General features: G+C 41.0%; 1 protein-coding gene and 2 non-coding genes across 3 annotated transcripts; 1 reads left to right on the top strand and 2 right to left on the bottom strand.

Moving 5' to 3' along the window:
* Positions 1–6,967: 6,967 nt before the first annotated feature.
* Trnas-uga (transfer RNA serine (anticodon UGA)) lies at positions 6,968–7,042 on the bottom strand. Its single transcript has one exon. It is a non-coding gene; the product is annotated as a tRNA-Ser (tRNA).
* A 1,108-nt stretch (positions 7,043–8,150) lies between these two features.
* Positions 8,151–8,225, bottom strand: Trnas-uga (transfer RNA serine (anticodon UGA)). Its single transcript has one exon. It is a non-coding gene; the product is annotated as a tRNA-Ser (tRNA).
* Positions 8,226–36,769: 28,544 nt separating this feature from the next.
* LOC126278756 (odorant receptor coreceptor-like) lies at positions 36,770–90,577 on the top strand. Its single transcript, XM_049979033.1, has 7 exons — positions 36,770–37,015; positions 40,574–40,717; positions 51,024–51,559; positions 60,687–60,786; positions 81,833–81,946; positions 88,423–88,578; positions 90,527–90,577. The coding sequence occupies exons 1-7, from the start codon at positions 36,770–36,772 to the stop codon at positions 90,575–90,577; spliced, it is 1,347 nt and encodes a 448-aa protein (XP_049834990.1).
* Positions 90,578–144,179: the final 53,602 nt, after the last annotated feature.

Genomic DNA, 144,179 nt, shown 5'->3' with positions numbered 1-144,179 from the left:
CTCAACATCAGATAACCAATAATTCATTTCAACTCTCTTGTATGGTTTAACGAGTAAATTTATCTATATCATTGTGAGCAAAGAATGTATTTTCTACTCGTATTTCATACTGCTCCAATAAATTAAGCAAACTTTCCCCATTCTCATTCCTAATATCCTCCCCATACATCAGAATAGCCTTACAATTCCTCTCTTTTCCTACTCTGGTGTGAAAATCTTCTGCTAGTATCAGCTGATGGCCACTTGGAACGGCTTTTATAGCTTATATCAGCATCTGTTTAAAATCTTCTTTTACCTTCAACGGCCAGTTTTCAGGAGGGGCATACTCTGCAACTATATTGATGTCTCTAGCTCTTGGACTGAGCTTTATCGTCATATCATTAACTATTTCTCACGACCTTATATATTTTGACCAACTTTTGTTTAGAATTATAAATACTCGGGTCGAGCCCTACTGCTTTTCTCCATTCCTCCAAAATAAATGCGAATTCCAGCGGATATTCCGCATCATGCACGAGTTTTAAATGCATTACTTCTGTGCTACTACATAGCTGTGAAATAAATTTCTCAGGCAGTATCCACATCTGATACAGCACATACAGGGGCGGATAAAGAATTTTTGTCTGAGTAACGGGTGGGGGAGTGGGCACAAGGATTAGAACCGTAAACATGTGCTTACAGGCATTGTTTGTCTATTTTTGGAATGAAACCCTCTATGTACACACATCAAAAAAAGTTTTGTATCACCCCAGTTCCCAGAACTTCTGAAGATAGATGTTGACCGTTGACAGTGCATCACAGACATTGTACCTTTGACTGTTCAGAGATGTCACTAAACCCGGCCGAAGGTGTAAACAACCATGAAGGAGCAGCGCTTATTAGAATGAAGGGGTCCGACAGCTGAGAGGTTCCATTCATTCCGCCAGGAAGCAGGTACACGGCCCGTGTTGCCAGTTGTTCAACCATACCTAGACGGTCAATACCGCAGTTCGATCGTTTCCGCACTGTTACATTATGAGAGGAAGAGCTCTCAACAAGGGAAGTGTCCAGGGGTCTCGGAACGAAACAAAGCGATGTTGTTCGGACATGGAGGAGATACAGAGAGACCGGAACTGCCGATGACATGGCCCACTCAGGCCGCCCAAGGGCTACTACTTCAGTGGATGACCGCTATCTACGGATTATAGCTCGTAGGAAACCTGTCAGCAACGCCACCACGTTGAATAATGCTTTTCATGCAGCCACAGGACGTCATGTTACGACTGTAACTGTGCACAATAAGCTGCATGATACGCAACTTCTCTCCAGACGTCCATGGCGAGGTACAACTTTGCAACCACGACGCCATGCAGCTCTGTGCAGATGGGTCCAACAACATGCCAAGTGGACCTGTCAGGAGTGGCATCACGTTCTCTTCAGCGATGAGTGTCGCATATGCCTTCAACCATACAATCGTCGGAGACGTGTTTTGAGGCAACCCGATCAGGCTGAACCCCTTGGACACACTGTCCAGCGAGTGCAGCAAGGTGGAGGTTCCCTGCTGTTTTGGGGTGGCATTATGTGGGGCTGACGTACGCCGCTGATGGTTGTGGAAGGCGCCGTAACAGCTGTACGTTACGTGAATGCCAGCCTCAGACTGATAGTGCAACCAAATGGTTCAAATGGCTCTGAGCACTATGGGACTCAACTGCTGTGGTCATCAGTCCCCTAGAACTTAGAGCTACTTAAACCTAACTAACCTAAGGACATCACACACATCCATGCCCGAGGCAGGATTCGAACCTGCGACCGTAGCAGTTGCACGGTTCCGGACTGCGCGCCTAGAACCGCGAGACCACCGCGGCCGGCAATAGTGCAACCAAATCGGCAGCATATTGGCGAGGGCTTCGTCTTCATGGACGAAAATTAGCGCTCCATCGTGCACATGTTGTGAGGAACTTCCTTCAGGATAACGACATCGCTCGCCTAGAGTGGCCAGCATGTTCTCCAGACAATAAACTGGGATGGATTGAAAAGGACTGTTTATGGACGACGTGACTCACCAACCACTCTGAGGGATCTACCCCGAATCACTTTTGAGAAGTGGAACAATATGGACCAACAGTGCCTTGAACTTGTGGATAGTATGGCATGACTAATACAGGCATGCATAAATGCAAGAGGACGGGCTACTGGGTATTAGAGGTACCAATGTGTTCAGCAATCTTGACCACCACCTCTGTAGGTTTCGCTGCATGGTGGTACAACATGCAGTGTGTTGTTTTCATGCGCAATTAAAAGGGTGGAAGTGATGTTTATGTTGATCTCTATTCCAGTTTTCTGTACAGGTTCCGGAACTCTCGGAACCGAGGTGATGCAAAACGTTTCTTAATGTGTGCGTTTGTTTGTTTGTTTGTTTGTTGGTGTGTGTGTGCTGACCACAATCTATTGGTTATGACCTGTAGATTAAAACTGAAGGAACTGCAAAAATGTGAGAAATTAAGGAGATGGGACCTGGATAAACTGAAAGAACCAGAGGTTGTACAGAGTTTCAGAGAGAGCATAAGGGAACAATTGACAGGAATAGGGGAAAGCAATACAGTAGAAGAAGAATGGGTAGCTCTGAGGGATGTAGTAGTGAAGGCAGCAGAGGATAAAGTAGGTACAAAGACGAGGGCTGCTAGAAATCCTTGGGTAACAGAAGAAATATTGAATTTAATTGATGAAAGGAGAAAATATAAAAATGCAGTAAATGAAGCAGGCAAAAAGGAATACAAACGTCTCAAAAATGAGATCGACAGGAAGTGCTAAATGGCTAAACAGGGATGGCTAGAGGACAAATGTAAGGATGTAGAAGCTTATCTCACTAGGGGTAAGATAGATACTGCCTACAGGAAAATTAAAGAGACCTTTGGAGAGAAGAGAACCACGTGTATGAATATCAAGAGCTCAGATGGCAGCCCAGTTCTAAGAAAAGAAGGGAAGGCAGAAAGGTGGAAGGAGTATATAGAAGGCTTATACAAGGGCGATGTACTTGAGGACAATATTATGCAAATAGAAGAGGATGTAGATGAAGACGAAATGGGAGATACGATACTGCGTGAAGAGTTTGACAGAGCACTGAAAGACCTGAGTCGAAACAAGGCCCCCGGAGTAGACAACATTCCATTAGAACTACTGACGGCCTTGGGAGAGCCAGTCATGACAAAACTCTACCAGCTGGTGAGCAAGATGTATGAGACAGGCGAAATACCCTCAGACTTCAAGAAGAATATAATAATTCCAAACCCAAAGAAAGCAGGTGCTGACAGATGTGAAAATTACCGAACTATCAGTTTAATAAGCCACGGCTGCAAAATACTAACGCGAATTCTTTACAGACGAATGGAAAAACTGGTAGATGCAGACCTCGGGGAGCATCAGTTTGGATTCCGTCGAAATGTTGGAACACGTGAGGCAATACTGACCTTACGACTTATCTTAGAAGAAAGATTAAGAAAAGGCAAACCTACGTTTCTAGCATTTGTAGACTTAGAGAAAGCTTTTGACAATGTTGACTGGAATACTCTTTTTCAAATTCTAAAGGTGGCAGGGGTGAAATACAGGGAGCGAAAGGCTATTTATAATTTGTACAGAAACCAGATGGCAATAATAAGAGTCGAGGGGCATGAAAGGGAAGCAGTGGTTGGGAAAGGAGTGAGACAGGGTTGTAGCCTCTCCCCGATGTTATTCAATCTGTATATTGAGCAAGCAGTAAAGGAAACAAAAGAAAAATTTGGAGTAGGTATTAAAATTCATGGAGACGAAGTAAAAACTTTGAGGTTCGCCGATGACATTGTAATTCTGTCAGAGACGGCAAAGGACTTGGAAGAGCAGTTGAACGGAATGGACAGTGTCTTGAAAGGAGGATATAAGATGAACATTAACAAAAGCAAAACGAGGATAATGGAATGTAGTCAAATTAAATCGGGTGATGCTGAGGGAATTAGATTAGGAAATGAGACACTTAAAGTAGTAAAGGAGTTTTGCTATTTAGGAAGTAAAATAATTGATGATGGTCGAAGTAGAGAGGATATAAAATGTAGACTGGCAATGGCAAGGAAAGCGTTTCTGAAGAAGAGAAATTTGTTAACATCGAATATAGATTTATGTATCAGGAAGTCGTCTGAAAGTATTTGTTTGGAGTGTAGCCATGTATGGAAGTGAAACATGGACGATAACTAGTTTGGACAAGAAGAGAATAGAAGCTTTCGAAATGTGGTGCTACAGAAGAATACTGAAGATAAGGTGGATAGATCACGTAACTAATGAGGAGGTATTGAATAGGATTGGGGAGAAGAGAAGTTTGTGGCACAACTTGACTAGAAGAAGGGATCGGTTGGTAGGACATGTTTTGAGGCATCAAGGGGTCACAAATTTAGCATTGGAGGGCAGCGTGGAGGGTAAAAATCGTAGAGGGAGACCGAGAGATGAGTACACTAAGCAGATTCAGAAGGATGTAGGTTGCAGTAGGTACTGGGAGATGAAGCAGCTTGCACAGGATAGAGTAGCATGGAGAGCTGCATCAAACCAGTCTCAGGACTGAAGACAACAACAACAACAACTGAAGACATTGAAATATCTCGTAAACCACACATCGTACCAAAGAAAGGTATGATTCGCATTTGTTTGTAATGGTTGGGGACATTCAATGATACCAAACACTACCCCCATCCCGCCTCGTGTGTGGTTCGCGAGGCGGTGTGGGCTGGATAACTTCATGAATGGGAACCCCCGTTTTTTATTGCAAACTACGATTTTACCGAAAAATCTATGAACATTTAGTACGAAGCATCTTCTTCGTTCCGCCACTGATGGCGCTGTAATCAGAGGAATATAGATTGGTGAAACAATCGTAATTTATGACACGATACTTAATGGGTGTTGAGTATTCAACAGCACCACCTCCACGCGGCAAGAGTAGTACAGACCTGTACTTCATAACTTTTAATTGAAAACCCCATTCGCAACGTTTTATTCCTCAGACATATCGAACTCGGCGCGCCACCGTGGCCGTGTAGCAATCTACGGAGTATGTTGTAGTCTTTCACCCCTACTGTTCAACCTATACATCAAAGAAGCAATGAAGGAAATAAATGAATGGCTCAAGAGTGGAATTAAAATTCAAGGTGAAAGGCTATCGAAGTTAAGAGTCACTGATTACATGGCTGTCGACAGTCAAAATGACGAAGAATTACAGGATCTGGTTTTCTGTCGACCTGGAGAAAGCGTTCCACAATGTCAAATCGGGCAAGATGTTCGAAATTCTGAGAAAATTAAGGGTAAGCTGTTGTGGAAGACGGGTAATATACAACATTTACAAGAACCAAGAGAGATCCGTTAGAGTGGATTAAGAGGAAATCGAACAAAATCGCAAGTAATGAGAAGTATCAGAAATGAGAACAACGAGAAACTTAAAATCAGAATTGGTGATGACGAAGTAGACGATGTTAAGGAATTGTGCTACCTAGCAGAAACGGAGCAAGGAGGACATCAAAAGCACACTAGCACGGAAAAAAAGGGCGTTCCTAGCTAAGAAGTCTACTTGTGTCAAACATAGGCCTTAATTTGAAGAAGATGGCTGTACATCTGGAGCACAGCATTGCATGGTAGTGAAAATCTGCCTAGGGAAAGCCGGAACAGGAAATACTGGTTGGTTGGTTCATTTGGGGGGAGGGAACAGAACAGCAGAGTCATCGGTCCTATCGGACAAGAGAAGGCTGGAGAAAGAAGTCGGCCGTGCCCTTTGGAAGGAACCATCCTGGCATTTGCCTCAAGTGATTTGGGGAAATAACGGGAAACCTAAATGAGAATGGCTGGACGGGAGTTTGTACCGTCGTCCTCCCAAATGCAAGTATAGGGTGCTAACCATTGTACCACCTCACGCGGTTAACTGTAGAGAATCGAAGCATTTGAAATGTGGTGTTGTAGATGAATGTTGAAAATTAGGTGGATTGATAAGGTAAAGAGTGAGAAGGTTCTCCGTAGAATCAGAAATTAAAGAAATGTATGGAAAACACTGACAAGAATAACGGACAGGATGATAGGACATCTATCAAGACATCAAGGAATAGCTTCCACCATCCTGGAGAGATCTGTAAAGGACAAAAGTTGTAGAGGAAGACAGAAATTGGAATAAATCCAGCAAATAATTGAGGACGTAGGTTGCAAGTAACTGAGATGAAAAGGCTAGCACTGGAGAGGAATACGCGGCTGCCCACCTCAAAGCATTCAGGAGACTGGTGATTCAAAAACCAGTTACGTATGCTTTCTTATTTTTTTTGCACAATTAATGTTTCGTGGTTGCGTAACAAATAAGTGAGCTCTTGTGTAGGTCTTCCCCGTCATGCAAGTAAAAATCCTTAACTTAGTGAATAATTTCTAAATATCTAAAGCTGTGATCAAGTCACACATTCAGATATTTTCGGTAAATATTTCATCTCCCTGGATTATTTTCGTAGTTAGTAGGAAATAATATAGCCACGTTTCGATATTCCATCACCGTCAGGGTCGTGACATTCAGTTATTCTATGCACCTTAATATTTCGACTAAGCTCCTCTTGTTGGCAAATAGGATCTTCCAGAATGAGATTTTCACTCTGCAGCGGAGTGTGCTCTGATATGAAACTTCCTGGCAGATTAAAACTGTGTGCCTGAACGAGACTAGAAATCGGGACCTTTGCCTTTCAAGGGCAAGTGCTCTACCATCTGAGCTAACGAAGCACGACTCACGACCGCCACTCACAGCTTTACTTCTGCCAGTATCCGTCTCCTACCTTAGAAAATTTACAGAAGCTCTTCTGCGAAACTTGCAGAACTAGCACTCCCGAAGGAAAGGATATTGCGGAGACATGGCTTAGCCACAGCCTGGGGGATGTTTCCAGAATGAGATTATCACTCTGCAGCGGAGTGTGCGCTGATCTGAAACTTCCGGGCAGATTAAAACTGTGTGCCCGACCGAGACTCGAACTCGGGACCTTTGCCTTTCAAGGGCAAGTGCTCTACCATCTGAGCTACCGAAGCACGACTGACGCCCGCCACTCACAGCTTTACTTCTGCCAGTATCTGTCTCCTACCTTCCAAACTTTACAGAAGCTCTTCTGCGAAACTTTCAGAACTAGCACTCCCGAAAGAAAGGATATTGCGGAGACATGGCTTAGCCACAGCCTGGGGGATGTTTCCAGAATGAGATTTTCACTCTGCAAGGGAATTTGCGCTGATATGAAACTTCCTGGCAGATTAAAACTGTGTGCCCGACCGAGACTCGAACTCGGGACCTTTGCCTTTCGCGGGCAAGTGCTCTACCATCTGAGCTACCGAAGCACGACTCACGCCCGCCACTCACAGCTGCCAGTAACTGTCTCCTACCTTCCAAAGTTTACAGAAGCTCTTCTGCGAAACTTGCAGAAGTAGCACTCCCGAAAGAAAGGATATTGCGGAGACATGGCTTAGCCACAGCCTGGGGGATGTTTCCAGAATGAGATTTTCACTCTGCAAGGGAATTTGCGCTGATATGAAACTTCCTGGCAGATTAAAACTGTGTGCCCGACCGAGACTCGAACTCGGGACCTTTGCCTTTCGCGGGCAAGTGCTCTACCATCTGAGCTACCGAAGCACGACTCACGCCCGCCACTCACAGCTGCCAGTAACTGTCTCCTACCTTCCAAAGTTTACAGAAGCTCTTCTGCGAAACTTGCAGAAGTAGCACTCCCGAAAGAAAGGATATTGCGGAGACATGGCTTAGCCACAGCCTGGGGGATGTTTCCAGAATGAGATTTTCACTCTGCAAGGGAATTTGCGCTGATATGAAACTTCCTGGCAGATTAAAACTGTGTGCCCGACCGAGACTCGAACTCGGGACCTTTGCCTTTCGCGGGCAAGTGCTCTACCATCTGAACCAAACAAGCACGACTCACGCCCGGCACTCACACCTTTACTTCTGCCAGTATCCGTCTCCTACCTTCCAAACTTTACAGAAGCTCTTCTGCGAAACTTGCAGAACTAGCACTCCCGAAAGAAAGGATATTGCAGAGACATGGCTTAGCCACAGCCTGGGGGAAGTTTCCAGAATGAGATTTTCACTCTGCAGCGGAGTGTGCGCTGATATGAAACTTCCTGGCAGATTAAATCTGTGTGCCCGACCGGGACTCGAACTCGGGACCTTTGCCTTTCAAGGGCAAGTGCTCTACCATCTGAGCTACCGAACCATGACTCACGCCCGCCACTCACAGCTTTACTTCTGCCAGTATCCGTCTCCTGCCGGGTTTATCACCTAATATCATAATATGTTGTATGAAGAATAAATGTAGCAAATATGTGAAAGCTAATGAGTTGTGGGAAGGACATCATTAATTTCTGAATCATGTATGTTCTGGATTACACACAGAAAGAAACTGAAGACTTCTTCTCTCTAGGAAATAAGGACACACGAAACGGATAGAGCCTAGGGGATTTTGGCCGTAAATTGGAGCTGGCGAAAAACGCTTTCTTTAGCAATAAGATATCTAATTGTCTTAAAAAATTATATGAAACTGAGGAAAACGCATATTAAGCAATACATCTAGAGCACAACAGTGTTTGTCAGTGAAACGTATGCTGCAAGAGACTGGAAAACTGAAATTGGTAATATTTCAAATAGACTGACATCGAAAGATGTTACAAAGAAATAACGCAAAAATAATATGAAATGAAGTACTAGAAAGAAAAGACGACCAGAAAACGTGACGAAATACTGGAACATTAGACAAGGGACTTGAATATTTTGAAAATGAGTCTACGTGGAACAGCAAAACCATAGAAATTGTTTGCCCATACGAAGATCAATATTTGTAAAACAGATTATAGAAGATGTCCGAAGTAATAGACACGCATAATCTACGTAGACAAAAGTTTCGACGAAGACAGGAACAAATGCAGATGACATGAAATCAACTGAATGACTGATGAAAAAAAAATGCTTCTTCACGAAAAAGTTTTATGCATAAACACGGAAACGCGCAAGAAACAATAAGACTCTACTGCAGTTGACTCTACTTCAGGTAGAGCAGTTTTTAATATTTTTCTATCCAGATTTGTGCTTTGACTTCAATGGTGTGACTTATTCCCTGTGAACTGATACGATTAAGACAGGTACTTTTCTTTACATAGCTAATAGTTACTAAGATCATTTCTACCTTCGATTTATATTTCACAGTCATTTATATATTTCTGTTATTCACGTTGTCAAATATAATTTTTTGGATCCAATCCTGCAGCGAATTTTCTTGTGAAACTGCTCTACGAGATGGTCACAGTGAGAGCAGCTATCCAACAACAGTTAGTTTTTTCATATATAGATCACTCTCATTAATGATTGTGTTAGCCTTACCCTTCTCACTTTCTATGTAATGAATACAACTGTGCACGCATTTCTCTGCTGTTTCAGTGGCCACCTCGGAAAGTTTGAGGGTGGATTTTTAGGCCGTATACCGACTCGAAACGTAATGCCTTTTTTTTCAATACAGAATCACTTCCAGATTTATTTCCCGATTGCTTCCTTATTCTGACGTAAGAATCTTGTAAAGGTGATCGGTCATTTCGCATCGAAACCTCTTTATTCGCTTCATTGTTCGGATGTATCCCACCTCATGGTTTACTTTTGAGGATGAATTGTTTCATAAAAGCATGCAGACCTATGATAAGGCAACGTTTAGCGGCATTTTGACTAAAAAGGGACTAACTTGTATTCATCGTCTTTGGAGCTCTTTGTTTATCGCCGGAGTATTCAAGTCATGCAGAATTTCCTAGTATTCACTGCTGTTCATAACGTGACTTACTGAGAATTTTTTTTATTGAAATGTCTCTGTCTTTGGAAAGAGAGGAAGGAACTCTTCTCCTACTTTAAGATGGATGAGTAACTTATTTCGTGTCAGACTTACGAAAATTATCCGGACAGTTCTTTCCTGACCGGTAGAAATTGTCCCTAGGGTATATGCCCCGCACTCGAGAGCTGAAAATAAAGCAGAAACGACGAACAGCGCAATTCGATAGTGGAGGGCGACACATTTTGTTTCCCATTTAAATAAATTACATACGTGTCGTAGCAGCCAGATTCTACAGCAGAGTTGGTTACGTGGCACTCCCCACAGTAAATGAAAACTGTATGAGATTCTGGATAAACGAGGTACGAGCACTAAATTAGGGAGGAAATGGAAATCTGTCCTCAGTTCATTAGCTTTCCGGGAACTCGGCAGTTTACAGATTCATTCACTCTGTCGTTGACATTTGGACGGAAAGAAGATCTGGGAAACAACACAGTGCTCTCGAACCGTTCATAACAAGCGTCATTTAATAATTGATATCCGCTCCATCGTAGTCTCTGCTTGTCTGCCCTCAACAAAGCACGGTACTTAGAAAGTTTTTCACATGCGTAGCTGTAATTGACATCAAGCTGCAAGGACACAAAATCGTCCAGCGGGGTACTTAATAACAAAAGAACACCGCCGGCACACAAAAACGTTCGTCTGGACGCAGCGTTGCCCAGTGGTTCTCGTCTGCTGGGGTTCTCCCTGGTCGGTGGACTTCCGTCAGTGCAGGTCAACACTTCGGGGACACAGTAGAAGCCAGGTACGATCCATTAACAGACGATGTGAAACAGTGACTGACTTTATAACGAGTACCACGGACTAAATCCATACTCCCCTTAGTGTATTATATAAATTTCTCATACATATTTTTTTCCTTAAGTAGTTTCAATAAATATTTTATTTGTGATCCTTTTCTTATGTTTTACTTTCCATACAGCAATGTGTAAGTATCTGATATATGATGGTTGTACATCAAATACTTCCATTGTTTAATACACGCTGCATCTAATACAATGTTACCAATTTGTTGCTATTCTTGTGCTGAAACTGACTGGCTGCTGCGCAACTACTATTTATATGAAGATGGTCTGTAACCAACGAAACCATTTATCATCGTGAAATTATTAAGATTCAATTGTCACGACTTTTCTCCACTTGTCGTTAAGCTAAGTTCTAATTCATTCTAAGGGAGACCCACAAATGAAACGTAGCACGATGAGAAGAAGAGGTTACGAGGTTACGCATTAGGCACTAATAGATGCATATATTCTCATATTGATTAAGGTACTATTCGAATGTTCTTAGCCACAGGCATACAAATCATTAAAAACTTTTAATTTAGTAGTTCGTTTGTTATTTTTGTTTAATATCATTTTATTGTTTATAGAAATCCAGATGATAGCAGGTTGCAGTAAAACGTGTCACTGTATGACAAATCTATGACTGTCACAGGATAAAATCTTACAAAGTAAAAGAAATCATGCGTATGATATGGTCTCTCCAGAGACGCCAATTATGTCGTATATTACCTTACTCTGTATTTTCTGTGTTTCTACCTGTAAAGAGTAAGTCATGTCTGAAGTCAGCGAACTGATTATCTTTGCCTGTTAGGTTCTTTGAGAATAATTCTATTTGCCACATCAGTGACTCTCTGACACCTTTTACTGTGCACTGTGCACCCACATCTACATCTGCGTCATTTCTCCGCACATCGCTGTGAAATACCTGTTCCATTCGTGTATGGAATGCGGGAAAAAATGATTACTTAAATGTCTCCGTGAACACTGTAGTTAAACTAAAGACATCAGGACGGTCCGTATGGGATGTATACACAAGAGCGGTAGTTTCTCCCTAGATTCTTTATATAGTACTGGTTCTTAAAATCTTACAATTAGGTCTTCTTGGATTTTTAATGTCTTACTTTCTGCCACTTCAAGTTTATTAGGAGCTCTTCCTCAGGTCAAACAAACACGTCTTGCATTTTCCTTGTATCCTACCAGTGAACCGATGTTCCTCCTATTTTATTTAAACTGAGCCATTCCCTATCCCCACAATTTTTAGTGCCCTATGGCAGTAATAATGTTAAAGTCCTCTTCCTTTCGTAATTACTTTGCACCTCATGGAGTGCATTTTTGATAATGTACTGATTGGAAGAGATTCTACAAAATGACGAGGTTTTCATGTCTATAATACACCACTGCATATTGCTTTAATTAAGTTACATGTGAACTGTCTTCATTTACTACCTACTTTCCTTAACTCAACAAATTTATACAATTATTTTTTATGATTAGCTACTGTTTCAAATGCTGCAAAAAAATTGTTCAAATGGCTCTGAGCACTATGGGATTTAACATCTGTGGTCATCAGTCCCCTAGAACTTAGAACTACTTAAACCTAACGACATCACACATATCCATACCCAAGGCAGGATTCGAACCTGCGACAGTAGCAGTCGCGCGGTTCCGGACTGAGCGCCTAGAACCGCCAGACCACCGCGGCCGGCTCAAATACTGCAACTTATTACTGAAATGTGGGTTAGAGTCCCGGTGCGACACAAATTTTCATTTGTCGGTAGGCAGTCACCACTTTCCAATACAACATATTGCTGTAAACGCCAGTCAGTACACTGGTTAACCATAAGTTGCGTGATCATCTGGGCTCATCCAGAGGCGTCGGTCACAATGCAGCTGTTCGACAGCTCAGAATTACTAAATCACGTCCTGCTAATGAATGTTGTTCCATGTACTTGTTATTGCTAATTTTTTCTAGTTTACATTTCCGTTATTGCAGGAATTTGTTCATGCGTCCCCCGCTTCTCCTGTATGTTGTTCTTCTTCACGCCTTTTATACTTAAACAAAGCCGGCCTGTGTGGACGAGCGGTACTAGGCGCTTAAGTCTGGAACCGCGCGGTGGCTACGGTCGTTGGTTCGAATCCCGACTCGGGCATTGATGTGTGTGATGTCCATAGGTTAGTTAGGTTTAAGTATTTCTAAGTTCTAGGAGACTGATGACCTTAGAAGTTAAATCCCTTAGTGCTCAAGGCCATTTTTGAACTTAAACAAATAACTGCCGGTATGTGCCACAGAAATACCTAATCGGCTGCCAGTTTTCATACCCTTCCTTCCGAAATTATAGCTGTACCCTGATACCCTCACGTTATTAAGGTGAGTTTGGTATGAGTGATTTACGCCTCTTCGTTGGCTGTCAGGGTGTTTACTGATCAGGATGTGCCCTCTGAATCGCCTCATTAGACGTTCTGATAAGCATCGCCAATGTTTTGATGTAACATTTTATTACACTGTTGAAACTGTACAAATGAAAGGTTCTCTAGGCCAAAACATCGCCTAACGTACTCTGCTCTGTCACCAAATTCATGGTGCAGTCGTTGAAAATTTAATTTCTAAACTTAATAAAAGAGACTGTAGCAAAAAAAAAAAGATAAAAGAAAAAAAAAAACAAAAAAAAGTATGTTCTTTAGATAAGTCTTTCTGACAGTAATTGACGAGTCCTAATGTCCGATGAAGGAAAAATTGGCTGTCGGCGAAGTATCCCTTTTCCTTAATAATTACTCAGTCTTTTGAGTATATTTTTGTTAATGAAATAAAGATTTTTTACTCTCAGTACTTTCAGAGTTATCACAATGAGGAGACACTGCATACATATCTAAGAATATCAGCTGTCAAGCAACATAGATAATATTTACTTAAAGCTATATTTATGTATTAGTGGCAATGTAAAGCTTTCTTCATATATTATTGGCAATGTCAATATCACATAAACATATTTTCTGAGGCCGTTAATTTTGATATGATTGATTTAAACAAATAATAACGCTTAACACTTTTTACCGCCAGAGGATACATACTATTATTCATAAAAGAACATCGTATAGATAGCTGGAGAATAAAATCACATCATCTACAATGGGATTAGTTATCTGTGATAAAAATGACAGTTACAATATTACTTAAGTGAAACGCTGTCAGAGTAGCAGATGATAACAAATGGCGTTGGTCTGAGGGGAAAGAACTAACACAAGTGTCTTCTCTTGAGGTAGGGCAAAAGGAGGGGGAAATGCAACACGTTCCGCGCTTATTTAATAAAGACCATAGATACAAAGAATATCTATGAAGTTACAATATTATTGATATGAGTATGAGAGATACAGGTGATATTACAAATTTATTGTACAAAAATCGTCCTGACTTTTATTCCCTTCAGTTTTATTTCTTGGGAATGGCCAGTCGTCATCCCACATTGGCGGCGCACAAACAATTTTAATGTAGTGCTTACTCGTAATTGTGTTTGGAATTGTCTTCTTAAAATGGCCACTTGTACGTACATGTGCGTCATTTACAGTGTCCTCACTGACTGAAATACGTGTAGTCGTTGATGAAGATCAAAAGTGCTCAAAAAACGGCTTTTTTAACAATTTCTCACCACTATTCGAACGTTTAGTTTATAGTGAGAAGGACGTCAGTAAATTTGCACGGTACAGTCCGCGCTACACCCCGAAAACAGTCCAAAAGGTAAACACGTTACTCCAGTGCCCACAAATCGTACCTTTCAGTAAATACTACATGAGGTAGCAGCTGACAGAAAAAATTTCTTTGATCCACGCGTCTATTAAGTTCACTACGCACCGAAAACAACCACTTACCAGTCACGTAACTCCACTGCTCAAATATCGTAGCTTTCAGACCATTACTTTTTGAAAAAAAAATGGCTCTGAGCATTATGCGACTTAACTTCTGAGGTCATCAGTCGCCTATAACTTAGAACTAATTAAACCTAACTAATCTAAGGACATCACACACATCCATGCCCGAGGCAGTATTCGAACGTGCGACCGTAGAGGTCGCTCGGCTCCAAACTGTAGCGCCTAGAACCGCGTGGTCACTCCGGCCGGCTATTACTTTCTGAAATAATAGTTTGTAACAAAATTATGACAGCTTCAGAAAAACTGGATGATTTATTCGAGAGAAGATCTTCACAAACTGAGCAAGTCAGTTACACGTTAATCCACCTCTGGCCCTTTACAAGCAGTTATTCGGCTTAGCACTGATTGATAGAATCGTAGGATGTGCTCCTGAAGGATATCGTGCCAAGTTCTCTCCTACTGGAGTGTTAGATCGTCAAAATCCCGAGCTGCTTCGAGGGCCCTGTTCATAATGCTCCGAACGTTCTCAGGTGGGGAGAGATCCGCCGACCTTGCTGGCCAAGGTAGAGTTTGGCAAGCCAGAAGACAAGCTGTGGTATCGATAACTACCGTGCCACAACGTAGGCGCGCTCTGCTAGGTTGGCACCGACACCGACGATAGCGCCCTCTAGCCGGCGCTGTGCAGCTCCGCTCCGGATTCAGCCCATTTGATTCCGAGGAGACGACCAAGCAACATTGTATCTATTTCATAGCGGGCAAGCCACTACAGATTTTACTTTGTACCTTCTAGCCAATGTTTGATTGATGTACGGTTTCGCACGTACGAGCTCATCTCAGCCAAAGATAGTAAAACCACCTTAATTTGCAGTACCAAGTGTTCTGCCGCACCTGCTCCTCCCGGCATCCTACATTCGGTCCACCCTTCAGTTTTCAGGAGCAGAGCCACGCGCCGCCTTCCAGGCGGGGTACAAAACAAGCAGTAGAAACTCTCGCCGTGCGTGGATGGACATTGTCTTACTGAAATGTACGCCCAGGCTGGCTTGCGACGAAAGGCAACAAAACGGGGCGTAAATACCGACGAAGTGCCGCAGTACTCTACGAGTGCCGCGGAAGACAACCAGAGGGATCCTGCTGTAATAAGAAATGGCACCCCAGACAGGATTTGCCACGATAACCCTGTGAATGACATCTAACAACTCTGTCAGTTAATGCCTAGCCGAATAACTGCTTGCATAACGGCCACCAGGGGACCACCGAGTTACTGACTCGCACAATTTGTGAAGGCTTTTATCTTGAGTATATAATCAAATTTTTCTGAAACTGTAATCATTTGTATGTCTGTACATGCACATCACACCTAGCAATTGCCGTCCAATTCGTGTAATTCCTTCAGAGCTCATCGGTCGCTGAATACTACGTGGACGACAATATTTGACACTCCTAAGTGATGTTGCAATGTTACGTTAACACGCAACTACTATGCACGTAGATTTACTGTAAGCACACAACAGCAGAAAATGAAAAATAACAGAGTCTTCGATGGTAATTATAAAACGTATATAGAAAGACACAAAATCTGTACTAGCTCAGTTCTCCTTTCTGTGAAAAGCAAAGAGAAAGAAAAAAATTGTACTATAGTAGTATCTTCACTATCTGCATTCAGTGACAGAAGCAATACCTAACCGATTTGAAACCCTTAGTCGTGACCTCATTGTCAGGGCCCAGGATCTATTTACGACCATTTGAATTACGTTGTGTCACATGTTTGTGAATGGTGCACCACTCTTCGTCGACACGTCTGCAGTCTGCGTTGATATATCAGTCACTTTCATTCAGGTGAGGTGATGACCATTCCGAAAGACGGTAGCTCACATCAGCCTTCTCTTACGCCTCCATCTGGCTATTCTGCGATTTACACTCAAGTGCCTGGCATAGGCTCATCGAACCACTTCCACACTATTTCTCTCCCCTCTTGATCAGCGCGCGGAAGAAAACGAACACTTAATTCACTCCTTGTTAGCTCTGTTTTTTTTTCTTATATTATTAGGATGATCATTTCTCCCTTTGTAGATGGACGTCAACAAAATATCCTGAAATATATTACCGGACTGTGAATACGGTATCATCAAAACTATACAATTGACGGGAAACAAATGAAAATTTGTGCTGCCCGGGACTCACCCTGCATCTCCGCTCTATTCTAGCGGTCGCCATGAACGACCTTCTTTTTTCGTCTGGGCGGACGTCACATGGCACCTGGACAAGTTAGCCTTTTAATGCTTCACTCAGTTCTTTTTTTCATTACAGATGGCAATAAGTCCTCTGACTGAACACACTGAACTAACGTGCAGGCATCGCTTCGCCTATCCGACCCCGTTTAACGAAAAGAATTAAACTTCCATGTATAGCAGCGTCTGCTTCCCACAGCACTCGCACAACTATGTGATTACTACACAGGGAGAGACTTATTTAGTTTTACCATGTTGTATTGCTTTGGCATGACGTACATGACTGTAGTGTCTTTATTTGAAGGTATCTGTAAAGTTTACAGACACTGTCAAATACAGACACTGGATTAACGTGTCAAAAAACGTTTTTCGCATTGAGAGGAGAAAGCTTGATATTAAAAATTTGTAAAGGTCTCACCGCATTGGGAACCGCTTTTCTTTTAATGATTTCCATTCCAGCTCGAGTATCATATCCGTGATATTCTCTCCCCTATTTCGCTATAGTACAAGACGAGCTGACCTTCCTTGAACTTTCTCAATGAGCTTCGTGAATCGTATCTGGTAAATATAGTACACCGCACTGCAATATTCTAGCAGAGGACGGACAAATGTGGAGTCGGTAGTATCATTAGTGGATTTCTGGAATTTTCTAAGTGTTCTGCGAATAAGACGAAGTCTTGTCTATGCAATCTTTCCAATTTAAGTTGTTCGTAATTGTTATCCCTAGGTATTTACTTGACGTGGCAGCGTCTATGCTTAGCTGCGTGGATAGCCGCGCGTGTCAAACTGGCGTAGGGAGGTGCTCCGGCAAAAATTGAATCCGCCCGTCGGACTAGCGAGGTGGGTCTATGTGTTGGCCAGCCTGGATGTGGTTTTTAGGCGGTTTCCCACATAACTTCACGTTAGGGATGCTGTAAATGTTGGTACTAAATTCGAGACAAAATCCACAGAAATTCAGCCATCAGTCGAGGGTGAGGAAGGACTTCGAACGCCTAGATAAATTAACATATTCGTCACTAGTGAGCATAACACTTCTATAAATTTATTTGAAAAGAATATAGTGCACCAAGAGTTGCTTGCATATACCTTTTTTACACAGATTATTTTATGGAACAGTCATACTTCTCGGAGTATGACAGCTTATAAAAGATCACTTTGTTCACTTGCATAATTACAAAATTCTGCACAGCTCATTTGAAAGTTGTAGGTACACTGTAGGTGCTCTCAATTACTCGTACATCCAAACGATTCCTTTCGTCAGTCCATTGAGGAATCATTATGTGAAAAATTCTTTCATCATGAGAAATGTGTCCTACATCTGAAAACGTACATTTGTGTATCTTCAGCAATTCTGACTACTGAATGCTGAGCTCTGTTTTTCTCAAAAATTCTGAGCAAGTAATATGATTCCAATTTTCATCTGAAACTTCTGAAGCCGGAAAAGTTTTCAAATGCGCATATTGATCAAACATTGCTAACTCAAAATATCACTTTCTTTTCCTTTTAAATAAACCAATGTCCTCTATCTTCCTATCTCAGTAATTCAATCAACGATATCCGCACAGAAACGTCAAAACGTGACATTTAAGGAGACCATTTTTGAAGATAAATAATGGCAGTTTCATAAAAGTCTTTTACGTCAGGGTGTAATTTTTCATGTTTAGTTTACAGAAATGACCTTCTGCATTTTCAGTTCTTTTTTTACTTTTTTACTTTTCAAACATAACAACGGTTTTCTTTCTCTTGTCGAGAAATTATTGTTTTCTCAATAATGAGCTTTAGTTCAGTCACTGATGTATTACTACTCTGAGTTTTCTTACTAAACAAAGTTAATCGATGATGAATAAGACGAAAATAACCTCATTTAAAGAATCAGAGAAAATTTCTACGGAGGTGTTTTACTTCTGACAAGGAAAAGACTTCAGAGCTCCCAACGGCTGTATAAATCTCTTGACTGCAGGCATCTGGTTTTAGACGGTGACGACAGTTATCTATAACAGATGTCAACAAATTCACAAAAGTCAGTAAGTCTTGAGGTTCTGACTCTGTAGATGGAAAACTAGTAAAAAAATTTCACCACAGTTAACTAGATGTCGATTAATAAAATGTCTGCAGCAGCTGAAACGAAACTGCATATGTTGTCATCACCCTTACGGTTTACCCCTCAGAAGCTGGTGCTGCAGTTCTCGCCGCAAAATGCTACACGGTTTTTAAAATTAATTTTGAGATTTGTGGGTGATGAAATGCGTAATTTGCACATAGTCTCCGACGATTCATTTTGTACAGAATCCAGCATTATTACCGTAGTTTTTATCGGCTCACCTGCCTCAAAATGATGAGCAACAATAGGACATAACTTCAGTGCTTTGTGACTGCCACCATCAGTTGACAGTCCATAAAACGGATTTTTTTTTGTCAAGTTCAAAGTGCAAATGAGTACAGAATGTGGAGCACGATTATGTTTGATTATTACTGTGGGTTTTGTTCCTGTGGCACTTTTAATTTTTATCAGTTATTGAATCGGGATACGTAGCTGGCCACAATTTCGTAGTGCACTCAAGGGACTTATATGAATGGTGATGTTTTAAATTTCTATATCCTGTTATTTCAGCGGTAGCAACGAGTGTTTCATCTTTCATATACGGCATTACACAAAAAGTTAGTTTTTAACCGGATGGCTATCGTTAAATACTTTCGCTATGCTCTCAGGCTTAATACGATGCCTATCCTTGAATACTTTTTCTGTGCTTTTGGATGTCAATATGATGACTTACGACTTTTTTTCCACCATGTTCAACTGAAAAATAACAAGAACAAAGTTTGCAAAATGCTTCCCCATCTGTATTGCGGCTTTTCGTGTACGGCCATATTTCTGTGTACCCGTGACTGAAAGAGAAACTTGCGTTTCTCTTTTGGCATCACAAATCAGTGAGAACTCGTACACTATCATAAAACAGACTGTCACTGCGACAATAAACGAATTTATGGAACTTATGTTGCTAAAGTATATGAAGAAGTGAAGATTGTTTGTTAAACAGCCTTGCGAACTGCAGACAAATAAACTACACATAGAAAGAGCGGAAGCCGTTGGCGATTGCTTATGTTTTACATATTAAAAAGTAATATGCTGAACCAGTAGAAAATAAATCTTCGATATTCTTAGTTGAAAGTCAAGACATTTAGCATCCCGATAGATCCTTTACGGGACACCGGGACAAATAGTGAAAAATTGGGACCCTCGCAGTTGAATGAAAACTCTGCTCTACTGCTGTGGTAACCAATTCCAGCCCCAGTTACATGATTTGCAAACATTTCGAAAACTTTCATTCCCCACCTTCACAAGAATAACACTACATGCAGACAGTTGGGGTACGCTTATTCATTCAGGCCTTGGGGAGAGGGGGGAGGGATAGTAATTTTTGAAATTCCTCTGATTCTATTTTAATCCGCATGAAATTAGTCACATTTAAAAATCGAAAGCCTTAAAAGGTAACAGCTGGGATGTAGGTAAATGCAAATCAGTACTAATTAATCTTCGCTAAACTAAAAAAAAAGATTTATTGATTTTTTGTGATTTTTTTGGAAGACTTGTGCATTTACATCACGTGAAAACTTGTTTCCTGCAACGATACGCAGCATACTCTTCATCATAGCGCCCTGAAGCAATGCCTTTCCTTTTTATCCTGTGCATTCCAAAGAGTAGCTGCTGCCAACAGTTTGTTGATCCCACTTTGATTTTTATCAACTTTTAATATGTTGTACTGTAGCCGGCCGTGGTGGTCTCGCGGTTCGAGGCACGCAGTCCGGAACCGTGCGACTGCTACGGTCGCAGGTTCGAATCCTACCTCGGGCATGGATGTGTGTGATGTCCTTAGGTTAGTTAGGTTTAAGTAGTTCTAAGTTCTAGGGGACTGATGACCACAGCAGTTGAGTCCCGTAGTGCTCAGAGCCATTTTGTTGTACTGTAGTGTAAAATACGAGACACATTTTTTTTTTTATATGTGCCCAAACAGCCGTTAAGGAGGGGGGCGGGGGGGGGGGGCTCTTGAACAAGACTGAGTTTAATAGTTTAAAAATGAATACCGTTGCAATAGTATAAGACATTAGAAAAAAATGAGATTTCTGTAATTTTTAAACTATGTTGCAACTGTGCACCATCATTTGTCGAAAAAGTTATTTTTTTCGGAATCCCTTCCAACCACTCACCACCTCCCACCCCCCACCCCCCACCCCACCCCCGCTATTTTGCTTTTCATTTTGAAATTTTACCCATAGCAGAATGTGTAGCATATTTAATACCAAATTCAATCATGTCCGATGAAGCGGTATTCTCAAGAAGCAATTCTCAAAACTAAGCTGGAAATACTCGATATGTGCCCGGTAAGTCTCTCCTTCAGTTCCAATTGTCATTTCGGGTTGTTTAATGAGTCGTTCCCCAGATAAATATATCCTATGGTTATAGTCTACTTATCTTTTTCTATATATGATTTCTTTTATTTTTAAGAAATATAAAGTAATCTTTGTTGTATTTATGTATTTTTTATTTTGTTAATGGTGTATTTCGTTTCTTTTCAAATTGTAACCTTTCCAGATTTAATCAAATTATATTTGAAACTGTTCATAAAGTAATGTTGTGACGTTATTATACATCTGTTCTATGCATCGGTTCTAGGCGCGACAGTCTGGAACCGCGCGACCGCTACGGTCGCAGGTTCGAATCCTACCTCGGGCGTGGACGTGTGTGATGTCCTTAGGTTAGTTAGATTTAAGTCGTTCTAAGTTCTAGGGGACTGATGACGTCAGAAGTTAAGTCCCATGTGCCATTTGAGCCATTATTGAAAGTGCAGAATTGTTCGGGTAAATAAAATGCTGAATACACATTGATTCTGCGCACAAAGCACGTTCGACAGTTACCATTTCACGACGTTAGCCAAGTGCACGAGCAAGGGAGCGGGAACAAGCGGTGTGAAGGAAACGGTGAACGCTGGAACGCCTAGTTCGCATCCTATCACGCCCAGAGTTGGACGCACAGTCTAGTCTTTCGCTTGGCACATCGTCCGATGTGCTTGGTGCACAAACTCAAAGTGGATTCAGCATTTTTTTGGCACAAACAATTCTGTGCTTCCTCATTACAGGGTGCTTCTGAATATGCGTATTGTTGTTGGTGCTGTCTTCAGTCCTGAGACTGGTTTGATGCAGCTCTCCATGCTACTCTATCCTGTGCAAGCTTCTTCTTCTCTCAGTACCTGCTGCAACCTACATCCTTCTAAACCTGCTTAGTGCATTCATCTCTCGGTCTCCCTCTACGATTTTTACCCTCCACGCTGCCCTCCAATGCTAAATTTGTGATCCGTTGATGCCTCAAAACATGTCCCACCAACCGATCCCTTCTTCTAGTCAAGTTGTGCCACAAACTTCTCTTCTCCCCAATCCTATTCAATACCTCCTCATTAGTTACGTGATCTATCCACCTTATCTTCAGTATTCTTCTGTAGCACCACATTTCGAAAGCTTCTATTCTCTTCTTGTCCAAACTAGTTATCGTCCATGTTTCACATCCATATATGGCTACACTCCAAACAAATACTTTCAGAAACGACTTCCTGATACATAAATCTATATTCGATGTTAACAAATTTCTCTTCTTCAGAAACGCTTTCCTTGCCATTGCCAGTCTACATTTTATATCCTCTCTACTTCGACCATCATCAGTTATTTTACTTCCTAAATAGCAAAACTCCTTTACTACTTTAAGTGTCTCATTTCCTAATCTAATTCCCTCAGCATCACCCGATTTAATTTGACTACATTCCATTATCCTCGTTTTGCTTTTGTTGATGTTCATCTTATATCCTCCTTTCAAGACACTGTCCATTCCGTTCAACTGCTCTTCCAAGTCCTTTGCCGTCTCTGACAGAATTACAGTGTCATCGGCGAACCTCAAAGTTTTTACTTCTTCTCCATGAATTTTAATACCTACTCCAAATGTTTCTTTTGCTTCCTTTACTGCTTGCTCAATACACAGATTGAATAACATCGGGGAGAGGCTACAACCCTGTCTCACACCTTTTCCAACCACAGCTTCCCTTTCATGCCCCTCGACTCTAATAACTGCCATATACGTATTACAAAGTATTATTTTGTACAAACTATCGATCACTGCGATTCGGCTCGGGTATTGGAGAAATGAATATGTAGTCTAGTTTATATTAATAGCCGCTAGATTTCAGTTGTCTTCTGTTTTTCATGGTAACCGTCATATGTTTAAAATGGCTACTCCGCAGCAGATATCATTTTGTGTTCTCGAGTTTGCGAAGTGCAGTTCCGTGATTACAGTGCAAAGACCTTTCAGGTTGAGGTACCACCTACGAATGGGTGGAACATTCGAGGCTGGTATCCACAGTTTCTAGATACCGGATGTGTATGTAAAGGAAAGAGCCCTGGCCGCCATCGCGTTCCCACAGAAAATGTTGCACGAATTGAAACTGCTTTCCAGAGTTGTCCTTCAAAATCAACTCGTCGTGCCAGTCGAGAGTTAAAACTGCCTACAATAAGAATGTGGTGTGTTTTGAGTCGTTTGTTGGTTATGAAGCAGTACAAGTTACAGCTATTACAAGCTCTGCTTCCTGATGACAAACGCAAACGTGTGTCATTTTCTAACGTAATTCATGATGCTCTTGACAATGATAACACTTTCTCACAACGCGTGTTCAGTGATGAAGGGACTTTCAATATTAGTGGTCAGGTAAACAAACACAATGTTCAAATTTGGTGCTTACAGAACCCACATGCAGCTATTGAACATGTACGCGATTCGTCCAAAGTCAATGTGTTTTGTGCGATATCCCGATCATCTGTTTACAGCCCATTCTTCTTTGATGGGAACACGCTTAACGGTTCAAATGACTCAAATAGCTCTGAGCACTGCGGGACTTAACACCTGAGGTCATCAGTCCCCTAGAACTTAGAACTACTTAAACCTAACTAACGAAGGACATCACAAACATCCATGCCCGAGACAGGATTCGAACCTGCGACCGTAGCAGTCACGCGGTTCCGGACTACAGCGCCTAGAACCGCATGACCACCGCGGCCGGCCACGCTTAACGGTCAACAGTTTCTCGCTATGTTACAAAACTGGTTGTTTCCGAGGCTGCACGAAGACAACTTAATTTTTCAACAAGACGTGGCAACCACTCACTGGAGCCACCAACTGCGTGAATTCCTGAATGAAACTCTACCGAACGGTTGGACTGGTAGTCAAGGAGCTGGTGACTTAGCATATCTCAGCTCGGCTCCACGGTCACCGGATTTGACGCCCTCTCACTTCTTCCTGTGGGGTTTCGTTTATGTACCGCCACTCCCAAAGAACCTGGAAGAATTCAAGAACTGGATACGTAATGCCATTACATCAGTGGGAAGGACATGTTTGCCCGAGTGTAGAAGGAATTTAAGTAGCGATGTGATATTGTTCGTGTCGTTGTTGGAGGGAATATTGAACGTATATAATCTGAACTTGAGAGGTTCGTAAATATGTGTGTAAAGTTTCATATTCGTATGTCTTAAAGTTTAATAAATATATGCATTTGAAAATGTATATTTTTTTTTAAACACCCTGTATTGTACAAATTTATAATAATGTAAAAACAGCTTTAAGTGTAACATAATTAAATCTTAATAGGTTAGAACTTGAAACCAAACAAAATACACCAAATTTAAAAATAAAACACGAATACGACATAAGACTTTTTATATTTCTTACAGTTAAAATAAAGTATATGCAATAGAACAATATATGTAGGACATAATTATTTTTAGAATATATTTATGTGGGAAAGAGTTTTGAAGCAACTGAAAATCACAGTTGGAGTTGAAACGGACACATATCTGGCACAGATAACAGTGATATTTCTAGATTATTTCTGACAAATACTCCTTTAGAATGTCACTTCTTCATATATGATTGAATTTTGTGAGCTATACATTTTGTCATTGGCAAAGTGTATAAATTAAAAGTAACGTGCTTGGGGGTGGGATTGCATTCCGAAAAAAAATTCTTGTCGAAAAATCTGGGTACACATTTGGCGTACGTTAAAAACCATAGGACTTTTATTTGAGGGTTCTTAAATATCTCTCACCGTTTCAACGGTATTAATTTAGAAATGTTAAACCCTTTTTTTTCATGGTGGTGTTCCACCCCCATTAAATGCCGTATGAGCACGTGTAAAAAATATGTCTCTCCTGTTTCACTCTATACTACAACATATTCAAACCAAATTAAATGAAAGTGCATCCCTTGGGTAGGTTTACGTGTGAGACAAATTTACACAGTTGTAGTGTCTGTGCTTTAACAACGTCGAATTTCGTAAGTCAGTTAATTCTAATTGCACCGCACGTGTCACATTCTCTGGTACAACTGAAAAAGGAGTACTGAACAGTTTCTATGTCGTCTCTAAAAAATTCGTTTCTTGGGAGCGTGAGTCGAATCTTATTATTAGCTGAGTAATTACATGTCGGTAGTTTACAAAGTAGACGTCAGTCGGTAACTTTAAAGAAGCTAGACAAGCGAAGAATGTCAACTTTCCGTTCCCCATTTGCCTCTCATAAACGGAGCTTACCTCTGAACGCTCTGAGTTTGTCTCGCGTATGTAGCCTATTAACAAAACCTTTTCCCGTAGTGACACATTCAGAGTTTTATGTGCACCGTTACATCAGCTAGAAAAGCAAGACCTGATATTCGTTTCGTTTCTCTGAGCAAGGAATTTCTTCCTCCTTCATGTCGGGAAACAGACAAGTTTTCTCACGAATTAAGAAAAAGGGTCTTACTTTCTGCTGCTCCATCAAAGAAGCCCTATGAACTGACGACTTCGTACAAAATTCACAAACTTAACGACAACATCAATTACATGGCGAAGTTTCACAGCTTGAGCACACAATGACTGAAACAGTTTATACAGTAGATATTCTTGAAAAACCACTCTTCAATTTGTTTTTTATGTGAGAGATAAAACCTAGCTGATGCATCATGCTAATGCCCTTACACTTGTGACGAACCCTCTGTGCCCGCAGGATGAAGGTTTTTCCCGCGACAAGTTCATGCTGTCCAGAAACTCATATACGGCTTCACATACGGGCCCTATTGTCATATAATCCAGTTGTACCGTTTCTAACATGTAGTCCGTAACTTATGGTTTGATGACCACAACACGTACAGAAATATTAAGTTGAGCACAGCGGGATATATCTGTGCTCTCAATGAGTGCGAGAGAAGAACCTGTGAAACTCTGGGCTTTATTCCTGAGTTGTGTCTTCAAATGAGCTCCCATGTCGAGAATTCGCCGGATCACCATTTGCTTTCAGAAACAAACGCCTTCAGAAGTTTCTAAGTCCGTTGTAACTACGCATTCTGCTATTGTTAGCGGATATGATTTGACATGAGTAGGATTACTAGGTGTCTGACTTTAGCCGGACATGCCCGGCGTTTTGCAGTCGTGTCCGGCCAAATATATACGAGTCCAGTCAGTCTGGCTTTTGTAGGCTTTTTAGCGATGGTGTAGAGAAACCACAGCTAAGGGCCAGTTCAAGCTAATGACGTTGTTCTTGTGCAGTTTGGAATAATCCTGTTAAGAGTTCCATGAAAGTACTTCCAAGAAAAATTATTGTTCTTGATAAAGAGGGTTCAAGTACGGATTATTAATATTTAATTTAATACTATTGTTAATTCTTTGAAAACATAACTGAAATGACGAAATTTATTATCTATCTTTTCTTTTTCGTCCCAGAAGGAACATAGTTGCTTATTTTCCTTAATGAGGATGTTTTACATTACTTTCGCATAAGGTTATCTTAAAAGTAGACAGAGTAGGTAAGAAGGCTGAACAAAATGGTTCAAATGGCTCGGAGCACTATGCGACGTAACTTCTGTCGTCATCAGTCGCCTAGAACTTAGAAATAATTAAACCTAACTAACCTTAGCACATCACACACATCCATGCCCGAAACAGGATTCGAACCTGCGATCGTAGCGGTCGCTCGGTTCCAGACTGTAGCGCCTAGAGCCGCACGGCCACTCTGGCCGGCGAGGCTGAACACTTAGTTACTATCACAATAAGGCTTTTTACTAATTACAATTTGTACTCTAAGCGCTTTCAAGGTAGACCTAGCAAAAAAACTGACTGTAACTGGTTATTAAATTTAGAATCACGAACGATGGCGGTCGAGTTTAGACTTGTTCTGCGCACCTACGTCACGTAAACTTCGACAGCCAGTGAGCTGAGTGTTCAGTAGTGTTCTCATCGCTCTGCTGTAAATGCTGCAGCCAATGCGTACATTAAACGTGATCGTAGCGAGGTGTTTAGTGAATTTTTAATCCACTTATTGCGCGTTATCTTCGTTGACTGTGGTCGAAAGAGAAAAATTCTATATAAGTAAGAGAGAGACATAATTTGCAGGGGTACACGATTTCTTCAGTCGTAAAGCACATGTATTCGCGTACCAAAACTTTCACTTAGTACTGGCGAAAATACAAACATCGTCCATGCTTTGGCCTGTGCGAACCGCTATCAGACTATAATAAATGATCGGATGCGCCAAATATACTTTATTTCTATTTAAAACCGGAAGTCCGGCTTTAAAGGGAAAAATGTCCAACTACACGTAACTCTAAGTCCTAAACGAAGCTGTTGGGTAAATCGCAGCAGTTACGACTTCATTTAGGTTTTCTTCAGCAGCATTAAGCTCTAATGGATAAACACAGAGAAGTACAAGCAGTTTTTACAGTTGTAAAAAGTTCTCAATCAGAATATTTTTCATCGTCCTGTATGTTGCTTTTTGTCATGCCGGAGCCAAGGTAGTCCCTAATGGCCGGCAACTCATATTACACCACTGGGGACGGCGTTGTCTGTGTGCAAGGCGTACCATAAGCACCATGGTAAACACCGCCTATTTACATAAAAGTTAATGGAAACAGACATTCTGAGCAGTACTTCCTGCAGGGGGAGCTCGAGCCACGGCCTGCAAATAGTATCACTGCGCCAAAACCTGATTGGCTTGTGGACTTGGACCGCTGAAGGTTACGTCTTCGTCTCTGAATTCGACGTTTACTAGTGTGTGTGTGTATTACCACGAACCTTTGTGGAAAATTAGAAGTTGACTTTTGTTGCCTAACTTAGGAGACTTTTACTCACATCGTTACTGTTACCTTTCTTTTGTTGCTCAGTCATCAACCTTGTAAACGTACGTAAATAAAAGTTGAGTTTGTGAAAAATTACGAATTGTCAGTCACAACACTTTTAAAATTGGAAACCAGTTCCACAGGAGGATTCCCTTCTATTCGATCGCAATGCACTGAGTGAAGGCAGATAAAAAGAGACTGTACAAACGTTTTCTGTGGACGACCTTGTCTGTAGTTGAAGAGATACGTTTCTTCTAATCGAATAGTCAGTGGGCTTTGACGAGTTATTTTTCTGATGTGTCAACTACACATCAACGAGAACTAAACAGACGCAGGTGAAACTGTTTACATGTTCCTGCACAGAGTACTATTCTCCGTTCATAATAAGAATAAACCTGATGTGAGCGTTACACCATTTATTCCACTTTTGCTTGAATCTCATTGGATTTGGTTTCACATGGAGCAGAAGCCAAGCTGTCTCCACTACCGTCAAGTACGATTATGATGATGTGTATTGCTCTGTGTTACACGCACACCGACTGAGCAAAAATGCCGGACAACAGCTTTGCCGGCGAGTTTAACTTGGACAGCACTGGCCAGCAAGCTGGTCCAACTAACCTGCAGTGACGTGAGGAGTTGTACTTCAGACGTAAAAACAGACGAGCAGAAAAACAATATAGCTTCGAATGTCATTTAAATTTTTTAAGAAATGAAATAATAATCAGCAAAGCTCCAGCACTACCGCTCGCTTCTTAGGTGATCAGACAAAAGGAATAAAATGCTCTCGTTCTCGGCAAACATGGTTTTCTAATGACAAACAAGAGCGACGTTTCCTAACTGAAACACAGGGTAATTTTTCTGCGCGATCCTTGTGTGATGCAAAAGCATACTGCAGAGATTTCTCCGTTTCATTCAGTGTTGAAGCCACTGAAGGTATTAATTACAGTCAGTCGTCTGATAATCTCTTATCTTCTTCCTTATTCGAATCCGAGAAATACATTTCTGTTCTGGACCTGTCATCTCTTACGTTGATAAGAGTCAATCAAGAACAGAATCAACGAAGCCACTCAGGCGCCTCGTTTTCTCATCTTCTTTTGTAACGTGCCGTTGTAACCCGCCAGCGATCGGCAGTGGCATGTGGGAAAGATGCTTGCGTTAGTTTCAGTACGTGTGTCAGCCGAACAGTCTTGTTATTTCTCGCCACAAATCCCTTAACTTGGCTCCACATCACTCATGTTGCGTTCACGTTGTAATGGTACAGTGACAAATGTAAAAATGCAGTAATTGCATGGTGTGCTCGATGCTGTGAATATAATTTTTTTTCATGTTTTTCCTACACTCACCACTCTGGTTCGTGTGAGATTACATCTTATATCTGTTTCTTTTTTTTCATTTTTGTCCTAAAAATTAAGCTATTATGTTTCCTCAATGTAAGCAATATCGATAATTAAGAATTCATGTTTATTTAAGAATTTATGTTTAACTAAGAATTTATATTTAAAATGAAAATAGAAATTTCGCGTGCGATTGCAATTAGAAACAAGAAGACGCGCATTATTCACAAAAAATGGTGATGAAGTTTAGAATTTCAAAATGTAAGTGTTTGAAATAAAATGAAAAGAAAACAGTGTAATTTTTCCTCCTATCTATGTAGTTCTCATTTCGTTCGAGCAATCAGTCGTTCATGATAGGAAACACAGTCACTCAAAATGATTCAGAAATTTTACTAGTTAGAATGAAATCAGGCGACGATTCTTCTTCTCTGGATGCTCGTGCTTCGCGGCAGTCTGCTAATCTGTACGAATGAAATGCCTCGTAATTTTGGGAGCGTTGAATAAGCAGTCGGGAAACCTCAGATCAAGCGGATATTTGGCTTTGATGAAGTTTAACCTTCCGAAGAAGAAATGGAGCTCTAGGATTATTCAATGCAGGTTCGTATCCAGTCTTTCGGAAGTTCCCTCCTGATTAACAACAACGCAATATATCGATGAATATCATTAATTCTCAACTGTCAAATACACACCTTTGTATGAAGGAGCAATATATATATATATATATATATATATATATATATATATATATATATATATATTTCCCTTTTAATCGTACAGTTCGTATTAGTTATCTTCTGTCATAAATCTCAATAATCAGATTACAATTCTTCAAACCAAAATTCAGGCTAATCGGCACGAAGACAATCTCGGAAGCCCTTTCTTTTCTAACAACCACCAGAGAGAGTACTACAAACAATAATTATGCGCTCATGGCATAGCTATTGTATGAAACTATTTTGCGCATGGATTCTGCGAGTATGAAGAAAGAAATTTTGTAAACGTCATTCAAGGGTAGAATTGTAGCAGAATAATTCATCGAATATAAACAGATATTACAACAGGATGATCAAGATGAAATCTTAATCAGCGATCGACGAATTGCAGCACATTACCAATGCTACCAATTCCGCTCCACATCCATTGTGTATTTGTATCTCAACTATGTCAAATGAAAAACATTAAGTACAGCCTATTTCTCGGCACTTTTCAGCCTTGTTCCACACGCGTGTTTCACTACGGAGCAGGAAGCAGCCTCTGCCATTTCCATACTGCATATTACAGCGCGATAAACAGAGCGAAACAGTACAGAGATTGTGACTGTATATGATTTTTTAAATAAAAACTACATAGCTAAAGCTTGATTAAGAAAATCGTTTATGGCTATTAATACAATAGAATATCTCAAAGTTTCATTTAACGTAACTTAGTAATAAGATATCTAGTACGTAAGTAGCACCTAATTCTAAGTGCGTGAGAACACAAGTGTACGTGTGCTACGACTTCTGACCAATCATCGAGTTTGTGTTTGTTTACTTCAGGTTTATTTTTATGATGAACAGGGTGTAGGGCGCGTGACGGAACCGTGCCGCACAAAGTCGGCTCCGAGCGGAGGCGGTGAGATGTGGTGCCTTAAATTAACGGCACCAAATCCGTTTAACAACCTTGCCGACCCTGCGCCGATGCGGAACAAAGCATAAGACAAGGAAGAAGACAGCATTTAATTCTCTTTGATGAGATTTCATAAAAGCCAACAATACGGAGAATTTCGTATAGTGTTTAGTGTGTAACGAAATATAAGTTCTGTCTGCACATTACTCCGCCACTGATTTAGAAAATGCCTCGCATAAGGGCAGATATACCTCTTCACCCAAATCGAACGCCTCTGCATCTCCTGGACTACCTGAAACCTAGATTCCAGTAACCTCATGATCTCTCCTCTGATCACCAACACTAGTATGCAGACGAGCATACCCTCCCTGCACCTACACACACTCCAGATCCTATCCAAATTCAACTTCAACCATCTCCCTTTCTCAGATAATCAGATCTCCCCAAATTCTATCTTTCCCAAATTCGAACTTCCGCTACCCACATCAGCGGCTACCCCCGTCTCCATAGTTTTCCCCCTCAACTCTGTGCACTATATTCTCTCCTCCCGAAATACTTTTCTCCGAATACAAGTCCTTCAGGTCTTATAGTGAACGTGTAGTGCGTCAGTGTTTTTTTACAAGAAGAATTTCATCATTTTGTAACGTGCTTTTAAAATGTATGTATTTTCGTTTTAGATGTCTGTCAGCGATTTTTTAATTTAAAATAGTAAATCAGTCCTGATATCCTTTATCTCAACCTTGTCATACTTTCAAAAATCCTCTTGGCTTCCGAGTGGAATATCGTTTCGTTGGCAGCGGCACACCCGCCTATTTGAGGCGAAGGAAATGAAACGAATAATTCAGCCTCTCAAAGCGCAAGTGGTGTAACTCCACTTATCAGCTTTTAAAGTTACCAATAGCATCTTGTTAAGAAAAAGTCGTTCTGTTGCCAGCAGAAACGTTGTAATTAATGTAGGTTGATTCTTACAAAGAAGAAGACATCAACAAGCCACTATTAATACTGCTCTTTATTTAAGTAAATAGCGCCGTAACCGGTTTCGAACTGACAAGTTCTTCGTCAGACGGCTGTTCACAAGATTTGCATGATACATTTTACATAATCGTCAGGTTTCGATTTTTATTCTACCACTGTAGCGATATGTTCTTGGTGTGTTGGTGCACTACGCTAGAAAACAGTGTTAGAAGCGCCCTATGTGAACATAACTAACCTCCAAACGATGAAATACAGAGTAAACAAATATGTGAGGTGAAGTGGTTATGGTACTTGCATCGAAAATTCCACGCGATTTTATTGCGAAGTTGCAGGATTGTATTTTTCAAATATTCGAAAACATATGCAGCACTTAAATAATTTGCACAATATGTTGATGTGCAGATCATATAAGTGGTGTATGTGTGTGTGTGTGTGTGTGTGTGTGTGTGTGTGTGTGTGTGTGTGTGTGTGTGTGTGTGTGTGTGGTCTTTGCACAATATGATGATGTGCGAATCATGTAAGTGCTGCATATATTTTGGAATATTTGAAAAATACAATTCTGAAACCTGGCAACAAAATCGCGCGGTATTTTCGATGCAAGTACCATAACTATTTAACCTGACTTATTTGTTTACTCTGTATTTCATTGTTTGGAGGTTATTTATGTTTACATAGGGCGCTTCTAACACTTTTTTAGCGTAGTGCACCAACACACCAAGAACATTTCGCCATAGTGGAAGAATAAAAATATAAAACTGACGATTATGTAAAGTGTATCTTGCAAATCTTGTGAACAGCCATCTGATGCTGAACGTGTCAGTTCAAAACCGGTTACGGCGCTATTTACTTAAATAAATAGCAGTATTAATAGTGGCTTGTTGATGTCTTCTTCTTTGTGATAATCACATTAATTTCACACAGACACGGTCTCACCATGTCAGTTTTAGACAAAACAGCGTTAGAAACGTTGTAGTTTGTAGTTCACATACCATCCGCAAAGGTAGCAGCACACACCATTTGAGGCGAGGGGGATGAAACTAACAATTCAGACCTTCAAAGCACAAGTGGTGCAACTCCATTTTTCAGTGTTTTTTTTTTAAGTTAGCGATAGTATATTATTAAGAAAAAGTGGTTCTTTTAACAGCAGAAACTTTCTAGGTTGTAGTTCACTCACGATCTGCAAAGGTAAGAGTACAGGTTTTGTAGTAAACAACTCCAACTGTTAGCAGACAGCACAAGGGGTGCAGCTGGGAGTTACACCACTAGACATGTAACTGTAATCCAGGTTTCCTGATACTCTAAATACGTTTGTTGTGTATTTTTGTTCAAACCACAGATTTTTATTTCTTTATTGGGTTAGTGTAAGTCCAGGGTGGTTTACCATGGACTCCAGTGACGAAGGGAGTATTGGTGAGCCAAGTGCTTTGACAGATAATTGATCCTAAACTGAATGTTTACTATCAGATTCATGCCTATCCAGAGCTGCAGGTAAGAGTGGTTTATTTCTTTTATGTTGTATTAATTACTCTTAACTGTTCAAAAATTAATGTGTTTACAAGCCTTTATTATATCAAAGTTTTCTATATTAATTATAAATGAAGAGCCAAAACTATGTTATAAAGTTAAAAATTAATAGTGCACATAACCTAAAAATGGAATTACACTGTTGGTCCTGTCACCATCTAAACCTAGAGTGTGTAGCGTAGGTTGCACGTCAGGATGTCTGTGAGACCATAACAGTAACTATAAGTAAACAAAACATCTCAGTAAATTCTGGTTGCTTATTGCCTATACCTTTATGAAAATGAAAGCGACCGACATGAAAATTCTGTAATTTTTCAAGGTTTACTTATGGAAATTTCTTTTCTTGAGAGGATGAGTGATGGAAATGAAGCAGAAGCGGTTGTAGAGGACCGGCCAAAGAGATGTCGGAAAAAAAGAATGAATGAGTGGGAACTTGTTGAAAGAGAGAGAAAACGTAATGCATAGAAATCTTACGTTACAAGAAAACGTAAAAATTGTTTATAGAAAATAATTTATCTATTCCGATTGTTGCTATAGAAAGAAAAGTTTTAATATAATTTCAGAGCAAGCACGACGAAGTAATTTTGAGTCTTTTTCTAAAGTTGGAACTTATTCTGCTCAAAACGCATTGATATGTGTGCAACATTTCTGGGTCTATAGCCATCATATTCCACTGCTGGAAACTGTACTTAGAGCAGTTGAGAACACAGCAGTAAGAAGATTACGTAATGTGGTGTGAGGTAGCGATGACAGATGGGTTTTTCGGTACGGATATAGTGAGAAAGACAGCCTACATTGTGGTTCTTCTCCGCGATTGGCTGCTGTGTTCGGAAACAGCGCGCCATACTAATAAACTTCTATTATTACATTGGAAAAACTAAAAAGTAAATTTGGTAGCATTTAATACAAAATAGCAGGCTGTAATTCTATTTTTCAAAAGTGTTAGTTATCAGCAGGTTAATAAACAACTGCTAAACGAAAATGCAGATGATGCACACGGAGATCTTCGGATTACGCCTAGCTTGGATGGTGAGCGATGGGACTCAGTTGCGAGATCAGAGCTGGACAGGCAGTCTCTGAGTACAATGTGTTTTCAAATACGACTGAATTAGCAATTTCTGGTTTGTAGATGGAGCAGTTCGATCGGTAATTTTTGAGGACAGAAATGTTGTCTGCTGCGTTCGGCATTAGTCAAAAATTTAATTATCAATCTGTGGGTTTTGGAAAATGTAATTGAGAACTAGTGTGATAGTAACTAAGCAAACACGCAAGTCGTTTTTTTTTTAAAAAAAATAACTGTCTATTTTCTTGAATTCTCCTAAAAAAAGCGAGTGGCATCCCGTTTTAATAAATCAATTCAATTCTTTTTACAATACTACATTCTCGATAACAGTTTATTACAGCCTCGAGATAATGGACTCACGACCTAAGAGCTATTTTCTGCCAGCGGACAGCTGTTATAGAAGACTGCAGATTGGTGAACATTAGTTAGAACTTTCGCATTCCACTCAGGGCGATAGAAGCATCTAATGCCTCATGTGTACTGCAGTCTTAGTGCAAATGAGATCAGTGATTCGTCGTCTGTGGTAACACAGAGAAGGGCCGGCCGCGGTGGCAGAGCGGTTCTAGGCGCTCAGTCCGGAACCGCGCGACTGCTACGGTCGTAGGTTCGAATCCTGCGTCGGGCATGGCTATGTGTGATGTACTCAGGTTAGTTACAGAAGTTGTTGTGTACATAGTTCCGCGTAGTCAGCGCGTACACAACTTTCCCACTAGAGCTCGCCCCGCTAAGCACAACGGCGCAGACAAAGCGCTCGTCCGTCTCCGCACTACGAGATGGCGTTGCCTTGGAGACGTACCAAATTCTGCTTCCGCCTTTCCGCGTATTAATATGTAACACAACCAATGAGATTGCTACTAATGTAGAACCTTTTCTCCTCGCGGATCACACTCACGCAGTGGTACCTGAACTCTCGAGGTATTATAACGAGTGTACAGTTCTCCGATTAGTCAGTCTGCATTTGTCTGTACCAGTCTGCATTAGTCTATAGTTACATTTCAGTCTGTGCCTAATAAGATTATCAAATTCCTGTACATAGCCACGAAGATAAATGTACAGACACTTTGTCAAGTATCAGAGATATGTGAGAGTAAGATTAATGTACCAAGAGCAAAGGAACGTCAGATTGTCAATTGTAAATAGCATCCAGAACTAAGTTAAGTAATTTTTATGCTTATTATTATTTTAATAAATGTGTGTGAAAATTAATCAAGTTCTGTTTAAAGTTGGTCACCGTCAATCTGCCACTATAAGAGCGCAAGTGGCATTTCTATCGTCTGACCTAAGATAAACACGCCACGATAAGACCACGAGACATATTGCTGACACTCGCCTACTTCGTTAGAGCGACAAGCCAAATAATCTGATGGTGTGTGTACCGAAGGTCATACAGTACGCACACCACAGAAGTTATTTCCCATAGTGCCCAGAGCCATTTCTGAACACAGAGGAGGTATGAAAGGACGAAATTTTCGAGGGGAGGGACTTATCATACACACAAAAATCCCTTTCGCCGCCTCTCTCTCTCTCTCTCTCTCTCTCTCTCTCTCTCTCTCTCTCTATTTCGCTTGCTGTTTGTGGGTCTGGTAAAACAGGAGAGACCACAACATCGTCGACCAAAAACTAATGCCATAAAGAGAAAAAGTGCTACTAATAAATTTAAATCATCATCCCTATTAGGAGAGCCTTGTTTCCAGTGAGAATGCTGTTGGCATCCGACCACTACCTAACTAATTGGTTCAAACGGCTCTGAGCACTATGGGACTTAACATCTGAGGTCATCAGTCAGCTAGAACTTACAACTACTTAAATCTAACTAACCTAAGGACATCACACACACTGAACCGCCTAGAACCACTCGCCCACTTCGGCCGGTCCACTACCTAACTGAAACTAAAGTAGTGATGGTGAGTAGAAAATAATGTTAAATGATTGTATTTAACTTATCAATATAATATTTCTTTCTACCATTAATATGTTTGTTATGAATCTTGTCCTCCTCCTGGTTACAACACCATTATATTTAGACGCAACTTTTACACAGACAAAAAAGAAATTTTCGAAAAAATTTAAATTTAAGTTAAAATTAAGCTTTTGGGCGATATATAACGTAAAAACTCAAAAAGTACGCAGCTGAGCCTTGTATAACAATTGTAATGAAACATTAAAAATTTCAAAACTAAGATAATTTGAGTTACATGCTCTATAATGGTTTCAATTTAAAAACAAAAACAAAAATCGGTACAGGCTTCTGAAAGAAGTTGTAGTTACTGCAGTTGCGGAGTGCATGTACACCTGCTCGCCCCAGAGGGCTGACCGCGGCTGCCGACCTCCTCCCAGATGGAGGCGGAAGCTTTGGCGCTGCTGGGTCGCAGTGGGGCGGCGCTGAGGCAGCTGGGGATGTGGCGCCCCCCCGCCTCCGGGCCGGCCGGCCCCCGCCTGCTGGGGGCGGTCTTCATCGTCGCCACCTGCGCCATCGTGGCCGTCTCTAGCGCCGTGCAGCTCGTCGTCGACACACCCGATGACCCGGAGACGCTGCGCGACGTCTTCTTCCAGTGCACCAATTGTAGCTCCTGGACCATCAGAGTGAGTCAACGCATTCGTAATCGCCTGTGTAGCCGAGCCGCTGACTACCATGTGGGGGCCGCAGGTTCGATTCCTGCGGAGGATAGAGATTTTATCCGCTCGAGGACTCCGTATTGTGTTCTCCTCACCAATATTTCGTTGTCATTTCAGTTCTCTATTTAGACTCACTAGTATTCTGACTGGTTTGATGCATCCCGCCACGAATTCCTCTCCTTAGCCAACCTCTTCATCTCAGAACTTGCAATCTATGTTCTCAATTATTTGCAGGATGTATTCCAACCTCTGTCTTCCTCTACAGTTTTTACCCTCTACAGCTCCGTCTAGTACAATGAAACTTATTCCCTGATATCTTAATACACTATGTGATCATAAGTATACGCACACCTGGCTGAAAATGAATTACAGGTTCGTGACACCCTTAATCGGTAATGTTGGAATCCAGTATGGTGTTGGCCCACCCTTAGCCTTGATGACAGCTTCCACTCTCGCAGGCATACTTTCTTCCTGGTGCTGGAATCTTTCCTGGGGAATGACAGCGCATTCTTCACGGACTGCTGCACTGAGGAGATGTATCGATGTCGGTGGGTGAGGCCTGGCACGTAGTCGGCATTCCAAAATATCCCAAAGGTGTTCTATAGCATTCTGGTCAGGAGTCTGTACAGGCAACTCCATTAGAGGGATGTTACTGTTGTGTAACCACTCCGCCACAGGGGGTGCATTATGAACTGATGCTCCATAGTGTTGAAAGACGCAATCGCCATCCACGAATTGCTCTTCAGTCATCAATACAGGTCTGTGCTGGGATAGTGCCACGCTAAACAACAATAGGTGCGAGCCCCCTCCATCAAAAACACTACCACACCATAACACTACCGCCTCCAAATTTTACTGTTGGCACTACACACGCAGGCAGATGACCGTCACCGGGCACTCGTCATACCCACACCCTGCCATCGCATCGCCACATTGTGTACCGTGATTCATCAGTCCACACAACGTTTCTCCAATCGTCCAGTTTTTAGATTCATCTTCAATGTTATCACCAATCCTGAAGTTAAGTCTATCGCTGTTCTCATTTCTGGTACTTCTCATTACTTTTTACTTTCTTCTATTTACTGTCATTAGACTGTTCATTCCATTTAACAGATCTTGTAATTCTTCTTCACATTCACCGATCATAGCAATGTCATCAGCGGATCTTTGATATCCTTTTACTTTGAATTTTAGTTCCAAACTTGAATCTCCCTTTTATTTCCGTCATTGCTTCTTCGATGTATAGAAGCGTCCCTTCTCATACTCTTTTTAATCCTTCGATCTTTTTCTTCCACTCTCAGCTCATACAGTCACTCTAAACTTAGTAATCCTGTTCAATAACTCATCTCGCTTGCAGTGTCGTTATTATACATAAATGAAAGGAAATGAGTAGATGGGCTTGCTGCTTTTCAGTTGCACAAAATGGAGAATGATACAAGTTGGAATCGGTCAACTCATTTAAATACCTGGATGTAGCCCATTGTAGGCACATGAAATAGAGCGACCATAGAGGCTAAGTAATGGATAAGACAGGCATATTTTGGGATATTCGTAGACTGTTAGGAAATCCAATCAGTCTGAAAAGGCGACTGCTTTCAAACCACTCATGCGACCCATCGTAGATTTCCTCAGTTGTGCCGAATAGCACTAAGACGAGACATGGAACGTACCCAAAGAATGGCAGCAGGAATGGTCACGGGTTTTTTGACGCACGGGATGGTGTCACACAGACGTTGCAACAACTGAACTGTGAAGATAGTCATAAACTACCCAAGACACCATACTTGGGGTTTCAAAAACAGGATTCAAATGGTGACTTTTGGAATACACCACAACCAGCTGTACACCGTCCCTGTAGGGATCGCGTGGCCAAGATTACATTAGCTGCAGCACACGTAGAGCCATCCAATCGTTCTTTGCAAGATCCATTTGCAAATGGAAAGGGAAAAATTACTAATAACAGATACTTCTAGAATCATCCTCTGTTATGTAACTCACATTGGTTTGCAGTTTATGGATGTGTATGGCGATGTACAAAAATATGGGAACACCACCAACACAACCCACTACCATACCTAATACTGTGCAGGCAAATCTTCCAGTCGTCCCGGAGTGGACAAATACAGGTTTTGAAGGGAATCTTACACTATTTCGATCAGTTGTAGAATTTTGGAACACGTATTATGTTCGAGTATAATGACTTTTCTGGAGACTAGAAATCTGCTCTGTAGGAATCAGCATGGATGTCGAAAAAGACGATCGTGTGAAACCCAGCTCGCGCTATTCGTCCACAAGACTCTGAGGGCCATAGACACGGATTCCCAGCTAGATGCCGTGTTTCTTGACTTCCGCAAGGCGTTCGATACACTTCCCCACAGTCGTTTAATGAACAATGTAAGAGCATGTGGACCATCAGACCAATTGTGTGATTGGATAGAAGAGTTCCTAGATAACAGAACGCAGCATGTCACTCTCAATTGAGAGAAGTAAAAGTGATATCAGGTGTGCCACAGGGGAATGTCGTAGGACCGTTGCGATTAACAATATACATAAATGACCTGGTGGATAACATAGCAAGTTCACTGAAGCTTTTTTCGGATGATGGTGTAGTATATCGAGAGGTTGTAACAATGGAAAATTGTACTGAAATGCAGGAGGATCTTCAACGAATAGACGCATGGTGCAGGGAATGGCAATTAAATCTCAATGTAGACAAGTGTAATGTGCTGTGAATACATAGAAAGAAAGATCCTTTATCATTTAGCTACAATATAGCAGGTCAGCAACTGCAAGCAGTTAATTCCATAAATTATCGGGGAGTAAGCATTAGGAGTGATTTAAAATGGAATGATCATTTAAAGTTGCTCGTCGTTAAAGCAGATGCCAGACTGAGATTCATTGGAAGAATCCTAATGAAATGCAATCCGAAACAAAGGAAATAGGTTAAAGTACAATTGTCCGCCCACTGCTTGAATACTGTTCACCGGTGTGGGATCTGTACCAGATAGGGTTGATAGAAGAGAGAGAAGATCCAACGGAGAGCACCGCGGTTTTTTTGCAGGATCAGTTAGTAATTGCGAAAACGTTACGGAGATGATAGATAAACCTCAGTGGAAGACTCTGCAGGAGTCATGGACTGAGCGGCTGGTCCCAGCGGAGGTTCGAGTCCTCCTTCGGGCAAGGGTGTGTGTGTGTTTGCCCTTATGACAATTTAGGTTAAGCAGTGTGTAAGCTTAGGGACTGATGACCTTAGCAGTTAATTTCCTTAAGATTTCACACACTTTTTTTTTGTAGATAGAAAACAACAGCATATTTGTGATGCTTCGTCCTTGTTCTACAATCCATCCAACTTGCTGCTCAAAAAATGTGTTCCATGGTTAACTTAATGATATGTGTGCAGCTATTTCTGGACACTGCTTACTCGACTCCAACGTCTGTGTTCCTGGTGACTTTTTTTTCGATGAACTGCACCCAGTCACGATTTTGATCGTAGTGGTTGACCCTTTGTTTTGTTGATGTTGACAGATAGTGCTGTTCATGCAGCAGAGGGTGCGCCTGGGACGACTGGTGATGACGTTGCTGGACACAAGGAAGAGATACGCCGAGCAAGTGCCGGGCATCAGAAGTAGCTACGACCAGGGCGCAGTGATCATCTTCTTTGCGTGGCAGGTCAGTTAGGAATTCATTCTTCATTGTTCTCTTAAACTTTATTTACACTGCTGTTTTTGCAAAAAGAGGTTTAATACAAAATATTTAAGAACATAAAGTAGGTGATTGTGTTTTCGGCTAGTGATGGGAAAAACTGAATAAAAACAAACGATTCAATCAGTCATTGGATAACAGTCGACGCATCGGGTTGTACCTTTACGTAACGGTTGAATGATTCTTTCATTCATTTTAGTGAAAACCGTCAATATTAGCAATAAAACGAAAACAATTGTATCCGTCAGTTGGTCTATTCATTCCCTGTCATAGGAAAGTGAAGAGGCCTCATGGTGTATGTCACAGTTAAAATAAAGATTATTCATATTCATTTAATTATATACTGAATGTACTAATTTTTCTTTTCATCATTTGCAATTCATTGATATATATATATTGCTGGGGATTAAGTGGTTGCTAATGCAATAACACACAAGTGATGGAACACAGGTGTTATTTGTGACATAAACTTGAGCATGAGAGTTCCCTTAGGGTTATATAAAGAAGAAAAGATCATTGCGAAATTTTAAAAGCTATTTATATTACATTTTACTGAAAAGCTGTGATGATGTCAATAGATTATGAAAACATTAACAAGCAAAGAGATAGGAATGGCAAGGTGTCAGACAATGAAAAAAGGTAACACATCAGTCAAAACACATTAATTTTATTTAATGATCAGTGCAAGTTGTTATTATTATTATTGTTAAAAGTGAAATTTGAGTAGCTGAAATGAATGTAATTGCTTGTAACAGTCTAAATAACCAGCAATAAACCTTTAATACCTCAAATTTAATGAACATTAATTAGGCGTTTCAAATAGTGACGTTTCACTGAACTTTACCTCACATAAGTGGCTTCAACCTCAAAATAAACTTAATAATGTGCAGTATGATTTTAGGTACTATTTGAACATACAGGAATACTTTTCAATCAACAAATGTTCCAAGATAGTACATCAACCATGAATAAAAACTGGGTTAACACGTCAGTTAACATCTGTAAACACTCCAGATAACAACATGCAATGAGGCACAATAAAAACATGTGAAACATGTAAACAGAGGAAGACTTCTTGAACTCTCATATATAGTGAAAGGCTGTCTCCATCAATAATCTGAGATTAAGAGCAGATACCCAAACACAGAATAAGATAGAATGCAAATCTCAGCCCAGAGAGAATGTAGCGATCTAGACAGCTTGGTTTCAAGTTGTTATAGCTCAGGCTAGCTCTATAAAAAAAATTTTGATGAAATTTAACCGACTGTGCCCACATTTCTCAGACTAGAACAGCAGGTGACAAAGCTGAACTTACATAAATCTTGAATATCAAATAAATCGCACATAACCGGCATGAATAATATTCATAAATTGTCAATAGGTGTCAAAATCAGAAACAAATCAGATAAACCATCCCAAATACCAATGACATAAACAGTTCTAGTGACTTAAATTAGCCAAGTTGGACTGGTAATCTTTTTAAATAAAAATTGAGTTAACCTAAAGAAATGAAAAAAGTAAACAGAGAAGTTTCATTTAAGTGTAGTTAAATTATATTGAAAACATCCATTTTAGAGAGATACTGATATATAAATCAGTTCCAGAGTCAGAAAATATTTTGTTAGCGTAATCTTACCAATAGCAACGAATTTTACGAATGTGTAGAAAGAGCGAAGAGGTGCTTTACGACCACCACAAAAAAATTTAAAAAATAGAGGTTTGATTAGCTGTCTTGATATTCACAACGTACTTTTTAAAGGTTTATGGATATGTAGAAGGGTCCTTAACTTGATATTACGAATACAACATTTCTTGCCAAAAGTCACAATCACTACTAAGATTTAAATTTTTGGGTTACATTTTATTGATAATTTTAAAACAGTTACCAAAACTGGTATGAGACATTATCAAAAACAATCACTATTTTTTTCAAAATTTTAAAGTGTGACGTATATGAGTTGAGAACAATATTTTCAGAAGGTGGATATAAAGTACACCGCCTCCTCTCCCACTCCTCATGGGATTGCGAGGGTTAAAGACACAGAATGTGTAACCACAGGATAAGTGGATAGTTAATGAATATAAGCAAACAATGGATGGATACACAAAACGTGGAGGGCAACAGGCAGATTCCATATGCCTAGATACCCGGAAGGATTTGACACTGAGCGCCGCTGCAAACTGTTGACGAATGTTTGAGAGTGTGGTTTTGTCTCCTAGATATGCGAGTGGCTCGAACACCTCTTAAGCAACAATAGAACCTAGAAACGTTGTCCTCGGCGGTAAATGTCCGTCAGAGACGTGGGTATCGTTAGCTCTTACTACCTATATACGTAAAGTGTAAGCAGCAGTTTACGGATTTTTGTTGATGACGCAATAGTGCACAGGAAGGTGTCTCTCCAACCCTCGTCGGTATAGCAAGGGTTAAAGAAACAGAGGGTGTGACCAAAGTGTCCGTGGATAGTTAACGAATATACACACATCAAAATAGTTTTGCATCACCTCGGGTCCGAGACTTCCGGAATCAGCACAAAAAATTGGAATGGAGATCAACGTAAACAGCATTTCCGCATCTTTTATTACTCGTGAAAACCACACATTGCATGTTGTACCACCATACAGCGAGACCCTCAGAGGTGGTGGTCCATATTGCTGTACACACCGGTACCTCTAATACCCAGCAGCACATCCTCTTGCACTGATGCATGCCTGCATTCGTCTTGGCATACTATCCTCAAATTCATGAAGGTACTGTTGGTCCAGATTGTCTTACTCCTCAACGGCGGATCGGCTTAGATCCCTCAGCGTGGTTGAAGGGTCACGTCGCTCATAAACAGCCCTTTTCAATCTATCCCAAGCTTGTTCGATAGCGTTCATGTCTGAAGAAAACATGCTGACCACTCTAGTCGAGCGATGTCGTCATCTCGAAGGAAGTCATTCGCAAGATCTGCTCGATGGGGACGCCAATTGTCGTCCATGAAGACGAATGCCTCGCCAATATTCTGCCCATATGGTTGCACTATCAGTAGCACGATGGCATTCACGTATAGTGCAGTCGTTACGGCGCCTTCAGTGACAACCAGCAGCCTAAGTCGGACCCACACAATGCCGTCCCAAAACAGTAGGGAACCCTCACCTTGCTGCACTTGCTGGACAGTGTGTCCTAAGGCGTTCAGCCTGACTGGGTTGCCTACAAACGCGTCTCCGACGATTGTTTGGTTGAAGTCATATGCGACACTCATCGGTAAAGAGAACTTGACGCCAATCCTAAACGGACCATTCGGCATATTGTTGGACCCATCTGTAACACGTTGCGTGGTGTCGTGGTTGCAAAGATGGACCTCGCCATGGACGTCGGGAGAGAAGTTGCGTATCGTGCAGCCTATTGCGCACAGTCTGAGTCGTATCAGTACGTTCAATGGCTGCACGAAAGGCATTATTCAATGCAGTGGTGTTGCTGTCAGGGTTCCTCCGAGTCATAATCCGTAGGTAGCGGTCGTCGTCGTCAGTAGTAGCCCTTGGGCGGCCTGAGCGAGTTCCTGCCTCTCTGTGTCTCCATCGTATCCGAACAACATCGCTTTGGTTTACTCCGAGACGCCTGGAGACTTCCCTTGCTGAGAGCCCTTCCTGGCACAAAGTAACAATGCGGACGCGATCGAACCGCGGTATTGACCATCTAGGCATTGTTGAACTACAGACAACACGAGCCGTGTGCCTCCTTCCCGGTGGAATGACTGGAAATGATCGTCTATCAGACCCACTCTGTGTAATAGGCGCTGCTCATACATCATTATTAACATCTTTGAGCGGTGTCTGGCTCATTTGTTTGGTCGGTTACTGCTGGTACAACGTCAGGTTATCAAGATTTGAGTGAGTTTGAACGTTGTGTTGTAGTCAGGGCACAAGTGAGGGGACACAGCTTCACCGAGGTAGCGATGGAGTTGGGATTTTCTCGTACGACCATTTCACGAGAATACCGTGAATAACAGGAATCCGGTAAAACATCCAGTCTCCGACTTCGCTACGGCCGGAAAAAGATACTGAAAGAGAATAGTTTAATGTGACTGAAGTGCAACCCTTCTGCAAATTGCAGCAGACTTCAACACTGGGCCATCAACAAGTATCAGCGTGTGGGCCATTCAACGAAACATCATCGATGTGGACTTTCAGAGCCAAAGCTTTACGTCTCGCCTGGGCCCGTCACATTTGATTGTTGATGACAGGAAACTTGTTGCCTGGTCTCGGTCAAATTGTATCGAGCGGTTGGGCATTTACGGGTATGGAGACAACGTCATGAATCCATGGACCCTGGTTGTCAGCAGGGGCTGTTCAAGCTGGTGGAGACTCTGTAATGGTGTGAGGCGTGTGCAGTTGGAATGATATGGGACCTCTGGTACGCCTAGATACGAATTTGACAAGTGACATGAACGTAAACATCCTGCATGATCACCTGCATCCATTCATGTCCATTGTGCAATCCGACGTAGTTGGGAAATTCCAGGAGGACAATGCGACACCCCACACGTCCAGAATTGCTACAGAGCTAGCCCAGGAAGACTCTTCTGAGCTTGAACACTCCCATTGGCCACCAAACTCTCCAGGCATGAACATTATTGAGAATATTTAGTATGCCTTGCAACGTGCTGTTGAGAAGAGGTATCCACCCCTTCGTACTCTTTCGGATTTATGGACAGTACTGCAGGATTCATGGCGTTATTCTCTAGAGCACTATTTCAGACATTAATAGAGTCCACCCCACGTCGTGTTGCGGCTCTTCTGTGTGCCCGAGGGGGCCCTACACGGTACTAGGGGTACCAGTTTCTTTGGCTCTTCAGTGCACGAACCGTGGAGGTCCAACCGGCGGTTTCTATATTCCTAGATTTCCGGAAAGATTTTTATTCGATGCTCCACTGCAAATTGTTGATGAATGTGTGAGCATACGGTTGTGGTTCCTAGATATGTGACCCTGCTCGTAGACCTCTTAACTAATAGAATCTTGTACGTTGTCCTCGGCGGTAAATGTTCATCAGAGACAAGGGAATCGTCAGGAGCTCCCCATGGAAGTGTGATAGGACCGCTCTTAGTCCCTACATACGTAAATGATGTGGAAGACAGGGTGAGCAGCAGTTTACGGAGTTTTGTTGATGACGTTTCGGTATACGTGAAGGTGTTGTTGAGTGACTGTGGTAGTATAGAAGATGACTTCGACAGTGTTTTAATGAATGACAGCTTGTTCTAAATGTAGAAAAATGTAAATAAAGATGAGTATGAAGAAAATATTGTAACGATAGAATACAGCGTTATTAAGGTGTCGCTTGATACACGTCGTATCGATTAAATAACTAGGCTTAACAGTCCTAGGTGATGTGTTTAGAATCCCTAACATGTAAAATGAAAGGAAGACATGAAGCTACTCAGAGGCTCGCTGTTACATTTGTTACCCATGGGTTGGATCAGCATATAATTATTACGGAGCTGCTTAGTGAAATCAAATGGGAATCCCTGGATGGAAGATGACACTCTTTTCGCCAAGCAGTATTGTGGAATCAAAATAGCCGCGGGTGTACTGCCAGTCTATAGTGTCCAACGGGCCCGTTGGACACTATAGACCGGCAGTACACCCGTGGATATTTTGATTATCAAATACGCCGGGATAAACTCAAGAATCACAGTATTGTGGAAATTTAGAGAACCGCCATTTGAAGCAGACTGCAGAATTACGTACATTTCGTGTTAGGACAACGAATATAAGATGGGAAATTATGGCTTGTACGGAGGTGTTTAGACAACCGTGTTTTCCTCACTATATCTGTGAGTGGAGCAGGAAGGGAAATGATTATTAGACATGCGTCGTACCCTCCGCCATGCTCCACTGCGTGGCTTGCTATGTAGGGAAATTCAGATGTAAGTAGATTTGACTCTGATATTTCATACCATTGGTATTATGCTGGGCAGTCGTAAATGGTTACCTTGCAGCGTTTCCCGGGTTTTCTAAATGTAGGAATCGTTCGTGGCCGAGACATTTTAGGGTAAATAATACTAGATTACATGGAAATAGAGCATCAGCGCAGTTAACTGAGAAAATATATTCTTGATTGTTTGCAACAGCTTCAATAAAGAACGGAGTTCTCTCCTCCGTGTTGGGAACGTAGTGGCGCCCCTGTTATTTTATCAGTCGCTGTCGACGTTTATCGCAAGGTGAACGCGGCGTGGTGAGCGGGTGCGATTTGCTGCATCGCAGAGAGGAGAAGGTACAGGTAGCGGTAATATCTGTTTAAGCAATACAGAACAGGTCCTTTGGTTTCTCCAGGTAGCGAAACCCACAAGCACAAGCACTGTGCGACCAATAATTTAACTTTGTATCATCGTACAGCAACAAATCAACTCACCGAAACTTTCGACTGTCAGGATGGCGCCGCACAGCTTATAGCGACGATTTGTTAAAAAGCAGGATACTTAAGGAACCGAATCGTCGACATAGCACCGAAACAAGGTTATTCTACTGAGAATTGTCGTTGATTCGAATCATACGATTGAATACTACAAATCAGTTTCACGGTGCTATGTCTGAATCCGAGGAAAGGATCCCTTGTGCGATCACTTTGTTGCCCTTCTGGCTGTGCGTCAGACTTTTTAAATTCCTTTTCTAAGGAACACGCAGACGTATCAAGTCGAAATTTATGTGACATTCGTCTCGAATGCAAAAAAAAAAAAACAGCCCACAGTTGCACTAATTATGTATATTATAAATTTTGTACATGCTTTCAACTATAATAATATAGCCTTCTTCAGAAGTCCTAAAAAGTGATAAAAATAACATCAAGACCAGCAATACAATTTATAGATAAACTTCTAAAATTACGTGTGTGATAACATATTACTTACATAAGCTATTGCAATCGGGAGTTTATAAATTGAAATGTAGTGATTGCCAGGCGTATTACGTAGGGCAGACAGGTAGAGCTATAGCCATAAGATATAAAGAACATATGCCGTCGAGGATGGGTACGAATAAGAATGGGTCAACGTTTGCCGAAAAAATCATTGAAGAAGGACATACGCCCCAACCTGTTAATGACACCGAGCTATTGTGTAAAGAAGCCAACGGTATGAAATTAGATTTACTGGAGGAGATGCAGATATATAATCACAAAATTTATGGCAATAGGAATTTATTGAATTATCAGTGTTATTTGAAAAGTTGCAGCTTTCTTGAAGGTTTTCAGCCCGTATTGGGCATAGCAGACAGGCACTAGTGGTGACTCGATTGTGGCATATTACTATATGACTGAGGTAAACTACTAATTATGACAATGCTCCAGTAGGAAATTGTAAAGAGGCATAAGCTGCTATTATGTTAACAATACTTCGTGTTGAGAAAGTTATGTTGATGTGCCTTTCATTGTCTTGTGCCATGTTACCGCACTTATGCACTAGACTGCTATTTGTAGAACTATCAACATTCATTAGTAGCGTGCCTATGTACAACGACTACGGTCGGCTGGTAGAATTAGCCTTATAAGCTGTTAGAGAGTATGATGTAGGTTGGAGTTTTATTTACATATAATAGCCCCATTTTTGAATGATGCTTCAAATAGTAATGCAAACTTTGTTATATGAGTTTGTTAATGTTTGACCACTTTAATGATCGTAGGCAACAGAATTTTAACTGTTGGACGGTCGTATTAAAAAGTATAAGGTACTTCAGTTGCACCTGTAGGCTTGACTAATATTTTATCGTAGATATCAAGTTAGTTTCCTGAAACACGGTGCGTTGTAGCTCAATGTGGGGAGCGCCACCTATGGCGCGCAGGATGTAGCACATCTGACGACCATGCACCAAGTATAAGAGATGTAATGGCGGAGGACATACGGTGCCACATGTAGTTTTATTTATGATCGAAACAGGCTATGGTCTGTTGAAGTTATTTCATTTTATTGATCTTGACGCAGCCGCTGGGCTAGGACGTTTTTCATTACTTTAAAAAGTTTATGTAAGTAATATATATCACATACGTGATTTTAGAAGTTTATGTATAGATTGTATTACTGGTATAGATGTCATTTTGATCACTTTTTAGGACTTCTGAAGAAGGCTATATTATTATAGTTGAAACGAAGGTCAAAATTTAGAATATACATAATTAGTACAACTCTGGGCTGTTTTTCATTCGAGACGATTTCGTAACCGTTGCTGGTGTTGCTGCCACGATGAAAATAATGTTTTGTGACATTTTAAGGTCTACGATCCCTTAGCGATTTACGCAACAGCAGCTTCTAAGTCAATCCAATCAAAGGATATAGCCACTCATGTCACATATTTTAATACTCGCACACTCACTCATCAAAACCTAAGCGGTAGTTTCCGTTGACCTAGTATCGTCAGATTTGCTAAAAATCAAAGTCTCACGCTACAACCAAAGGAAAAAATGCGAAAGTTGTTGATCTGTGATTATGTCACAAGAAAGAGTTTTTTTTCATTTATTATCAACCTGTCTGTCTGTCCGTCCTTCAGATAGTTAAGACCCCCTTTTCTCAAGTAAGACACACGTACCAAGCTGAAATTTGTGGCACATACTTAAGTCTATGGAGCTATGGCTACATAGTAAACTTACAATGAAATGAAAACCCTTAGCTGCTTACAGGCGTTCACATACGTCAAAGGGGACAGATGAAAATGTGTGCTCCCACCAGGTCTCGAACCCGGGATCTCCTCCTTACATAGCAGACGCTTTATCCATCTGAACCACCGACGATACGACCTCTTACGGGAATCGGCAACGCGACGCGAGTAATGAGGATAATGGGCGGGGGGCACTACGAATGTAGTGCGGGACAATACCTTGAGAATGTGGGTCTCGCGGGAGGCGTGGCAGTGATAAGTCCCTGCAGTCGCACTATCCTCTGTGCCCTCGGCTGTGTCCTCGGTGTCTCAGATGGATAGAACGTTTTCCATGTAAGCAGGAGATCCTGAGTTCAAGTCCCGGTCACGGGACAAATATTCATCTGACCCCGTTGACGTATATCAACGCCTTTAAGCAGCTAACGATCTTCATTTCATTGTAATTTCATTCTAACGAGCTGTATGGTCCCCGATGGTATCTGTTCTTTCGGACCATCTTCGTATATACAGGGTGTCCAAGCTATCTTGTCCACCCGAAATATCTCTTGAACAATAACAGCTACTGGAAAACGACTTTCACCGGTATCAATGTAGGGCTAGGACCCATGAGTGTACATATTTGGAAACATTCTGAAACGAAAGCAGATGTGTTTTTTTTTTAACACAAACTTACGTTTTTTTTTAAAGGGACCTCCTACATTTTTTCTTCAGCAATCCATAGCATGACAAAGCACATGCACAATGGCGTTGATTGCATCGCAATATTCCCATTATATCCCGAGATATTGAGACACGAAGTTGACGCTTGAAACACCCGACATGCCCTGCTAGCGCACGTCCTGAGGCTCAGGCGTGAGCCTCATGCCGCCCGTAATCGCGATGTGATTGACATGTGTAATCACACCTCCATACATATCAAGAGATCCGAAACGAATAATACGGTCTGCTGCATGGGGCTCACGCCTGAGAATCAGGACGTGCGCTAGCAGCGCATGTCGGGTGTTTCAAGCGTCAACTTCGCGTCTCAATATCTCGGGATGTAATTGGGAATATTGCGATGAAATCAACGCCATTGCGTATGTACTTTGTCATGATACGGATTGCTGAAGAAAAAAATGTAGGAGGTCCATTTAAAAAAAAAACACAAGTTTGTGTTAAAAAACACATATGCTTTCGTTTTAGAATGTTTCCAAATATGTACATTCATGGGTCCCAGCCCTACATTGATACCGGTGAAAGTCGTTTTCCAATAGCTGTTATTGTTCAAGAGATATCTTGGGTGGACAAGATAGCTGGGACACCCTATATATATACACGCTCATACCAGTGTGTGCAATGCATAATAGTGCAGCAACCATATTTTTAGATATACGTATAGTTGTAGTTAGCCGGCAAACCTGATGCTATTCTGAGGCTGCCAGTAACATATCTAGCAGTACAAACTCGAAATTATTCACACACTCACAACCTCCATCATCACAACCTATGTAGTACTTTCCCATACCCGATTGGTATCTTTTGATTATCACACAATTTTCTGAACTGGAACTTGCCAAATATACTTTGTCTTCCTCCCGGCTTCCTAGTATTTGGCAGGGAAAATCTAACACCACTCAGATTTACTGTCGCTTTCGATACGGTGTGCTGCAGGTTCTGCCGTTCACCTCTATCTCGCTGTGGGCCCTGGGCCCGGTGACGGACACCCCGAAACTGGTGACGGCAGGCAACTATAGCGTGGTCGAGCGCCGTGAACCAATGGTCCTCTGGCTGCCGCTCGACACCCAGCAGTCGCCCACCTACGAGATCGTCTTCGTGCTGCAGGTCGTCGGCGTCGTCGCCATGTCCGAAGTCAGCATCCTGCTCGACATCTTCTTCGTCTGCCTGATGATCCACGTCACGGCCGAGATAGCTGTCCTCAACAAGAACCTCTCCAGCATACACTTACTCAGTCTGAATGGAGAGCGGAGTCAGATGCTCGAACTAGTAGATGTGACTGCTCTTGGTCGACAGAGATACAATGGTGGTGAGCAGCATACAGACAGTGAAGAAACTATCGAATGGTCAGTTGCAGCAAGCGGGCCACTTCCAAGCAGCACTTTTCTCTCATCACAGGACATGAATGACGCAAAGAGACGACTATACGCCACTTTAAAGACGAATATACAACACCATCAGACAATTATATTGTAAGTCACTATTTTATTATAGTCCATTATACATTTTCTCTCAGTACTCTGCAAAAGTTGTTAGTTATAATATTTAACAATGTTGCATTGTTTGATCAAAGTTAATGATAAAGCATTGCATGTGATACCGATCGTCGTCTGCAGATAACTCCATCGTGCATCTGTCTTTGCACACTCCTAGGTGAAATGGTTCCAGATGGGACACGCTCAAAGTGGCGCCGGCCGCAGTGGCCGAGCTGTTCTAGGCGCTTCAGTTCGGAACCGCGCGACTGTTACTGTTGCAGTTTCGAATCCTGCCTTTGGCATGGATGTGTGTGATGTCAAAGAAATGGCTCTGATCACTATGAGACATAACATCTATGGTCATCAGTCCCCTAGAACTTGGAACCACTTAAACCTAACTAACCTAAGGACAGCACACAACATCCAGCCATCACGAGGCAGAGAAAATCCCTAACCCAGCCGGGAATCGAACCCGGGAACCCGGGCGTGGGAAGTGTGTGATGTCCTAAGGTTAGTTAGGTTTAAGTAGTTCTAAGTTCTAGGGGACTGATGACCTCAGATGTTAAGTCCCATAATGCTCAGAGCTATTTTTTTGAGTCCATGAATCTTCCAAAACAGGCTACCTGAACCTCTATGATCGCTGTATTTCATGTCCCTACAAAAGGCTACATCCAGGTGTTTAAATGACTTGATCGATTCCAAATTTGAGTCATTGATATTATAAGATACTATATTTCTCCATTTTGTGCAAATGAAAAACAGCAAGCCCATCGACTCATTTCCTTTCTTTATGTATAAGAATGATACTGCAAGGAAGTTGACTTAGATGAACAGGATTACTAAGATTTGACAGACTGCATGAGCAGAGAGTGCAACAACAAGATCGAAGGATTAAAAAGGGTATGAGATAGGCACGTATCTATACATCGAAAGCAATGACGTAAATAAAAGGAAGATTCAAGATCGGAATTAAAACTCAAAATGAAAGGATATCAAAGATACGATTCGCTGATGGCATTGCTATCCTCAGTGAAAGTGAAGAAGAATTACAAGATCTGTAGAAGAGAATGAACAGTCTAACGACATTAAATCGAAGAAAGACAAAAGTAATCAGAAGTACCAGAAACGAGAACAACGAGAAACTTAAAATCAGGATTGGTGATCATATATAGATGAAGTTAAAAAATGTTGCCACCTAGGCAACAAAATAATCAATGACGCACGGTGCAAGGAGGACATAAAACCAGACTGACACTGGCAAAAAAGGCATTCCGGCCAAGAGAAGTCTGCTAGTCTCAAACATAGGCAGTATTGGTTAAAAATAGTTTTGGTTGCAATTTTAGTTTTTTAATTTTCTTTTTTCAACTAAGCGTTTCACCTTATTTAGGCATTTTCAGGTTGATCTTAATTTGGTATTTCCTTAGACCGATCCCCTACACAGCGTAGCCAACGGGCATCGTCGAATACATCAGTTTACTGAGTTTAACGAAGACGATGTTGGCCTGACGTATTCGACTATGCCCTTTGGTTACACTGTCTAAAGGTTCGGTCTAAGAAACACCAAATTAAGATCAACCTGACGATACCTAAATAAGGCGAAACGTGTAGTTGAAAAATAAAAAACTAAAATTGCAACCAAGACTGTTGTTAACTTTTACTGTTAAGCACTGGTTTGCTGTATGTCACGTATAGACTGGAAGAATTTCTAATGTTAGTGTCGTCCATCGAAGGAGTGTGTGGGTCGCTGTGGTACAGCTGGCTGAGAATCTTTGGTTATTAGCTGCAGCTCTTTGGGAAATTAGTGCAATATGAGATAGCCATGAGACCTACTGTTTGAATCTATTGAATCTATAACTACTACTACTAACACAATCGCTAATACAGGATAGTTATAATGGAACTGACGTGTTCCGAGGGCTGCTGTGCGGGATGTGAACATAGCAAGACGTTGAAATATAGCATCTATGTTCTTTAATCAGTGTTCTCGTGCAGTGTGTTCAAAAATATAAGTTCCACTTCCTGATACCAGGTGAAAATTTTTTACTGCTATCAGTCAGGATGTGGTGTGGATGCAGAAAAAGGGGAGGAACGGCTAGGTACATGGTAACGGTGGTTGTGGCCGTTCATTAGGATATGGTCACAAGTTACAACATGTATTTAATGTGGTATCCCGACTCAGCAACGCGACATTGTTGACAGTTGATAGTAGCATAAGCGCTGTATTCAGAGTGATATGTCGTGTTATGCTATCCTCCATATCCGGAAACGTACGGGCACATCCCTGATAGGCACGATGTTTCAGATATCCTCACAGCCAGAAGTCACATGCATTTAAGGAGGGGTGTCTGGAAAACTGAAATTTCCTAGATACGATGCGGTTGTTACCGAAGGTTTCTTGAAGAAAATCTTTCACGTTGCAAGCGTCATGTGGCGTCACCCCATCTTGCAAGAAAATAGTGGTGTGGAAACAGTTCCGCCCTTGAGAAGCTGGAATCACATGCTGCACAAGGAGGACATAACACTATACACCTAAAAGCTCTGCGAGGTGTCATCTCCTCGAAGAAAACGGACCGAGGAGGAAGGAACTTGTGAAACGCACCACAAAGTCACACCAGCTGTGCGCATTATATGCTCCCGCAGTGCTTGTGACGGAGCAAAACCCCATATGCGACAGAGCAAAACTCGTAATGATACCTGCGTAAAATGGTCACCGGAATCCTTTGGGCTATTGATCAGGGGAGAGAGAATTTCTGTGACAGAGTTCGAGTTCAAATAGTTCAAATGGCTCTGAGCACTATGGGACTTAACAGCTGTGGTCATCAGTCCCCTAGAACTTAGAACTACTTAAACCTAACTAACCTAAGGACATCACACACATCCATGCCCGAGGCAGGATTCGAACCAGCGACCGTAGCAGTCGCACGGATCCGGACTGCGCGCCTAGAACTGCGAGACCACCGCCGCCGGCAGAGTTCGAGTACCGGCTGCAGAATTTGAGGCATGTGTTGCAAGGTCGGTTATTGCCACAGCTACAGAACTGCCACTGGAATTTGCTGTCCCCCTCTCCCTGCTACAGCACCTAATGCACCTCTATCTTGAAATTTTTTGATCATATTCTTTAGCCCATTAATTGACACAGTGAATCTTCGCAGCTGTTAGTGTCGGCGATATTCCCCTGCTACTACTGCTGTCGTTCTTACAAAACAGCTTTACCAGCATTGCACGATCTTTCTTCTCAACAGCCATTACGTTTCCTACGGATAATTTCTTAACACCCTGTACCAAATGTCACTTCTCAAAAGAAATCAACAAGCTACACCAAGCGACAAAAGTATACTGTCGTCAAAACAGGAAACACTTCACATTGTGACCACTCAAAGCGCTATACTTTTACCTGGTGGCAGAAATTGAAAAAGTTACGTTTTTCAGCATATTCTCCAAGTGCAGCCATTAATAAACATACCTACGATGTGTCAGCTTCCTGTCACGTTTACAGCTTACACTGCAGCACTCAGAATACCGTCAGTTTAATTATAACCACACGGTACATGGCTGCACCTCTAAATGGGGCAAACCTTCCCATTTATTTCTGAAAATCAGTTTATTATCTGATCATAGTCGTCGTCTAACGTTCATGAACTCAGTTACGCTTCATCCTTTCTAATAAATTTCCTAATACATTAAGGTTCTGTGTATCAGTACCTTGTCGCAGGTTGCAGCTTTGCTTTTACTAAGGCTATGAATTGTAAACACGACTGTGTCCTTATGTAAGTATAATATCAAGTGAGGAGAAACTACATATATTCTTTCATCTCAACTCCTACTTATTTACTTATACGATACGAGATTCGACGACGGTAGCAACTAAAAACGGGAGAGTCGTTATATTTCGCCTATTCATTTGAATATTTACATGATTTAATCAAAAAGCACGTCGAATAAAAGAGTGGTTCGATAGTGTGAGCAGCAGATCGTAAAGAACCTAATAACGAATAATTTGAATTTGAATTTGATCAGCAAGCGTAGTAGAAGGAATGGTAATCAGTGGTGTAAGATGTTCTTAAGAAGAAGTATTACAGACTGAAAATGGAAAAGGACTTAACACCAGCTGCGAGGATTATAGAATGAAACGACTAATACAATGGTTTTCCCAAGACACGTAAAGAAGACAAAAGCGAAAATGTGGGCGCAGATACTGTAACAAGTTGATAACTTTAAGTACTTTGAAGGTGAAAAACAGTAATATTACATTCAGTCAACAAACGAAAACAAGACCAGTTATTGCAAGAGAATTTTCTACTCGTGGACTGTAAATTACTCTACATTTATATAAGTTATCATGTTTTCTGCTTTATATCCACTTTCAGGTGTATGTCGAAATGTTACAAAAGTTTCCCACCCACGTAAACGAAATTTCATCGTCGGAATGATATATATCTGGTCCTACACGCAGGAAATGAATAAATTTCACAGATATCTAATATAGCTAATATAGCGCACATCGGATAAGCATAAACAAACTGGATGACGTATTTCACAAACGTAAGTGACAATGTAGCAAAAATGTCAAAAGCCAGATTTTGAAAATAACCTGGTATTTTTAACTCCGTCTACATCATTGCTCCTATTCCCACTTGGGCGTCAAATGTTGCTAGATACGAGGTACGGTAAAATCAGAGGAACGACGCAAAAGGAGAATATTAAATATTATTGTAATGCTACAGTTGGCTCAGAGGATAGATTGCAAGAGTCGTCGCGCTGGTGAGGGGGTGGGGGTGTTGGAGGGGGGGACAACCCTCTCCTCGTTCCCTTCCTCCTGCGGCTATCCAAGGTCGGTGCTACTGTCCCTCCGAACAATATTACCGTACTAGTAAACTTCATAGACAACCCCTTTGCGTCGAGCTTCAATGTCTGCTGTTTATGGTCTCACAGTTTCAATTGTTTTTTTTTTTCAGGCGTAGTTCGACTGAAATATCCATGCAAACATCACATTCTCATTGTGAAAAGACGTCACTGGCGATTGTTTAACCAATTGGAATTATACGTATATCATGAAAACATTCACATTTCAGTATTTGCAAACACAGTTGTTAATAAGTAACTTATATTGTGGCTAGTGATACCATATCCACACAAAGAAAGTTTTTCACTGATATGATTCCGAAAGGATCAGTATGTTTAAAAGGGGAGACAATTTGACATATTTACGTCACTCTAGCCTCACAAGTCAGTCATAGTTGATGTAACAGCATTCGTGAAGATATTTTTATTGCAACGTGAACTGTTCTGCTCCTGAACACGTCACAACACGCACACGAGTCGATGCCAGTCCTTGCACGTGCGTTCTCCTCGTCATTGGGAATATATGCATCAGTCTCATTCATAGTGAAAAGCCAGCCGGAGTAGCCGAGCGGATCTAGGCGCTTCAGTCTGGAACCACGCGACGCTGCGGTCGCAGGTTTGAATCTTGCCTCAGGCATGGATGTGTGTGATCTCCTTAGGTTAGTTAGGTTTAAGTAGTTCTAAGTCCTAGGGTACTGATGGCCTCAGATGTTAAGTCCACAGTGTTCAGAGCCATTTGAATCATAGTGAAACGTGACCAAGCGAGGAAAGGCAGTGATTACCACAATGGACTCGCATTCGGGAGGACGACGGTTCAAACCTGCGTCCGGACATCCTGATTTGGTTTCCTGTGATTTCCTTAAAGCGCTTCAGACAAATGACGATATTGTTCCTTTGAAACGGCACGGGACGATATTGTTCCTTTGAAACGGCACGGGCGATTTCCTTCCCCATCCTTCCCGAATCCGTTGGGAACGATGACCTCGCTGTTTGGCCCCTTCCCCGGAATCAAACAACTAAATAACTGAAACGCGAGAAATTATTTAATTAGCTGGGTCGTCTCAGATCGTATTCTGTGGTGCTTTTGATTACTAACAAAGAATGTCAAGCAAATGGCAAAATCTGCGACTTAAAAATTATAACTCCAGACACTCTGAGTCAGCTGCTGTTAACGCCTTAAGAATTCTACCAGTGCCATCACAGTACACATAATGACGCAGAGTATTATAGTTACTAACATCGGTTTGCATAAAAGTAATGGCAGTGAACACTAGACAGGAAAATTATCTGTGCTTGCCTAGAACCTCTTTAATCGTTGTAAAGAAATTCACATATGTTTTTTCAGGTTTCACCTCCAAAGGCCTTACCAAAATGAGCACTATGTCAGACTAAAACTATGTACCGGACTGAAGCTAGAATTTGGAACCGTTACCAGCAGAACTATTCAGGCACTGCTCATGACCCCTCTCCACTGTTTTTTCCTTCCATACCTCAGAATTTGTAATCGAACTGAAAGCCGAATGTCTTCGTTGTGGCATGTCCATCATTCTGTATAGGATCCTTCACAGTCTATTAGGCCCTTACACATCAAACACGTGGCAAAACTCATTTCCTTCTTATTTTCCACTGCTTTTAATTATAATGATGTGAATTATGAAAAGGACAGGGGATGACAGCCTAGAGGTTGTTTTAGTTCACTAGTTTGCAGTAGCCTAAATTTTTAGGGTCATCGAGGCGCATTTCTCGGAGAGAAGTAGGATGACTGACTCAAAATTCGAAGCAATAACAAAATTATTTACCAACGACGAAAAGTTCGATCAGCACTTTTTTTTTCGGGACCAAACTACTGAGATCATCAGTCCCTAACCCTACGCACTACGTAATGTAACTTAAACTAACTTACGCTAAGGACGACACACACCCATGCCCGAGGGAGGACTCGAACCTCCGACGGGGGAAACCGTGCGGACCATAACAAGGCACCTGAGACCGCGCGGCTACTCCATGCGGCAATCAGTATACAGAAGCGTTCAAATTTAACCACGGTATGAGGAAAACAATAGGTTCGTTCGCGTCACATATTACTTAAAGACAAGAAACTGTGATCAGAGTTTCCTTAACCGTGTTTGAGTTTCACTTTCAGCTCGGGACATGAAATGTATGACTTTTTTTTTTTCAAAAATGCTAGTCTTGCTATTTCGTCAACCGGAAAAAGTTGCATTTTCTGATAATTTAACCGAAGACAAGGTCATCGGAACTCTTCCACAGCTTGTGGTATAGGCAGTGGAGACTTTGTGGGACAAGAATTTTCTGTTATTGTAAAGCATCGCTACAATAATCATAATTTCTCTATTTACGACTCAGTGTGGCATCATGATATTAAATTAGGGGGAATTTAGCTTCCTGGAGAGACAAAAAAGAAAAGAAAAAAACTGGAATGTGGATACTTCTCGTACAGGTACTAAGCGTTAATTGTTTATTTCGGTTTGAAAAGCATTGTCATCTCTGTTAGATTTATCGTGTATGTCTACCGACTTAGGACCGTTTTATATTTAATTGCATACGAATGGCTCCTTGTATCTGTTTGCACAATACAGAGCTAAACGAATTCACGTTTCATATGTGACTTAGCTCTCTTTATTTGCTTAGCGCCACTTTTTTATTATTTTATTTTTTATTTACCTACACCACTAGAGCTTCATTCATATGGAAGCTGCTACGTGTTTCTTCACGATGCAATTAAACAAATAAGAAATAAACATTGTTTGGATTCGATGGTCATCTAAATTTACATTGTCCATGGATTTGAAACAACTCCCTCTGAACGCATATTCGGTAATTAACATGCGCCAAGAAATGTAAACAGAAGAAGTATTTAGTATACCGTATTCTTCCGTATAAATTTCTCGACGGCTGACAAACAAATTGTTTCGTTATACTATTTCAAAAAAAAGGCTCTGATCACGATGCAAACTTAGAACTATTTGAACCTAAGTAACCTAAGGACATCACACACATCCATGTCCGAGGCAGGATTCGAACCTGCGAACGTAGCTGTCGCGCCGTTCCCGGCTGAAGCGCCTAGAACCGCTCGGCCATCAACGACCGGCAGACCTATTTCAGAACTCTTGAATGTGGACATCACTAGCAGTGACGAGTGAAAGACACATTGTTAGTGATTAAGGGTCCCCATGGTCAAACATCAGTTTTTGTAACCATAACACTGAAGTTACCACTCACAGTTCTCTCAGTCACTTTTAATGGTCAGTCACCCCGTGTGTCGTATAATTCAAAATTCATAGAAATACAGGGACAGATTGATACAAGGTAGCAGCCAGTGTCATATGTCGTCATTCCTAACATTCCATTTGCTTCGGAACTGTGGGTATTTGCCAGAAATAAGTTACACGTTTAAATACAATTGCCTCACTTTAAATTGTCTTGGTACTGTATTGTAATCTGCGATATTTTTTGTTAATTCTGAAAGATGTTATACACATTCTTGAGGAATTTTTCCCTGGTAATGGTGGCGCACGACGTGCTCTGGACTCAAACGAGACTTGGATATCATTGCGAAACCGGCCCCCCCCCCTCCCCCAACCAAAACTTCAATCCCCACCCTCACGTTTAATAAAGTCGATGACGTACGAGCCCCACGCATCCACGACGTGGCCACGACCATCTTCTACATCTACATCTACATCTACATGATTACTCTGCTGTTCACAATAAAGAGCCTGGCAGATTGTTCAATGAACCACCTTCAAGCCGTCTCTCTACCGTTCCACTCTCGAACGGCGCGCGGGAAAAACGAGCAATAAAATTTTTCTGTGCGAGCTCTGATTTCTCTTATTTTATCATGATTATAATTTCTCCCTATGTAAGTGGGTGCCAACAGAATGTTTTCGCAATCGCAGGAGAAAACTGGTAATTGAAATTTCATGAGAAGATCCCGTCACAATGAAAAACGTTTTTGTTTTAATGATTGCCACTCCTATTCACGTACCATGACGTCCTATGTCCTAGCTACCTTCACTCGAATGTCGCGAAAATAATAAGGTCTGAAGGTAAATACAATCGTCGTATTACACGCAGAACTATTCCTTTCGCTATGGCGAAACAATATTTCCCAATCCATAAAAGCAGCTAGTGAGCACTGTTACTAATAACTGACCAAAAATTTCTCATTTATCACGATTACAACCCAGTGTTAAATGTAAATGTAAGTCACAGAAATGAGACTCAACGGAATGAAATTTGTGTGCTCTTTCTGTCTTTACAGATGTGTCAGCGAGCTGGAACAGGGGATGAGTGAGTCCACGTACGTCGTTCTGCTAGTAAACGCCCTTACCATTTGTTTGCAAGCCTTCGGATTCGTTGAGGTAGGTAACTAGTGAAACGTGCCTGAAAAAGTTTACGAGAAAAATACTGGTAACAGTGTGTGCAATTCTCTGTGAATGAAAGTGCCTGCAAAGCGATGGTCGTTATTATTATTTAGAAATATTCTAAAGTAGCGGCAGTATAAAGTAGACCATAGTCGTCGACACAGTGTAATGAAATAAAACGTTTTCAAGAAGGGACGTCGAACAGATGTGCAGAACTATAGACCCATATCTCTAACGTCGATCAGTTGTAGAATTTTGGAACACGTATTATGTTCGAGAATAATGACTTTTCTGGACACTTCTGTAGAAATCAGCATGGGTTTCGAAAAACACGGTCGTGGGAAACGATGCTCGCGCTATTCGTCTATGAGACTCAGAGGGCCATAGACACGGGTTCACAGGAGGATGCCGTGTTTCTTGACTTCCACAACGCGTTCGATACAGTTCCCCACAGTCGTTTAATGAACAAAATAAGAGCATATGCACTATCAGACCAATTGTGTGATAGGATTGAAGAGTTCCTAGATAACAGAACTCAGCATGTCATTCTCAATGGAGAGAAGTCTTCCGAAGTAGCAGTGATTTCAGGTGTGCCGCAGGGGAGCGTCGTAGGACCGTTGCTATTCACAGTATACTTAAATGACCTTGTGGATGACATATGAAGTTCACTGAGGCGTTCTGCGGATGATGCTGTAGTATATCGAGAGGTAGTAACAATGGAAAATTGTACTGAAATGCAGGAGGATCTGCAGCGAATTGACGCATGGTGCAGGGAATGACAATTGAATCTCAATGTAGACAAGTGTAATGTGCTGCGAATACATAGAAAGATAGATCGCTTATCACTTAGCTACAATATAGCAGGTCAGCAACTGGAAGAAGTTAATGCCATAAATCATCTGGGAGTACGCATTAGGAGCGATTTACAATGGAATGATCATATAAAGTTGATCGTTGGTAAAGCAGATGCTAGACTGACATTCATTGGAAGAATCCTAAGGAAATTCAATCCAATAACAAAGGAAGTAGGTTACAGTACGCTTGTTCGCCCACTACTTGAATACAGCTCAGCAGTGTGGGATCCGTACCAGATAGGGTTGATAGAAGAGACAGAGAAGATACAACGGAGAGCAGCGCGCGTCGTTACAGGATCATTTAGTAATCGCGAAAGCGTTACGATGATGATAGATAAACTCCAGTGGAAGACTCTGCAGGAGAGACGCTCAGTAGCTCGGTATGGGCTTTTGTTGAAGGTTCAAGAACATACCTTCACCGAAGAGCCAAGCAGTATATTGCTCCCTCCTACGTATATCTCGCGAAGAGACCATGAGGATAAAATCAGAGAGATTAGAGCCCACAGAGAAGCATACCGACAATCCTTCTTTCCACGAACAATACGAGATTGGAATAGAAGGGAGAACCGATAGAGGTACTCAAGGTACCCTCAGCCACACACCGTCAGGTGGCTTGCGGAGTATGGATGTAGATGTATATGTAGATGTAGATCATTATTCTGTCTAGTGAATGGACACGCCTGGACCACCACGTATTGCTCTTCAGAATATCCGTGACATTTAATAGTAATGTTAGCATGGGAGTATTAGTAGTACTGATCGTTTTAGTAATCCAAGGGTCATTTTCACAAGGTACTATACATGCCATCGTGGTACAGTTTACGAACAAGAAACGTAATTCATGTAGACAGGCATTACCGTACAAGTGTAGTTAAACAGGGAAAGGAAAGGTGACGTTAAGCTTATAATAAGAACCATCTCGGCATTTGCCTGTAGTATCTACATCTACATCTACATACATACTCCGCAATCCACCATAGGGTGCATGGCGGAGGGTACCTCGTACCATAACTAGCATCTTCTCTCCCTGTTCCACTCCCAAACAAAACGAGGGAAAAATGACTGCCTATATGCCTCTGTACGAGCTTTAATCTCTCTTATCTTATCTTTGTGGTCTTTCCGCGAAATGTGAGTTGGCGGCAGTAAAACTGTCCTGCAGTCAGCCTCAAATACTGGTTCTGTAAATTTCCTTAGTAGTGATTCACGAAAAGAACGCCTCCTTTTCTCTAGAGACTCCCATCCGAGTTCCTGAAGCATTACCGTAACACTCGCGTGATGATCAAACCTACCAGTAACAAATCTAGCAGCCCGCCTCTGAATTGCTTCTATGTCTTCCGTCAATCCGACTTCATATGGATCCCAAACGTTCGAGTAGTACTCAAGAATAATTCTATAAGCGGTCTCCTTTACAGATGAACCACATTCAACCAATGAACCGAAGACGACCATCCACCTTCCCCACAACTGCCATTACATGCTTGTTCCACTTCATATCGCTCTGCAATGTTACGCCCAAATATTTAATCGACGTGACTGTGTCAAGCGCTACACTACTAATGGAGTATTCGAACATTACAGGATTCTTTTTCCTACTCATCTGCATTAATTTACATTTATCTATATTTAAAGTTAGCTGCCATTCTTTACACCAATCACAAATCCTGTTCAAGTCATCTTGTATCCACCTACAGTCACTCAACGACAACATTTTCCCGTACACCACAGCATCAACAGCAAACAGCCGCACATTTCTAGTCAGCCTATCCAAAAGATCAGTTATGTAGATATAAAACAACAGAAGACCTACCACACTTTTCTGGGGCACTCCAGATGATACCCTCCGCGGGGAAACCACGGATAACCTATTAGATATTGCAGAGCTTTGGTGAACGTTTACAGAATTTTTTTTAGCTGAATTTTATTTTTTTTCAACCGAACGCTCTTGTGTGTGTTATCTGATTAGTCCTTTAAATTTCACTACATAAATGTATTAGTTATCGAGTACCTTTTAACTTTAGTTTTAAATACGTTTGATAGTCTGTTTAATATCTATAGGCAGTTCATAGTAACACTTTATTTCTTGCCACAAAACGCTATTTTGATTCTTGTATTTATTCTTTTTTGGTAGATGTATATTCAGATCAAATCTTGTTCCACCTTTATGAAATGTGTTGTACATGCAGTAACTATCGCGGTTTATTGATATCCATAAATTTCACACGATGTAGACAAAATACCCATTTATTCAAAAATCTTTGCAACAAGCTCTAATAGTAATTTGAAAACTATATTTTTATTTTATGTACTTATTTTTAAGAAAAGAATTTCATTATCAAGAACTGAGTGCACGAATGAGCAGCAAATGTTCAAAAGGCGGTGGTTTTTACTACTGATGACATGCTTTTTGCAAATATTTTGGTGTGACACTCATCTCATAATCAATATCAATTAGTACAAATCTTGTGTTCGTCATGCATTAGGTACAGGGACAGTCGACACTCAATATGAGAGCGACATTTTTCCAAGCTCACTTGATTCGGTAACACTGAATGTAACTTCCTTGGTAGTTTCTATACCGAGCGAGGTGGCGCAGTGGTTAGCACACTGGACTCGCATTCGGGAGGACGACGATTCAATCCCGTCTCCGGCCATCCTGATTTAGGTTTTCCGTGATTTCCCTAAATCGTTTCAGGCAAATGCCGGGATGGTTCCTTTGAAAGGGCACGGCCGATTTCCTTCCCCATCCTTCCCTAACCCGAGCTTGCGCTCCGTCTCTAATGACCTCGTTGTCGACGGGACGTTAAACACTAACCACCACCACCACCTTGGGAGTTTCTGTTGCTTTCTGGAGAGAGTTCTCTCTCTCTCTCTCTCATGACTTTAATGTTTCTATCATCAGCAAATAGCATTTTTTTTGCTGTGAGTAACGCTAGTGAGAAAGTTATTGATGTTGATTGCTAATACTAATAGTAGTGACATCTACCTATGCCACATGCAAGACGATTTTAAATCCTATCACTGACAAAATACTGTTACTGCTTAGTGTACGTTTGAGCCAATTACTTCTTAGGGGAAAATAGTTTGTTCGTTTGACTGTTTCATTTGTATCCTAGAAATGCGCAGCGAACTATCTTACTGAATGGTGTAGCTAAGTGCTTTCACCCACTTTCTATACTCGAGACCATTTCTATAAATTGTCAATAATATAGCACTAGGAGCTCCAAAGAGCTGAGCTGTCGCCGACAAAAGCATAACTGTCACACATACAGGGTAAGAGATGAACTACAACACAAATAATATAGTGCAGAGAATCCTTCCCTTATTTATAACTAATAAACTGATTCTCAGTCGCAACAAAACACATATCATGTGACGAGGGCAGGAAGTTAATATAACATACACTACTGGCCATTAAAATTACTACACCACGAAGAAATGCAGTTGATAAACGGGTATTCATTGGACAAATATACTAGAACTGACATGTGATCACATTTTCACGCAATTTGGGTGCATAGATCCTCAAACGTCAGGTACCCAGAACAACCACCTCTGGCCGTAATAACGGCCTTGATACGCCTCGGCATTGAGTCAAACAGAGCTTGGATGGCGTGTACAGGTACAGCTGACCATGCAGCTTCAACACGATACCACAGTTCATCAAGAGTAGTAACTGGAGTATTGTGACGAACCAGTTGCTCGGCCACCATTGACCAGACGTTTCCAATTGGTGAGAAATCTGGAGAATGTGCTGGACAGGGCAGCAGTCGAACATTTTCTGTATCCAGAAAGGCCTGTACAGGACATGCAACATACGGTCGTGCATTATCCTGCTGAAATGTAGGGTTTTGCAGGGATCGAATGGAGGGTAAGGCCACGGGTCGTAACGCATCTCAAATGTAAAGTCCACTGTTCAAAGTGCCGTCAATATGAACAAGATGTGACCGAGACGTGTAACCAATGACACCCTATACCATCAAGCCGGGTGATACGACAGTATGGCGATGACGAATCCACGCTCCCAATGTGCGTTCACCGCGATGTCGCCAAACACGGATACGACCATCATGATGCTGTAAACAGAACCTGGATTCATCCGACGTTTTGTCATTCGTGCACCCAGGTTCGTCGTTGAGTACACCATCGCAGGCGCTCCTGTCTGTGATGCAGTGTCAAGAGTAACCGCAGCCATGGTCTTCGAGCTGATAGTCCACGCTGCTGCAAACGTCGTCGAACTGTTCGTGCAGATGGTTGTTGTCTTGAAAACGTCCCCATCTTTTGACTCATGGATCGAGATGTGGCTGCACGATCCGTTACAGCCATGCGGATAAGACGCCTGTCATCTCGACTGCTAGTGATACGAGGCCGTTGGGATCCAGCACGGCGTTCCGTATTAACCTCCGGAACCTACCGATTCCATATTCTGCTAATAGTCATTGGATATCGACCAACGCGAGCAGCAATGTCGCGATACGATAAAGAGCAATCGCGATAGGCTGCAATCCGACCTTTATCAAAGTCGGAAACGTGATGGTACTCATTTCTCCTCCTTACACAAATTATCACGACAACGTTTCACCAGGCAACGCCGGTCAACTGCTGTTTGTGTATGAGAAATCGGTTGGAAACTTTCCTCATGTCACCACGTTGTAGGTGTCGCAATCGGCAGCAACCGTGTGTGAATGCTGTGAAAACCTAATCATTAGCATATCACAGCATCTTCTTCCTGTCGGCTAAATTTCGCGTCTGTAGCACGTCATCTTCGTAGTGTAGCAACATTAATGTCCAGTAGTGTATTTGGTATCTAGTATTCTCGCGTAGCGTAGTGGAAAATTTCTAAAGCCATGCAGTCAGCGATACAACTGAGGAAACAGAAAGATCCGAATACATTCGCCTAGGGCAGTGCAACTACCGCACGTCATTATAGCAGCCAAAAGATTTGTTAAATTGGTTGGGTGTTGGCGATCTTTCGCCACATAGCTGTCTTAGTACTCTCAGCTGCCGTCTGCTACGGCAACGACTTGCTCCCTTCGCGTGTTACTCCCGTCCCGGGATGTTGATCCTGCCGTGTGATCGGATACTGGCACACTACGGTTTCTGGCTACCGGTTGAGAGGAATAGGTCGGTCCGTACCGGGACTTCCACCGACGTTGCCTCAGCCAGCCCCCATTTTCTTCTCGAGCCGTCGGTTCTTACTTGGCGTCGGCGCCGAGAGACATCCAGGCCGCCCCGTCTCTACCTCCGCTACGCAGTCGAGCGTGTAAATGGTGTCTCGTGCCGCCTCTTGAGCCGCAGACTACTAACTCCTCCCCTCGCAGGTGAAACTCTTGCTTGGCGCCCGCCTTTTCTACTGCGTCGCGCCTTTTTTTCAGAGCAAACCATGCCCGCGACTAACTTTGCACAGAACGTATGAATTTAGAGACTATTTCATGTGTTTCTTTGTAGTTGCATAATTATTGCACTTCCTGTCGATCTCATTTTTGAGACGTGCAAAATGGCTAATGGCTAAGCAGGGATGGCTAGAGGACAAATGTAAGGATGTAGAGGCTTATCTCACCAGGGGTAAGATAGATACTGCCTACAGGAAAATTAAAGAGACCCTTGGAGAAAAGAGAATCACTTGTATAAATATCAAGGTCTCAGATGAAAACCCAGTCCTAAGCAAAGAAGGGAAAGCAGAAAGGTGGAAGGAGTATGTAGAGGGTCTATACAAGGGCGATGTACTTGAGGCCAATATTATGTAAATGGAAGAGGATGTAAATGAAGATGAAATGGGAGATATGATACTGCGTGAATACACTCCTGGAAATGGAAAAATGAACACATTGATACCGGTGTGTCAGACCCACCATACTTGCTCCGGACACTGCGAGAGGGATGTATAAGCAATGATCACACGCACGGCACAGCGGACACACCAGGAACCGCGGTGTTGGCCGTCGAATGGCGCTAGCTGCGCAGCATTTGTGCACCGCCGCCGTCAGTGTCAGCCAGTTTGCCGTGGCATACGGAGCTCCATCGCAGTCTTTAACACTGGTAGCATGCCGCGACAACATGGACGTGAACCATATGTGCAGTTGACGGACTTTGAACGAGGGCGTATAGTGGGCATGCGGGAGGCCGGGTGGACGTACCGCCGAATTGCTCAACACGTGGGGCGTGAGGTCTCCACAGTACATAGATGTTGTCGCCAGTGGTCGGCGGAAGGTGCACGTGCCTGTTGACCTGGGACCGGACCGCAGCGACGCACGGATGCACGCCAAGACCGTAGGATCCTACGCAGTGCCGTAGGGGACCGCACCGCCACTTCCCAGCAAATTAGGGACACTGTTGCTTCTGGGGTATCGGCGAGGACCATTCGCAACCGTCTCCATGAAGCTGGGCTACGGTCCCGCACACCGTTAGGTCGTCTTCCGCTCACGCCCCAACATCGTACAGCCCGGCTCCAGTGGTGTCGCGACAGGCGTGAATGGAGGGACGAATGGAGACGTGTCGTCTTCAGCGATGAGAGTCGCTTCTGCCTTGGTGCCAATGATGGTCGTATGCGTGTTTGGTGCCGTGCAGGTGAGCGCCACAATCAGGACTGCATACGACCGAGGCACACAGGGCCAACACCCGGCATCATGGTGTGGGGAGCGATCTCCTACACTGGCCGTACACCTCTGGTGATCGTCGAGGGGACACTGAATAGTGCACGGTACATCCAAACCGTCATCGAACCCATCGTTCTACCATTCCTAGACCGGAAAGGGAACTTGCTGTTCCAACAGGACAATGCACGTCCACATGTATCCGTGCCACCCAACGTGCTCTAGAAGGTGTAAGTCAACTACCCTGGCCATCAACATCTCCGGATCTGTCCCCCATTGAGCATGTTTGGGACTGGATGAAGCGTCGTCTCACGCGGTCTCCACGTCCAGCACGAACGCTGGTCCAACTGAGGCGCCAGGTGGAAATGGCAAGGCAAGCCATTCCACAGGACTACTTCCAGCATCTCTACGATCGTCTCCATGGGAGAATAGCAGCCTGCATTGCTGCGAAAGGTGCATATACACTGTACTAGTGCCGACATTGTGCATGCTCTGTTGCCTGTGTCTATGTGCCGGTGGTTCTGTCAGTGTGATCATGTGATGTATCTGACCCCAGGAATGTGTCAATAAAGTTTCCCCTTCTTGGGACAATGAATTACGGTGTTCTTACTTCAATTTCCAGGAGTGTAGTTTGACAGAGCACTGAAAGACATGTGTGTTGATAACATTCCATTAGAACTACTGACAACCTTGAGAGAGCCAGTCCTTACAAAACTCTACCATCTGGTGAACAAGGTATAAGAGATGGGCGAAATACCCTCAGACTTCAAGAAGAATATAATAATTCCAATCCCAAAGAAAGCATGTGTTGACAGATGTGAAAATTACCGAACTATCAGTCTAATAAGTCACTGCTGCAAAATACTAACGCGAATTCTTTACAGACGAATGGAAAAATTAGTAGAGATCGACCTCGGCGAAGATCAGTTTGGATTCCGTAGAAATATTGGAACACGTGAGGCAATACTGACCCTACGACCTACCTCAGAAGCTAGATTAAGGAAAGGAAAACCTACGTTTCTAGCATTTGTAGACTTAGAGAAAGCTTTTGACAATGTCGACTGGAATACTCTCTTTCAAATTTTGAAGGTGGCAGGGGTAAAATACAGGGAGCGAAAGGCTATTTACAATTTGTACAGAAACCAGATGGCAGTTATAATAGTCGAGGGACACGGAAGGGAAACAGTAGTTGGGAAGGGAGTGAGACAGGTTTGTAGCCTCTCCCCGATGTTATTCCATCTGTATATTGAGCAAGCAGTGAAAGAAACAAATGAAAAATTTGGAGTTGGTATTAAAATCCATGGAGAAGAAATAAAAACATTAAGTTTCGTCGATGACATTATAATTTTGCCAGAGACAGCGAAGGACTTGGAAGAGCAGTTGAACGGAATGTCTTGAGAGGAGGATATAAGAAGAACGTCAACAAAACCAAAACGATGATAATGGAATGTAGTCGAATTAAATCGCGTGATGCTGAGGGAATTAGATTAGGAAATGAAACACAAAGTAGTAGAGGAGTTTTGCTAGTTGGGGAGCAAAATAACTGATGATGGTCGAAGTGGAGAGGGTATAAAATGTAGACTGGAAATGGCCAGAAAAGCGTTTCTGAGGAAGAGAAATTTGTTAACATCGAGTCTATATTTAAGTGTCAGGAAGTCGTTTCTGAAAGTATTTGTATGGATTGTAGCAATGTATGGACGTTAAACATGGACGATAAATATCTTGGACAAGAAGACAATAGAAGCTTTTGGAATGTGGTTCTACAGGAGAATGCAGAAGATTAGATGGGTGGATCACATAGCCAATGACTAGGTATTGAATAGGATTGGGGAGAAGAGAGGTTTGTGGCACAACTCGACTAGAAGAAGGTCTCGGTTGGTAGGGCATGTTCTGGGGCACCAAGGGATCACCAATTTAGTATTGGAGGGCAGCGTGGAGGTTAAAAATCGTTGAGGGAGACCAAGAGATGAATACACCAAGTTGATTCAGAAGGATGTCGGTTGCAGTAGTTACTGGGAGATGAAGAACCTTGCACAGGATAGAGTAGCATGGAGAGCTGCATCAAACCAGTCTCAGGACTGAAGACCGCGACAACAAAAGCATTGTTATTAATGAGATGGTTCCTTGACAACGTGTGAACATTGTTCTCTGAGCAGAGCGTACCACGCATTGCTCTACTGTTTCGACTCATAAGTTAGTTACGGAAACATACGTACACCATTTTACAACCGGTCAAACTAAGCAGAAGCGTGGAAGAAAATATCAGGCCAGTAGGTCTAGACAAAGACAAAGAATGCAACACATCAGTATGAATGAGCTGTAATGATGCGAAACGATTGGTCTCCAATATATGGATCTATCACACTGTTTCATTTCGGCTTCCACTGGCCATGTCGCAAAAGAGATGCACGTGTAGAAACGGTCGATACTGGAGAGATAGTGCAACGAAGAGTACTCGACCACAGCATACCAGAGCGACGTCGGATACATAGAACACAAAGTTCTTCTATGAGGAGAATCTGTGCAGAATATGACTGGAAGCCGCTATCGTGAATATAAGGGACATAGACTGTCTTATGTCCACTGATTCATTGATAATAGAGCTTCAGGACTTGTATTTGACTGAATGAGCAACAGACATACAGTGTTTGCTGATAGCGGACTTATTGGCTCAGAGCAGGTGCTCATGCCACTGAATTTCAGTGATGACATTTTGAACAGTACGTACCGTTTCCGCTATGTAAGGTTTGGCAGATTCACAAGGAATCCGACAAACACCGGCCTCGCACATGTCTAAGTTGTCGTTCAAGTAGCGCAAACGCAGTGCCAACTATACATGTGCCGTCTGGGTCTAGAATGAGGAAGATCAGTGTATTTTCGCCAGTAGAAGATGGCTGGAAGACTCTGCGTCGAAGCATCGTGGCAACAAGTTACAGAAATCCGGCAGCTAATTGATTGATCTATACTACCAGAATGTCTTAAACTTCACAAATTTGGACATGTAAGCGTCGACTCTAGAGTAATGTAGCTACAGCAATGAAATCTGTTTGCGTCGTTAGTTCTATTCCGTCTGTTATGGTCTGCGCTGATGACTCTTGTGCCACTGCGTTGGATATGCTGTTCACAAATGACAAGACTGTAGATACCTTGGAGGCAATGTCGCTGTGGCGAGTTTGGAGGTGTTGTGTCTTAGGGCAAGGACCATTTCAGGTAGTCCTACAGTAGTGACCACATATGGGTTAGACAGTGCTGTGTTGACTGTATAGAGGTAGCTACTAATGTTGGGTAACACAGTGGAATATTATTAAGTTCTCTATGTCTGGGTTAGAGCCGAGGAAACTGAAGATGCATACTGGTATACTGAAAATAATTCCTTACACAGTTAAAAAGATGAAGTCACAGAGTTTTTAGACAATGACGGGAGTCCAGTTGATAGCGTGGACTATGTGTAGGAGGTAATCAGTATCCTGCCTCACATTCACAAGCATGGAGAGTGTAACCTGTCCTGGTGATGTCTTTATCCATTCAAGCAGGCCTGCAACGTCAGGATCACTATGGCCATATATTCGATCTTTCTCAAATTGCTGCAGGAAAAACTGTCAAATGTGTCAAATCCAGAGAGTATGGTAGCTGTAAGACTGATCGGCTTCTTCTTGTCCAATAGTCCGGAAACACCTCATTAAAAAAGAAGTGCACAATATTGTTGCAATGGGAATGGATGCCATCCCATATATCTTACGGTAATTATGTATATCTGGAGTAGGTGGTTCCGTGAAAGGAGAGTTGTCCCATAATGCTAGTCTTCAATAGACACACAACATAATCACGTTCAGCCCTTTATGTCCTGTCGAACCGTAGTATACTTATTTTCATTTCACACTCTGCAATTGTTCCTAAGTCTGTCATCGGTAGACAGCCGTCTCCCGTAGCATGTTCCAGGATCAGATAAGCAAACTGTTTCGTGTAGAACACCGTGGATGGGCTGTGTGCGACTTCATGGACCGCGGATTTTGAAAGCCAAATGAACTCCTTTGGTCTTGGAACATCAGCTGAACAGAATGGTGAGCGTTTTGAAAAGTGGTTTTTAGATAAAAGTCAACAAAAGTAAAACAATAATTACGGACTTTAGTCGAATTAAACTATGTAATGATGAGGGATCTACATTAGGATCTACATTACTGAAAGTAGCGAATGGACAAAATAACATGATGACCTAAGTAGATAGGATATAGATGGAAGATTTGCTATTAGGAGAACAACATTAGCATCGCATATAATTTTTTATGTTAGGAAGTATTTTCTGAAGGCATTTGTCTGGCGTGTAGTCTTGTAGGAAATTGAAATATGGACTATAAGCAGTTCCTACAGGAAGAAAATAGAATGATTTGAAATGTAGTGCTACAGAAGAAAGTTCAATTTTAGATGGATAAATGGAATACTTAAGACTGGTACCGAATCCAGTAGGGAAAAAAGAAATGTGAGAAAAAGGTGGTTCTAGTGCAGTAAGAAGGTACCAATGAATGTCTGGTTTGCGTACGGTAAGACTTTCGGTACGCAAATCATCTGATTATTTGACTTGTCGATCTGACGAAGTAAGCGAGTGTCAGCAATATGTCTCGTGGTCTTATCATGGCGTGTTTATCTTTTGACGTTAGGTCAGACGATAGAAATGCCACTCGCATGCTTAGAGTAGCAGATTGTCGGTGACCAACTTTAAACAGAACTTGATTAATTTTCACACGTATTTATTAAAATAATAAAAATCATAGATATTACGTAACTTGATTCTGGATACTGTTTACAACTGACCATCTGAAGTTCCTTTGGTCTTGGTGCGTTAATCTTATTCTCACATATCTCTGATACTTGACAAAGTGTCTATACATTTCTCTTCATGGCTATTTACAGGAATATGATAATCTTATTAGGCACAGACTGAAACTTGACTATATACAGGTACAGACTAATGTCGACTGGTACAAACTAAGGCAGACTGACTAATCAGAGGTCTATACACTCGTTATAATACCTTGAGCGTTCAGGTATCACTGCGCGAGTGTGATCCGCGAGTAGAAAAGGTTCTATGTTAGCAGCAATCTCATTGGCTGCGTTACATATTAATACACGGATCGGCGGAAGGAAAATTTTGTCCGTCTCTAAGACAGCGCCATCTCGTAGTGCGGAGACGGACGAGCGCTGCGCCTGCGCTGTTGGCTTAGTGGGGCGCGTTCTAGTGGGAAAGTTGTTTACGCGCTGACTACGTGGAAGTATGTACACAACTGAATGTTGACTGCTGTAGTTATGCAGCCGTGAAGGAACCTGAAGTGAGGAACCTGAACTGAGCCATAACGCAATAAACCCGATATTTCCCGATATATGCTTTTTTCTTCTTCGTCTGTTCTTTTCCGGACACCCTGTGCTGTCGTCAGGGGTGGACTGGAGAGTCGCATGTATGTACTACTCTTGATCGCCTAGCACGTGGATGCAACTACGTGACGACGCGGCCGCACTTAAAAGCCACCGGCCCTGATGGCGTGACCTCTGGTCTATAGGGCAATGCAGGATCTCAGAAGTCAGTAGGCGACTTTACGTGCTGAGAACATTTCCTGGTTATCAGGTGACAGTTATGGACTACTGAGTTACTGTAATTCTCGGGCAAAGGCACTAGTGAATTGTAGAACGAAAGAAAGTTATCAGTTATGCGCGTCAGAGTGCCAAAGGATACACCGCCTTAAATATTTACATCTGTACTCTGCTAAACACTGTGATGTGCGTAGCTGAGGTTACTTTCATTGGTATCAGTTATTATGACTTTTCTCTGTTCCATTTACGCGTGTAGCGTGGGAAGAATGATTTGCTTAAACGTCCCTGTGCAGGACGTAACTATTCTAATCTTTCGTCTTCACGATCCCTAATTGAGTGATACTGAGAAAGGAGATTGTTTGATGAAAATATATAGTTATGTGAGAAAAGAATGAGTAGCTACAACCAACTTTTGAAGGGGGAAGTACCATAGCAGAGCCACTGGATAACTTCGACGTGTAATGGGAACTTGTCTACAGAGACTAATTACATGAAAATTGTCATGTACAACAACTAATTCTGACCATTTTTGTCTCCAGGGACAATGTAACACGGCAACACGAGATAATCAGTGACAGCAAATACCCCGTGAATGCATCACTTATGGTTATACAATGGTTAAATAAAAGTGCAATATCTGTGATAATTACGATGACATTTTATGACTCTACTGTGGTTTCTAGAGAAATTTTCGAACAAGGACAAACTGTTTGGTCTAATTTGTCACGCTAGTTTATAAAATTTACATGCCTCTTGATCTATTCAGTTTGCATGTTTGTTGATGCATTTATGTAAATTGATTAATTTGATATTTACTATGAAAATATTCTAATGAGGTTAGGAATCATATTTATCAGCGTCATAAGGAGCATGCAGTGGTACAAAAAGATTTACAGTCAACTATTTCAATATTTTTTTATATATTAATTGTAATAATTTGTATAAGGGGCACTCTGATTTTACAAAAAGTTTACTTTCAGTCAGCGTTGTTCCGTATACTCACAGTAAATTCCTCCTCCAGTTGTAGCCTTTAGCTTACCATGCGTGGCCGGGTTTGGGACTCTGAAACATTTTAAAGGTCAGTGTAGTTGACTGTACTCGGGTGATAGGCCCTAGGACTAAACTTTTCATTCGATTTTCGGAATGATTCACGTAATTCCTTGTATACTATTCAGTTTCCACCAACGTTAATACACGAGAGTTCTATATGGCAAAAAATTACACTGGTCAACAGTTAAAATGTTAAATACAGAGTTTCAGTTGATTCTTGGATATTTGAATCTGACGTGTCCAATGTGAACCCAGAAACGTTTCATCACCCATAAATTTTTTCTAACGGTTAAAAAAAAAAGGTTTTCAAATTAATTAAGGTGTTAAAGCAGTGATTAAGAGGATATAATTTTCTTTAATTCGGCCAACAACTGGCACATTTTGTTTAAGCTATCTGTGAGTTCAGTAATGATAACAATGTTCAACAACTAACTTTTCCCCACATTGCCGCCCAGGTTAAAGTTTTTCGACCTACAAATAAGGAAGCAGATCTGTTACAGATAGGAACTGACCTGCTTAGTGCCAGAGGAAAAAAGCTTTATTTAATGAAATAAGATAATGCAGTGTGCTCCTCAGGTGTGAACTGACAAGTGTAGTGTTAGGCAATAGTGTATTTTCTTAAGCATTGTGTTTTGGAAGCAGGAAAACGTCCCGCAAATGTTAAATGATAAAAACAATTCTTCTTATGTAAGTAGAAAATTCACTTTAAAAAAGTAGAGGCTGTAGGGAAGCAGCCTACTCACGCCGTATGAAATTCACATCAGTCTTTCCATTGTGTGCCACCAGTTTGCTGTAACTAGCTCTGACGTCATAAATGTTGGGCAATACTTTAAAATCAAACAAATAACCTGAAACGTTTCTAGCATGTCAGGAGTAATACTAAATCAGTATGTGTTGAATAGCAGTTCAATAACTTTAACCACTTTCGAAATCTGGACGTTTTTCTGTAAAAATCATTGGCGCAACAGAAAAGAGCTAGAAACTTAAAAATTTATGTTTAGATTCCTTTTGCATAATAATTTAGTTGAACAGTATTCTGGACCTCAAAAGTTAAGATTTTAGTTGAAATTCATAATTTTCTGGTTTTTGTCTTAAAAATTAAGGAAGCAAGATAGATTAAGTAGGTGAATAAATAAAGCTAGGATGTTTAAATTTAAGTAGAAGGGAGATACGCTACAATCATAAATATGTGAGAAGTTTTAACTGAATAACTATAAAACTACAGCGATAGCGTATGTCCAAAAGGCAAGTTCAAATCTCGTCTACTGCGTGTAGTGTAATTAAATTAATTCTCTAGGCCAAAATATTGGACTTAGCCACGTCAGACTATTATTATGATTACTTACCTGTGTGCTGATTGCACATTTAAATTGAGAGCTTCATTGGCCGTCAGCAAAGGAAGCAATGATTTATTGGATAACTTAAAGTGGTGCGTCACTAGCTCAGCGGCTAGTTGGGACAGCGGAATTAATCAGGTGTTCCCTTAGCCGTCCACACCGCGGCTTTATATATAAGAACGCTGCGCGAGAAAAAAAGGCCCCAGTTCTCTCCAGGCGCTGATTAGCACACCACCTGTGCCGGGAGTCGCGTCGCGTCGGTATCATTCCTATAAACAGCCTCGGATGCCGTAATAAGTTACTTGGGATACGCGTAGCCAAAAAATCATTTTCGAGTGAAGTGTTAATACTGGGATGACTTTGATGATCTATCTTCAGTTCGCGTATGTCGTATTTTCACGTGCCGCTGCGTGACAGACAGTCTACCATTATTTAGCGTGGCGTTTGATGAGCATTATCATCAAATTATGGTGAGCATTCACTTAAACATTTAATTGGAACAGTTATAGTTGCATCAGCGCATTAGACTCTGAACTGCTCTGGTAGTTGGATTGTGTGGATTCTTTTGGTCTGTGACTTTCAGAATATAGTGAACCTTTTAGAGTGAATCGTTTTTCATTATGAATCCCAGACAATCTCCTAATTCCTCAGAGCTATAAGCTGTAGCTATAAGTGTATTTTTCAGATGAAGTGGGCACTAGGAATTCTAATTACAGGCTTCACGTTTTGTTAATCACTTTCTGGTTGCCAATATTGTAGTTAGAGAGCCAGTGTTGAGAACGGCAAACAAGAGCATTAAATAAATCATAGGAACATTTTAATCACAATAATTCCACCCGCCGCCCCACATATGGTGCATGTGCCGGGAAATGCTTCTTTTCTACATGACATTACAAAACATTTAATATACATTAATTTTCACCCGCCGCCCCACATATGGTGCACCCTTGGCAAAGACATAACATTTAATAAAAAATAAATTCCACACGCCGCCCCACAAGGCGAAATTTGAATCCTAGGATTAAAACAGGTTACGAGTGTTATTTTGACAATAATACAGAACAGAATAAGTATGGGGTTCCGGAAATCTGTTGTGTCGAGCGCATAGCATTAGTAAGTGGCTAATTACAAGTTTCCTGACTTTCTAACATATAGCGGGAATCTAAGTACCATGTAACAGAAGGCTCTTATGCTTGAGGTATTAGTTCGATTACTTCAAAGTCCAAACATACTGTTCAATATCATCTCTAGAATCACAAATTCGGCAAGTGTTTCATGGATCAAGCCTTCCCACACCATCTCCACCTAACGTCAAAAATATGACTGAAGATTTTGGAATATTGATAACATTAGTGAAATACACTAATATATTTACCAACATTTTGTGGAAAAAGTTACTAGAGATGAATGTAACTCTTGATTCGGTGGTGGAGTCACAGGGTCCTGCACATAAATCTGAAGACTGGCGGTTGGTCACTGACAGCTTGAATGAAATCTTACCACAAAATGGAAATAAGTTTCCGTTCTTTCCTATAGCTCACGCAGTTGGTATGAAGGAAAGTTAAGGGGAGTCTTACTATCTTTTGGTTCAAAAAATCGATTTTTAATTGCATTTTTGGATCCATAAGAGTGTTTAGACTCCACCCCTGAAACGGTTTTACCTAATACGGAACGAAAATGTTTGTTATTCGCGGTTGAACAAAAAAAATGCACCTGCCTGAAATCGGAATTTCTTACGCACCAGTTTTTTTCGGGAATTTCTACTTTATAGCCGCGAAAAATTATTCTATGTGCTTGGCCATGACTAAAACTGACAAAGTGATCAAGAAGCTTAAGACGACTACGGCTTGGCAATCCGACGGCCTTCGAATTCGGTGAAACTGATGCAGAAGGCAATTTGGGCAACGTATTTCCACAAGTGTTCCACGGATGACCACCTACAACACCAGAATTGTCCAGCTGGGGAAAGTAGTTGGTGCAAGTGGCGCATTGCAGAGGCTACCGGACATCTGGACGAATTTCAAAACGACCAGCCGCTCTCCAAATAAGTTCAAAAAGTGATTCATCCGATCTACGAGGCCCTTTCGGAGGACGAGTTATTGTATCGGTGCTTGGGAGGAAACACACAAAATTCAAATGAAAGTTTGAACGCGTGTGTTCGGAAGCTAGCCCCCAACCATTTGCATTCTGGTGTGAAGACTGTGGAGATTGCGACTTTCCTAGCAGTGAGCAGCTTCAACGAAGGCTACTCAGCAATTCTGAAGACCATGACAACGATGGAAGTCACCCTGGGATTCTATTCGACACAGTTCGCCAAGCATTCGGACGACCACCGGATTCAAGCGGCCGAAAACCGCTTGTCACCGGCCCTACGAGCGGCTCTGGAGCAGCGCAGGATGGCCCAGACCAAGCAGAACGCCCTCTATGAGGAAGAGGAAGGGCTAGCTTATGGACCCGGAGTAGCAGATTAAAAGTAAGCTGCATAATATAGGATTGATGTGCAGTAAAAATTTCAAACGCGTTTTCTTTAAATGAATTTGTATCGCGTGTTATTTTAACTTCAAATCTACTGAAACGATTGGCATGATTCTTTGTTTCCGACGAAGCTAACTAAATTGTCTAGGAGTTGCGGCACTGTTATTCCGATCCATCAATTACAAATATTTTTACTTGGCCGACGATGTCGAAAAATCGATGAAAAAAGCCCTATTTTTTTCAAATGGCCGCCATTTTGTTTCCTATGGTCCAAAAAACTTAAGCGAGATACAACTCCGGCTGAACTGTGACATACCGCGCGTGGTCTACATCGAAATTTAGTTTCATTCCGACGGCATTTCCGCCTTTGCTCTTCGACATTTCTGGTCGATGAAATTGTAGTTTGTAGAGTAAACATCAGTGAACATTTTGACCAAGTTTGAAATTGATATCTGTAACAAATCCTGAGAAAAAAGTTCTCAGAGAACATGCTTTTTTCGTACCAAAGATAATAAATCACCCCTTATCTGAACTTGTATCTCTTGCTGTCCGGTACGCAATATGACGACCACGGCAGACATGTGCATATTTCGAAGTCATAGCTACTGTATTTAGAATACAACCTGTGTATCCAAAATTTTGCTACTTCTTCTGCATGTTATATAGCAGAGGTAGAAACAATCGTTATACTGAGAAAAGCTGGCCAAAAAGAGAGTCATCCAGTTCAGGACAGGCAAACGTTATTCATCAACTGCTTGTAAGTACTGACAAAACCTATCTGCCTCCTTTACATCAAGCTAGGTTTGATTAAGAATTTTATGAAATCAATGGATAATGAAGAGAGTGCATTTCTGTTCCTAAAACAAGTTCTCAAAAATCAATAAAGCGAACCTAAAAGAGGGAACATTAGTTGGCTCTGAAATTAGATAACGAACGAAAGATTCACAGTTTGAAAGCCTGTTAAACATGTAACAATCAACTGCACTGTTCACTTTCAAAAAATGTTGTCACAGATTTTGTAGGAAACTACAGGCCTGCACATTACAGAGAACTAGATAGGGAGTTGATTGACAAATAGAGGGTCATGGGGTGTAAAATTTCGTTGAAAATACAGGTGTTGGAGTCCCATCTTCATTTATGATCTGAGAATCACGGCACAGTCAACGACGAACACGGCGAGCGTTTCGATCAGGACATCGCTAAACTGGGAATAAGCTACCAGGAACACTGAAGGAGACTTTCCTCAGCATAGTCGAAAATCTGCCTCACGTACATTTTAGGTTGATAAAATATATTTCATTTAGGTCTTACATTGACTCCAGTAACTGGAAACATTATTGATATGATGACTCACGAATGTGGGCGATGGAAAAGTTATCTAAGAATATATGAAAAAAAGAAAGAAAGAGCCTCTGTTAACTTCAAAAAGCTCAAATTTTGTCGACCCATGTTATCAACAAACGATTTCATTAGCTCCGTTTGAGAAAAACGAGTAATTTCTTGAAAAGAATTGTAATTTAACAATTTTTTTCTGTCTATATATGCTTTACATTGACATATTCTATAGTTACCTGGACGCTCAGTGCTTAAGTGGGGTTCTATCATGCCGAATGCAATGTGTTGTCCGTTTTCCAAAGCATGATCTGACACATCGGATTTCTCAGGACACCACAGACGGAAACACCTCTCGTATTCTTTACGGCGCCGTTCGACAGTACGATTAGTCTATCCAACATCAAACTGTCCCCATCTACTCACTTCTTTGTACACCCCTAGCGTTCTGAGGCCTAAGGACTTACGTTTAGGTGTATCCGGCGAAATGACTTGCAAAATTTTTGTGTTGTTGTAGCCAATTTCCTAAAGTGGCTCATTTCTTTCGGCTGACTTTCAACGTCCGAAATGGTTTCCACTCGATACACAGGGCGCTCACCCAGTACTCGCACTGGAGTGAGCACCAGTGACGACACAGAGACATGCCGATCTGTTGAAGAGGGCGCCGCGGTTACTGACTTCACGCTTCCATGCATTTGTTTGACGTGAGTATCAATCTCTCCTTCAACCCCCTCCCCCCTGCCCCCCGCCACCGCACCACATGACTGACTGACTCTACCGTGACACATTCATGTTTCCATGATCATTTGGTGTCACATGAATATGAAGCTTTCGGTTTCCAAACTAGTGTCGTGTAATAAATATAAATTACTGGCAACTGACTCCGATTTTTTATTATATTAATACAGGATGATTATAATTACAGTTAAACTTTCAAACCGCTGTAGAAATAACTTCACCCGTCAGAAAAACGTCACATTGCAACGGAATATTATCGGAGAAGGGAGAAAATGTATGGCAATAGAAAAATAAATAGTTTCAAAATGTATCAATAGATGACTCTGTAAGCATCATAATTTAATAGTGGTCGACTACAAATGACATACAATTCTCCGTGCACTACACGTTAGCACACCACCACTCGTCTCCTCCTGCATTGCTGTGGTCACTGCTTCCACGGACGTCGAATCAGTTCGTTTCCTCCCTCCACTAGGTTGTACACCAAAAGAACCAGTCTTTTCGAATTTTCGAATCATTCTCTCCAGACCCACGCCTTTTTTCAAACCCTTCGGTGTCCGGAACTGGTATTTCTGCAGAGCGACGTGTGCATGGTAATCATTCGTATCATCCAGCTTTACAAGCAGAACATCGCAGAAACGAAAGGAGTAAAAGCAGAGTAGCCGGCGTTTTTATACCAACTTCAGTGGGTCGTGCACATGACAGGTGTTTCCATTTACGTATTCTGACACATACTTCGCCATCTATTGATCAATTTTTAGACTATTTTTATTCTTCTGCCATACGTTATCCTCCTCCTCCGATAATATTCTGTTGCAATTTGACGTCATTTTGACCAGCGGTATTTTTACAGCATTCTGAAAATTTGCTTTAATTATAATCACACTGCATATTCCTCAGATGCGGGTGTTGGCCTGATCAAATATTTTGAACCGAAACTTTATCTACTAAGCCCCCGCTACAACGCCTAGGAACCTGTGATACTCTGATACAACGTGTAACTCAGCGGAAAACCCTGAATTAGAACTTAAACTGTTTATCAAAGGGACGGTTTCTGCTTGTGATTCGGAATGTGTTGTTGCAGCTGTTCCAAGGAGGTTGGAAGGGACCAGCCGTGATGAAAAGACTCCTCGCTTGCCCGATCTACATGGCGCAGACTGCTCTCTTCTGCCTCTTCGGACAATCACTGACGGACCATGTAAGTTTCTATTCTTTATGATAAGTTTATACGCGTTAATGAATAAGAATCTGCAAATTTGAAGCACTTCCATTGGTAACCCGGCCTCCTTTTGTTAACAAGGTATCCAATTCGTTTCTGGAAACCAGAGAGCACCAAAATCACAGACATAACAGTTCGAAGCTAGCGCACGTTTATATATGCGACATAAATTCCAAGGTTTAAGTGTCACAATACCTTGGAGTATGCCATCAGACAGAGGACTTGTTCATCGTACCGTGGCGTAAGAATACAAGTTTACAGACATATTGCAACGAAACTGTTGTTGTTTTTGTTGTTCTTGCTTTTGTTGTAGTCTTCATTCTGAACAAAGGTTTTATGCATCCCTCCATGCCATTTTACCTTGCGCAAGCCTCTCCAGCTCCAAATAACTACTGCAGACTTAATCCATTTTAACCTGCTTACATTATTCATCCCTTGCTATTTCTGTACAATTTCGATCTCATCTCTTCACTCCACAACGAAGCGGAAAATTCCTTCACACCTTCCTATCAACCGAGCCCTTCTCTTAGTCATTGCGACGTACAGTAATATTTTTCACTAATTACATCTTCATGAGTTACTCTATCGAATCTTCAGCATTCTTGGGCCTATCTCCTACATCATGCACGTCAGCTGTAGCACTTTTTCTTCTGGCTAGCTCACCCACGTATCTCAATAATTCTGAAGGAAAGTTATTTACTCCAGGAACATTGTTTCAACATTGGCCTGTTAAATTCTCATCACAGTATCATGTCTCCCATTACATCTTCACGTACTTCCTCTTCCCTTTCTATAAGGGGCGATCAAAAGGTTTCCAAATTAACACCTTGCCTACATGCCGGTGCTTACGTGGCTCAATCGCTTGTCGCCCCTTATAAAGTACTGCCTTCGAGTTAATTAGCATTGTACAGCCGTTTTATGCATTTGTTTCACCTTCTTTGTGTAGTTCTGGCTTGCTATTACAACTCTTGTTAGTCACACAGTTGCTTCACTTTTTCCCAAAGATCCCTTTCATTTTCGTGTAGGTATCATATATCTTTCCGCTAGTTACTCATGCTTCTACAGCATTGTATGTGGCCTCTAGCCATTCCTCCTTAGCCACGTTGCATGTTCTGTAAATTTTGTTTTTAGATGTCTGTATTCCGTTTAACCTGCTTCATTTGCTACATTTTTATATTTCCTCGTACGAGTAAAAAATCTCTTATTCTTGCTATGGGCTGTAAAGGTTCTGTAACTCTTTCTTGTATTTTTCTAAATTCCTTTTTTGGCAGATAATTACCATATACTTCCCACTTCTGCACCAGTTTCCAGACTCATGTCTACAGGTCACTCAAGTTTTAACATCCCCATCAGCGTACGTTATCGATAGCTGAGCGGAGGCATTACAGGTAGGCGCAACCAGAGGCACAGTCACTCGGTTACTTGTGTAGCCCGATAGCAGCTCACAACGAAACCCTCGAGTGCGAGGTCACATAAGTTCAATCTTTAGTAAGGCTGATTTGAAAGTGCTGTGTTAACAATTATGGCAGGAAAAATATTAGCTTCTACCGACCCAGCATGTTCAGCAGGAGGGCGACAGAAAATGAATGAACGGGCGGTGCAGAGCTCAGCCTTCTATGGAATGTGTGTATTAAACATCAGAAAAAAGACATCGCCGAAATTCAAGTAATGTACAAAACAAACTAACAACGTGTACTGTGCGAGTTCTGTGGAGCTTTCCAAACACAAATAAATTTAGTTTCCATAAAATTAAATAATTTAAATAAATAAAATTTGTCCCTGTTACTAGGGACGTTAGTAACAGTGGTAGGGTAAAAAATAACATAACACGTAAAACTTCATTTTATCACCCAAATGATTTATATAGTAACTTAATGTAAATTGACATTAAAAATATTAAACAAAAATCGATAAACGGTGAAAAAACATAAAACTTCAGTTATATTTGCAATTATCAAATTAACTGAAATTTCTGTTAGTAATACTGAATGAATCTAGGGATTGTGATCAAATATTGGTGGGTCAATTAAACAGACGATTAATGCATATCTTAAGTCCTATTCAGATTCGGAGTTGTGACCCACTTACATATCCTCCCCTTTTGTACAAGCAACATGTTGCCAACCCATAGATTCCCAATACTACATACATTTGTCTTTGGGATGACTGTGGCGGTAAAGTTCTGGACATACAAGGCAGTAGCTATCTTGATCTTCCAATGATGCTTCTTTAGGCTTTTCCTACTGTTGTGTTCTTGGCGTGCTGCTTCTTAAATTTAGCTTCTTCTTGACTTTCTTTGCGAACGGGCTCTTAGCTCTTCTTCCAAAGCCAATTTCTCTGGAGTATCGTTCAAAATTGCAGGCTTTCTCCTCTTCCACCCTTTTCTTGTGTTTTGCTCTGACCTCTTTTGGGAATGGACTAGGCGAACTGAAGGAGATGACTGTAAACCACTACGCCCCGCTTCGCAGGCTAGGGCACCTGGAAGTGATTCCTCGCTTCTTGCTGCTGGATCAACTTTAGGTATGCTCACAGGTATGGCCCACTGAAAACCGCTAATGGCTCTGCCAAGGACATAGTGTGCTTTTCATGATCACAACCTTGTGGTGCTGGGCGATCAATGATAGGAGCTGGCGTAAAATCGGTTTCACTGAGCACACTCCTATTGAATAGCACTGTGCCTCTGCAGTTAAAGCCTGCTGCAACATTTTTGGGTGTTACAGCAAGTAGAAGTGCTTTTCTTACAATTGAAAGAATGTCGTAAATTCACATGATCTTTTCCTGGATGATTCGTGATCCAGCTCTCGGCAAAAGCATTTACCATGCTTATAAATGGACCATTAACTGAACGGTCTAGAGGCTGGATCCTGTGCATACAGTGTTGTGGGAATGACAACATAACAATCTTCTTGCTTTTCCAAAAATTCAGGCTTCTGATGAATATATGAGACGACAGGAAGAAGCAAACGTCTGTCCTCAGAAGTTGGTTTGGCAAATTTTGCAAACTGGTACAAGAACACCAGCCACTCTCATTTCCTGCTCCAATGGGACCAATAGAACCATCTCAAACAAAATGGTCATGTTACCTTAAGCGAGCGAATAGAAAGAGAGGGGGAGTACTGCCTCCCTGAGCATTAATAGCAATAGCAATAGCCCTTTCTGCCGAAGTGGTGTCTCCCACCTGCTTTATTTGTCTGTTTAACGACAGTCCTGTTTGGCCTCTAGAGAGTGCTGATACCTGGCGTGACCATATTCCCGACGTTCACGGGCCTGAATTTCTATCTATCAATAATCTTAGCCGGGTTGTCGTGAAAAGCATTCACATTTGTTGGATTATAACTCGTTTGCTCGAGCGAGACTTGTGGCTTGACGCGACCGAATAGTCAACTGCGGATTCCTCTTGATGAATGCTGAAAACTAGTTGGGACCAGTACCTTGGTTATCTAACCACGTCGATGGAATTGGAATACTGTTTACTGTTGCCAGTTCGTGGGCTAATTTAAAGATATCCTTAGGACAAAGTCCGTAAAATATCGCCGATGTATTAAATACATATTCTGCTATTATTTTTTCTTCTTCATCTGGTAACACGGCGTTTTACCCTTCTATACCCAACATGAGGCATCACTGTGCAGCCAGCGGTCACACACTTATTTTCCTTCTAATTGTACCCATGCAAAGTCACATGACATACACACACGTTTCTTTGCTGCTTCTCTGACGCTTACGTTATAATTTTTAACATCATCTGCCGAAATTTGATACGCAGATGTAACCGTTAGTCCTCTTACCGTCGTCCTAACTCGCGCTCGTGGTATAATTTCCTGTAATAAAATAACTAAGTAAATAACTGTTTTGTTGAGTGTTACACGTCATTTACTGATGCTAATGAGGAAAAACCGGGGATCTGAGTTTCTAGTACTATTTTCTGAGTGACAGGGGCGAAAGTAGCAGTCTTATTTTTGCCTCCGTCCACGCTTTTCTGTTAAATTCGTATTTTTGAAACAACTTATACAAACAATAGAAACATTGATAACGGAGACATAAAACTGAGAGTATTACGTAATTAAATTATTACAGTAGACCTACGTCCATAGCGTTCCGTTGACCTTATTAAAAAGCTGAGAGAATTGAGAAAACTTACTGGAGGCACTGAAAAAACGTTATATTGCGTCATAGTCGACAGTTACTCTCCAATAATGGTCAGCGACTGGTAGGCAGTGCGGAACCTTCAAGGACATACATTGCCTGAAACACGTGATTTTCGGAGCTACATGGGAAGATGGAGAGGGAAATTTATTTTCATCCACTGTTACTTTTGTTCTCGGTCTTCCAAACTCTATTTGCAATAATGAAACAGAAAGTTACAGTCTGTTATTTATAAGTTGAATGAAGAAGAAACTGAACATGAAAGGCTTAACATCGTTGGAAATTTTACCTACAGGTAAAATGTTTAGCGCACCTTCACGTTCCTAGTCATTCACTTAGTAAAAGCGCAGGGAAAACAACTGCTTACAGTGAGCAGTATGAGAAAGCGGAATTTTTTATCATAGTGCCTGAATAGGTGAAAATTTGCAACGGAGAAACATGTAGGGCTATAGATCCAGTAAAGTAGGATTTGCCAGTAGTCTTTCCATTCGATATATGCATAATAATCACAATGATATAATGGGATTCCATACGCAGGATACGTACAGAATAAATTTTCAGCTAATAAATGTATCTCTGTGTTTTATACCCGAGTTCAATACGAAAAAGAATCTCATGGAGCCATTACATCCTCCAACGTACCGATTTATCAAATAGGCGGAAATTGTAAATCGTATTATACGAGGCTCATTCAGTAAATAAAGAGACAAATTGGTCTGGAGAAAAAAGCGTTTATTTTTACAAAACAATACTTTTTTTACTTATCAACATTATCTCGCTGATCGTTTATGCACTCATTCCAACAGTCTACAAGCTTTTTTATTCCGGCTGCAAAGAACTCTATCTTCATGTTTCAACCAGTTTCCCACAAACTTTCTCACGTCCTCGTTATCCTGGAACCTCTTTCCAAGTTACACCTCCTTCAGTGCACAAAACAAATGGAAATCGCTAGTTGCTAAATGACGACTGTAAGGAGGATGAAGTAGTACTTCACAGCCCATTTTGTCGATTGTTTCACGGGTTAGTCGGGCAATATGAGGATGTGCATTCTTGCTGGTGAACCACACCTCTCCACTGAGATCCACAACGTCTCTTTCATGGCTGGCTTCATCTAGTTTAAAAGCAAATACGAGAAGTACTGGCTGTTCATTGGACACTGCTCTTCGAGATAATCACAAAAAAAACTGGATCTTCAGCATCCCAAAACACCGTCAACATGACTTTTCCTGCTGGTGCTTGGGTTGTTTATTTTTTCTTGACAGGTGATTTGGTGTGCTTCCACTCCATGCTTTGTCTTTTTGATTCTGGCTCATAGTAGTGAAGCCAAATTTCATCACAAGTTAAAATTTTGCTGCGAAAATGGTCACGTACTCTTTCACAACGTTCCTTTAGCTCTGTGCACACTCTCAACCTTGTTTCCTTGTGTAGCCACGTCAACTCCTTTGGGGCCCATCTTGCACAAGTTTTGCGATACTTCAGCTGGTTACAGATAATGTTATGAACTCTGCCAGTACTAACTTGAACCTTATCAACTATCATTTCCACAGTCAGCAGCCGGACGACCTCAAAAGATGGAGACGAAACGGTAGGGGGAAATTTTATATATCGACCACGGCCTGTCAGCCCGGAAGTTTTAACTGAAGACAACACCGGCCATGAAAGCCTACATTGTATGATTATCATTTCCACAGTCACACGGCGGTCGGCACGAATAACGTTATCCAGTCGACTTTCAAGTGGGGGAGTTGAAACTGCAACTGTTCGGCCATAACGCTGTACGTCAGTCACTGAGTCGCGGCCATTTTTGAACTGCTCCACCAACTTGTAAAAATTTTGACGTCTCATAGAACCTTCACCATGAACTTCATACATTCTGCGGTATATATTCACTGGTTTCTCGCCTTCAGCAAGTAAAAAACCGAATAACGGAACGTTTTTCAACTAATGTGGACGTTTCAAGCGGACTCGGCATCTTGAAATATATTTTTGAGGTTATAAACAAAACAATGTTGTTACAGCAGCTGATCACGGCTCATCCCAGTGATGCCAACTTAAAGCTATAAAAGTACCAAACTTGCCCTACTAAAAGTTTTTCCCCACACCAATTTGTCTCTTTAATTATTGAATGAATGTATCTTCGAGTTTCATCATTATTAACAATCTGTAACAAAATGTAGCTTACCTAAACTGAATATTCATGTGTGTTTACTTTGTTGTTATAAGCAATTATTTTGTACAAAATATCTGATCATGGAAATCTCGCAAGCAAGATTACGCGACTGCTAAGCGTGCTCTGTTTTTGTTACCAGAGCGAGCGTCTGCTGGACTCTGGCTTCAGCTGCGGCTGGCCAACCGCCGACAGTCGTTTCTGCAGTGCCCTACTCATCTTCATGCAACAGGCGTCACAGCCCCTCAGTATCAGGGTGGGTAAAATCTTCACGCTCTCCAGGAACTCTTTCTTACAGGTACGTAAGCAGGTTAAATCCTACTTGCTGTCAGAACTAACGTTAATCCATTTGACCACGAAAGTAAAACAAATTTCATGAACAACTGAAAATCTGAACAAATGCATGTTTGTCCACTTTGATGATGCCACAGACACTTGACACTTATAATCACGTGTTGTTACGAACAGACTGACGCAAGACAAGTTACTCTTCTTTACAAAAATACGGAAATAGAGACCAATACCGCTGACGCCTGTTGCAGATCCTTGCGCATAGTCTGAGCCCAAACATTTCTATAGGAAAATTAAATTATCTCAGACGAACAGCACAAATTCAGAAAATAAAATGGTCGTATGAAAAAAAATCTTGCTTATTCACACATAATTTCTCGCAGTTCATAGTTACAGGTAAACGGGAACAAACAGTCTCCACGTAGCGCATCGTCAGCTACTGCCCAATATACGATAATACGGGGTATTTTCGCAGAAAAAGTCGCTGAGTAGTTGATAAGTCGAGCCCAATATGTTACACTCGACAAGTTTTCCACAAGAACCAATGCAGGGTGTACCCCAAGGAATCGAAATAGTTCCTCAATTATTATCATTACACATAAACGATTTATCGGGTAGAGTTAGCAGTACTGAATGTTTGTTCTCTGACCACTCGGTTGTCCACAGAAAGTGTCGCCGGTGGACTTCTGCAGTTATTTCATGATGTTCGTGGACGATGAATTGGGTACACGAAAGTCACGTAGAAAACTGTTATGAAATACTGAAATACTTGCTGATTATCAGCAATAGGTGCAACGATTTACAGCTGTCCTTAAATATAAATAACTGCAACTAAATTTTCAGAAATCATTCTAGAATTGCCTGACTGCACGATTTTCGATTTCACTAGAATCAGAACAGTGAATCAGCGAAACGAATCCACCTGTGGGCACTTAAGATGTAAGAATTACAAAAATATTTCATCTGAAAAGGAAAAATTAATGTTCGTTTGATGAACCCGATGGGAGTGTAATTCATCCACGAAAGAAGTCCTAGACAAAATTCTCGTTTGTTGAATTCCTCATTTTAGTCATCTGTCTGGGATTCCAATGAAATAAGTGCCTGAAACTTTAGGCGAAGGACGCAAAATTTAATTACTGAACGAATTATTGTATTCTTACTATTGTTTACTTTTCCTCTCGTAATAGTCTGAAAGAAGTTCAAGCATCAAGATCGTTGTAATCCTTAGAAGAACACTATTCCTTTTGAGGCGACGTCATTGGCAAGAAGTCATAAAACTCATCTCAAAGTTCGATTTGCCCAGAGCTGGTTATTCCATACATTTAATTTGGACAGTTTGGTATACTATAAAATACACTGTTCACACACTATCAGCAATACAATTTTACCCAGTTTGCTATGTGAGTATATCACCTACACTGAGAATCCTTGTAGAGAGTAAAGCCACTGATATGTTTCGCGTATGTCCTGTCAATTTTTCAGGTTAGCTACGTCCTCTCAGTCTGTGATGCACAAGATTACTAATTTTTGCTTCGTGGTAACTTGCTTTCCTCTTCAGTTTTCATACAAACGTTGCAGTTTTCCAGCTGTAACCGTTTTCATTAAAAAAATATTGACCTAGAACTATCGATACTGACAGGAAACACGCTATGTCGCCATAAAACATGGGAACAATTTCTAGATTCCTATACGAAAAAAACGTTGTAGATACTACTTCGTAAACTACTTCCACGTATTTTTTGAAAGGGTAGTGAACACGTACCTGACAGATACATACGTAAATCATGGTGAAAATCAATGTGATGAATGTTTTCCGAGAGTGGGATAAAAAAATAGCTGCAGATTTCAAATGAGTTCTCCATCGTTTTTAACATTAAACTAAGAATGGTAATATATATACGTAATATGTAGGACATTATTATTGCTCTGGCTAATTCAGATTTATCTTCTTACAGATAATGAATGCTTCGTACACAATATTCAACATGCTGTTAAATACACAATGAAGATATGAACATAAACAACGCTGAAATTTCAAGATGCACTCTGGCGTTTTCCCAATATTCTACGGCATTAATATGTTGATGCAAACGTAAAGTTATGTCCTAGTAGATAGCGTACATAATCTAGTAACTTAAAACATACTCATCGATTACCGGTATGCTTGTTGACACATCGTAGGCATAATTCGAATGTGTCCTTTGCTGAAAGCACTACACCTAGCAAGAGCTTTCTCTACAAAATATGTATTGAAGGTGAACGCCATCACGTCAGGCAACTGTTATCTTTATTTAAGTGTTATAGTTTGAATCCTCAATCGCTCATTTACACCGGAATACTGTCAACAAGATCAGACTTCGCACCAATCGACAGCTAGTTTCTAATGCGATAAGAAAATGTCGTGTCCCATGTTCAGTGATACTGGTGACAGTAAATACGTCTATAGAATTATATGGATGCTTTATACAATTAAAATGAAAATGTAATTAAATTTATGTCCAATTTCACTGCATTTTTTGTAAATATGTATATGTAACCATGAAGCAAATCAAAGCTAGAACGTTTATGTAAGAAACAAACACTGCAAGAACAACGATCATTATAAAATTACTTGATTCAAAAGATGAGTAAAAATAAATAATACATAAAACCTGATACGATTGTGGTACTGTACTTAAGGATCTGAAAATAAGTTGTTTCATACTGATTTGTTTGGATACCAGTAACACTAGTATGTAGCCATTATATTATTGAAGAATAGGCGAATTTACTAGAAGAATTGGCGATTTCTATTATCAGAAGTGTGGACACAGCTACTGTTAATGAATCAGATTCCATCTAGATATAAAGATTGTGCTTTGAAATGGAAAGGAAATTTTAAATGCAAAAATGTATTTTGTTCGCTGTATTAACAAAACAACGATTACAGAGAAATAGATGTTTACTAAAACTGAGCGAAAAGAGAAAGAAACGTATATTATGAGATTACACCTCTAGCTATGAAATATATAAGGAAGATGCATTTGAAAGTTTCTTTTAATTCGAATAAATAATCCAACACAGCTTTTCAGAGTCCCTCAATAAGAACTATGCTAAGAATACCTATTTCGTCTTCTCATTAGTGCAACAAAGCTACCTTTTCCAGGAAATGACAAACGATCCGCCACGTCCGTGAATAAAATGTTTCCTTGGTATAGATTAAACCGTCACGCGTTGAAATGCCTCACTTATGCGTAAGTGTATTCCGAAATATATGACAAATCTTTTTTAAAGTTTTAAAAATATATCTGTATATTCAGTGTTTCCTAGAGCAGTACTTTGTTATTTGTAGCACGTATACTACATTTCAGTCTCCTGTGTCACTCCTCTACTCACAATGAAGGATCTGCAGTGCACTAATTTACTACAGAAGTCATTTCCAGGTGGCGGGTGGCAGCTTTCTCATGGACATCCAGCTAATTTTATACAATGAAACGGTTAGTACTATGATTACATGTGTAAAAAGTTGCTTCAGATGTGTTTTATCGTGATATATAACATGGTCTGTCATCATAAAATGTGATATTATAATATGTAACAGAAGCCAGGAATTACTACGAATGTCATTTTTCATATAATAAATCAATGACTTTTATTTTAAAAAGGGAAATCACAGCACCGTCCTGAATACAAATTTTATGACATGGGGAATTTTTCTCGCAATTAGTTACACAAATCGATATGAAATTCTAATAATTAAGCGTATAAGAGAATAATTGCAAACACCAGAACAAATACACACACACACACACACACACACACACACACACACACACACACACAGACACACACATACACGTAAGCACAGGCCAAACCCAACAAACTTTTTCAGTGGCTTAGGTTACTGCGTTTCAAACATCAACACTTTCAAAGTCAAGTTTTATAAGAAAATATTTCACGAAGAACTACCTAATTAATTGAATGAAACACTCTTGTAACTGTGTTTCAGGCTCTAAGAAAGGAACATTGTCTCATGGTGATATAGTTTGAAATATACTGTGTTAGGGAACGCAGAAATATGAGATATACCAGTTTTTGAATCTTAAAGGTGTTTGCAATTGTGACTTAGAGCAGATATATTGGGTACAGTGCATCGGACGGTGTTTTGTGTAAGTCTGGGACACAGCATTCGAACCTATAGTTATCATCGTAACAAAAAAATGATTGGATAACATTAAAGGATGCCGCATCTTGGCATAAACAGACTACGAATAATCGAAGTGAGGTGTACTGAAAGATGAATGTCAATTGGAGCATCATCTCATTTCGATGAAGAAGATTCCAGAAGTAAAGATGCATGTAACAACAGTTCAAGCAACTACGATTATGTGGTACAATCAAACAGTTCAAGAAAGTAAAGCTTGCAACTTTGCCTGATGGGAATAAAATATACTTTCATGGTTCCTGATAACTGTAAGTCAGGGACACAAAATACGACGAAGTAGGAACTATTAAAAATTATTGAGGGAAATTAGCTGCGGCCTGTGTAAATCACTGTCAGATTTTAGACGAAAACAGGCTTCTTACTCTATGAATACTCCGCTAGCATTGCAACTTGAATTGGTAAAGCTCTTCTTGATATATGTTGTATTCATTACGTTCATCTCGTTGTACAAAATATGGCTTCTCATACGCTCATAACAACAAATTACATATTTTCGAGCTAATAGCTGAAGGAAAAGGCAAAATTATTTTTTTTTCTTTAGATCGTTCGAGGCAGTGAGTAAAATTATAACAATTTAAGATGACAGACGCAACGCCTCTGGAGTCGCAGACATACGCTTCGAGACTATAGGCACTATTTATTCTCTTTCATGATTCATTGTATCTTAAGAAATTTTATTCTGTCATCTCCATAAAGTCTAAATGTCTTTCTTATTCCCCCAGTGCTTCAGATGGACCCTTGGGCAGTTTTAATACTCACAATAAAAAGAACGCGTGGCTAGTCAAAGAGCGATGTAATAGTAACGGAGCGTATAGCGTAGTAAATTATGTATTTGTTGTCGTTAAACGGGTAGAAGGTCTTTCGAAAAATTGTCTCATTTCTAAGTACAGCTCTGGAGGAACTTGCAGGGCATCTGATATTTATCAGGACGCTCTGCTGTGGTACATTCCTGACCGAGGTGCCGAAAGCTGTCCAAGGGAACCTTAGAGAATTCTCTGCACACTGGTCTAAATTGTTGTAAATGATTTGCAACGTGTCGAGATCCTGTGTATACAGATAGCAGAGAACTTCAACAGGAATGGCAATGCGAATATATTATTGACGTTCAGAAAATCATCAAAATGGGTGACGGGGAATCCCAGATGTCACCGCCCTCGTCCATACATTCATTTAGCTGGTTAGTCGGATATCTATACAATTGTGGAAGGCAGCGTGAGAGACAATAAGCCTTAGTTGCTACAGCCATCTATCAGGACGTGATATTCCTCATACCGGTCACCGGATTGAGATAAAGTGGCCGTGGCCGTCCTAAGAATTACGCAGTGTCCCATTACACGTGGCTTCTGTCTCCGGCAAGTGAACCCTCAGTTTGTGATGCCTGTGGCTTGCAAATCACTGTACACCATATTTTTAGTGAGTGCATTTTACTGTTTGATAAATGGACAGAAGCTAATTTATACAGAAATTTTATAAAGAATGAAATTAAATTTTGTAAATCATCTGCACTCAGGCCTAAGCCTTTAAGAAAGTTGTAAGTACTAAGGGACCAAACTGCTGAGGTCATCGTCCCTAAGCTTACACACTAATTAATCTAACTTAAGCTAACTTACGCTAAGGACAACACATACGCCCATGCCCGAGGGAGAACTCGACTTCCGAAGGGGTGAGCCGCACTAACCGTGACAAGGATCCCCTAGACCACAAGGCTACCTTGCGCGGCTTTGCTTTTAGGCTGAAGCGTTTGGTGTGTAGCAGAATGGCTGGCTTACCACTTCTATTCCAGCAACCAGCCAGCCGTAGCTGTTTCCCCTGTTATTTTAATTCTTCCCACTGGTCTTTTTCTACTGTAGGTTTTAGAGCTGGTAACCAAATTTGCATTGTACGTGCGTATGTGTGTTTGTTTGTTTGGATGTTAATTCAGTCTTTCTGAGCTGTGGGTGGCTCGAGTCATACTCGTCTTGGGTTAAACCTTAGTTGCAGTCCTGCAGCATTATTTCTCCTGGAGTTATCGCGATAATGCTGCTGTCCTCTCCGTGAGTGGCAGCACCAGGGTGTATCGATACTAGTACTGCTGTACTATCTTTGGTGTGGCGGAGCGGATATAGTTTCTGGCTGGGCGGTGTATGACCAGTCGGTCGGTTGGCGTGGAGCAGCAAGGAAGTCTCCATTTCGCGTGGTCTGGCTGGGGACGCTGGCGGTGTACACGCTCGGTTGGAGTGTGAGGTGCTGCTTGCGAGTGCTATGAAGTTCGTCACCCTCCGATCTTGGACATGAAAGTTGAGTTCTCACTTAACCTACTATCGTTCCTCAACTGTTTAAATTTCTTCGTTTGATGCTGGTTGTCGCTTTTGAGACATTCCCGCGAGCAACAACGTGTGTCTATTCAAGTCAGCTAAGATTCCAGCCATCTTCCTGTGGAGGTTACCTTAATTTATTCCCTGTTATTGAAGTTGACCAGAGGTATCTCCTGCCTTGTGGCTGTTAACGTTCCGGTTACCTGCCCTGGTCGTTTACGTAATTTTCGGAAGTGTATTTTCCTCGTCGTGTTGTTGCTGTCCAGCGCGGTGTTTAGTTCGACAGCTGAGGTATTGTTGGTCGTTGAGTTCGCCAATTTTCTGTGTGTTGTTGTACTGAAATCTTATGCTCGTCTTGCTGGTTGCGTGGAGCGGAACAGATTTTGTTGGTCCGTCAGTCGGCTGTCTGTCGGTTGGGTTGCCTTCAGATTAAAAAGAAGTCGTTGGACAGGCTGCCTGTCTGATCTAAGCAGGCGTTATTGTTACAATCCAAGGCCGACCGTTGGAATTTCAGAGCGCTGTTCCTTGTGTGTGTGTGTTTTTTTTACATAGTAATTTCCCTGTTTGGGTTTTAGTTATTTGGTTGATGTATGGCCTTCAGCTGAGAGTATCAATATCTCTTAGATTAAAATTCTTGTCTTGCCCTTAAGGCATGAGACCGTTATTATTTTATATGGGGGCCTTTAGCCGAATTTTACATGAGATGATATGGCCTTCTGCCTTTTAACTGAAACTCTTTTTCTAGTCCTTACGCCGTTAAACACATTTTGTTGATATGTGGCCTTCAGCCGAGTATTAATATCTCTTACATTAATGTTCTTGTCTTGCCCGTAAGGCATAAGATTGTTATGCTTTTGTATGGGGCCTTCAGCCGAATTTTGCATCAAATGTCTTAAGATAAGGCCTTCTGCCTTTTGATTGAAACTCTTCTTATAGTTTAATATACGGCCTCCAGCCAAGTTTCATTAAAATTAAATTTCTAAGGCCTTCACCCTCTTTAGATTGAAGATTTAGTAAATATTCTTGGGTGAAACCTCCAAAAGAACCTTGTATTTCAATTTCTTGCTTAGGCTTTGTGTCTTGGATTTTCAGCAGATCTAATGTTAATTAAAGGAGGTCGATTAAAATTTTGAGTGTTTTGCATCCTTGTTGTAATATCGTGTGTTGTTTGTATGTTGAGTGCAACTGACACTAACTTAGTTTGGCCACTTTCCACAACCTAATCTGCTCTGTCCTGCCAGCTCAGGCATTTCAATTTCATTGTAGATTATATTTAAATAATTTCGATACATTTATCCACTCTTGTTTCATAAAATTTTCAGATGCACGCGAAAGACCTCGCTGTTGTGCCTCCCTCTTCACTACCATATCATTATCATTGTCATAATGATCAACACTGAGATACAAGGACGTGAACCACATCGAAGGCTACGTGAAAGGAGGCCTGCGACTGCCCCCAGTGACGTCACAGTCTGAATGCTATGCATAGACGTGGGCGCTAAGCCACCAGCAATACATGACGCGATTTCCAGTTTGATTTTTTGATGCACAATGCAGTGCGCGTTTCATGTAGTTTTTACTACCTCGGAGACGAAATGAGGAGGAGGAAAAATTATAAACACTTTTTAGCAATATCACTTTATGCAATACATACGTTCAAAGTGATTACTGACTTTACTTTCGAGGTTTTGTGAAATATGCACCCTAGGAACGTGGTATAACATCAAAAGTTACGTGGTTCAGAAAAGCAAACATTCTTAAGGGAAACTAGCAAGGAAAAGATACACTTCTACACAGAAGTTGACTTTTATTTTGAAAATGTACGAGTAAGTAAGTTCCATGTACTGTTGGATACAGATACTTGTTTCTCGTTTTCTACTTTTTTGTGAAGATATTTCCCAAAGTATGAAATGCTTTTTAAGTGATTTCTTTTACGTCTTTTCCTCATGTAGATGTCTGAGAAAAGTGAGTATAATCATCTGTAATTTCCAGCAGCTTTTTAAACACTTCCCCATTATTTGCCTTGCATGGAAACCAAGTTTAAAACTGATCAGGTATACTACGTTTTGGTGTCCTTCAACAAAAATTTTAAACATTAAGTGACACGACTGGTTTTACGCGCCTCTGCAGATATTAAGTGAATATGATTTAGTGTCATTACTTGTCTCACTTGAAGTGAACTCACCTCCACTGACAAGTGCTTTTCATTACTCGCTCACATTTATTATTCTCCGTAAAGAATGCCATACATAAACTCCTTTGTAAAGCAGTGCAATTAAGATACTCTCAGAAGTTCCTCTTTTGCATGCATGTTCAGGAACATGCTCTCTAAATGCTTAGTTGGTGCTTATTCGTGTCGCATTTCTACGAAACTTAGCATCACTCTTTTACACACAAGTCCCCACGTAATGTAGATCTCAACTGCATAGGCTTTTCCCGAGTAATAATTCTCAGTAGTTAGCCGACTTTGCTGCCGAATCCTAAAATACTACTGGTATACTGATTTTAGGACCCGGCAGGAAACCTGAAGTGACTATAAAACATTATTATGCTAGGAAAGCCAGCAGTCACATGAATTACGTCCATTTGGAGGAGATGCCGCAAATTATACAGTTACGTTGATCTTAGGACCAGCAGCCAACCCAAGGAGACTACCAAGAAAAATCTTGAAAAGACTACGAAATCACAACTATCTCTAGTGGCAGAAGAAGGCAAAACTTCGACAGTATATTAATTTTAGGATCCGGCAGTAAATCTCAGTTTCTTTTCAGAATCTAAGGTCGGCGAAGATTACACACTGTAACATGTATCTCACATTTGTCTCCATAAGACCTTTCTGAAATTTATCCAATAGAAAATATTTGCAGCCTATAATAGCGTAAGTAACTTCCATCGACTGTAGCTTACGTCAGTTTGCCGACTATTTTCTAACAGAAGGACACACAGATCTAGAAACAATAATGTCATTAACTTTCGTATGCTGTGGTTTACGTCAATTTGTGGAATGTTTCCTGGTACAAAGACAAACAAGTTTAAAAACAAATTGAAGGGAAAATAGCGAAGAAAGTAATTTAGAACGACTGCTCTAATATCATTATCTGTTGAATATTTGTATGCAACATACCAAGTAACAAGTAATTACCATGTACCTTTACAAAATCCTCTGTATACATTGGTTTGTACTATTGTATTTAAATTACTGTCTTTGATTTTAACCAAAAATGTTAAAAGCTGTTTCCTACAGTACACTCTTGTGGATTTAAACTTTCTTCCGCCGATCCACACACATCAGTCCAGCAAAGCTCAAATGCAGCCGATACACCTCCCATAAACGTTAAACTTCGCTGATAGTGTTGAACCCACAACCGCAGCCTACAGAACTGAGATTACTCCTTAAGCTACAGGATTTCGTGCACCACTCGGCTTCACTCAATACGGGCTAGAAGAGTGCAATAAATATATAACTTGCGCTTGACGCCTGAAATATGAATGTGCACTCTCAAAATAAAGTGTCGCAATCATTTTACCTTGCCTAATTTGTCAGTATTATTATTCTGTAAAACATACGTTATTTAACTAATGTGTCAGCTACAGAAGAGTCCAGTGAATGTGTAACTTACATCTGACACCTGCAACATGACTGTGGACTCTCAAATTAAGTGTCATAATGTTATGTCTACGTCCAAATTGTACTATAACAAAAAAGAGGCGCTTGCAGCTGCAATAACATGCTAAGCAGGCTATTGATGTTTCATCACAGGCTTAAATGAGGCTATGTACAAATCACGAACTTGACCAAGCACTGTTTTATGTAGGAAGAAGGTAATGCATGAAGAAAAACGATGGACAAACTTCCAAACAAATAGGAAATGTAAATGTCTCAAAAATACAGTTTTTGAACCAAACCAGAATTATTCAATGAAACAATTCGGATATTTAATACAAAACAAAAACATGTCGCTTATTGTAATGTGTAACTTCACACTCTGATTGCGACCGAAAAATTCAAACTTCGCACCAAAATATGATTTTCTTCATTATTTATCAAAATATATAAAGATTTCGAGTAGAAAACATACAATGTACTGCTGTCATCACTTAATGGTTATATAACGTCAGGAAGAAACAAAAACACGGCTCACATTTTGGCACTAATGAAATAACTTACAGGTTATGCTGTACTTTTGATGGCCATCGTTCAGTCTGTGTCCACACTTGAAAGTAATCAAAAATTGTTTGTGTTATTTCTCAAAACAGACAAGCTTGCTTTAGTAATTATGCTGACCTAATGGTAAAAGTACGCTAGCAGAGAACTCACTTAGGCTACCACATGTGCAAACCAGCTGACAAGTCAATAACACATATATACAGATGTGAGAACCGAACATTGCTATACTTCCAACCATCCTCTTCATCTGATTCTCAAAATCACCCCAAAATTATAGAGACTCAAAGCTACAGCATATTTCAGTTCAAAATGTTTGTTTTCTTCTCCTGATAATGCTGTCGGACAGTGAGAACTACAAGAAACTTCGCCAAACATACAACACAATTTTACGCCAAAATCTTAACAAATTGCCCTCATACAGCACTGTATTTACAGAAAATTTAAACAAGTTACCGATTTTTATATTTGGTTACGGATAAGCTTCGAATGAAATTGTAACTATTTGCCCCACAAACTGCCATGTTACGACAAAACTTAAACTAACTACCACCTTCATCGCCATGTTACAGCAAATCTTAAGGAAATTACGCCATGTATCATCACAGCTAAGTAAAATTATAACAAATTTAACCAAATGTTGAGTGTGCATAGTGCATATTAATGAGGAAGTGGTGGCAAGTTGAGATGTTGGCTCTAATTATCCAAATGATGGTATTGGTGGCCCATAATAGATGAAGACACTACTATAGGGGAATGATGGTCAGTGAGGTCAGTTTCATTTGGCAGAAAGGTTATTTATTTATTTATTTATTTATGCATTTATTTTACCTGGCAAGATTAGGGCCTTCAGGCCCTCTCTTACACCTAACCAGGCGTACTCAGATTGAACGAGACAGTTTCTACATAACGTTAAGGAAATATAGCCTATTATGCAGTATTGATGTTAAAGAAAAAAATAGATATTGTAATAGTAGTACAATGATAATTATAACAATAAAAATAATTATAACAATCAATAATAATAATAATAATAATAATATTAATAATAATGACTATGTATATGAAAGTAAGAGAAATAGAACGGTAAAATTCGAAGCTGTGATAGAGATGAGAAAGAAAGAGATGGAAGGGGCACAACAATGGTGGCTATACCGTCCCTAATATGTAAGTCTTGAGTTCCCTCTTGAATGTTGAGTAGTTCTGGATAAGACGAAGATCACATGGGAGCGCGTTCCATAGTCGTATGGCTGAGATGGAGAATGACACAGAGAAAGATTTTGTGTTATGTAAAGGTACAGCCAAGATGATAGACGTATCCGATCTGGTGTTGCGATTGTAGAATGATGATAGGTGTTTAATGTGAGAAGATAAGTATTGGGGGCACCAGTGGCTAAGAAATCGATGAAGTGAGCACATCGTGTGGAGATCGCGTGCCTTATGTGGGCATATCCAACCTAGCTGGGAGTATGAAGGACTGATTTGATCATACAACCGAATATTGCACACGTATCTAACGCAAGCATTCATCACTAGCTCGAGGCATCTAGAATTATCACTATTTGTGCCGTGTTGAACTACATCGCAGTAGTAAAGAGTAGGCAAGACTAGTGTTTGGACTAATTTTTGTTTAACATGGGTTGGAAATATTTTTCTATATTTTTGAATTGCATGTAGGGAGGAGAGCGATTTCCGGCAAGCTGCGACTGTTTGTTCTTCCCAGTTTAGGTGTTCATCCAAGATTATTCCAAGGTCTTTTACTGTTTTTTGGTATGGTAGTTGGGTACCATTGAGGAGTATTTTAGGGACTGTTTCGCGAAAGTACCGGCTGATTAACTTTGGGTGAGATATAAGTATGACCAGGGATTTCTTGGGGTTTAGTTTCAGACCTAGGTTCTGTGCCCATCGGGAAACAGAGCAAAGATCTGCGTTCATACTCGCTACTGCGCCAGCAATGTTTTTGGGGCTTGCACTTATGTGCAGTTGGATGTCGTCGGCATAAAGATGGTAGTTGCAGGAGTGAATCACTGAAGAAATATCATTAATGTACTGTGAGAAGAGTAGTGGACCGAGGACGGAGCCTTGGGGAATTCCAGAGCGCACGATTTTCCATGATGACTTTTCCGACCCACAAATGACTTGTTGACTTCTGTTTTTGAGGTAGCTGTCGAACCAGTGTATTGCGCTGTTTGAGAAATTCAGCTGTTTCATTTTAGTTAGTAATATATCAAAGTCAACTGTGTCAAAAGCCTTGCTAAAGTCAAGCAGTGTTAGGATAGTAGCTTCACGTCTGTCCATAGCATGTTTAATGTCATCAGTTACTTTGATTAATGCGGTTTCTGTACTATGGTGCTTTCGAAAGCCTGACTGATATTAGTCATGGATGAATGAGTTTTGAGGTAATCCGTCAGCTGTTCATGGACGATGTACTCTAGGGCTTTAGAAATTGCAGGTAGTATGCTGATCGGCCTGTAGTCACCTGGCGACTTAGGGTTGTCAGTCTTGGGTATAGGCTGAATTAAACTTTGCTTCCACTCAGTAGGATATGTACTACTGACAAGAGACAGGTTGAAGATGTCTGTGATAACTGGAATAATAGTGTCTACGACGTTCTTAATCATGCCAATGCTCACTTCATCATTTCCTACTGCCTCGGAAGAGATTCTCATAGTTGCCTTGTGTACTGTGCCTGTAGCGACATGTTTTAGGAAAAACTTGTCTCTCGAGAGATTGATATCTTGGGGCTGGTAATTTGTCGCTGCGTGGCAGTTTACAGCTGTTGAGAAGAAATCGTTTAATTCTTCTGCAGACGCTTGATAAACAGCGTCAGATCTTCGCTTCCCTATACCGAAACTGCGCAGCTTTTTCCACAGTGCAGCAGGTTTTGATATGCCGCATACGACAGAGCGGGCATGTCTGATTTTGGCATTCCTCACGCTTTGCTTAGTTCTGTTTCGGAGTTTCCTATAAGCTTCGTACGCCTCGGGAGTTGGGTTACGCTTGAAGGCACTATGCGCAGCATCACGTTTATTCATTAACTGGCGTAATGCAGTGGTGAGCCACGGAGCGGGAGCTCTCTTTACCTTGACAGTGCGTTGAGGAGCATGTTTATCATACAGTGCAATAATTTTGCGACATAATTGCCGAATTTTTCCGTCTAGAGTCGGTTCATTGCTTATATCATGCCAAGGGACGTCTGAGCAATCCTTTTGAAGAGCGTCATGGTTAACATTTTTTAAGTTTCTGTAGGTTACCAGGTGAGATTTTTCTTTGGTAGTATGCATTGAGTAATTTAAGAATATCACGTCATGAGCAGAGAGTCCCGGAGCGGATGTCTGATTGGCGCGGATTATTTTATGTGGTCGCTTTGTTGCTATTATATCTATGATTGTGTGGCTGTGTGGCGTGTGATGAGTTGGGTCCAGCGGTGTTAAACTCATATCATTGGAGTGGAACAGTCGCCTTAGTTTTTCGGCAGAGGGAGATTTTAACTTAAGTCGATGCTTGTGTCGCCCATAATGATTATGTGTTCATACTGTGTCACGAGTGAGGACAGAGCAGACTGAAAGGAGGACATGGCACCGACGTTTGGAGGTTTATAGATTACTCCAATTAGCAGTTTCTGATTTGATGTATTTATTTCGAAAAACAAGAACTCTGCTTCTCCTTCGCCCTTTGCATCCGATGTGCATAGTACTGTAGGTGTCAGATCAGAGCGAACATAGGCACCCACACCACCTCCGCGTCGTGTTTCACGATCTGCCCTTAAGAGAGAGTAACCAGCGATTCGGATAGCGTCGGAAGAAATGTTTGGTTTCAACCAAGTTTCAGAGACGAGGATAATGTGGAACAGCGATTGGCAGAACAGGTCACAAAACTCGTCGAAGTGAGCCGTTAGCGACTGCGCGTTCGCGTGGGCCACAAAGAACCCGCCGCCGGAACCGGTTCGTCCCATTGTGGCCGCCTGTAGGACCAAGCGCGCACCGTTTACCTGCTGGCCGGAAGAGGAACAAAAGCTGGATTTCGCGGGGCAAGACATATTTACAGGTGTGTCCAAGGTCGTGACTGACTCAAGCGTCTGTGGACTAAAGGTGAAAAACACGCTGGAAGTATGCCAGTTGTTGTTTAGAATACAAAATGTAGTTAAGTTATGTATTATCTTACCATGGATAAAATAAAGACTGAAAAATCACACAGAAGTCTTCAAGACCACTTAAATGAGAAAATTTATAAAATGTAAAGAAATGCAAAAATGATATTTCTCACTCAAAAGTACTTTCTAATTCGAAAAATAAGGTGTTTGAAATATGAATTATTGGGGTATACTCCATGCTAACCACATTTTGGACCATTGGGTTTCCAGAATATTCCCAGATGTAAACACTTTGAGCAAACTGAAGAGGTTACAGGCAGGTACTTTAACACAACTACCAATGGGAATATCTTGGAAGAAATCTTTTCACAGGACTAATATGGACTAGGTACTCAGATCAAAACGGAGGCTAAGTTGAAAAATATATGTGTTTCTGTTCTAACAATAACCATCCTTCATTTCCAGTCCAAGATACTTTCTCCTTGACCTCTTTCTGCCACAATATCAATGACAGACATTCTTTCCACACATTGTAAAATAGGCTGTTGGAGTGGATGCAAACAGTTATATCTAATTCCTTATGTTTAGCAACTATCCTTGCATGTGAGCCAATCAGAAATGATCCGTGGTAGTAAGACAGAAGGTAAAGAAAACTACACAATGTACTTAGCCACAGAATACATACCTCGAAATATTTTCAAGTTGATAACATCTGCAAAAAATATTCTCAGTTGTTTTTAGGAGAATAAGTTGGTCAAGCAGTTCGAATCTAGAGAAAGGAACATAAAAAGTCAAGGCTATGAATTCGATGGGGTAATTAGAAACACTGAAATGAGATGTACAAAACTGATTTTAATTTCAGTAATGATAAACAAAATAAATGTAAAGAATTCTGATATATTAACTGCTTGTTCATCTAATCAGATGTGTCATCAACTCAGCCTTTCCTTATCTCCGGAAAACCATCAACGAAGTTCATTGGACAATTAGTAGTATAGTTATGCACATAAATTATATTGACAAGTGCAGGTGCAAGTTATGTGTCACCAGCATACCATGGGACACCAGATGTCCTTACAACTCACAACTTCCTGATCGATGAGACATCTTTATCATGTGACAAGCCACACCTCCTTTCAAAGAATTCATCATTCCAACACCAATTCCCTCCAATAACTCGACCTCACACATCCAATCAGAGTCTAGCAAGTTACCCAATGTTAAAACAGAAGTCAATCTAGTGATAGTATTGTAGAAGTCATTATAATGAAGCCAGCCACAAAGTTGTCTCCAGAAGAGCTGTCTTCGTTGTGATCAAACATGTTTGAACACTCTGAAATTTGCAATATGTTTAAGACTAACAGTGTAATTTCGTATCATTTACCAAAAAATTGAAAGTGTAACATGCATTATTTCTGTGACTAAAATAACACCTGTGAATGTCCATATTTCAATCTTGGTGCGACACTTCATATCAGGCACACTGGGCAAAAAATTTACATGTATAGTGTAAATCGTTCCTTGACGTTTGTCAATTGCCACAATGTTAATTGAACATCTAAAATGTCTACAAAAATACATCAGCAATACAAAAAATAAAATTGCAACATTTATGATAGATATGACAATGATATTTCTACACAAAGACACATATCCACCAAAATTGACGAGACTATGAGCTTTAAATCACTTGCTTCGATGCACTTTCCACATGTAAATAGTTACAAAACACATGTGGCTAAAACGTAATATCCTAAGCAGATAGCCGACATTTAATTTAGATCTGATTGCATATTTTCCATGTAGATCAAGAATATGTATTCCATAGGTCATGAATTTTCTGAACTACTCTTCATATAAGGCACAACAAACCCCCAAACGATATATTTTCCATATCTAAATTGTGCTATGACACTTGTCATGTGTCAAAACGTTAAATCATGGTCTACACTGTCTGCAAAAATACGTAAGCTTCATCATCGACGAAATGCTTATATCAATGATCTTTCCACAACAGCAAAACGCGCGCGCGCCTGCACACACACACACACACACACACACACACACACTCACACACACACACACACACACACAATATTTATGTCATGTATTACAACTGTTCATATTTAGAGCTGAGGCTATGTTACTTGTGGTTCAAAGATCACAATATGCGTTCCTGATGTTTTTACAAGTTTTTCTGTAATGCATCACTACACTATGCAATGTTTAGGGACAGAAGGAGGTAATGCATCATTTTCAGCACTCAAATTTTACTTTTTATTACAGTCGATCTTGGCATACTCAATATTATCTACAAAAATAAACTTTTTAGGAAGGTTGAATCATTTATCGATTGGAGCTGTGTGTCCAGGGCTCTCTGAAACATTGACTGCCGACTGTGCTTAAAAAATCAGTCACTAAGCACCAACAAAAATCCAAACATAATTCTCCAAAACACGAGATGTAAAATAATATGTAACCAAATACGAACGAATTCACCAAGCAAAATTTTAAGTAAGCAAGAATAATTTTCGAGTAGATCTTTACTGCACTGCATCACTTAAATTACATAATTTCATAATCCGCAAGTATAATAAGTTCATAATGCTCATAAAAATTCGTAAAAAGGACAAGGTCGATGATGGAACAAGCCACATATGGAAGGTCGAAATCTCAAAAAAACAATCTGTGCACCAAAATCAAACTAGTCATCAAAACACATCACCAATGAGTCTGAAAATGACATGTTGTTTATCATAATATACAAGTATGATAGGAGATCATTAATCAAGAACAAAAGTTCGATATTTACACCAAAATGAAATTGTATTCACTCTCAAAACATTTAAGACTTTGAAGAAAAAAAAACATACATGGAGCTACTGTCATAAATTTATTGGTCTATCGAATTAAAAAATACACATATTGTGCATATAGTCACTGCTTATAAAACTGGCAGGTTAAGCATCACTTTGCTATTGAACAAATTTTGACATCCATAGACACAATGCAAACTCACATTAAGTATTTCCACATCTATATTTAATTCATTATTTACCAACATACATGTAGGTTGGTTATTAGCAGTATTGTTAGTTAGCTGATGATCTTAGAATTTTGTACCAAGCTTTAAAGAAACCAAAATGCATGATACTGCTTCTGTAACATTACAAAACACACATGAGCCCCACTAATCATGTAACTAATTGCATGCAATGCATATATCAGTAAGTGCTGATATCAGTTTATCATTGTACCAAAACCAAAGAACATTATTCCCATGTGTTAATTTGTCAGAAACTATTAATTGTTCAGTTAACATCATGAAAATGATGAAACATAATAATTACTCTCACACTAAGATATTAACTTCAGTTTGCAGTAAAGAATGTTTGTCATGTTTTGCTTGTAATGGTCAATCATTCAGTGGCACAGTGAAAACTGCATGACATTTTAGTGAAACAGTACATTGAGCAAAAGTGATACACATGTGTATCAGTACAAATAAGGCTTGCTATACTTTTAATAACCCATTTCAGTCATTACAACAACCAACTTCATCTTGTAGTACAAACATTTGACCAGAGACTAATCGATACCTTTCCCTCCACATAACAGCAAAAATATAAAAAAAATACTCCATGCATAGCCATGTCACAGCAAAATTGTAACAAATGGCCCAATGCAGTATAATGTTAACTAATTTCCCCAATGTCGCAGCATAAAAATTGCGGCTTGCGTCAAAACGATTTAGCAAAAATCTAACAGATTATCCCTGACGTTGTCTTGGAGAAGGACTCGTGGTCTGTATACAGAATGGGCCAATGATGATCAGTTTAAACAGTGTGGTAAATGATGGCCAGTTTATAGGCTGACAACCAAAATAGCCTAGGGCAGTAATGATCAATTTATAATGTAACCAACACTACTCCAGGTGATAATGATTATCAGTTTAGAAGGTGACCTCAAGAATTCTTGGTCACTAATACTTACTTTACAGGTGACCATGAGCACACCAGCAGACATGGATGGTCAATTTACAAGGTTGCCTGCTTTACTCTTAGGGCAAAGGTGGTCAGTTTACTAGGTGACTACCATTACCTCTGCAACAATGATGGTCAATTTAGATAGTGACCACCACACCTCAGATACTTTAGACATGGAGGTGATATTGTAACCATAATCGCTGTGTGTGTGTGTGTGTGTGTGTGTGTGTGTGTGTGTGTGTGTGTGTGTGAGAGAGAGAGAGAGAGAGAGAGAGAGAGAGAGAGAGAGAGAGAGGGAGGGAGGGAGAGAGAGAGAGAGAGAGGGAGAGAGAGAGAGAGAGAGAGAGAGAGAGAGAGAGAGAGTTCTGAAATATTTTTGACGAGATTTAGAAATAATTTTAACATAAGAATTACATTAGGCAAATTGGTCACAAATTGATATTCATACAAGTATCCACGAAAAATATAAAACTGTACACTTGGTGGCTGACACAGGAGCCGACTGCGTGAGGCCTGAGGAGGTCCGAGCTCCGTAAAAAATTTGTTTTGGGGGCGGAGCCCCCTCCCAATAATTGAAGAAAAATATTAGGTATATTATGCTTTGTAAAATCATAAAATTATGTTGGAATATTTTATTTTCCTTGTTTGACGATAGTTACGTTTTAAAATGCATTCAGTAATGAGTTAAAATAAATACTTATTATGGTAGTAAGCAGGTTAACTGAAAACGAGTGGTGTGATTCATGATACAGTTACGGTGCTGCGGGCACACTTAGAATTTGTCCCGGTGCGCGAACCTTTGGTTGAAGTCTGGCACCAGCGGACCAGCACTGCGGCAGCGGCGGCATGAAAAGGACTGGAGCAGAACTTCCTGGAACTCTACACCTCACGTAGCCTTGACGCCGTGCTTAAACAAAGCTCACCCTGCTGTAGCAGTCATTCAGTGTGGATATTTTCGTTCAGTGCGTGCTGCAGATATGTTTAGTGTTCCAGCTTTAGTGTTCAGTGGACTATTTTATATGACTGCATTTTGTTTACTTTAGTCTCACAGTGCAATGTGAATTAAGTTTGCAATGGATAAATTTGTTAACAAAAAGGTGGGCTTGAAAGCTGATTATGCTGCAAGTCAACATCCAGCAATTATTGTATCGTCAATTGCTACATCGACTTCAGGGGACAATCGTTCACAGCCGAAACCTGGACAATTCGGTAAGGGAAGATCATTTCGGAACTCTTGGTTGATCAAAACCTGCAAAAAGGTAGATAGTGAAAATCTATTACAATTTTCTTCAACAAAAGAAGATGTATTTACTTCTGTAGGGTTTTATAACTGGGAAAAGGCTTTTGATAAATTCAGTCTTCATGGAAATATGTTTACACATAAAGAAATTGTTCTGAAACTAAATTCTATCACTAACCGAAGAGTGTTCTCGCAACTGAATGAAAAGTTAGATAGTGATATGAAGGAAGGCCGTTTAGCTCTTGAGACAATTTCTATGCCGACAAGGATTAGCAGGTAGAGGGCACGAAGATTCTTTTCAATTGTTGGAATCCTGAAAAAATGACATACCTGAGTTAAAAGATTGGTTAGAGTGTTTGGGTTATAAGTGGACGGCGCACGAAGTTCAAAACGAGATCATTAATCTACTAGGAAAGTCTGTGTTGAGAAAGGCATTCGGCTTCAATAGTTTTTAACATTTTTGGGAACTGTGTTTAAAAGAAAAATCTTCACAAGTTGATGCTCCTCCTCTACCTCGTAATCGAAGTATACCAGAGAAGTATGAAAACAACGAAGCCAGCTTACTGCACACTTCCAAAACCCCAAAGAAATACTACAAAGCTACTTACAATGAAGTTTGTGAAATGGTGCAATCTTGTGTTACTGAGCGCTTTGCTTCAATTGGACTCACACAGGTCATTTTAGTTGAACAACAGTGCTTGCTTTTAGTAAACGTGAAACCAATTTGGAAAAATCAACTGAGTTTTTCAAAAATGACCTCGGCATTGAGAGACTGCGCTTACACTTGAATATGTAAGCCGATATCGCTAACAAAAAACAACTGGTCTTAAAAAACATGCGTGATGTAAGAAAGTAGATTACACAAGAGCCTGCAGTTGGAGAAATGTTAAGTGAAGTAGTGAAGTGCATTAAGCTTCTCCAAGTAGTTCCGATCACGACAGCAACAGCAGAACGGTCATTTAGCGTCCTTAGACGTCTTAAGTCATAGAATTAAAAACATACATAACGTTAAATTTTTTGTTTCGAAATATTTGTACTAGTTTAGAATTGTAGTACCATTTCGTTATTTTCAAATACTTAAATATTTTTAGGGTTTAAGTCCCAATTAGAACCTGCTATTTACATACTTTTACTGAAAGTATTAGGCATACTGTACCAACTTTATTAACTGTATTAAAGCATTAACTTTGAATACTGTTTTTATTTAATGAACCATGAGCGTTGTTCAAAGTAAGCTTAAATTAGCTATTTCGCTTATTAACCAAAGTGCTATTACTGTGCGACTGCAATATTTTATGTATTATTCTTTTAATGATAGTTTAGGATCTATTTAAATTAAATTTTTGTCTTTTCAGAGCTATATATTCACTGCTCTGTAATAGTCTATAAGCATGATTATTACTGTACATTAAATTAGCTTTTTACGTAAATACCATGCGTATTTTGTTTCTTCTTTCAAAGCCAAAAATTGTGTCAGGCTTGTCGAGTTTCCCAGAGTGTCGAGTTATCGAGAGTCCAGTTTTCAGGGTTCTAATGTTGATCATATGACGTACAATGCTTCTACATCTACATCTACATCCATACTCCGCAAGCCACCTGACGGTGTGTGGCGGAGGGTACCCTGAGTACCTCTATCGGTTCTCCCTTCTATTCCAGTCTCGTATTGTACGTGGAAAGAAGGATTGTCGGTATGCTTCTGTGTGGGCTCTAATCTCTCTGATTTTATCCTCATGGTCTCTTCGCGAGATATACGTAGGAGGGAGCAATATACTGCTTGACTCTTCGGTGAAGGTATGTTCTCGAAACTTTAACAAAAGCCCGTACCGAGCTACTGAGCGTCTCTCCTGCAGAGTCTTCCACTGGAGTTTATCTATCATCTCCGTAACGCTTTCGCAATTACTAAATGATCCTGTAACGAAGCGCGCTGCTCTCCATTGGATCTTCTCTATCTCTTCTATCAACCCTACCTGGTGCGGATCCCACACTGCTGAGCAGTATTCAAGCATTGGGCGAACAAGCGTACTGTAACCTACTTCCGTTGTTGTCGGATTGCATTTCCTTAAGATTCTTCCAATGAATCTCAGTCTGGCATCTGCTTTACCGACAATCAACTTTATATGATCATTCCATTTTAAATCACTCCTAATGAGTACTCCCAGATAATTTATGGAATTAACTACTTCGAGTTGCTGACCTGCTATTTTGTAGCTAAATGATAAGGGACCTATCTTTCTATGTATTCGCATCACATTACACTTGTCTACATTGAGATTCAATTGCCATTCCGAGCACCATGCGTCAATTCGCTGCAGATCCTCCTGCATTTCAGTACAATTTTCCATTGTTGCAACCTCTCGATACACCACAGCATCATCTGCAAAATGCCTCAGTGAACTTCCGATGTCATCCACCAGGTCATTTATGTATATTGTGAATAGCAACGGTCCTATGACACTCCCCTGCGGCACACCTGAAATCACTCTTACTTCGGAAGACTTCTCTCCATTGAGAATGACATGCTGCGTTATGTTATCTAGGAACTCCTCAATCCAATCACACAATTGATCTGATAGTCCGTATGCTCTTACTTTGTTCATTAAACGACTGTGGGGAACTGTGTCAAACGCCTTGCGGAAGTCAAGAAACACGGCATCTACCTGTGAACCCGTGTCTAAGGCCCTCTGAGTCTCGTGGACGAATAGCGAGAGCTGGGTTTCACACGAACGTCTTTTTCGAAACCCATGGTGATTCCTACAGAGTAGATTTCTAGTCTCCAGAAAAGACATTATACTCGAACATAATACGTGTTCCAAAATTCTACAACTGATCGACGTTAGAGATATAGGTCTATAGTTCTGCACATCTGTTTGACGTCCCTTCTTGAAAACGGGGATGACCTGTGCCCTTTTCCAATCCTTTGGAACGCTTCGCTCTTCTAGAGACCTACGGTACATCGCTGCAAGAAGGGGGGCAAGTTCCTTCGCGTACTCTGTGTAAAATCGAACTGGTATTCCATCAGGACCAGCGGCCTTTCCTCTTTTGAGCGATTTTAATTGTTTCTCTATCCCTCTGTCGTCTATTTCGATATCTACCATTTTGTCAACTGTGCGACAATCTAGAGAAGGAACTACAGTGCAGTCTTCCTCTATGAAACAGCTTTGGAAGAAGACATTTAGTAATTCGGCCTTTAGTCTGTCATCCTCTGTTTCAGTACCATTTTGGTCACAGAGTGTCTGGACATTTTGTTTTGATCCACCTACCGCTTTGACATAGGACCAAAATTTCTTAGGATTTTCTGCCAAGTCAGTACATAGAACTTTACTTTCGAATTCATTGAAAGCCTCTCGCATAGCCCTCCTCACACTGGATTTCGCTTCGCGTAATTTTTGTTTGTCTGCAAGGCTTTGGCTATGTTTATGTTTGCTGTGAAGTTCCCTTTGCTTCCGCAGCAGTTTTCTAACTCGGTTGTTGTACCACGGTGGCTCTTTCCCATCTCTTACGATCCTGCTTGGCACATACTCATCTAACGCATATTGTACCATGGTTTTGAACTTTGTCCACTGATCCTCAACACTGTCTGTACTTGAGACAAAACTTTTGTGTTGAGCCACCAAGTACTCTGAAATCTGCTTTTTGTCACTTTTGCTAAACAGAAAAATCTTCCTACCTTTTTTAATATTTCTATTTACGGCTGAAATCATCGATGCAGTAACCGCTTTATGATCGCTGATTCCCTGTTCTGCATTAACTGATTCAAATAGTTCGGGTCTGTTTGTCACCAGAAGGTCTAATATGTTATCGCCACGAGTCGGTTTTCTGTTTAACTGCTCAAGGTAGTTTTCAGATAAAGCACTTAAAAATATTTCACTAGATTCTTTGTCCCTGCCACCCGTTTGAACGTCTGAGTCTCCCAGTCTATATCCGGCAAATTAAAATCTCCACCCAGAACTATAACATGGTGGGGAAATCTACTCGAAATATTTTCCAAATTATTCTTCAGGTGCTGAGCCACAACATCTGCTGAGCCCGGGGGCCTATAGAGACATCCAATTACCATGTCTGAGCCTGCTTTAACCGTGACCTTCACCCAAATCATTTCACAATTCGAATCTCCGTCAATTTCCTTCGATATTATTGCACTTCTTATCGCTATAAACACGCCTCCCCCTTCACTGTCCAGCCTATCTCTGCGGTATGCATTCCAATCCGAGTTTAGCATTTCATTACTGTTTACGTCTGGTTTCAGCTAACTTTCTGTTCCTAGTACTATATGGGCGTTGTGACCGTTTATTAATGAGAGCAGTTCTGGGACCTTTCTATAGACGCTCCTGCAGTTTACTATAAGCACATTAATATTGTTATTCCTTGTTGCATTTTGCCTACTGCCTTGCCGCGTCTCAGGAGGCGTCTTGTCGGGCCTAGGGAGGGAATTCTCTAACCTAAAAAAACCCCATGTGCACTCCACACGTACTCCGCTACCCTCGTAGCCGCTTCCGGCGTGTAGTGCACACCTGACCTATTCAGGGGGACCCTACATTTCTCCACCCGATAGCGGAGGTCGAGAAATTTGCACCCCAGCTCTCCGCAGAATCGTCTGAGCCTCTGGTTTAAGCCTTCCACTCGGCTCCAAACCAGAGGACCGCGATCGGTTCTGGGAACGATACTACAAATAGTTAGCTCTGATTCCACCCTGCGAGCGAGGCTTTCCGCCTTCACCAACTCCACCTATCGAAAATTTGTAAACAAAGAATCATTCCTCTTACACTGCTTTTGCGTTAAATTTCTCCATTACCATTTTACAGTCGGTTCTGCCGTCATTTCCCAGTTTTATATCTCTTCATAGAGGTCTTCTACCTACTCCTTAGCATTTGAGCACAGTGGTGCATAGACGTTAATTATCAGATAGGAATATATTTTGTTTAGTTGAAAACAAATTCTACTATTCTATCTCCGATATCTGTATCTATAAATCTATATCTGGACCATAAAGTTCTGTAATGTGTCTTTCCTCAATAAAATGTGGTAAAAGCAGTTCTTCTTCGAAAGTGTGTGTTATTGGTTAATTGACTGAACTTTGTGTCACAGTTTCTGAGCACAGAAGTAATTGTGCGTATGCTCCTTGAATACACTGCACACTGACAGGTAGTCAATCATATGTGTGTTGAGACCTCTGGCAACCTTACCCACCAGATAGTAGACCATCTTGGTCCAAAGCATTTGGTGTAAACGTAAACTTAGACAGAGCACTATTCATGCTAGTCTCATATGAGTGGTTGACTTTCACGAAAGTGGGATCGTGTTTTGATATCGTGTCAAAAGAGCCCTCAAGTCAATGTTAATACTATAAGAAACTAATTATTTATAGAAGAACCAAAGAATGGTGCAAGCCGCTTAGGGGAAATCAGTTTGGGTTCAGTTGAAGTATAGTAACATACGAGGAACAGCAAACCTACAACTTAGCTTATGGAATGGCAAACTTACGTTAATAGCTTTTGTAGGTTTCGAGAAAGCTTTTGGCAATGATGACTGGAGCTCTCTTGTGCATTTTTGCTGCATCCACGTGGAGTCAGTTAATTTAAGGGGTGGTCAGATATCCTTCCTTTCGCTACCCTGTTGCACCCCTTAACAATGTGGAAGAGTGTGCTTGTTTGCTAAATGTTAGTGAATCGTGTAACTGAGGCGGGACTTGAGTACCAGACTGGATATTCGCCTACTGGAGTGTTGGAAACCGCCTAAATACCACATCCAGGCTGGTTGGCACACCGGCACTCGTCGTTAATCTGCTGGACACATTCCATGTGGGACCAGCACACCTGCTCAAATTTCGGAAGTGGTGTGCAAAAGCGCATGTCTTTGCGGACGGTAATCTTCCCTGGAATACAGTCTTTGAAATTCTGAAGGTAGTAGGACGAAACACAGAGTGCGAAACGTTATTAACATCTTGTACAGAAACCAGACGGCAATTATGTGAGTCAGAGTAAGTGAAAAGGAAACTGGGGTTGAGAAGGGAGTGAGTATAGTTTGCATCCTGTCCTCGATGTTATTTACTCTGTACAGTAATCAAGCAGTGAAGAGAACCAAGAAGATATTAGTAAAAGGAAGTAGTATACTTGTGCAGAATTTGGAAGAGCGTGGATTTTGGCTGGGGTTTTGAGCAAGTGTGGGCTTTTAAAGGTTTTATTAAACACCACAATGCATCCCCAACACAGCAAGCCCTTGGACTCAACCTCTGTCTGTAGTTACCTAAAGACAACAAATTACATTATAACGAACAATAACAATTATTCGCCCTTCACTAATAAAATAACCTATCTCCAAAGTGGGTAGTAACAATGCACAGAAAATTCTTATACATTATATAAATAAAATAATACTGCTTCTAATCCCAAATGACTTTACAAGACGGCCGGATGAAAAACACGAATACTAAGAAACGGAATGCCTCACCAGTATGATCAACCGTTCACTGCCAGCAACGCACTAACCATACCCCTCATCACACCCCAGACAGGACCACACAATCTATGCAGGTATATAACATGTATAGAATTAGCACTGAAAATTTGTACACAAGCAAGACGTACATCAGCTTGTCGCTGTCGCACAATTATCTCTCTATGGACTCATACAATCCTCAAATAAAAACCAATAAGGGCACCCTCATACAACATTCTGGGCACGCCATAGAAATGTAATCAAATACAGCTACGGCAAAATAAAATTCGTCACGGTCTCGCTTCTTTATAACGACAACAATACCAGGCTGATTTCACCAATCCCCGTCCACCCCACCACGCCGTATTTTGGTCGGCCAAAACTCTAACAGGAACCAGTATCCTCCAATTGCAATTATACCACACGAAAATCACACGTTATTTTATGCTCTGTTCTGCTACCGCCGTTGTCCTTGTCCTTCTTCCCTGTCAATGAACTGCCATATTCTTGGATCACCGGAAGGAAACCACAGCATGATGACGTCCACAATGCAGCCAACCACTCCTCGCGCTGATTGTTGCAGTCCACTGTTACAGCTTCCAGGCGGAACTTGGCTCCAAAGCACTCTGTGTCTGCAGGGTCCGTTTACCTTGGTGGCAGCTAAACAACCTCCAGTCCGCCCTGCAATACAGCGTGCTGAGCAGACCCCTTGGCCATCCACGCACGTAACCAAGACAAGCAGAGCTGCCACACCATACAGGCCTGTCGCTGTAACAAAATGTATCTCGCAGCTGCCCACAGGTCTCCCGGCACTAATCAAGTATAAGTGGCCACTCCACTATATTTTGGTGACTCACGTGCCAGCGCATTATGAAACAGCCAATCGGCTACAAAGGACCTTCCCCGTCTTGCCAATGGAAGGTCCTCAGTGACACACCACTGAGTTTGTCAGCCACATCTACAGCAGCCCCGGGACTAGCCTCCAGATGATGTGACCAGATCCATCTCCTGTGTCACGCCACCACAGGAAGGCTTGAGCGCGTTACTCACGCGGACGCGACCAGCTGGGTGGGCGGGAAGACAATCATGCCCCCCCCCCCCCCCCCAAATTTCAGTTGCAGAGCACAAAGTGCAGGAAGGAGAAATAACAACTTTCAGGTCTGCCACACCATCCAGGCCCGTCGCTATACCCAAAGGTATCCTGCAGCTGCCCACAGAAACAGCAAAAGATCTGGAAGAGCAGTTTAACGGATTTTACACTGTACTGAAAAGTGTTTATCAGATGAACATCTACCAAAGCAAATCAGGAATAAGGGAATATGGTAGAAATAAATCAGACGATGCCGAAATGAGGCACTGAAAGTAGTGGATGAGGTTTGCTATCTTGGGAGCAACACAACTCACGAATAGAAATGATTTAAAATGCCAAGACAGAATTTTAACATGTAATGTAAATTTAGGCGTTAGGATGCCTTTCCTTAAGGTACCAAGCGGTTAGAATTAATTTGCAGGTACTCGCTGACGTCAAGTGTGGGCTCTAATTCTAGCATCGCAGCGAAACTTGGTAGATATGGTAGTGCGTTAATGTGGAAACGATTTAAGCTGAGAAAATGTAATTCAAAATCTGGCGCAGTGAGTACAAGAAAGCTGTATAAAACTGTCTCCATACGTAATGGATTAGGAACAAAAAATGGTCAGAGAAGGTCAAACAATTGAGAAAGGCATAACGTTGATTGTATTATTAGCCGCTACTTACAAGTTCGTTCAATATGGGCAACAGAGCGTTGACGAGATTCTGTACAGCGCTAGATTTGCACCTGGTGGCCAAAATTGGAACTAATTCTTTTCCACATTAAACATGTTTCGCTGTCGTTCGATAATTGCATCCCACATTAGAACTGCTTGAGTAGCTCCACTTTAATTATAATCACCAGGTATTTGGCTGGAAAGTAGCCTTTTGTGAAAGAGGAACATGGACGATAAGCTTTTGAAATGTGTTGCTGGAGGAGAAGGTTCAAAAAAATGGCTCTGATCGCTGTGGGACTTAACATCTGAGGTCATCAGTCTCCTACAACTTAGAACTACTAAAAACCTAACTAACTTAAGGACATCACACACATCCATGCCCGAGGGAGGATTCGAACCTGCGACCGTAGCGGTCGCGCGGCTCCAGACTGAAGCGTCTAGAACCGCTCGGCCACAGAGGCCGGCCGGAGGAGAAAGCTGAAGATTAGATTAGCAGATCGCTTAACTAATAAGTGGCCACTGAATCGAAGTGGGGGGAAATAAAATAATGGTTCAGTTTTACTGAAAGCAGGGATCGATTGAATGAATACATTTTGAGGTTTTAAGGGTTCGTCAGTTTGGTAATGGAAGGAAGTTTCAGTGATAAAAATTGTTGACGGAGGCCAAGAGTTGAATACAATGAGTAGATTCAAATTCATATAGGTTGCAGTACTTATGCAGACACGAATAATCTCGAATATAACAGATTAGCGTAGAAGTCTGCTTTAAACTAGTATTCAGACCAGAGACCACGTAAACATTAAATAACGAACTGTCTTTATTTAGTTGTTTAGATAGCTCTGGTCTTTTTCGTTGTGTGCAGTGCTGGCGAGAGCACAGTTGCAAATGCTCAGACTTGGCGGCAGATGAGGTGTAAAATGCAGCTGGTGTGGATTTATAGAAACGCTGAAGGTAAGCGTATATTGTGTTGTTTGTTCATATCGTGAAATACTGCAGAGTATAATTACTTAAAAGTTCAGTAACTTTACTTCATTTAATAATCTTTGCAAGCCACCTGAATATCACTATTCATTCGGCAGTTAATGAGAATAGGACCTGCGACCAGCATCATGGCCAACAGAAAACAGCGAGTCATCAACAAGAAAATTACTTACGTCGTAACAGGATTCTGATTTCGATAAGTAATTCGACGAAACTTACTTCAAAAATGATTACGGTCTGATTTTAAGACTGATCGTCGAATATTCTGCATTGAAGGGGCGCATTACAGTATAAAACAAAGAATAAAATTTAGGAATAAAGGGTCACTGAAAACGAAGAAAGAACGAGACGTATTAGCAAGCCACTGATATAAAGGTTAAGTACAAGAGTAACACCTAATTCAGGAGAAGAAGTTTGTGAATAGATCAGTAATGGAACCGTTAAGAAGTACGTCACAATAACTACAGAAGAAAGAGAAAAGCTCACAAAACACATCTTATACCCAACAGACAAAATACAAGAATTTACAGCAAATGTAATCAAAAGTGTCAGCTGAAGTGCTTATTTCTATAGGAACATAATCGCTATTTAGGAACTTAATAGCTAAAGGTACTGATCTAAACAGTACCAATGGTAAAGAATGAAATTTTCGCTTTTTATGTCTATAAGATAATTTAGAATGTTTGCTTAGGTTGGTGCATAAATTTATTATGAATTTCTACTTAGAATTTCTTTTTTCCATTTTTCAAATTTTTGTGTTCACTCATGACAGTTACCTAACAAGTTCGTATTCACATATTCGCATTTCAGGGAATTGGAGACATAAAATTCTATAGGTGCCACTCATTTCTAATAGAAACTTTGATCTTTCGGTTGATACACTTGTAATAGCAGTCAGCTCTTTTGTAGTACAGTTTTTATTTGGGGTGTAGTGTTTTTTGTGTATATAGTAAAAAAATTACAAGTCGCTTATCAGATAAAATTATGACTGAACTTCACCAGTACAGTGGTATGATATAAATTATTTTCAGGGACTGACGCAAGTTGTGTAGGCGACATATTTACAAGACTGTCGACTGATAATAATCTTTTTCATTTAACTGTCCAGATCATCCTATATTATGGTTCAAATACAAAAGACTCAAAAACTTAAGTTACTGGAATTTTTTCCCGCCAAAAAAATTGTATATCAGTGACCAATGTACAAAGACTTGGAGCATCCTGAACCTCTCACGAAAAAAAAAAAAAGGAATTTAGATCATCTCAGGAAAAGAAGGTCGATTCACAACTTCGTATCGACGCCTATATTCGAAAAGGTAATTCTTAGGATCAAAACTTCAAAATGAGGAGTCTGTGATGTCATTATTTCATTTAATGATGATCATCTGAGTAGCTTAAATGTCCTGGAAAGGATACGAATCCTTCCTGGTGTTAATTCTATCCAGGGTCTCTAGCATTTAAACAAATTGTAGATATGAGAGGATCAGTTTACTGGTGAATTTAACACGAAGAATATAAGAGCAACAAAAAACAGAAGAGAGCTTCTAAGTGATAAAGAAGAGCCTACAGATGACCCTGAACGCTTCATTGATTGTACAGTCAGAGTTACTTGTGAATTTTCATTACAAGTTACTTTATTCGCATCTTCTAACATTTGATAATGTAAGTACTACATGCGTCTTTATCTGCCAAACCATTAAACCAATAACATTAAATTAATCAGAAATGCTATGAAAGAGTTAAAAAACATGCTATTGTGGTTGTGGTCTTCAGTCCTGAGACTGGTTTGATGCAGCTCTACATGCTACTCTATCCTGTGCAAGCTTCTTCATCTCCCAATACGTACTACAGCCTACATCCTTCTGAATCTGTTTAGTGTATTCATCTCTTGGTCTCCCTCTACGATTTTTATCCTCCACGCTGCCCTCCAATACTAAACTGGTGATCCCTTGATGCATCAGAACATTTCCTACCAACCGATGCCTTCTTCTAGTCAAGTTGTGCCACAAACTCCTCTTCTCCCCAATTCTATTCAATACCTCCTCATTAGTTACATGTTCTACCCATCTAATCTTCAGCATTCTTCTGTAGCACCACATTTCAAAAGCTTCTATTCTCTTCTTGTCTAAATTATTTATCGTCCATGTTTCACTTCCATACATCGCTACACTCCATAGAAATACTTTGAGAAACGGCTTCCTGCACTTAAATCTATACTCTATGTTAACAAATTTCTCTTTTTCAGAAGCGCTTTTCTTGCCATTGCCAGTCTAAATTTTATATCCTCTCTACTTTGACCATCATCAGTTACTTTGCTCCCCAAATAGCAAAACTCCTTTACTATTTTAAGTGTCTCATTTCCTAATCTAATTCCCTCATCATCGCCTGACTTAATTCGACTACATTCCATTAACCTCGTTTTGCTTTTGTTGATGCTCATCTTATATCCTCCCGTCAAGACACTGTCGATTCCGTTCAACTGCTCTTCCAAATCCTATGCAATCTCTGACAGAATTACAATGTCATTGGCGAACATTAAAGTTTTTATTTCTCCTCCATGAATTTTAATACCTACTCAGAATTTTTCTTTTGTTTCCTTTATTGCTTGCTCAATATACAGATTGAATAGCATCGGGGAGAGGCTACAACCCTGTCTCACTCCTTTCCCAACCACTGCTTCTCTTTCGTGTCCCTCGACTCTTAGAACTGCCATTTGGTTTCTGTACAAATTGTAAATAGCCTTTCGCTCCCTGTATTTGACCCGTGCCACCTTCATAATTTGAAAGAGAGTATTCCATTCAATATTGTCAAAAGCTTTCTCCAAGTCCACAAATGCTAAAAACGTAGGTTTGCCTTTTCTTAATCTAGCTTCGACTCTTAGAACTGCCATTTGGTTTCTGTACAAATTGTAAATAGCCTTTCGCTCCCTGTATTTGACCCCTGCCACCTTCATAATTTGAAAGAGAGTATTCCAGTCAATATCGTCAAAAGCTTTCTCCAAGTCCACAAATGCTAAAAACGTAGGTTTGCCTTTTCTTAATCTAGCTTCTAAGATAAGTCGTTGGGTCAGTATTGCCTCACGTGTTCCCATATTTTTACGGAATCCAAACTGATCTTCCCCAAGGAGGTCGGCTTCTACCAGTTTTTCCATTCGTCTGTACAGAATTCGCGTTAGTATTTTGCAGCCGTGACTTATTAAACTTATAGTTCGGTAATTTTCACATCTGTTAACGCCTGCTTTCCCGTTATCAGGAGAAAGAAAACTGGCGTTCTACGGATCGGAGCGTGGAATGTCAGATCCCGTAATCGGGCAGGTGGATTAGAAAATTTAAAAAGGGAAGTTAGTAGGCTAACGTTAGATACAGTGGGAATTAGCGAAGTTCGGTGGCAGGAGGAACAAGACTTCAGGTCAGGTGAATACAGGGTTATAAATACAAAATCCAACAGGGGTAATGCAGGAGTAGGTTTAATAATGAATAAAAAAAAGGAGTTCGGGTAAGCTACTACGAACAACATAGTGAACGTATTATTGTGGCCAAGATAGACACGAATCCTACGCCTATAACAGTAGTACAAGTTTATATGCCAACTAGCTCTGCAGATGACGAAGAAATTGAAGAAATGTATGATGAGATAAAAGAAATTATTCAGATAGTGAAGGGAGATGAAAATTTGATAGTCATGGATGACTTGAATTCAATACTAGGAAAAGGAAGAGAAGGAAACGTATTAGGTGAATATGGATTGGAGGTAAGAAATGAAAGAGGAAGCCGCCTGGGAGAATTTTGCACAGAGCACAACTTAGTCATAGCTAACACTTGGTTCAAGAATCATAAAAGAAGGCTGTATACATGGAAGAAGCCTGGAGATAAAAACAGGTTTCAGATATATTATATAATGGTAAGACAGAGATTATAGAACCAGGTTTTAAACTCTAAGACATTTACTGGGGCAGATGTGGACTCTGACCACAATGTGTGGGTTATGAACTGTAGATTAAAACTAAAGAAACTGCAAAAAGGTGGGAATTTGAGGAGATGGGACCTGGATAAACTGAAAAACGAGTGGTTGTAGAGATTTTCAGGAAGAGCATAAAGAAACAATTGACATGAATGGGGGAAAGAAATACAGTATAAGAAGAATGGGTAGCTTTGAGGGATGAAGTGGTGAAGGCAGCAGAGGATCTAGTAGGTAAAAAGGCGAGGGCTAGTAGAAATCCTGGGGTGACAGAAGAAATACTGAATTTAATTGATGAAAGGAGAAAATAAAAAATGCAGTAAATGAAGCAGGCAAAAAGGAATATAAACGTCTCAAAAATGAGGTCGACAGGAAGTGCAAAATGGCTAAGCAGGCATGGCTAGAGGACAAATGTAAGGATGTAAAGGCTTATCTCACTAGGGGCAAGATAGATACTGCCTACAGGAAAATTAAAGAGACCTTTGGAGAAAAGAGAACCTCTTGTATGAATATCAAGGACTCAGATGGAAACCCAGTTCTAAGCAAAGAAGGGAAAGCAGAAAGGTGGAAAGAGTATATAGAGGGACTAAACAAGGGGGATGTTCTTGAGGAAAATATTGTGGAAATGGAAGAGGACGTAGATGAAGATGAAATGGAGATATGATATTGCGTGAAGAATTTGACAGAGCACTGAAAGACCTGAGTCGAAACAACGTCCCGGGAGTAGACAACATTCCATTGGAACTACTGACGGTCTTGGGAGAGCCAGTCCTGAGAAAACTCTACCATCTGGTGAGCAAAATGTATGAGACAGGTGAAATACCCTCAGACTTCAAAAAGAAAAAACATGCTACTGGACAAGGATCATGACAAGAACTGGTTTCTTCTCCGTATGAAAGAGATTTACGACAATTTTTTCCGTGTCAAAATTGCTTAGCGCCAAAAAAATTTATAATAATTTATCAACAAGAAATAAACATTGAGTCTAGTTAAGTGATGTATTAATGCATTCAGAAAACAGCTTAGAATTTCAGTCTCCAACCACAGTTTCAAACTTAGAGACTCGTATAGATATCAAAATCATCATTTGCACTGATAGTAGAGGAAGTTTAGTACAACGTGTAGTAAGTACATGATCTAATCGCGAAATCAGTTTGTATTTTATCTCACGTAAGCTAGCAGGAGACGATAAGCCATTTGCGAAGTTACGGAAAACATTGACATGCTTAAAAAGGGTAAATTTATTAGGTCTGCCGTCCAAAATACCACAAGAGGCTTATGGCAGCTGGAGAACTAATTGAGATAGTACGATTTTAAGATGATAATTTCGATATTGCGTGAAATAATGCAGCGAAAAGGAAAACAGCTATTAGTTGGCAATCGGGAAAAGAAACGTACAAGCGCCGCGGTTCTTGCCCTGCGGTCTGAAAGACGAATATAGGAGAACAAAAAATGCATCGATGGCATTAGAGAAATAATATGGTTGGTTTTATGGACAAAATATACATACCAACAAGTAATCAGAAATGTATTCAAAAACCAAATAGGCATAACCAAAGTGAAAGATAAAAAAAATTATTGTGTTAGGAATGAGAGAGAGGCAGATTTCCAGTTTATCACCAATATTCTAAAACTTTATTTAGGAGAGGAAAATAACAAGCAGCAGAAAATTTATGTATGCGAATGGAGGAGTTAGTGGCACAGGTCTCAACTGCATGGATCGCAGGCGACGTTATCATCCTAGGTGTATGTAAGGATTAAATACCACCACTATGTGAAACTGTACTTAGGAGAAACATGTAGCAAATATTAGAAAACTCCTGTACGTGAATGGAGGTGTTAGTGACACAGATTGTAATTGTAAAGCTCGCACACTGTATGACCTTTCTAGACATATGTAAGGTATAACATACTGCAATATTTAATTGAAAAATAAGTTTGTCAAATATGGGAAAGCTAAGGAGTTGTGGAAGTAAATCATCAAATTCTGAAAGGAGGAATGGAACATTTCTGCCCTGAAGGAAATAATAACACACAAATTAGAGGAAGTGAAGGAGACATCGTCTGTGGACAGGAGCAGCCGTAAAAAGCTTTCTTTAGTCAAAATAGTTCTAATTGTCTTAAATATTGATATGAAACTGAGGAAAAGTTCATTAAGAATCACATCTGCAGCTTTAGGATGTTTATTAGTGAAACGTACACTGCAGGCACCATAAATTTTGAAACTGGGAATACTTCAGATCGACTGATATGGAAAGAGGTTACAAATAAATAACGGAGAAGAAATATGACATGAAGTATTACAAAGAGCAGAAGATGACAGAAGTTTGGCATCTCGCATAAGAAAAAGTGAAGAAATGCTGGAACATGAAGTCAGATGTTTAGAAATTTGGATATATATAAACTGATCATATGAAGAATAATAATCCATAGAAGATTAATATTTGTAATTTTAGAGAGATTTGGCAGTAGTTTTATATGTCGACAAAATATTTTAGTAAGATAGGAAGAAATGGAGAGAACACGGAAACACCGACTCACAAAACTATGACGAAGAAGTATGGAAGCACGAAGCAAACTATGAGACTCTTCTTCAGTTAATACGCTATTCAATAGTGGTCTATCCATAAATGTGCCAGATTAGTTCTGTCTTCGAAAGGTTGTCATTCTATGTGAAGTGGCGGTTTTGTTTGTAATATTTGCCACAGTAAACACTTTACAAGTACAAAGGAGACCAAAGTTTATATTGTTGTCAAGTAATCTGTCCGTGTGAGCAAATATCTCTGTGTCAAGCGTTTGCTGTAGTAGGTGGTTGCTGGTATGGAGGCCTGACTTTGGTTGGTTGGTTGGTTCATTTTGGGGAGGGGACCAAACAGCAAGTTCATCGGTCACATCGGATTAGGAAAGGAAGTCGGCCGTGCGCTTTCAAAGGAACAATCCCGGCATTTGCCTAAAGCGATTTAGGGAAACCACGGAAAACCTAAATCAGAATGACCGACCGCGGATTTGAACCGACCTCCACCCAAATGCGAGCCCAGTGTCCTAATCGCTGCGCCACCTCGCTCGGTACCCTGATTTTGGAATGCTGTCGCTGTTGCTTGGTATATATTAAACAAGGTAATATCAGGACATGCATTTGCGTGTACTACCATTATTGAAAGCTGGCGGACGTATTTTAGAGACGTTTTCAGTTTTGGTTTGAAAATGTTCGGAACTTGCGTTGCTTGATTGTTACGGTACTACTGTTTCAAACACTACATCAAAGCATAACTACAGGAAAGAATCAGATCACTCTTATTTCCTTTTCTCTGAAAGTAATAATCGTAAAAGAAGTGATATTTAATATCTCCACATCATAAAATTTACTTTCAATATTAAAAGTTATCAAAATTGTTTAAAACAAAGGTAAATAGTGTATGCTAGTTCACATTCTCTAACCTGCTTAGAGAATAGAAGCGTAAATTTCAGTTACTTTTCAAATTATTCGACACTAAAGCTCCACATCCCACTTGCTATTTAAAGGTTTGTAAGGCATAGCATTTCGGTTTCGTATTGCACCTCGTGAGACATGGCTGTTAAATTACGATCTCCTGGCGCTTAGCACAGGTCCACTGCTCTCAGCAAGTTTAATTTCAGTAATGGCAAAAGCAGCGTAATTTCATTCAGCATGTTCAGGTGGCACGTAACTGCATAGTTTATCTCAGCTCTCCGCTGTTGCACAGGTACGCCATTTGATTATTACGGCCAGAATTAAACGCATTATTTTACGCACTTACGAAACAGTGATTGTCTGTTCAGATTACATTCACTGAAAAGATAACTGGTTTGGCTTACATTCAGGTATTATTTAGTTCAACAATCTTGTAGAAATTTTGCATCAGAGATTCAAATATTGAGATACGGTAACACAGCACATGTACTTGATCTGATGTATAGTTTTCACAACGTTTGCTTGTACTGAGCGTACTTATACATGTAGATACTCTAAACACAGAAGCCTGATTGAAATGCAACTAATGGTTACATGCAGCTACTCATGAGCATAAAGTCAAAACACATAGATGTTCACACTGAGAAGTGAAAGTAAAACACTATTTTTAAAATGTTATATTAAAAAACTGAACTACGTTGGGGAAAGTTACACGTATTTTTAAGTTGAAAAATTAGCCTTTCATTGCTAGGAATTTACTCCTTGTAACTTGATGTAGGTAGGACTTACATTCAGGATTAAACGCTACAGCCGAGGTACCCCTTGAGAGCGAGGTCATTAAAGGTCAGTGATGTTTACGGCAAGCGACGCCACACATGTTGTCTACCGTGAAACCACAATATTGGCTACTAATGGCAATAGGGGGCGGGACTGATGAGCACAGGATAATAGTTGAATTCCTTAGTCGACGAGCGAGTCACTACAGTGCTACAACGCTAGTGGAGTTGATACAAAACAGAGCAACAACAGTTGCCGAAGTCGACATGGGGTCATAAAAGAACCCAAGAATTTTGCGGATGAGAAAGAAGTGGTAGGTGAAATATTATCGTTTCTGCAAGATGACTCAGTGGAATGTGTGATGTCGTATACTGTTGGCTGTGCGGTCAACGTGCATGAGGAGTATAACGATGGCGATAGGTGCTTAACAAGTGAAAGCAATACTGAAACAGATGTCGAGCCATGTCGTTCATCATCCTTATAGGACAAGGAGCCACAGACTCAGTCCCCACTAAGCCGAAGTAAACAACAATCGTTGTCCAAGGAGCGGGTAAAAAACAAAATTATGTACATGGTTCAAATGGCTCTGAGCACTATGGACCTTTACTTCTGAGGTCATCAGTCCCCTAGAACTTAGAACTACGTAAACTTAACTAACCTAAGGACATCACACACATCCATGCCCAAGGCAGGATTCGAACCTGCGACCGTAGCGGTCGCGTGGTTCCAAGCCGTAGTGCCTAGAACCGCTCAGCCACCCCGGCTGGCAAAATTATGTACATGGAAGATCATATGCAGCATATTAAAAAACAATTATGAACAGTTTTAGGATAAGTCCGCACCAGTATGACCGCGTAGTGTGGATATTCAAGGGAGGCGAGACATACTTGTTACGAAAACTACTATTTGCCAGTTTCAAAGATGCTCGATACAGCTTAGAGGATGTACACGATAGTGTCCTACTAGGTTATGCACGTAAAACTGCACGTTACATAGATTACAGTGATTTTAGGGAAGTGATGGAGTGTTGCACAATTTCAAACCGTGCTACAGAATTGGAGAAAAGTAAGATAACGAAATTTCTAACAAAACGTCAACTTGACGACGCACAGAAAACTGAGGAATCACCGCGAAAATTTGTAAATGAGATAAACAAATTGATCCCATCGTTCAGTAAGGAATTGTTTTCAACTTCTACCAATCAACATTTCCACGAAAGGAACCGCGGAAATCAGAGATACCAAGAAAGATATATCAAGATCAACTACGAGGGTGAGTCAAATGAAAACCTTAAATATTTTTTAAATATTGTTTATTGTGGAGAAGTGGTACAAAGCTGTATCACTTTTCAACATAATCTCAACCACGCTCAATGGAAGTCCTCCAGCGCGTACAATGTGCATAAACTCTTTTACAAAAAGTTGTTTTGGTACTCGGCGCAACCGCTCATGCATCGTGTGGAGTACCTCTTCATCAAAACGGAACTTCTTTCCTCCCGTTGTGTCTTTGAGTACAAACATATGGAAATCACTTGGGGCAAGGTCTTTTGAGTATGGTGGATGAGGAAGACACTCAACATGCAGGTCTGTAATTGTTGCAACTGTTGTACGGGCCGTGTGGGACCGTGCATTGTCATGTTGCAAAAGGACACTTGCTGACAGCAATCCACTTCGCTTTGATTTGATTGCAGGCTGCAGATGATTTTTTTTTAGGAGATCTGTACGTGATGCACTGGTGACAGTGCTCCCTCTAGGCAAGTAATGTTCCAGAATGACTTTTTAGTCCCAAAAGAGAGCCAGCATAACGTTCCCTGTTGATGGTTCTGTTCGAAACGTCTTTGGTTTTGGTTATGAGGAATGGCGCCATTCCTTACTCGCTGTCTTCGTTTCCGGTTGGTGGAAGTGAACCCAGGTTTCTTCCTCAGTAACGATTCTTGCAAGGAAGCCATCACTTCTCGTTCAAACCGCAGAAGAGTTTCTACACAAGCATCTCCACGTCGTTCTCTCATTTCAGGAATCAGCTACCGTGGCACCCATCTTGCTGACACATTGTGAAACTGGAGCACATCATGCACAGTGTGGTTTGCTGACCATGACTCATCTGTAAATATGCTGCAATGTCATTCAGTGTCACTCGGCGGTTTTCCTTCACTATGGCTTCAACTGCTGCAATGTTCTGTGGAGTCAAAACTCGTAGTGCCTGACCTAGACGAGGAGCATCTTCCACTGAAGTCACACCATTTGCGAACTTCCTACTCCATTCGTAGACTTTCTGCTGTGACAAACATGCATCACCGTACTGAACCTTCGTTCGTCGATAAATTTCAATAGGTTTCACACTTTCGCTACGCAAAAACCGAATAACAGAACGCTGTTCTTCCCTGGTGCAAGTCGCAAGTGGGGAGGCCATCTTTATACTGATACTGCGACGGTATGTGTGTATCTGCATTATGCTGCCACCTACAGGCCATTCTGCACTCTGTTTGTAGCACGCTTACCAACTTACAGGATAACGGCGCAAAATTTCGATTTGTTCAAAAATGGTTCCAATGGCTCTGAGCACTATGGGACAACTTTTAAGGTCATCAGTCCTAGAACTTAGAACTACTTAAACCTAACTAACCTGAGGACATCACACACACCCATGCCCGAGGCAGGATTTGAACCTGCGACCGTAGTGGTCGCGCGGTTCCAGACTGTAGCGCCTAGAACCGCTTGGCCACCCAGCACGGCTTCGATTTGTTATTACAGATTTAGAGTTTTCATTTGACTCACCCTCGTAACAGCAATGCCTTAACACAATGCCGACTGTTAATCTGAATGTTAAGTTGAGTGGAAAGTTATTTACTGTGTTGCGAGAAGTTGGATGTGCTCTGCCTCCTGCGATTCTTTATCGTGCGCGTGATCTTAAAAAAGACAGTAGGGAATATTTACGTCATAGCACGGAAGAGTGAGAAAATGGGCGTAAGAGAACTGCAACTGTGGTATGAGCACTGCTTTTGGCCAATGGTTACTCACAATAACTTGCTTTTGCTGGATTCCTGGTCTGCACATTGACATCTTATTGATTTAGGAGAACCTGTGCCTCCTCAAAAGTGTATAGCGTTGCAGTTCATACCAATTGGAACTAATGAACAAATTCAGCCTCTGTATGCCTGCTTTTTCCGGGGCCATAAAACATGTTACCACTCTAGCTGTAGCTACGTCTTAAAGGATAGCCAGTTTAACCATAAGCTCCATGACAGACTGTTTCCCATAAGGTAGCATGCCAGCACAAGGGGTTCGCCTTCCATCTTTGTGCAGACGGTGACACGCCATTTTTTCATTCGTTGTTCAAGGTACAAGTTAATGGCTTGTTCTGAACATTTCTTGGAAATCGACGATGTCAGTTTTGTCAAGTTTCGTACATAAATCCCATAGATGGTTAATCTCTGCGCCTCCCGAACACTCATTTTCTGTTAGCCTCCTGATGCACATGGTGAATCTATAGCAGGTAATGCTTTCTCCTGTCGTGATTGTAGGTGCAACCTCGCACTCAAGCGGCTATTTCTAAGATAATTTCTATGTTTGGTTTATGTCTCACGATGAGGTATCAGACTTTTTACTGCGACTGTTCACGTTATAAAATATGGTAGTTTTTCGGGTTTAATCGGTTTTGAGTTTTCTTGTAAAATTTCTCTGTGAGATGAGCTTAATCGGAGCAATAATTCAAATATGAATCGCTTCTTAAAATATCGTTTCCAGTAACGATTGAATTTAAACAATGTTTCCTATCTAACAGCACGACACTGTCTTTAGTAGTATACAACTTGTATCTGCTCAACTTACACGAAAGGTGGTAGATATCGAAGTGATGTAAGAAAACTTCGTAATGTATGTGATTCGTTAGAATCAGCGATGGTTTCATAAATATCCTTATCTGTATATAAAAGAACTTCCTAAAAATAAGTTATGGTATATTACTTTATTTATGACATCATTAGGTTTTCTAATGATTCCCAGCGGTCTTTCTACAGACAAGCAATGAATGTCTGCAGATTCGGTCTCTTCCCCCACGGCGACTGTATATATCGTCATTTATTTGTGCAAAGTGAACTACTTCACCGATCGGAAATGTTTTGTTAATATTAATATTCTTTCTGTCTGCCCATGTACGGTCAAAACAAAACAGCCCTGAAAATTACTTTCGCCATTCGCTAACTACGAAAATTAAGCAGCAGAGAGATCACCCAATGACGAGTATTTACTGCATCTCTAACGAACGGTATTCAGTTCATTAAGAAGTGTAACTCATTTCGAGCCAGATACACAAATTTTCCGATCAGTCTCTTATCATTCGAAATTACCCATACGGCTCTCGTGTAAGAGCTGAAAATAAAACGGAATAACGAGCAGCACAATACGACAGTCAAGAACGACACATTTTGTTTCCCACATAAATAAATTACGTGCTTTTCGTAGCAGTCAGATTCTGCAGCAAAACTCCACATTTTGACAGTTGTAAGTTTGTTACGAGACAGTGCCCACAGTAAATGAAAACTGTATGAGACTCGGGCTAAACTAGGCACCAGCACTAAATTAGGGAGAAAATCTGTCCTCAGGATATTAATATTTTGGGCGCTAGGCAGTTAACCGATTCATTCAGTCTGTCGTTGACATCTGGACAAGAAGAAGATCTGGCAAACAACACAGTAGTCTGGAAACGTTTATAACAAGCGTCAGTTAATAATTGATCCCCACTTCATCATAAGTCTCTGCTTGTCGGCTCTCAACGAAGCGTGGTACTTAGAAAGTTCTCCACATGCACAGCTGTAATTGATGTCAAGCTGCAGGCAGAAGACACAGAATCGTCCAGAGCGGCACTTAATAATCCGAGAACACCATCAGCACACAAAAGCATTCGTTCGCAGGCAGCGTTGAACATACGTCTGTCGTCTGCTGACGTGAACATTGGTCGGTGCCCCTCTGTCAGCGAAGGTCATCACTCCGAGAACGCAATAGAAATCAGGTATGAGGGTCTGTCATTAGATGAGGTGAAAGAGTGAGTAGGTTTTTAACAAATAAAAAGAAACAGATTCATAGTCTCGTTAATGAATTAGATCAATCCCTCGTAATTTTTTTTTTTTAGTACGTAATTTCACCGAACGTTTGATTTGTGCAGCTTTTCAGATACTTAATATGTGCTTTTCTTTCTGTACAAAAATATATCAACATCTAACATGTGATGATTGTATATCGAATAGCCTCAAAATGTAATACATGGTATTTCTATGACTGTGTCATGCACTTTTTATTATTCTGGTTGTGTTTTCATGAAAATTTATTAGCAACTTACTTTGTCCTTTATTTAACAATGTGGCAGTCATAGCATACAAGGGGAAATAGAAGTCCGTCGGCTAACCTCCAGATGTATGGACCAAAACAAGAAAAACACGTATGGTAATGATGGGCTGTAAAACGCTTTCCTTAATTAGCAACTTGTTCATCTTCACTACTGTGAGACGCAACCCTCCTTACTGAAAGCTTCTTGCTTTCCATATTTTGACATGTGACTGTATGGGCCAAAACAAGAAAAATATGTCCAGTAAACATGGGCTCCAAAGTGCATATTCTGTGAACTCCGAGCACTTGTTCATCTTCGCTACTGTGAAACGTACTACTTTTACTGAACAAGTCCTCATAGCTCTAAACGCATGAATTTTGGAGCACGTATTTACTGGACATCTTCCTTCTCTTGTTTTGGTCCAGGCTATCTCGATCCAAAATAGGGAATGCATAGAGACTGCGACAGAAGAAATTTGTTTCAGAGAATCGAAGATTAACATGTACTCAAAGATTTTAAGGTGTGAATTTTACAACCCATGTTTGCTAGGCTATTTTACTTATTTTTTTTTTCCACGCCACCACCTACGACTGAACTTCTGGTTCACTCTGTATAGTGATTCAATGTTCTGTTTTGACAGTGAGCGAGTTTAAGACTCCACGCTGAACACGGCGTCGGTAATCAGCATTCGAAACTGATTGCTGTGCAACTGCTATCTGTACGAAGAAACCAGTTATCACCGTGAAAAAATTTCGACAGTGACTTTAATAAAAAGCAACATAATAATTTAGCTATCAGGGGTTTGTCCAGTTCTCATTAACTCAAGTCCTAAGGTATCCTAAGGAAGACTAACAAAGGTGATCTAACGTTACAAAAGGAAAGACTAACTATGTGGTGCCAATTGATACATGCATTGTCATTCTGATTAATTTATTATTTGAATATAGTCATCCTCTGTCATTCAAAGGAATATTGTGTCATATGAACAGTTATAATTTAATAACTGGTCTTTTAATCTTTTATAATTTCATTTTCTTATTTGTAGAACTGCAGATGACTGATGTTCACAGTCAAAACCTGTCACATTATGACTAAAAACGAAGACTGTCTATCGAATGAATGAAGGAATTTAAAAGATACCTTGTCTATGACAGGATCTCTCCAGAGTCAATTATGTCGTGTATTTGTGTTTTTTACAGTTCTGCCTGAAATATGTCTACATAACAGACAGCGTCATAAGTCGTTGAACTAATTACTTTTATCTGTTTTGTCTGAGACTAGTTTCATTCATCACACCAACAACTTTATAATGTCTTTTACTGCACACTGCAGAGACACATCCGCATCTACACTAATACTGTGCAGGCCACTGTGAAATACCGGACACTGCGTACGTCCAATCATTCTAGTTATTAGGATTTCCTCCAGCTCCATTCGCGAGTGGAGCGCTTGTAGGATGTCATTTTAAATTCCTCCGTATGCTTTGTAATTAATGTAATCATGTCTACACGTTCCTTATAGGATGGATTTGTAGGTGGCGGCTGTTTATTCCTAGATTTCTCACTTAACAAGTATCTTAAAACTTTATAAGTAGATCGTTGCGGGACAGTTGAAGACTATCCCCAAGTTCGAATTTATCAGTATATCCGTGAAACTTTCCCAGGGGTCAAAAACACATTTGACCACTGGTGCTGCCCTTCTTTGTAGACGCATTGCATTTCCTACCAATTAACCGTTGTGCCACCTGCTTCACATACAACTGAGCATGTGTGATGATTCCTCTTCGTATCTTCACAAACTGATTTGGCCATAGGACAGCAAGGATCCTGAAGTTTTTTTTTTTTTTAGTAGCTATGCCAAACTACGACCCATTGTTTTAAAAGTGGTCAGTATTAATCGTATTATGATGAAGTTTACAGGACACAACAGTAAGCAGAAGATAAGAATCGATCATCAAAAAAGTATTCCATAATATTGTCCAAAACAGACTGACAATGCTCAGATAATTTGCCAATCCATGATGTAGAAACCTACTTGTGCGAAGTTAAATGTGTTGTCAAGACACGTTCGAAGCGCATTTTCGCCAGGAAAGGAATTTTCTTGGGGGATATTCTATAAATAGTGGGCAAAGGAACAACTGAGGGCACAAAATCAGAAGAATAATTATCCGACGGATAACTTCCCTGGATAGTTTTGTTTGTGAAAAGACCAGAACGCATTATCAGGCAATAACAACATGTGATGCAGTTTTTTTCCTAACTGTGACGGAATGATGTCTTAGATGTCGGCAACAAACGCAGCTGTGATGGACACGCCAACGGGGGGAGAGTTAATATTGCACAACATCCTTTTCGTGCCACCAGATGCAAAATATTATCTGGTCCCATTGCCCTTTGCTCGAGGAGATATTTTTCGTTATGGAACAGTCAATTTTTTCTTAAGAAGTTAATGTAAATGCATCATAACTCGTAACCAGTAATATTACTGCTGCGGAATGCTCAACGAGCGAACTGATGACGTTAAAAAAATGCAGTAATAGTCTACACTTATTTTTATCGCTCCGAACTAGAGCATGCGTCATTACTACATCCAACTTCTGGGTGTTGGCTATTCAATGCAAATGTCGCACGAAAGTTAAATGGTCACAGTTCAACATATATGTAAATTATCTAAACTTCCTAAAATGTGGAAAATCATTCATGCCAGAATGAACTTTCTTGAATAAGAAAATCCTTATCTGACGTGATTTGTCCCACAGCACTCGCCCAACACATGACACAATCGTTTCAAAATCACTCCACTGCCTTCCCCGCTCTATTAAACCCAAAGCGAACAATACGTCGCAAATAACAGATCATTTCCATTTGCGAATCTATTTCATAACGCTTAAACAACAATCATAAGATCGAACTACGCAAAACCCAATGCATTACTGCAAGGCAAATACTAGAGCTCTAAATTAGAAAATGACCATTTACAAATACACGTTGTTCAACTGTTCTTATCTTGACGCCGCCGTGAGATCTTTCGCGAAAGGTTTTGGCGTTAGCGGCAAGTTAGATAGTGAAGCAATTATCTTTGAGGTTCTATTATCAGAATCACAGAATGAGTGTATCTGAAGTCACAACTTTATGTGTACACTGCACGACGCTTTCCACTACACTAAGAGAAGTTCCAGCACTGTATCAGCTTTAGCGATGGACAGTACCTTCATCCAGACACTTCCGCATCTTACAGTGTTACCAGATTGTGCAGATGAGCAGACAGTGTTCTGAGGCGCGGCCAATTTTTCCGCTGACAAGTGTTCATTTGAGATCTACAAAAAGGCGTCAGAAAACTGTAATGATATTACTGCACACATCTTCTCTCTTTTCGCTACTCCTGACGTTACAGCACACCAACATCGCCTGTACGTGTCCTCCGTTAAACTGGAATTTGAGAACCATTCGTATGGGGGAAGTTCCCGTTTCGAAAGGACGCCACAACTACTTATAGTAGCTCTATAAACCAGTTTTCCGTCAAGAAGTATGAAATAGAACGTGTGATGATTCAAGTATCTACATCTATATCTACATCCACACTCCGCAAGCCACCTGACTGCGTGTGGCGGAGGGTACCTTGAGTACCTCTATCAAGATTCCAGTCTTGTGCTTTCCTCGCGTCAGTTGTAGCGGTTACAACCTTAACTTCTGTTTCCATGCCAAGGAAGATATAGAATTACTCAAAGTGGTAGACAAGTCAGTCAGATGGCAGTACTCAATACTGCCGCGACAGAAGGCATCAGAAACCAATGCGAGAATTAACTACGTTGATTGGCAGACAGCCAGAGAAGAACGGAAAGGATTTGACAGGAAACCTGTGGCTACAGGCAGTTATTATGTCTCTACTTCTTTACATCGATTACCGTTCATCCGATTATAACAAACATAGCATAAAACCTTTCTGGAACAACTGTTTTATACAGTTCTGAAAAAATCAATCAAAATTTGTATACAGGTTGTAGCCGTCACCCACCTGCTACGTCTTTTAGCGTCGGGTAACTAGGCACAAACCGCCAGCCACATACCGAAGCAGTCCAGACCGTGCATGGATATCAACATGATGTTAGCACTTTTAGGGCAATGTAATTAATTAGGAATCTGATAAAAGTACACAGGGGATACTTGTCTAATTAAAACAGTCGAATGTTAGTAGGATACAATCTTCTATAATTTAGAAACAAATAGCTGAGAGGAGCCTTGAATCTCCACGAAAACTACTGCCATATAGAGATAGCAATGAGTGAATGCAGGAATCAACATACGTAACTATCCAGATAACTGAAACGATTCCAGGTGTTTAAAGTACGAGAATCCTAACATATTACAGAAAGAGTTCAAAATATGAGGTAGCGATCGAGCCGACGAAGAAGGGACGCTTGCAATGACGACTTGCCACTAGGCAAAGTGTCTCTTCTCACGGCAAGAACGTGACATATTCACTCTCGCCTATTGTAAATGGTGACGCCTATACGACATTCCTACCTACTGCTCCAGGTAATGAGCAGCGAGAGCCGAGGCTGTTGCACATGCGCTCTGAAGTTTTGTGGCTTCCCAAAGTCTCACCTCAAGAAACAGGGCTAGAGCCAACTGCTGGGAGAGGCAATGGTCGGCGTCCGCTGGAATGCGTAGAACAGACACCATTTTTCGTCGGCAGCTACTTCCACTCCTGTCTTCACTCCAACCGTTGGAACAAACTCGTTTTTGTAGCGCTGCGCCTCCACTAAGAAGAAGATGATCCTTTTAAATTTTGTCTGAGTTTAACGTGTGTCGCCATCCTGAACGGTATATAAGGCCATTGATGATATAGAAGTTACTACGAGAAGTACAGTCGGAGCGCAAGGGCCATCCGTGTTCTCCGGATATGTTCTGAGCTTTGCAGTTACGAACAGTGATGCAGCTTCTCATGCTAACGGTTGCATCACTGCTGCAATTGTGTGGTATCCTCGTGGTACAGTGAAAGCCGTTGCCGGTCTGGAGAGTGTTAATAGCAGGTCGTTCCAAGGCGTGGCAGGCAGCGAAAGGCGTCCCCGGAAGCTGACCAGAAAGCCTCCCCGGTGCGTCTGACAAACCGGTTTCAGGCACTGTCTCTGGCTGAGCCAGATGCAGCTGCCTGCCCTGTTTCAGAGGATCATTCTCAGCCTTCAAGGTCCGGGCAATCGCAGAGGTTGGGCTTACTGGTAGTTGGGAGCTCCAATGTTAGGCGCGTAATGGGGCCCCTTAGGGATATGGCGGCTAAGGAGGGGAAGAAATCCAGTGTGCACTCCGTGTGCATTCCGGGAGGAGTCATTCCTGATGTCGAAAGGGTCCTTCCGGATGCCATGAAGAGCACAGGGTGCAGCCAGCTGCAGGTGGTGGCACATGTCGGCACTAATGACGTGTGTCGCTTTGGATCTGAGGAAATTCTCTCTGGATTCCAGCGGCTATCTGATTTGGTGAAGGCTGCCGGTCTTGCTTACGAGATGAAGGCAGAGCTCACCATCTGCAGCATCGTTGACAGAACCGACTGCGGACCTTTGGTGCAGAGCCGGGTGGAGGGTCTGAATCAGAGGCTCAGACGGTTTTGCGACCGTATTGGCTGCAGATTCCTTGACTTGCGCCATAGGGTGGTGGGGTTTCGGGTTCCGCTGAATAGGTCAGGAGTTCACTACACTCAGCTGGCGGCTACACGGGTAGCGGAGGCTGTGTGGCGTGGACTGGGCGGTTTTTTAGGTTAGAAGGCCTCGGGAAAGTGCGGGATGGGCTGCAATGTCAAAGGGTGCTTGGCAATTACAGGACGTGCTTGGATCAAGGAACAGTCGGAATTATAGTTGTAAATTGTTGTAGTTGCGCTGGAAAAGTCCCTGAGCTTCAAGCGCTAATAGAAAGCACAGAAGCTGATATCGTTATAGGTACAGAAAGCTGGCTAAAGCCTGAAATAAGTTCTGCAGAAATTTTTACGAAGTCTCAGACGGTGTTCAGGAAAGATAGATTAGGCAGAATTGGTGGTGGAGTGTTGGTGTCTGTCAGTAGTGGTTTATCTTGTAGTGAAGTCGAAGTAGATACTCTGTGCGAATTGGTGTGGGTGGAGGTTATACTTAACAGCCGAATTAAGTTAATAATTGGCTCCTTCTACCGACCCCCAGACTCCGATGATACAGTTGCGGAACAGTTCAGAGAAAGTTTGAGTCTCGTAACAAATAAATACCCCACTCATACGGTTATAGTTGGTGGGGACTTCAACCTACCCTCGGTATGTTGGCAAAAATACTTGTTCAAAACCGGTGGTAGGCACAAAACGTCTTCCGAGATTGTCCTAAATGCATTCTCCGAAAATTATTTAGAGCAGTTAGTCCACGAACCCACGCGAATTGTAAATGGTTGCGAAAACACACTTGACCTCTTGGCCACAAACAATCCAGAGCTGATAGAGAGCATCATGACTGATACAGGGATTAGTGATCACAAGGTCATTGTAGCTAGGCTCAATACCATTTCTTCCAAATCCATCAGAAACAAACGCAAAATAATTTTATTTAAAAAAGCGGATAAAGTACCACTAGAAGCCTTCCTAAAAGACAATTTCCATTCCTTCCGAACTGACTATGCGAATGTAGACGAGATGTGGCTCAAATTCAAAGATATAGTAGCAACAGCAATTGAGATATTCATACCTCATAAATTGGTAAGAGATGGAACGGATCCCCCGTGGTACACAAAAAAGGTCCGAACGCTGTTGCAGAGGCAACGGAAAAAGCATGCGAAGTTCAGAAGAACGCGAAATCCTGAAGATGGGCTAAAATTTACAGACGCGCGAAATTTGGCACGTACTTCGATGCGAGATGCCTTTAATAGGTTCCACAACGAAACATTGTCTCGAAATTTGGTAGAAAATCGGAAGAAATTCTGGTCGTATGTAAAGTACACAAGCGGCAAGAAGCAGTCAATACCTTCGCTGCGCAGTGCCGATGGTACTGTTATCGACGACTGCGCCGCTAAAGCGGAGTTATTGAACGCAGTTTTCCGAAATTCCTTCACCAGGGAAGACGAATGGAATATTCCAGAATTTGAAACACGAACATCTGCTAGCATGAGTTTCTTAGAAGTAGATACCTTAGGGGTTGCGAAGCAACTCAAATCGCTTGATACGGGCAAGTCTTCAGGTCCAGATTGTATACCGATTAGGTTCCTTTCAGATTACGCTGATACTATAGCTCCCTACTTAGCACTCATATACAACCGCTCGCTCACCGATAGATCTGTACCTACAGATTGGAAAATTGCGCAGGTCGCACCAGTGTTCAAGAAGGGTAGTAGGAGTAATCCATTTAACTACAGACCTATATCATTGACGTCGGTTTGCAGTAGGGTTTTGGAGCATATACTGTATTCAAACATTATGAATCACCTCGAAGGGAACGATCTATTGACACGTAATCAGCATGGCTTCAGAAAACATCGCTCTTGTGCAACGCAGCTAGCTCTTTATTCGCACGAAGTAATGGCCGCTATCGACAGGGGATCTCAAGTTGATTCCGTATTTCTAGATTTCCGGAAAGCTTTTGACACCGTTCCTCACAAGCGACTTCTAATCAAGCTGCGGAGCTATGGGGTATCGTCTCAGTTGTGCGACTGGATTCGTGATTTCCTGTCAGGAAGGTCGCAGTTCGTAGTAATAGACGGCAAATCATCGAGTAAAACTGAAGTGATATCAGGTGTTCCCCAGGGAAGCGTCCTGGGACCTCTACTGTTCCTGATCTATATAAATGACCTGGGTGACAATCTGAGCAGTTCTCTTAGACTGTTCGCAGATGATGCTGTAATTTACCGTCTAGTAAGGTCATCCGAAGACCAGTATCAGCTGCAAAGCGATTTAGAAAAGATTGCTGTATGGTGTGTCAGGTGGCAGTTGACGCTAAATAACGAAAAGTGTGAGATGATCCACATGAGTTCCAAAAGAAATCCGTTGGAATTCGATTACTCGATAAATAGTACAATTCTCAAGGCTGTCAATTCAACTAAGTACTTGGGTGTTAAAATTACAAACAACTTCAGTTGGAAGGACCACATAGATAATATTGTCGGGAAGGCGAGCCAAAGGTTGCGTTTCATTGGCAGGACACTTAGAAGATGCAACAAGTCCACTAAAGAGACAGCTTACACTACACTCGTTCGTCCTCTGTTAGAATATTGCTGCGCGGTGTGGGATCCTTACCAGGTGGGATTGACGGAGGACATCGAGAGGGTGCAAAGAAGGGCAGCTCGTTTTGTATTATCGCGTTATAGGGGAGAGAGTGTGGCAGATATGATACACGAGTTGGGATGGAAGTCATTACAGCATAGACGTTTTTCGTCGCGGCGAGAGCTTTTTACGAAATTTCAGTCACCAACTTTCTCTTCCGAATGCGAAAATATTTTGTTGAGCCCAACCTACATAGGTAGGAATGATCATCAAAATAAAATAAGAGAAATCAGAGCTCGAACAGAAAGGTTTAGGTGTTCGTTTTTCCCGCTCGCTGTTCGGGAGTGGAATAGTAGAGAGATAGTATGATTGTGGTTCGATGAACCCTCTGCCAAGCACTTAAATGTGAATTGCAGAGTAGTCATGTAGATGTAGATGTAGACGTGATTGCTTACAGAGCGCGGGACGAGAACGCCTAAATCCTCCTATAGCGTGCCATTCCGTTCGCCGTACATTGCTTTTGCGCGCGCAGATACACGAAATGAAATCCTCTCACAATGATCACAACCGAATTTACATTCGGCCAAGCTGTTCTTCAGTCTATCAGAAATATATCTGTCTTTTTCTCTCTGAATTTATAGTCGGGGGTAAATTTGTATTTAGTGTTCGGGAATTACATATTAAAATTGATAACATGATAACAATTCGCCAGTGTGTTATTCGTTAAAAACATGTCCGGAATCCACATTCATTTTTAATTACCTGAGGTTTCATCCTTCGCTAATGTCTTGTCACTAATCCACATGCATGATGAGTATTTCCAGAGGCTGTGCCGTTATGTTATTCTCGAATCATACTTTCCATTAAAGAGATTTATCCGATTTCACAATTACGTATTTTGAGTGAATGAAGATAAAAAATGGGAGTCAATTTTTAATCAGTAGTTCTGCGTTTAGGCTGTGTCGCAATACTAAAAGTCAAAGTTTGGGCAAGGAAATACTCCATTGCTCATATGACGCGTTTCTGAATTTATCTATTATCTTATACCTACAAAAAATCAAACGCAAAAATGTTTTGTAAAAGCACAATAATGGCTAGCTATAGCAATCCACTTTGACTGAAAACACCTTGCACAAACTGTAACGTACCTACCCAGGAGCAATTGCTGCAAGTAGATACAGCGTTTACAGTTGTGTGAGAAACGAACATTCGCAGACTACTGATATAGTTCTGCAGAGTGCACACCAAGGCGATATTTTTGCCAATAGGCGGCAATACACAATGTATAGTGGCGCCAGCACGCACAGTTACCTTATATTTATTACACTGCGTGTCTTGTGGCTCTAAAATTAGTTACTATAAAAGAAACATTACCGTTATAAAAATGGTAGTGAATTTACGGCGATAAAAAGTTACACAAAATATTTGCTAAATGCGTATTAAGTATTAAGTGGCGCCACACCTCATCATAAAGCTAAGAGCACAACGGCTGTACGATATGACAGGCGACTTAAAATGAAAATATATAACAGCAATAAAAACATATGCCACAAAATTAAATACAGGGAGTAAGACAGCGGAAGGAGAATACAGTTATTTCATTAAAACTAGTGCAGTCCGTCTGTCAGACTCAAATCTGGTTTCAGAGGGTAGCGAATATAGCGTTTACATCAAAGAGGAGAACAATTATCTGGTAAAGAGCACGACCAGTCTGTTATGAAACATCGGAGGTATTATAATATAAACACAAATAAGCCGTGGGAGATTATACTTCATGTCCATATAACGAAAAAAAGGAGGTCACGACGTTGGGATTACAAATTTTCTTTAGACCTTTTACGCCTTTAGTAAGCCATTAAAACAACGTGACATGCACGTAGTAAGGTGCTCTACTCGGGCAATTCCGAGCAAATTGAAAAAAAAAAAAGTTTCGCATCTATTATGTGACTTATGTATCTCTGCATAAGACCAAAAACGTCCGTTCGTAGTGGTTAAGTAATTAGCGTTCTAGTACCGTAAAACGAACGTGTATGAGGTGACGATTCGATTCTTGCTCAAACTGAACTTTTAATCTATCGTTGTTTTCGTCACTGGTCATATAGCGCTTACATCCAAGTTATCGGAAGAAAGAGAAATTTTTAAAAATATCAAAGAGGTGTGTTTTCCCTCAGAAACTGTGATCATTCCCTGTAAATGCGGGTAGATTGCCTTCTTTCGATGTGGTAATGCAGTTTCAATCTATGTTCTCCATGTATGAACGACAAACACAATCCTGCATCCGACGAGTAATTATACGTTACTCTTTGTGATCTGGCACAATGTGAGTTACTATATTACCGAATAACGTCATTTACATTATTATTTGTCGAGGTTCGACCTGGGCTTCCCAACCTGTCCCTCGTACTTGAAAATGTAATTAAAAATTGTAAATAGTCAAAAATGGTTCAAATGGCTCTGCGCACTATGGGGCTTAAGTTCCCTAGACATAGAACTACTTAAGCCTAACTAACCTAAGGACATCATACACATCCATGCCCGAGGCTGGATTCGAACCTGCGACCGTAGCAACAGCGCTGTTTCGGACTGAAGCGCCTAGAACCGTTCGGTCAGGGCGGCGGGCGTAAGTAGTAAAATAGCATATGAAATTCACTACAACTTCATGAAAAATCACGTGCGAGTTTTAATCATATTATCTCTCAAATGTCATAAATTGCAAAATATAGATCACAAGGTAAGCGGAATTCGAGCCGTTTCCTCGTCCTGCTAACCACAAGCCCATTCTGACTTCTTGCGATTAGTATCTTGGCACAGGTACATCACGTATATAATAGACGAATAAAACTTCCTTTGCGATTTCCTCGGAAAGTAGTACACCTTACTACTTTTACGTTATGAAGTTTTAATGGCCTACTAAAGGTCTACAGAATTTGATGTAAGTCCGTGATCACAATTTCGTGACCTCTCCTTGTAAGAAATATTGTTTGGTTCAATGTAATTTCAAAAGAAAAAATCGTAACGTCTTGTGATGCTTTACAAAAGCGTACATCTCAAACCACATGAGACACAGACAGTAGTAATTTGAGAGTCAAGGAATAGGGGAAAGAGAGAGAGAGAGAGAGAGAGAGAGAGAGAGAGAGAGAGAGAGAGAGAGGGAGAGTGAAGCGACAGTGATGGGACAATGAGTTTGCTTCCTGGAGGCACGTTATTTTATAACTGGACTTTGAGCCAGATCCGTACTTCAATCCCAATGTATGTTGTCACTTTGTGGCACACATGTTCGCTACGTGTTCTCCACGTCGGGTGCTTGGGTTTTTAAATTTCTGACTACATGATGCGTTTTTCTTCTCTGACCTCAGCCTCAAAACATTACGATACCACCGTTTCTGCGAGACTGTAGCCGCGGAAACCAGCCACTGGGTACGTGAACGAAACAGCCCTGCAACGGGCTGCGCCAAGCACCCTGCCAGAGGGCATCAAGGCCACCCGGTCAGTCGGCGCTTAAGACGGAACTAGCTGCTACGCTGCGCTGGGAAGGCACTTCAAAGCCGAGAACACACAGGATGTAATTAGCCGTTGGCACTTTGCCACTGCACAGCAACGAGACGTTCGATAAGTCGCGCCGACATTGCGTGTGCCACGCAAAAACTGATTCTGGTGAATGGCGAGATACTTCAATGGCGGACATATCCGAAAGAACAGATACCATCTTCATATACATTCATATCTTGTGACTGTGTTGGGCAGGGGAAATGTGACAATTCAATCTCGTGGTCACAAAACCAGTCCTGGACGATGTGAGCTCTGTGAAGAAGAGACCTGTCATCTTCCAGCATCACCGTTTGAGAAATCCTTGGTAGTAGTAATACGACCTCCCAGAGTAATAGTGGTCTCACATTTCCTGTTTACAGGTATTTGCATCACTGCTGAGTGCTTTTGGAATTCTAGCTTATCGAATTCCCTCCGTCTTGTTTTGTTGCGGACAGGGATCGCGAGTGGGAGTCATTGAGTTCTGCAGCGACTTTTGCAGCTTGCATTCAGTGACCGTCCGTAACGGTCACTCAACGCGCATTTTCATCCGCGTTGTGACTTAGCGGACTGGGTTTTTTGTTTTCCGTGTATGCGGTATGTACACTGAAGCACCAAGGAAATTGGTAAAGACATCCTTATTCAAATACAGAGATACGTAAACAGGCAGCAAACGGCGCTGCGGTCTGCAACGGTTATACAAGACCAGTGTCTGGCGCAGTTGTTAGATCGGTTACTGCTACTACAATGGCAGGCTACCAAGATTTAAATGAGTTTGAACATGGTGTTATTATCGGCGAGCGAGCTATGGGACATAGCATCTCCGAGGTAGGGATAAGTTGGGTATTTTCCCGTACAACCACTTCACGAGTGTACAGTAAATATCAGGAATCCGATAAAACATCAAATCTCCGACATCTCTGAGGCCGGAAAAAGATTCTGCAAGAATGACGACTGAAGAGAATCGTTCAACGTGATAGAAGTGCAAAATCCTTCCGCAAATTGCTACAGATTTCAATGCTTGTCCACCAACAAGTGTCAGAGTGCGAACCGTTCAACGAAACATCATCAATAAGGGCTTCCGGAGCTGAAGGCTCACTCGTGTACACTTGTTGACTGCACGACATAAAGCTTTACGCTTCGCCTGGACCCGTCAAAACCGACATTGGACTGTTGATCACTAGAAACATGTTGGCTAATCGGAAGAGTCTCGTTTCAAATTCTATCGAGCGGATGGACGAGTACCGTATGGAG

The sequence above is a fragment of the Schistocerca gregaria genome, chromosome 6 (genome assembly GCF_023897955.1).
Source record: "Schistocerca gregaria isolate iqSchGreg1 chromosome 6, iqSchGreg1.2, whole genome shotgun sequence".
Classification (NCBI taxonomy): domain Eukaryota; kingdom Metazoa; phylum Arthropoda; class Insecta; order Orthoptera; family Acrididae; genus Schistocerca; species Schistocerca gregaria.
This window is presented reverse-complemented; position numbering and strand designations above follow the sequence as displayed.

Excerpts from the sequence above, each read along its gene's own strand:
- LOC126278756 (XM_049979033.1), top strand. The coding sequence starts at position 36,770 with ATGGAGGCGGAAGCTTTGGCGCTGCTGGGTCGCAGTGGGGCGGCGCTG. Across the intron at positions 51,560-60,686 it reads CACCATCAGACAATTATATT|ATGTGTCAGCGAGCTGGAAC; the intron begins GTAAGTCACTAT and ends CTGTCTTTACAG. Across the intron at positions 88,579-90,526 it reads CCAGGAACTCTTTCTTACAG|ATAATGAATGCTTCGTACAC; the intron begins GTACGTAAGCAG and ends ATCTTCTTACAG.